This window comes from Leptosomus discolor, unplaced genomic scaffold, assembly GCF_034619465.1.
Source record: "Leptosomus discolor isolate bLepDis1 unplaced genomic scaffold, bLepDis1.hap2 HAP2_SCAFFOLD_29, whole genome shotgun sequence".
Lineage (NCBI taxonomy): Eukaryota > Metazoa > Chordata > Aves > Leptosomiformes > Leptosomidae > Leptosomus > Leptosomus discolor.
Window position 1 is genome coordinate 1,551,300 of NW_028237772.1, and position 144,179 is coordinate 1,695,478.

Below are 144,179 nucleotides of genomic sequence, written 5' to 3' on the forward strand. Positions count from 1 at the left end.
GAGGTAAAGACCAACATATGGTGGTATAGCCGAAATTCTAGAGGTAAAGTCCAACGTCTAGATGTAAAGCCCAACATCTAGAGGTAAAGCCAAAAGTCTAGAGGTAAAGCCCAACTTCTAGTGAAAAAGCCAAATATATAGATTTAAACCCCAAAATCTAGAAGTAAAGCCGAACATCTAAATGTAAAGCAAAACATCTAGATGTAAAACCCTACATCTAGAGGTAAAGTCCAATATCTAGACCTAAAGACCAACATCTAGAGGTAAAACCCAACATTTAGTGGTAAAGCCCAACGTCTGGAGGTAAAGCCCAGATTCTAGAGAGAAGCCAAAAATCCAGATGTAAAACCCAAAATCTAGAGGTAAAGCCCAACATCTACAGGTAAATCCAGATATCTAGGGGTAAAGCCCAACATCTAGAGGAAAAGCCAAATATATAGATATAAAACCCAAAATCTAGAGGTAAAGCCCAATATCTAGATGTAAAGCCCAAAATCTAGATGAAAGGCACAACTTCTAGATCTAAAGCCCAAAATCTAGATGTAAAGCCCAAATTCTAGATCTAACACCCAAAATCTAGAGGTAAAGACCAATATCTAGAGGTAAAACCCAACATCTAGAGGTAAAGCCAGATATCTAGAGGTAAAGCCCAACATCTAGAGGAAAAGCAAAATATATAGATTTCAAACCCAAATTCTAGAGTTAAATCCCAACATCTAGAGGTCAAGCCGAAAGTCTAGATGCAAAGCTCAACTTCCAGATTTAAAGTCAAAAATCTAAATGTAAATACCAATACCTAGAGGTAGAGCCCAAAATGTAGAGGTAAAGCCCAACATCTAGAGATAAAGCCAGATATATAGATCTAAACCCCAAAATCTAGAGGTGAAGCCCAATATCTAGACGTAAAGCCCAAAATCTAGATGTAAAGCCCAACTTTTAGATCTAAAGCCCAAAATATAGATGTAAATCCCAACTTCTAAATCTAAAGCCCAACATCTAGAGGTAAAGCCCAATATTTAGAATTTAAGCGCATCATTTAGAGGTAAAGCCCAAAATCTAGATGTAAAGCCCAACTTCTAGAGGTAAAGCCCATCATCTAGTCCTACAGCCCAATGTCTGCAGGTAAAGCCCAACTTACAGAGGTAAAGCCCAACATCTAGACGTAAAGCCCAACATCTAGAGGTAATGACCAACTTCTAGAGGAAAAGTCAGAAATCTAGTTTTAAACCCCAAAATCTGGAGGTAAAGTCCAAAATCTAGAGCTAAATCCCAAAATCTAGATGTAAAGCCCAACACCTGGAGGTAAATCCCAAAATCTAGATATAAAGAACCACCTCTAGATCTAAAGCCCAACATCTAGAGATAAATCCCAACTTCTAGAAGTAAAGCCTAACATCTAGATGTAAAACCCAACATCTAGCGTTAAAGCCCAATATTAGTGTAAAAGCGCATCGTCCAGAGGTAAAGCCCAACATCTAGAGGTAAAGCCCAACATCTAGATGTAAAGCCAAACATCTAGAGGTAAAGCCTAACATCTAGAGGAACAGCCAAATATATAGATTTAAAAGCCAAAATCTAGAGATAAAGCCCAACATCTAAATGTAAAGCAAAACATCTCGATGTAAAACCCTACATCTAGAGGTAAAGTCCATTATCTAGACTTAAAGACCAACATCTAGAGGTGAAAACCAACATCTAGAGGTAAAGCCCAACGTCTGGAGGTAAAGCCCAGATCCTAGAGAGAAGCCAAAAATCCAGATGGAAAAACCAAAATCTAGAGGTAAAGCCCAACATCTAGAGGTAAAGCCAGATATCTAGGGGTAAAGCCCAACTTCTAGAGGAAAAGCCAAATATATAAATTTAAAACCCAAAATCTAGAGGTAAAGCCCAATATCTAGACATAAAGCCCAAAATCTAGATGTAAAGCCCAAATTCTAGATCTAACACCCAAAATCTAGAGATAAAGACCAATATCCAGAGGTAAATCCCAACATCTAGAGGTAAAGCCAGATATCTAGAGGTAAAGCCCAACATCTAGAGGAAAAGCAAAATATATAGATTTCAAACCCAAATTCTAGAGTTAAATCCCAACATCTAGAGGTATAGCCCAAAGTATAGATGTAAAGCCCAACTTCCAGATTTAAAGTCAAAAATCTAAATGTAATTACCAATAACTAGAGGTAGAGCCCAAAATGTAGAGGTAAAGCCCAACATCTAGAGATAAAGCCAGATATCTAGAGGTAAAGCCAAACAGCTAGAGGTGAAGCCCAATATCTAGACGTAAAGCCCAAAATCTAGATGTAAAGCCCAACTTCTAAATCTAAAGCCCAAAATATAGATGTAAAGCCCAACTTCTAAATCTAAAGCCCAACATCTAGAGGTAAAGCCCAATATTTAGAGTTTAAGCGCATCATTTAGAGGTAAAGCCCAAAATCTAGATGTAAAGCCCAACTTCTAGAGGTAAAGCCCATCATCTAGTCCTACAGCCCAATGTCTGCAGGTAAAGCCCAACGTACAGAGGTGAAGGCAAACATCTAGATGTAAAACCCAAAATCTAGAGGTAAAGCCCAACATCTAGAGGAAAAGCCAAATATATAGATTTAAAACCCAAAACCTAGAGGTAAAGCCCAATATCTAGACCTAAAGCCCAAAATCTAGATGTAAAGCCCAACTTCTAGATCTAAAGCCCAAAATCTAGATGTAAAGCCCAAATTCTAGATCTAACACCCAAAATCTAGAGGTAAAGTCCAATATCTAGAGGTAAAACCCAACATCTAGAGGTAAAGCCAGATATCTAGAGGTAAAGCCCAACATCTAGAGGAAAAGCAAAATATATAGATTTCAAACCCAAATTCTAGAGTTCAATCCCAACATCTAGAGGTAAAGCCCAACTTCCAGAGTTAAAGTCCAAAATCTAGAGGTAAACACCAATACCTAGAGGTAGAGCCCAAAATCTAAAGCCCAACATCTAGAGATAAAGCCAGATATATAGATTTAAAATCCAAAATCTGGAGGTAAAGCCCAACATCTAGAGCTAAAGCCCCAAATCTAGATGTAAAGCCCAATTGCTAGATCTAAAGCCAAATACACTAGAGGTAAAGCCCAACATGCAGAGGGAAAGACTAAGATCTAGAGGTGAATTCCAATATCTAGTGATAAAGCCCGACACCTACAGTTAAAGCCAAACATCTAGATGTAAAACCCAACTTCTAGAGGTAAAGCTGAATATCTGGAGTTAAAGCGCATCCTTTAGAGTAAAGCCCAAAATCTAGAGTTAAAGCCCAACATCTAGAGGGAAAGCCCAGAATCTAGATGTAAAGCCTAACATCGAGAGGTGAATTCCAAAATCAAGTGTTAAGGCCTGACATCTACAGTTAAATCCAACCATATAGATATAACCCCCAACTTCTAGAGGTAAGGCCCAAAATCTAGAGGTAAAGCCCAACAGCTAGAGTTAAAGCCGAACGTCTTGAGGTAAAGCCCAAAGTCTAGAGTTAAAGCCCAACTTCTAGAGGTAAAGCCCAACATCTAGAGGTAAAGCCAGATATCTGACGGTAAAGGCCAAAATCTAGAGGAAAAGCCAAATATATAGATTTAAAAACCAAAATCTAGAGATAAAGCCGAACATCTAAATGTAAAGCAAAACATCTAGATGTAATCCAAACATCTAGAGGTAAAGCCTAACATCTAGAGGTGAAGCACAACATATAGAGGTATAACCCAACATCAAGAGATAAAGACCAACATCTAAATGTAAAGCAAAACATCTAGATGTAAAACCCTACATCTAGAGGTAAAGTCCAATATCTAGACCTAAAGACCAACATCTAGAGGTAAAACCCAACATCTAGAGGTAAATCCAGATATCTAGAGGTAAAGCCCAACGTCTGGACGTAAAGCCCATCATCTAGTCCTACAGCCCAATGTCTGCAGGTAAAGACCAACTTACAGAGGTGAAGGCAAACATCTAGATGTAAAACCCCAAATCTAGAGGTAAAGCCCAATATCTAGACGTAAAGCCCAAAATCTAGATGTAAAGCCCAACTTCTAGATCTAAAGCCCAAAATGTATATGTAAAGCTCAAATTCTAGATCTAACGCCCAAAATCTAGAGATAAAGACCAATATCTAGAGGTAAAGCCCAACATCTAGAGGAAAAGCAGAATATATAGATTTCAAACCCAAATTCTAGAGTTAAATCCCAACATCTAGAGGTAAATCCCAAAGTCTAGATGTAAAGCTCAACTTCCAGTTTTAAAGTCAAAAATCTAAATGTAAATACCAATACCTAGAGGTAGAGCCCAAAATGTAGAGGTAAAGCCCAACATCTAGAGATAAAGCCCGATATATAGATCTAACTCCCAAAATCTAGAGGTGAAGCCCAATATCTAGATCTAAAGCCCAAAATCTAGATGTAAAGCCCAACTTCTAAATCTAAAGCCCAACATCTAGAGGTAAAGCCCAATATTTAGAGTTTAAGCGCATCATTTAGAGGTAAAGCCAGATAACTAGAGGTAAAGCCCAACAGCTAGAGTTAAAGCCGAACGTCTTGAGGTAAAGCCCAAAGTCTAGAGTTAAAGCCCATCTTCTAGAGGTAAAGCCCATCATCTAGACGTAAAGCCAGATATCTGACAGTAAAGCCCATCATCTAGAGGAAAAGCCAAATATAGAGAATTAAAACAAAATCTAGAGATAAAGCCGAACATCTAAATGTAAAGCAAAACATCTAGATGTAATCCAAACATCTAGAGGTAAAGCCTAACATCTAGAGGTGAAGCACAACATATAGAGGTAAAACCCAACATCAAGAGATAAAGACCAACATCTAAATGTAAAGCAAAACATCTAGATGTAAAACCCTACATCTAGAGGTAAAGTCCAATATCTAGACCTAAAGACCAACACCTAGAGGTAAAACCCAACATCTAGAGGTAAATCCAGATATCTAGAGGTAAAGCCCAACGTCTGGACGTAAAGCCCAACATCTAGTCCTACAGCCCAATGTCTGCAGTTAAAGCCCAACTTACAGAGGTGAAAGCAAACATCTAGATGTAAAACCCAAAATCTAGAGGTAAAGCCCAACATCTAGAGGTAAAGCCAGATATCTAGGGGTAAAGCCCAACATCTAGAGGAAAAGACAAATATATAGATTTAAAACCCAAAATCTAGAGGTAAAGCCCAATATCTAGACGTAAAGCCCAAAATCTAGATGAAAAGCACAACTTCTAGATCTAAAGCCCAACATCTAGAGGTAAAGACCAACATCTAGAGGTAAAACCCAACATCTAGAGGTAAATCCAGATATCTAGAGGTAAAGCCCAACGTCTGGACGTAAAGCCCATCATCTAGTCCTACAGCCCAATGTCTGCAGGTAAAGCCCAACTTACAGAGGTGAAGGCAAACATCTAGATGTAAAACCCCAAATCTAGAGGTAAAGCCCAATATCTAGACGTAAAGCCCAAAATCTAGATGTAAAGCCCAACTTCTAGTTCTAAAGCCCAAAATGTATATGTAAAGCTCAAATTCTAGATCTAACGCCCAAAATCTAGAGATAAAGACCAATATCTAGAGGTAAAGCCCAACATCTAGAGGAAAAGCAAAATATATAGATTTCAAACCCAAATTCTAGAGTTCAATCCCAACATCTAGAGGTAAATCCCAAAGTCTAGATGTAAAGCTCAACTTCCAGATTTAAAGTCAAAAATCTAAATGTAAATACCAATACCTAGAGGTAGAGCCCAAAATGTAGAGGTAAAGCCCAACATCTAGAGATAAAGCCAGATATATAGATCTAACTCCCAAAATCTAGAGGTGAAGCCCAATATCCAGACGTAAAGCCCAAAATCTAGATGTAAAGTACAACTTCTAGATCTAAAGCCCAAAATATAGCTGTAAAGCCCAACTTCTAAATCTAAAGCCCAACATCTAGAGGTAAAGCCCAATATTTAGAGTTTATGAGCATCAGTTAGAGGTAAAGCCCAAAATCTAGATGTAAAGCCCAACTTCTAGAGGTAAAGCCCATCATCTAGTCCTACAGCCCAATGTCTGCAGGTAAAGCCCAACTTACAGAGGTGAAGGCAAACATCTAGATGTAAAACCCAAAACCTAGAGGTAAAGCCCAACATCTAGAGGAAAAGCCAAATATATAGATTTAAAACCCAAAATCTAGAGGTAAAGCCCAATATCTAGACGTAAAGCCCAAAGTCTAGATGTAAAGCCCAACTTCTAGATCTAAAGCCCAAAATCTAGATGTAAAGCCCAAATTCTATATCTAAAACCCAAAATCTAGAGGTAAAGACCAATATCTAGAGGTAAAACCCAACATCTACAGGTAAAGCCAGATATCTAGAGGTAAAGCCCAACATCTAGAGGAAAAGCAAAATATATAGATTTCAAACCCAAATTCTAGAGTTCAATCCCAACATCTAGAGGTAAAGCCCAACTTCCAGAGTTAAAGTCCAAAATCTAGAGGTAAACACCAATACCTAGAGTTAGAGCCCAAAATCTAGAGATAAAGCCCAACATCTAGAGATAAAGCCAGATATATAGATTTAAAATCCAAAATCTGGAGGTAAAGCCCAACATCTAGAGCTAAAGCCCCAAATCTAGATGTAAAGCCCAATTGCTAGATCTAAAGCCAAATACTCTAGAGGTGAAGCCCAACATGTAGAGGGAAAGACTAAGATCTAGAGGTGAATTCCAATATCTAGTGTTAAAGGCCGACACCTACAGTTAAAGCCAAACATCTAGATGTAAAACCCAACATCTAGAGGTAAAGCCGAATATCTAGAGTTAAAGCGCATCCTTTAGAGTAAAGCCCAAAATCTAGAGTTAAAGCCCAACATCTAGAGGGAAAGCCCAGAATCTAGATGTAAAGCCTAACATCTAGAGGTGAATTCCAAAATCAAGTGTTAAGGCCTGACATCTACAGTTAAATCCAACCATATAGATTTAACCCCCAACTTCTAGAGGTAAGGCCCAAAATCTAGAGGTAAAGCCCAACAGCTAGAGTTAAAGCCGAACGTCTTGAGGTAAAGCCCAAAGTCTAGAGTTAAAGCCCAACTTCTAGAGGTAAAGGCCAACTTCTAGAGGTAAATCCCAACATCTAGAGGTAAAGCCAGATATCTGACGGTAAAGCCCAACATCTAGAGGAAAAGCCAAATATATAGATTTAAAACCCAAAATCTAGAGATAAAGCCGAACATCTAAATGTAAAGCAAAACATCTAGATGTAATCCAAACATCTAGAGGTAAAGCCTAACATCTAGAGGTAAAGCACAACATATAGAGGTATAACCCAACATCAAGAGATAAAGACCAACATCTAAATGTAAAGCAAAACATCTAGATGTAAAACCCTACATCTAGAGGTAAAGTCCAATATCTAGACCTAAAGACCAACATCTAGAGGTAAAACCCAACATCTAGTGGTAAAGCCCAACGTCTGGAGGTAAAGCCCAGATTCTAGAGAGAAGCCAAAAATCCAGATGGAAAACCCAAAATCTAGAGGTAAAGCCCAACATCTAGAGGTAAAGCCAGATATCTAGGGGTAAAGCCCAACATCTAGAGGAAAAGCCAAATATATAGATTTAAAACCCAAAATCTAGAGGTAAAGCCCAATATCAAGACGTAAAGCCCAAAATCTAGATGTAAAGCCCAAATTCTAGATTTAACGCCCAAAATCTAGAGATAAAGACCAATATCTAGAGGTAAAACCCAACATCTAGAGGTAAAGCCAGATATCTAGAGGTAAAGCCCAACATCTAGAGGAAAAGCAAAATATATAGATTTCAAACCCAAATTCTAGAGTTAAATCCCAACATCTAGAGGTAAATCCCAAAGTCTAGATGTAAAGCTCAACTTCCAGATTTAAAGTCAAAAATCTAAATGTAAATACCAATACCTAGAGGTAGAGCCCAAAATGTAGAGGTAAAGCCCAACATCTAGAGATAAAGCCAGATATATAGATCTAAACCCCAAAATCTAGAGGTGAAGCCCAATATCCAGACGTAAAGCCCAAAATATAGATGTAAAGCCCAATATTTAGAGTTTAAGCGCATCTTTTAGAAGTAAAGCCCAAAATCTAGATGTAAAGCCCAACTTCTATAGGTAAAGCCCATCATCTAGTCCTACAGCCCAATGTCTGCAGGTAAAGACCAACTTACAGAGGTGAAGGCAAACATCTAGATGTAAAACCCCAAATCTAGAGGTAAATCCCAACATCTAGAGGAAAAGCAAAATATATAGATTTCAAACCCAAATTCTAGATTTAAATCCCAACATCTAGGGGTAAACCCCAACTTCCAGAGTTAAAGTCCAAAATCTAGAGGTAAACACCAATACCTAGAGTTAGAGCCCAAAATCTAGAGATATGCCAAATATATACATTTAAAACCCACAATCTAGGGATAAAGCCGAACATCTAAATGTAAAGCAAAACATCTAGATGTAATCCAAACATCTAGAGGTAAAGCCTAACATCTAGAGGTGAAGCACAACATATAGAGGTATAACATAACATCTAGAGATAAAGACCAACATCTAAATGTAAAGCAAAACATCTAGATGTAAAACCCTACATCTAGAGGTAAAGTCCAATAGCTAGACCTAAAGACCAACATCTAGAGGTAAAACCCAACATCTAGTGGTAAAGCCCAACGTCTGGAGGTAAAGCCCAGATTCTAGAGAGAAGCCAAAAATCCAGATGGAAAACCCAAAATCTAGAGGTAAAGCCCAACATCTACAGGTAAATCCAGATATCTAGGGGTAAAGCCCAACATCTAGAGGAAAAGCCAAATATATAGATTTAAAACCCAAAATCTAGAGGTAAAGCCCAATATCTAGACCTTAAGCCCAAAATCTAGATGTAAAGCCCAAATTCTAGCTCTAACACCCAAAATCTAGAGGTAAAGACCAATATCTAGAGGTAAAACCCAACATCTAGAGGTAAAGCCAGATATCTAGAGGTAAAGCCCAACATCTAGAGGAAAAGCAAAATATATAGATTTCAAACCCAAATTCTAGAGTTCAATCCCAACATCTAGAGGTAAAGCCCAACTCCCAGAGTTAAAGTCCAAAATCTAGAGGTAAACACCAATACCTAGAGTTAGAGCCCAAAATCTAGAGATAAAGCCCAACATCTAGAGATAAAGCCAGATATATAGATTTAAAATCCAAAATCTGGAGGTAAAGACCAACATCTAGAGCTAAAGCCCCAAATCTAGATGTAAAGCCCAATTGCTAGATCTAAAGCCAAATACTCTAGAGGTAAAGCCCAACATGTAGAGGTAAAGACTAAGATCTAGAGGTGAATTCCAATATCTAGTGTTAAAGGCCGACACCTACAGTTAAAGCCAAACATCTAGATGTAAACCCCAACTTCTAGAGGTAAAGCCGAATATCTAGAGTTAAAGCGCATCCTTTAGAGTAAAGCCCAAAATCTAGAGTTAAAGCCCAACATCTAGAGGGAAAGCCCAGAATCTAGATGTAAAGCCTAACATCTAGAGGTGAATTCCAAAATCAAGTGTTAAGGCCTGACATCTACAGTTAAATCCAACCATATAGATATAACCCCCAACTTCTAGAGGTAAGGCCCAAAATCTAGAGGTAAAGCCCAACAGCTAGAGTTAAAGCCGAACGTCTTGAGGTAAAGCCCAAAGTCTAGAGTTAAAGCCCAACTTCTAGAGGTAAAGCCCAACTTCCAGAGTTAAAGTCCAAAATCTAGAGGTAAACACCAATACCTAGAGTTAGAGCCCAAAATCTAGAGATATGCCAAATATATACATTTAAAACCCACAATCTAGGGATAAAGCCGAACATCTAAATGTAAAGCAAAACATCTAGATGTAATCCAAACATCTAGAGGTAAAGCCTAACATCTAGAGGTGAAGCACAACATATAGAGGTATAACCCAACATCAAGAGATAAAGACCAACATCTAAATGTAAAGCAAAACATCTAGATGTAAAACCCTACATCTAGAGGTAAAGTCCAATAGCTAGACCTAAAGACCAACATCTAGAGGTAAAACCCAACATCTAGAGGTAAAGCCAGATATCTAGAGGTAAAGCCCAACGTCTGGAGGTAAAGCCCATCGTCTAGTCCTACAGCCCAATGTCTACAGGTAAAGCCCAATTTACAGAGGTGAAGGCAAACATCTAGATGTAAAACCCCAAAATCTAGAGGTAAAGCCCAATATCTAGACGTAAAGCCCAAAATCTAGATGTAAAGACCAGCTTCTAGATCTAAAGCCCAAAATCTAGATGTAAAGCCCAAATTCTAGATCTAACACCCAAAATCTAGATGTAAAGCACAACTTCTAGATCTAAAGCCCAACATCTAGAGGTAAAGCCAGATATCTAGAGGTAAAGCCCAACATCTAGAGGACAAGCAAAATATATAGATTTCAAACCCGAATTCTAGAGTTAAATCCCAACATCTAGGGGTAAACCCCAACTTCCAGAGTTAAAGTCCAAAATCTAGAGGTAAACACCAATACCTAGAGTTAGAGCCCAAAATCTAGAGATATGCCAAATATATAGATTTAAAACCCAAAATCTAGAGATAAAGCCGAACATCTAAATGTAAAGCAAAACGTCTAGATGTAATCCAAACATCTAGAGGTAAAGCCTAACATCTAGAGGTGAAGCACAACATATAGAGGTATAACCCAACATCTAGAGATAAAGACCAACATCTAAATGTAAAGCAAAACATCTAGATTTAAAACCCTACATCTAGAGGTAAAGTCCAATATCTAGACCTAAAGACCAACATCTAGAGGTAAAACCCAACATCTAGTGGTAAAGCCCAACGTCTGGAGGTAAAGCCCAGATTCTAGAGAGAAGCCAAAAATACAGATGGAAAACCCAAAATCTAGAGGTAAAGCCCAACATCTACAGGTAAATCCAGATATCTAGGGGTAAAGCCCAACATCTAGAGGAAAAGCCAAATATATAGATATAAAACCCAAAATCTAGAGGTAAAGCCCAATATCTAGACGTAAAGCCCAAAATCTAGATGAAAAGCACAACTTCTAGATCTAAAGCCCAACATCTAGAGGTAAAGACCAATATCTAGAGGTAAATCCCAAAGTCTAGATGTAAAGCTCAACTTCCAGATTTAAAGTCAAAAATCTAAATGTAAATACCAATACCTAGAGGTAGAGCCCAAAATGTAGAGGTAAAGCCCAACATCTAGAGATAAAGCCAGATATATAGATCTAAAGCCCAAAATCTAGAGGTGAAGCCCAATATCCAGACGTAAAGCCCAAAATCTAGATGTAAAGCCCAACTTCTAGAGGTAAAGCCCATCATCTAGTCCTACAGCCCAATGTCTGCAGGTAAAGCCCAACTTACAGAGGTGAAGGCAAACATCTAGATGTAAAACCCAAAATCTAGAGGTAAAGCCCAATATCTAGACGTAAAGCCCAAAGTCTAGATGTAAAGCCCAACTTCTAGATCTAAAGCCCAAAATCTAGATGTAAAGCCCAAATTCTAGATCTAACACCCAAAATCTAGAGGTAAAGACCAATATCTAGAGGTAAAACCCAACATCTAGAGGTAAAGCCAGATATCTAGAGGTAAAGCCCAACATCTAGAGGAAAAGCAAAATATATAGATTTCAAACCCAAATTCTAGAGTTAAATCCCAACATCTAGAGGTAAAGCCCAACTTCCAGAGTTAAAGTCCAAAGTCTAGAGGTAAACACCAATACCTAGAGTTAGAGCCCAAAATCTAGAGATAAAGCCCAACATCTAGAGATAAAGCCAGATATATAGATTTAAAATCCAAAATCTGGAGGTAAAGCCCAACATCTAGAGCTAAAGCCCCAAATCTAGATGTAAAGCCCAATTGCTAGATCTAAAGCCAAATACTCTAGAGGTAAAGCCCAACATGTAGAGGTAAAGACTAAGATCTAGAGGTGAATTCCAATATCTAGTGTTAAAGGCCGACACCTACAGTTAAAGCCAAACATCTAGATGTAAACCCCAACTTCTAGAGGTAAAGCCGAATATCTAGAGTTAAAGCGCATCCTTTAGAGTAAAGCCCAAAATCTAGAGTTAAAGCCCAACATCTAGAGGGAAAGCCCAGAATCTAGATGTAAAGCCTAACATCTAGAGGTGAATTCCAAAATCAAGTGTTAAGGCCTGACATCTACAGTTAAATCCAACCATATAGATATAACCCCCAACTTCTAGAGGTAAGGCCCAAAATCTAGAGGTAAAGCCCAACAGCTAGAGTTAAAGCCGAACGTCTTGAGGTAAAGCCCAAAGTCTAGAGTTAAAGCCCAACTTCTAGAGGTAAAGCCCAACTTCCAGAGTTAAAGTCCAAAATCTAGAGGTAAACACCAATACCTAGAGTTAGAGCCCAAAATCTAGAGATATGCCAAATATATACATTTAAAACCCACAATCTAGGGATAAAGCCGAACATCTAAATGTAAAGCAAAACATCTAGATGTAATCCAAACATCTAGAGGTAAAGCCTAACATCTAGAGGTGAAGCACAACATATAAAGGTATAACATAACATCTAGAGATAAAGACCAACATCTAAATGTAAAGCAAACCATCTAGAAGTAAAACCCTACATCTAGAGGTAAAGTCCAATAGCTAGACCTAAAGACCAACATCTAGAGGTAAAACCCAACATCTAGTGGTAAAGCCCAACGTCTGGAGGTAAAGCCCAGATTCTAGAGAGAAGCCAAAAATCCAGATGGAAAACCCAAAATCTAGAGGTAAAGCCCAACATCTACAGGTAAGTCCAGATATCTAGGGGTAAAGGCCAACATCTAGAGGAAAAGCCAAATATATAGATATAAAACCCAAAATCTAGAGGTAAAGCCCAATATCTAGACGTAAAGCCCAAAATCTAGATGAAAAGCACAACTTCTAGATCTAAAGCCCAACATCTAGAGGTAAAGACCAATAGCTAGAGGTAAAACCCAACATCTAGAGGTAAAGCCAGATATCTAGAGGTAAAGCCCAACGTCTGGAGGTAAAGCCCATCGTCTAGTCCTACAGCCCAATGTCTACAGGTAAAGCCCAATTTACAGAGGTGAAGGCAAACATCTAGATGTAAAACCCCAAAATCTAGAGGTAAAGCCCAATATCTAGACGTAAAGCCCAAAATCTAGATGTAAAGCCCAGCTTCTAGATCTAAAGCCCAAAATCAAGATGTAAAGCCCAAATTCTAGATCTAACACCCAAAATCTCGAGGTAAAGACCAATATCTAGAGGTAAAACCCAACATCTAGAGGTAAAGCCAGATATCTAGAGGTAAAGCCCAACATCTAGAGGAAAAGCAAAATATATAGATTTCAAACCAAAATTCTAGAGTTAAATCCCAACATCTAGGGGTAAACCCCAACTTCCAGAGTTAAAGTCCAAAATCTAGAGGTAAACACCAATACCTAGAGTTAGAGCCCAAAATCTAGAGATATGCCAAATATATAGATTTAAAACCCAAAATCTAGAGATTAAGCCGAACATCTAAATGTAAAGCAAAACGTCTAGATGTAATCCAAACATCTAGAGGTAAAGCCTAACATCTAGAGGTGAAGCACAACATATAGAGGTATAACCCAACATCTAGAGATAAAGACCAACATCTAAATGTAAAGCAAAACATCTAGATTTAAAACCCTACATCTAGAGGTAAAGTCCAATATCTAGACCTAAAGACCAACATCTAGAGGTAAAACCCAACATCTAGTGGTAAAGCCCAACGTCTGGAGGTAAAGCCCAGATTCTAGAGAGAAGCCAAAAATACAGATGGAAAACCCAAAATCTAGAGGTAAAGCCCAACATCTACAGGTAAATCCAGATATCTAGGGGTAAAGCCCAACATCTAGAGGAAAAGCCAAATATATAGATATAAAACCCAAAATCTAGAGGTAAAGCCCAATATCTAGACGTAAAGCCCAAAATCTAGATGAAAAGCACAACTTCTAGATCTAAAGCCCAACATCTAGAGGTAAAGACCAATATCTAGAGGTAAATCCCAAAGTCTAGATGTAAAGCTCAACTTCCAGATTTAAAGTCAAAAATCTAAATGTAAATACCAATACCTAGAGGTAGAGCCCAAAATGTAGAGGTAAAGCCCAACATCTAGAGATAAAGCCAGATATATAGATCTAAAGCCCAAAATCTAGATGTGAAGCCCAATATCTAGACGTAAAGCCCAAAATCTAGATGTAAAGCCCAACTTCTAGATCTAAAGCCCAAAATCTAGATGTAAAGCCCAAATTCTAGATCTAACACCCAAAATCTAGAGGTAAAGACCAATATCTATAGGTAAAACCCAACATCTAGAGGTAAAGCCAGATATCTAGAGGTAAAGCCCAACATCTAGAGGAAAAGCAAAATATATAGATTTCAAACCCAAATTCTAGAGTTAAATCCCAACATCTAGAGGTAAAGCCCAACATCTAGAGGAAAAGCAAAATATATAGATTTCAAACCCAAATTCTAGAGTTCAATCCCAACATCTAGAGGTAAAGCCCAAAGTCTAGATGTAAAGCTCAACTTCCAGATTTAAAGTCAAAAATCTAAATGTAAATACCAATACCTAGAGGTAGAGCCCAAAATGTAGAGGTAAAGCCCAACATCTAGAGATAAAGCCAGATATATAGATCTAAAACCCAAAATCTAGAGGTGAAGCCCAATATCTAGAAGTAAAGCCCAAAATTTAGATGTAAAGCCCAACTTCTAGATCTAAAGCCCAACATCTAGAGGTAAAGACCAACATCTAGAGGTAAAGCCCAACTTCCAGATTTAAAGTCCAAAGTCTAGAGGTAAACACCAATACCTAGAGTTAGAGCCCAAAATCTAGAGATAAAGTCCAACATCTAGAGATAAAGCCAGATATATAGATTTAAAATCCAAAATCTGGAGGTAAAGCCCAACATCTAGAGCTAAAGCCCCAAGTCTAGATGTAAAGCCCAATTGCTAGATCTAAAGCCAAATACTCTAGAGGTAAAGCCCAACATGTAGAGGTAAAGACTAAGATCTAGAGGTGAATTCCAACATCTAGTGTTAAAGGCCGACACCTACAGTTAAAGCCAAACATCTAGATGTAAACCCCAACTTCTAGAGGTAAAGCCGAATATCTAGAGTTAAAGCGCATCCTTTAGAGTAAAGCCCAAAATCTAGAGTTAAAGCCCAGAATCTAGAGGGAAAGCCCAGAATCTAGATGTAAAGCCTAACATCTAGAGGTGAATTCCAAAATCAAGTGTTAAGGCCTGACATCTACAGTTAAATCCAACCATATAGATATAACCCCCAACTTCTAGAGGTAAGGCCCAAAATCTAGAGGTAAAGCCCAACAGCTAGAGTTAAAGCCGAACGTCTTGAGGTAAAGCCCAAAGTCTAGAGTTAAAGCCCAACTTCTAGAGGTAAAGCCCAACTTCCAGAGTTAAAGTCCAAAATCTAGAGGTAAACACCAATACCTAGAGTTAGAGCCCAAAATCTAGAGATATGCCAAATATATACATTTAAACCCCACAATCTAGGGATAAAGCCGAACATCTAAATGTAAAGCAAAACATCTAGATGTAATCCAAACATCTAGAGGTAAAGCCTAACATCTAGAGGTGAAGCACAACATATAAAGGTATAACATAACATCTAGAGATAAAGACCAACATCTAAATGTAAAGCAAACCATCTAGAAGTAAAACCCTACATCTAGAGGTAAAGTCCAATAGCTAGACCTAAAGACCAACATCTAGAGGTAAAACCCAACATCTAGTGGTAAAGCCCAACGTCTGGAGGTAAAACCCAGATTCTAGAGAGAAGCCAAAAATCCAGATGGAAAACCCAAAATCTAGAGGTAAAGCCCAACATCTACAGGTAAATCCAGATATCTAGGGGTAAAGCCCAACATCTAGAGGAAAAGCCAAATATATAGATATAAAACCCAAAATCTAGAGGTAAAGCCCAATATCTAGACGTAAAGCCCAAAATCTAGATGAAAAGCGCAACTTCTAGATATAAAGCCCAACATCTAGAGGTAAAGACCAATAGCTAGAGGTAAAACCCAACATCTAGAGGTAAAGCCAGATATCTAGAGGTAAAGCCCAACGTCTGGAGGTAAAGCCCATCGTCTAGTCCTACACCCAATGTCTACAGGTGAAGCCCAATTTACAGAGGTGAAGGCAAACATCTAGATGTAAAACCCCAAAATCTAGAGGTAAAGCCCAATATCTAGACGTAAAGCCCAAAATCTAGATGTAAAGCCCAGCTTCTAGATCTAAAGCCCAAAATCTAGATGTAAAGCCCAAAATTCTAGATCTAACACCCAAAATCTAGAGGTAAAGACCAATATCTAGAGGTAAAACCCAACATCTAGAGGTAAAGTCAGATATCTAGAGGTAAAGCCAGATATCTAGAGGTAAAGCCCAACATCTAGAGGAAAAGCAAAATATATAGATTTCAAACCCAAATTCTAGAGTTAAATCCCAACATCTAGGGGTAAACCCCAACTTCCAGAGTTAAAGTCCAAAATCTAGAGGTAAACACCAATACCTAGAGTTAGAGCCCAAAATCTAGAGATATGCCAAATATATAGATTTAAAACCCAAAATCTAGAGATAAAGCCGAACATCTAAATGTAAAGCAAAACGTCTAGATGTAATCCAAACATCTAGAGGTAAAGCCTAACATCTAGAGGTGAAGCACAACATATAGAGGTATAACCCAACATCTAGAGATAAAGACCAACATCTAAATGTAAAGCAAAACATCTAGATTTAAAACCCTACATCTAGAGGTAAAGTCCAATATCTAGACCTAAAGACCAACATCTAGAGGTAAAACCCAACATGTAGTGGTAAAGCCCAACTTCTGGAGGTAAAGCCCAGATTCTAGAGAGAAGCCAAAAATACAGATGGAAAACCCAAAATCTAGAGGTAAAGCCCAACATCTACAGGTAAATCCAGATATCTAGGGGTAAAGCCCAACATCTAGAGGAAAAGCCAAATATATAGATATAAAACCCAAAATCTAGAGGTAAAGCCCAATATCTAGACGTAAAGCCCAAAATCTAGATGAAAAGCACAACTTCTAGATCTAAAGCCCAACATCTAGAGGTAAAACCAATATCTAGAGGTAAATCCCAAAGTCTAGATGTAAAGCTCAACTTCCAGATTTAAAGGCAAAAATCTAAATGTAAATACCAATACCTAGAGGTAGAGCCCAAAATGTAGAGGTAAAGCACAACATCTAGAGATAAAGCCAGATATATAGATCTAAAGCCCAAAATCTAGAGGTGAAGCCCAATATCCAGACGTAAAGCCCAAAATCTAGATGTAAAGCCCAACTTCTGGAGGTAAAGCCCATCATCTAGCCCTACAGCCCAATGTCTGCAGGTAAAGCCCAACTTACAGAGGTGAAGGCAAACATCTAGATGTAAAACCCAAAATCTAGAGGTAAAGCCCAACATCTAGAGGAAAAGCCAAATATATAGATTTAAAACCCAAAATCTAGAGGTAAAGCCCAATATCTAGACGTAAAGCCCAAAGTCTAGATGTAAAGCTCAACTTCTAGATCTAAAGCCCAAAATCTAGATGTAAAGCCCAAATTCTAGATCTAACACCCAAAATCTAGAGGTAAAGACCAATATCTAGAGGTAAAACCCAACATCTACAGGTAAAGCCAGATATCTAGAGGTAAAGCCCAACATCTAGAGGAAAAGCAAAATATATAGATTTCAAACACAAATTCTAGAGTTAAATCCCAACATCTAGAGGTAAAGCCCAACTTCCAGAGTTAAAGTCCAAAGTCTAGAGGTAAACACCAATACCTAGAGTTAGAGCCCAAAATCTAGAGATAAAGTCCAACATCTAGAGATAAAGCCAGATATATAGATTTAAAATCCAAAATCTGGAGGTAAAGCCCAACATCTAGAGCTAAAGCCCCAAATCTAGATGTAAAGCCCAATTGCTAGATCTAAAGCCAAATACTCTAGAGGTAAAGCCCAACATGTAGAGGTAAAGACTAAGATCTAGAGGTGAATTCCAATATCTAGTGTTAAAGGCCGACACCTACAGTTAAAGCCAAACATCTAGATGTAAAACCCAACTTCTAGAGGTAAAGCCGAATATCTAGTGTTAAAGCGCATCCTTTAGAGTAAAGCCCAAAATCTAGAGTTAAAGCCCAACATCTAGAGGGAAAGCCCAGAATCTAGATGTAAAGCCTAACATCTAGAGGTGAATTCCAAAATCAAGTGTTAAGGCCTGACATCTACAGTTAAATCCAACCATATAGATATAACCCCCAAATTCTAGAGGTAAGGCCCAAAATCTAGAGGTAAAGCCCAACAGCTAGAGTTAAAGCCGAACGTCTTGAGGTAAAGCCCAAAGTCTAGAGTTATAGCCCAACTTCTAGAGGTAAAGCCCAACATCTAGAGGTAAAGCCAGATATCTGACGGTAAAGCCCAACATCTAGAGGAAAAGCCAAATATATAGATTTAAAACCCAAAATCTAGAGATAAAGCCGAACATTTAAATGTAAAGCAAAACATCTAGATGTAATCCAAACATCTAGAGGTAAAGCCTAACATCTAGAGGTGAAGCACAACATATAGAGGTATAACATAACATCTAGAGATAAAGACCAACATCTAAATGTAAAGCAAAACATCTAGATGTAAAACCCTACATCTAGAGGTAAAGTCCAATAGCTAGACCTAAAGACCAACATCTAGAGGTAAAACCCAACATCTAGTGGTAAAGCCCAACGTCTGGAGGTAAAGCCCAGATTCTAGAGAGAAGCCAAAAATCCAGATGGAAAACCCAAAATCTAGAGGTAAAGCCCAACATCTACAGGTAAATCCAGATATCTAGGGGTAAAGCCCAACGTCTAGAGGAAAAGCCAAATATATAGATATAAAACCCAAAATCTAGAGGTAAAGCCCAATATCTAGACGTAAAGCCCAAAATCTAGATGAAAAGCACAACTTCTAGATCTAAAGCCCAACATCTAGAGGTAAAGACCAATAGCTAGAGGTAAAACCCAACATCTAGAGGTAAAACCAGATATCTAGAGGTAAAGCCCAACGTCTGGAGGTAAAGCCCATCATCTAGTGCTACAGCCCAATGTCTGCAGGTAAAGCCCAACTTACAGAGGTGAAGGCAAACATCTAGATGTAAAACCCCAAATCTAGAGGTAAAGCCCAACATCTAGAGGAAAAGCCAAATATATATAGATTTAAAACCCAAAATCTAGAGGTAAAGCCCAACATCTAGAGGTAAAGCCAGATATCCAGGGGTAAAGGCCAACATCTAGAGGAAAAGCCAAATATATAGATTTAAAACCCAAAATCTAGAATTAAAGCCCAATATCAAGACGTAAAGCCCAAAATCTAGATGTAAAGCCCAACTTCTTGATCTAAAGCCCAAAATATAAATGTAAAGCCCAACTTCTAAATCTAAAGCCCAACATCTAGAGGTAAAGCCCAATATTTAGAGTTTAAGCGCATCATTTAGAGGTAAAGCCAGATATCTAGAGGTAAAGCCAAATATATAGATTTAAAACCCAAAATCTAGAGATAAAGCCGAACATCTAAATGTAAAGCAAAACATCTAGATGTAATCCAAACATCTAGAGGTAAAGCCTAACATCTAGAGGTGAAGCACAACATATAGAGGTATAACCCAACATCTAGAGATAAAGAACAACATCTAAATGTAAAGCAAAACATCTAGATGTAAAACCCAACATCTAGAGATAAAGACCAACATCTAAATGTAAAGCAAAACATCTAGATGTAAAACCCTACATCTAGAGATAAAGTCCAATATCTAGACCTAAAGACCAACATCTAGAGGTAAAACCCAACATCTAGTGGTAAAGCCCAACGTCTGGAGGTAAAGCCCAGATTCTAGAGAGAAGCCAAAAATCCAGATGGAAAACCCAAAATCTAGAGGTAAAGCCCAACATCTACAGGTAAATCCAGATATCTAGGGGTAAAGCCCAACATCTAGAGGAAAAGCCAAATATATAGATATAAAACCCAAAATCTAGAGGTAAAGCCCAATATCTAGACGTAAAGCCCAAAATCTAGATGAAAAGCAAAACTTCTAGATCTAAAGCCCAACATCTAGAGGTAAAGACCAATAGCTAGAGGTAAAACCCAACATCTAGAGGTAAAACCAGATATCTAGAGGTAAAGCCCAACGTCTGGAGGTAAAGCCCATCATCTAGTCCTACAGCCCAATGTCTGCAGGTAAAGCCCAACTTACAGAGGTGAAGGCAAACATCTAGATGTCAAACCCCAAATCTAGATGTAAAGCCCAACATCTAGAGGAAAAGCCAAATATATAGATTTAAAACCCAATATCTAGAGGTAAAGCCCAACATCTAGAGATAAAGCCAGATATGTAGGGGTAAAGGCCAACATCTAGAGGAAAAGCAAAATATATAGATTTAAAACCCAAAATCTAGAGGTAAAGCCCAATATCAAGACGTAAAGCCCAAAATCTAGATGTAAAGCCCAACTTCTTGATCTAAAGCCCAAAATATAGATGTAAAGCCCAAATTCTAGATCTAACGCCCAAAATCTAGAGATAAAGACCAATAGCTAGAGGTAAAATCCAACATCTAGAGGTAAAGCCAGATATCTAGAGGTAAAGCCCAACGTCTGGAGGTAAAGCCCATCATCTAGTCCTACAGCCCAATGTCTGCAGGTAAAGCCCAACTTACAGAGGTGAAGGCAAACATCTAGATGTAAAACCCCAAATCTAGAGGTAAAGCCCAACATCTAGAGGAAAAGCCAAATATATATCTATTTAAAACCCAAAATCTAGAGGTAAAGCCCAACATCTAGAGGTAAAGCCAGATATCTAGGGTTAAAGGCCAACATCTAGAGGAAAAGCCAAATATATAGATTTAAAACCCAAAATCTAGAGGTAAAGCCCAATATCTAGACCTAAAGCCCAAAATCTAGATGTAAAGCCCAGCTTCTTGATCTAAAGCCCAAAATCTAGATGTAAAGCACAACTTCTAGATCTAAAGCCCAACATCTAGAGGTAAAGACCAATATCTAGAGGTAAAACCCAACATCTAGAGGTAAAGCCAGATATCTAGAGTTAAAGCCCAACATCTAGAGGAAAAGCAAAATATATAGATTTCAAACCCAAATTCTAGAGTTCAATCCCAACATCTAGAGGTAAATCCCAAAGTCTAGATGTAAAGCTCAACTTCCAGATTTAAAGTCAAAAATCTAAATGTAAATACCAATACCTAGAGGTAGAGCCCAAAATGTAGAGGTAAAGCCCAACATCTAGAGGAAAAGCCAAATATATAGATTTAAAACCCAGAATCTAGAGGTAAAGCCCAATATCTAGACGTAAAGCCCAAAATCTAGATGTAAAGCCCAAATTCTAGATCTAAAGCCCAATATCTAGATGTAAAGCCCAAATTCTAGATCTAACACCCAAAATCTAGAGGTAAAGACCAATATCTAGAGGTAAAACCCAACATCTAGAGGTAAAGCCAGATATCTAGAGGTAAAGCCCAACATCTAGAGGAAAAGCAAAATATATAGATTTCAAACCCAAATTCTAGAGTTCAATCCCAACATCTAGAGGTAAAGCCCAACTTCCAGAGTTAAAGTCCAAAATCTAGAGGTAAACACCAATACCTAGAGTTAGAGCCCAAAATCTAGAGATAAAGCCCAACATCTAGAGATAAAGCCAGATATATAGATTTAAAATCCAAAATCTGGAGGTAAAGCCCAACATCTAGAGCTAAAGCCCCAAATCTAGATGTAAAGCCCAATTGCTAGATCTAAAGCCAAATACTCTAGAGGTAAAGCCCAACATGTAGAGGTAAAGACTAAGATCTAGAGGTGAATTCCAATATCTAGTGTTAAAGGCCGACACCTACAGTTAAAACCAAACATCTAGATGTAAAACCCAACTTCTAGAGGTAAAGCCGAATATCTAGAGTTAAAGCGCATCCTTTAGAGTAAAGCCCAAAATCTAGAGTTAAAGCCCAGAATCTAGAGGGAAAGCCCAGAATCTAGATGTAAAGCCTAACATCTAGAGGTGAATTCCAAAATCAAGTGTTAAGGCCTGACATCTACAGTTAAATCCAACCATAGAGATATAACCCCCAACTTCTAGAGGTAAGGCCCAAAATCTAGAGGTAAAGCCCAACAGCTGGAGTTAAAGCCGAACGTCTTGAGGTAAAGCCCAAAGTCTAGAGTTAAAGCCCAACTTCTAGAGGTAAAGCCCAACATCTAGACGTAAAGCCAGATATATGACGTTAAGGCCCAACATCTAGAGGAAAAGCCAAATATATAGATTTAAAACCCAAAATCTAGAGATAAAGCCGAACATCTAAATGTAAAGCAAAACATCTAGATGTAATCCAAACATCTAGAGGTAAAGCCTAACATCTAGAGGTGAAGCACAACATATAGAGGTATAACCCAACATCTAGAGATAAAGACCAACATCTAAATGTAAAGCAAAACATCTAGATGTAAACCCCTACATCTAGAGGTAAAGTCCAATATCTAGACCTAAAGACCAACATCTAGAGGTAAAACCCAACATCTAGTGGTAAAGCCCAACGTCTGGAGGTAAAGCCCAGATTCTAGAGAGAAGCCAAAAATCCAGATGGAAAACCCAAAATCTAGAGGTAAAGCCCAACATCTACAGGTAAATCCAGATATCTAGGGGTAAAGCCCAACATCTAGAGGAAAAGCCAAATAGATAGATATAAAACCCAAAATCTAGAGGTAAAGCCCAATATCTAGACGTAAAGCCCAAAATCTAGATGAAAAGCACAACTTCTAGATCTAAAGCCCAACATCTAGAGGTAAAGACCAATAGCTAGAGGTAAAACCCAACATCTAGAGGTAAAGCCAGATATCTAGAGGTAAAGCCCAACGTCTGGAGGTAAAGCCCATCATCTAGTCCTACAGCCCAATGCCTGCAGGTAAAGCCCAACTTACAGAGGTGAAGACAAACATCTAGACGTAAAAACCCAAATCTAGAGGTAAAGCCCAACATCTAGAGGAAAAGCCAAATATATATATATTTAAAAACCAAAATCTAGAGGTATAGCCCAACATCTAGAGGTAAAGCCAGATATCTAGGGGTAAAGGCCAACATCTAGAGGAAAAGCCAAATATATAGATTTAAAACCCAAAATCTGGAGGTAAAGCCCAATATAAAGACGTAAAGGCCAAAATCTAGATGTAAAGCCCAGCTTCTTGATCTAAAGCCCAAAATCTAGATGTAAAGCACAACTTCTAGATCTAAAGCCCAACATCTAGAGATAAAGACCAATATCTAGAGGTAAAACCCAACATCTAGAGGTAAAGCCAGATATCTAGAGGTAAAGCCCAACATCTAGAGGAAAAGCAAAATATATAGATTTCAAACCCAAATTCTAGAGTTCAATCCCAACATCTAGAGGTAAATCCCAAAGTCTAGATGTAAAGCTCAACTTCCAGATTTAAAGTCAAAAATCTAAATGTAAATACCAATACCTAGAGGTAGAGCCCAAAATGTAGAGGTAAAGCCCAACATCTAGAGATAAAGCCAGATATATAGATCTAAACCCCAAAATCTAGAGGTGAAGCCCAATATCTAGACGTAAAGCCCAAAATCTAGATGTAAAGCCCAACTTCTAGATCTAAAGCCCAAAATATAGATGTAAAGCCCAACTTCTAAATCTAAAGCCCAACATCTAGAGGTAAGGCCCAATATTTAGAGTTTAAGCTCACCATTTAGAGGTAAAGCCCAAAATCTAGAGTTAAAGCCCAACTTCTAGAGGTAAAGCCCATCATCTAGTCCTACAGCCCAATGTCTGCAGGTAAAGCCCAACTTACAGAGGTGAAGGCAAACATCTAGATGTAAAACCCAAAATCTAGAGGTAAAGACCAATATCTAGACGTAAAGCCCAAAATCTAGATGTAAAGACAGATATCTACTGGTAAAGCCCAACATCTAGAGGAAAAGCCAAATATATAGATTTAAAACCCAAAATCTAGAGGTAAAGCCCAATATCTAGATGTAAAGCCCAAAATCTAGATCTAAAGCCCAACTTCCAGATCTAAAGCCCCACTTCTAGATCTAAAGGCCAAATTCTAGATCTAACACCCAAAATCTCGAGGTAAAGACCAATATCTATTGGTAAAACCCAACATCTAGAGGTAAAGCCAGATATCTAGAGGTAAAGCCCAACATCTAGAGGAAAAGCAAAATATATAGATTTCAAACCCAAATTCTAGAGTTCAATCCCAACATCTAGAGGTAAAGCCCAACTTCCAGAGTTAAAGTCCAAAGTCTAGAGGTAAACACCAATACCTAGAGTTAGAGCCCAAAATCTAGAGATAAAGCCCAACATCTAGAGATAAAGCCAGATATATAGATTTAAAATCCAAAATCTGGAGGTAAAGCCCAACATCTAGAGCTAAAGCCCCAAATCTAGATGTAAAGCCCAATTGCTAGATCTAAAGCCAAATACTCTAGAGGTAAAGCCCAACATGTAGAGGTAAAGACTAAGATCTAGAGGTGAATTCCAATATCTAGTGTTAAAGCCTGACACCTACAGTTAAAGCCAAACATCTAGATGTAAAACCCAACTTCTAGAGGTAAAGCCGAATATCTAGAGTTAAAGCGCATCCTTTAGAGTAAAGCCCAAAATCTAGAGTTAAAGCCCAACATCTAGAGGGAAAGCCCAGAATCTAGATGTAAAGCCTAACATCTAGAGGTGAATTCCAAAATCAAGTGTTAAGGCCTGACAACTAGAGTTAAATCCAAGCATATAGATATAACCCCCAACTTCTAGAGGTAGGGCCCAACATCTAGAGGTAAAGCCCAACAGCTAGAGTTAAAGCCGAATGTCTTGAGGTAAAGCCCAAAGTCTAGATTTAAAGCCCAACTTCTAGAGGTAAAGCCCAACATCTAGACGTAAAGCCAGATATCTGACGGTAAAGCCCAACATCTAGAGGAAAAGCCAAACATATAGATTTAAAACCCAAAATCTAGAGATAAAGACGAACACCTAAATGTAAAGCAAAACATCTAGATGTAATCCAAACATCTAGAGGTAAAGCCTAACATCTAGAGGTGAAGCACAACATATAGAGGTATAACCCAACATCTAGAGATAAAGACCAACATCTAAATGTAAAGCAAAACATCTAGATGTAAAACCCTACATCTAGAGGTAAAGTCCAATATCTAGACCTAAAGACCAACATCTAGAGGTAAAACCCAACATCTAGTGGTAAAGCCCAACGTCTGGAGGTAAAGCCCAGATTCTAGAGAGAAGCCAAAAATCCAGATGGAAAACCCAAAATCTAGAGGTAAAGCCCAACATCTACAGGTAAATCCAGATATCTAGGGGTAAAGCCCAACATCTAGAGGAAAAGCCAAATATAGAGATATAAAACCCAAAATCTAGAGGTAAAGCCCAATATCTAGACGTAAAGCCCAAAATCTAGATGAAAAGCACAACTTCTAGATCTAAAGCCCAACATCTAGAGGTAAAGACCAATAGCTAGAGGTAAAACCCAACATCTAGAGGTAAAGCCAGATATCTAGAGGTAAAGCCCAACGTCTGGAGGTAAAGCCCATCATCTAGTCCTACAGCCCAATGCCTGCAGGTAAAGCCCAACTTACAGAGGTGAAGACAAACATCTAGACGTAAAAACCCAAATCTAGAGGTAAAGCCCAACATCTAGAGGAAAAGCCAAATATATATATATTTAAAAACCAAAATCTAGAGGTATAGCCCAACATCTAGAGGTAAAGCCAGATATCTAGGGGTAAAGGCCAACATCTAGAGGAAAAGCCAAATATATAGATTTAAAACCCAAAATCTGGAGGTAAAGCCCAATATAAAGACGTAAAGGCCAAAATCTAGATGTAAAGCCCAGCTTCTTGATCTAAAGCCCAAAATCTAGATGTAAAGCACAACTTCTAGATCTAAAGCCCAACATCTAGAGATAAAGACCAATATCTAGAGGTAAAACCCAACATCTAGAGGTAAAGCCAGATATCTAGAGGTAAAGTCCAACATCTAGAGGAAAAGCAAAATATATAGATTTCAAACCCAAATTCTAGAGTTCAATCCCAACATCTAGAAGTAAATCCCAAAGTCTAGATGTAAAGCTCAACTTCCAGATTTAAAGTCAAAAATCTAAATGTAAATACCAATACCTAGAGGTAGAGCCCAAAATGTAGAGGTAAAGCCCAACATCTAGAGATAAAGCCAGATATATAGATCTAAACCCCAAAATCTAGAGGTGAAGCCCAATATCTAGACGTAAAGCCCAAAATCTAGATGTAAAGCCCAACTTCTAGATCTAAAGCCCAAAATATAGATGTAAAGCCCAACTTCTAAATCTAAAGCCCAACATCTAGAGGTAAGGCCCAATATTTAGAGTTTAAGCTCATCATTTAGAGGTAAAGCCCAAAATCTAGAGTTAAAGCCCAACTTCTAGAGGTAAAGCCCATCATCTAGTCCTACAGCCCAATGTCTGCAGGTAAAGCCCAACTTACAAAGGTGAAGGCAAACATCTAGATGTAAAACCCAAAATCTAGAGGTAAAGACCAATATCTAGACGTAAAGCCCAAAATCTAGATGTAAAGACAGATATCTACAGGTAAAGCCCAACATCTAGAGGAAAAGCCAAATATATAGATTTAAAACCCAAAATCTAGAGGTAAAGCCCAATATCTAGATGTAAAGCCCAAAATCTAGATCTAAAGCCCAACTTCCAGATCTAAAGCCCCACTTCTAGATCTAAAGGCCAAATTCTAGATCTAACACCCAAAATCTCGAGGTAAAGACCAATATCTAGTGGTAAAACCCAACATCTAGAGGTAAAGCCAGATATCTAGAGGTAAAGCCCAACATCTAGAGGAAAAGCAAAATATATAGATTTCAAACCCAAATTCTAGAGTTCAATCCCAACATCTAGAGGTAAAGCCCAACTTCCAGAGTTAAAGTCCAAAGTCTAGAGGTAAACACCAATACCTAGAGTTAGAGCCCAAAATCTAGAGATAAAGCCCAACATCTAGAGATAAAGCCAGATATATAGATTTAAAATCCAAAATCTGGAGGTAAAGCCCAACATCTAGAGCTAAAGCCCCAAATCTAGATGTAAAGCCCAATTGCTAGATCTAAAGCCAAATACTCTAGAGGTAAAGCCCAACATGTAGAGGTAAAGACTAAGATCTAGAGGTGAATTCCAATATCTAGTGTTAAAGCCTGACACCTACAGTTAAAGCCAAACATCTAGATGTACAACCCAACTTCTAGAGGTAAAGCCGAATATCTAGAGTTAAAGCGCATCCTTTAGAGTAAAGCCCAAAATCTAGAGTTAAAGCCCAACATCTAGAGGGAAAGCCCAGAATCTAGATGTAAAGCCTAACATCTAGAGGTGAATTCCAAAATCAAGTGTTAAGGCCTGACAACTACAGTTAAATCCAAGCATATAGATATAACCCCCAACTTCTAGAGGTAGGGCCCAACATCTAGAGGTAAAGCCCAACAGCTAGAGTTAAAGCCGAATGTCTTGAGGTAAAGCCCAAAGTCTAGAGTTAAAGCCCAACTTCTAGAGGTAAAGCCCAACATATAGACGTAAAGCCAGATATCTGACGGTAAAGCCCAACATCTAGAGGAAAAGCCAAACATATAGATTTAAAACCCAAAATCTAGAGATAAAGACGAACACCTAAATGTAAAGCAAAACATCTAGATGTAATCCAAACATCTAGAGGTAAAGCCTAACATCTAGAGGTGAAGCACAACATATAGAGGTATAACCCAACATCTAGAGATAAAGACCAACATCTAAATGTAAAGCAAAACATCTAGATGTAAAACCCTACATCTAGAGGTAAAGTCCAATATCTAGACCTAAAGACCAACATCTAGAGGTAAAACCCAACATCTAGTGGTAAAGCCCAACGTCTGGAGGTAAAGCCCAGATTCTAGAGAGAAGCCAAAAATCCAGATGGAAAACCCAAAATCTAGAGGTAAAGCCCAACATCTACAGGTAAATCCAGATATCTAGGGGTAAAGCCCAACATCTAGAGGAAAAGCCAAATATATAGATATAAAACCCAAAATCTAGAGGTAAAGCCCAATATCTAGACGTAAAGCCCAAAATCTAGATGAAAAGCACAACTTCTAGATCTAAAGATCAACATCTAGAGGTAAAGATCAATAGCTAGAGGTAAAACCCAACATCTAGAGGTAAAGCCAGATATCTAGAGGTAAAGCCCAACATCTGGAGGTAAAGCCCATCATGTAGTCCTACAGCCCAATGACTGCAGGTAAAGCCCAACTTACAGAGGTGAAGGCAAACATCTAGATGTAAAACCCAAAATCTAGAGGTAAAGCCCAACGTCTAGAGGAAAAGCCAAATATATATATATTTAAAACCCAAAATCTAGAGGTAAAGCCAAACATCTAGAGGTAAAGCCAGATATCTAGAGGTAAAGTACAACGTCTGGAGGTAAAGCCCATCATCTAGTCCTACAGCCCAATGTCTGCAGGTAAAGCCCAACTTACAGAGGTGAAGGCAAACATCTAGATGTAAAACCCAAAATCTAGAGGTAAAGACCAATATCAAGACGTAAAGCCCAAAATCTAGATGTAAAGACCAACTTCTAGATCTAAAGCCCAAAATATAGATGTAAAGCCCAACTTCTAAATCTAAAGCCCAACATCTAGACGTAAAGCCCAATATTTAGAGTTTAAGCGCATCATTTAGAGGTAAAGCCCAAAATCTAGATGTAAAGCCCAACTTCTAGAGGTAAAGCCCATCATCTAGTCCTACAGCCCAATGTCTGCAGGTAAAGCACAACTTACAGAGGTGAAGGCAAACATCTAGATGTAAAACCCAAAATCTAGAGGTAAAGCCCAACATCTAGAGGAAAAGCCAAATATATAGATTTAAAACCCATAATCTAGAGGTAAATCCCAATATCAAGACCTAAAGCCCAAAATCTAGATGTAAAGCCCAACTTGTAGATCTAAAGCCCAAAATCTAGATGTAAAGCCCAAATTCTAGATCTAACACCCAAAATCTAGAGGTAAAGACCAATATCTAGAGGTAAAACTCAACATCTAGAGGTAAAGCCAGATATCTAGAGGTAAAGCCCAACATCTAGAGGAAAAGCAAAATATATAGATTTCAAACCCAAATTCTAGAGTTCAATCCCAACATCTAGAGGTAAAGCCCAACTTCCAGAGTTAAAGTCCAAAGTCTAGAGGTAAACACCAATACCTAGAGTTAGAGCCCAAAATCTAGAGATAAAGCCCAACATCTAGAGATAAAGCCAGATATATAGATTTAAAATCCAAAATCTGGAGGTAAAGCCCAACTTCTAGAGCTAAAGCCCCAAATCTAGATGTAAAGCCCAATTGCTAGATCTAAAGCCAAATACTCTAGAGGTAAAGCCCAACATGTAGAGGTAAAGACTAAGATCTAGAGGTGAATTCCAATATCTAGTGTTAAAGGCCGACACCTACAGTTAAAACCAAACATCTAGATGTAAAACCCAACTTCTAGAGGTAAAGCCAAATATCTAGAGTTAAAGCGCATCCTTTAGAGTAAAGCCCAAAATCTAGAGTTAAAGCCCAACATCTAGAGGGAAAGCCCAGAATCTAGATGTAAAGCCTAACATCTAGAGGTGAATTCCAAAATCAAGTGTTAAGGCCTGACATCTACAGTTAAATCCAACCATATAGATATAACCCCCAACTTCTAGAGGTAAGGCCCAAAATCTAGAGGTAAAGCCCAACAGCTAGAGTTAAAGCCGAACGTCTTGAGGTAAAGCCCAAAGTCTAGAGTTAAGGCCCAACTTCTAGAGGGAAAGCCCAGAATCTAGATGTAAAGCCTAACATCTAGAGGTGAATTCCAAAATCAAGTGTTAAGGCCTGACATCTACAGTTAAATCCAACCATATAGATATAACCCCCAACTTCTAGAGGTAAGGCCCAAAATCTAGAGGTAAAGCCCAACAGCTAGAGTTAAAGCCGAACGTCTTGAGGTAAAGCCCAAAGTCTAGAGTTAAGGCCCAACTTCTAGAGGTAAAGCCCAACATCTAGACGTAAAGCCAGATATCTGACGGTAAAGCCCAACATCTAGAGGAAAAGCCAAGTATATAGATTTAAAACCCAATATCTAGAGATAAAGCCGAACATCTAAATGTAAAGCAAAACATCTAGATGTAATCCAAACATCTAGAGGTAAAGCCTAACATCTAGAGGTGAAGCACAACATATAGAGGTATAACCCAACATCAAGAGATAAAGACCAACATCTAAATGTAAAGCAAAACATCTAGATGTAAAACCCTACATCTAGAGGTAAAGTCCAATATCTAGACCTAAAGACCAACATCTAGAGGTAAAACCCAACATCTAGTGGTAAAGCCCAACGTCTGGAGGTAAAGCCCAACGTCTGGAGGTAAAGCCCAGATTCTAGAGAGAAGACAAAAATCCAGATGGAAAACCCAAAATCTAGAGGTAAAGCCCAACATCTACAGGTAAATCCAGATATCTAGGGGTAAAGCCCAACATCAAGAGGAAAAGCCAAATATATAGATATAAAACCCAAAATCTAGAGGTAAAGCCCAATATCTAGACGTAAAGCCCAAAATCTAGATGAAAAGCACAACTTCTAGATCTAAAGATCAACATCTAGAGGTAAAGACCAATATCTAGAGGTAAAACCCAACATCTAGAGATAAAGCCAGATATCTAGAGGTAAAGCCCAACATCTGGAGGTAAAGCCCATCATCTAGTCCTACAGCCCAATGTCTGCAGGTAAAGCCCAACTTACAGAGGTGAAGGCAAACATCTAGATGTAAAACCCAAAATCTAGAGGTAAAGACCAATATCTAGACGTAAAGCCCAAAATCTAGATGTAAAGACAGATATCTACAGGTAAAGCCCAACATCTAGAGGAAAAGCCAAATATATAGATTTAAAACCCAAAATCTAGAGGTAAAGCCCAATATCTAGACGTAAAGCCCAAAATCTGGATGTATATCCCAACTTCCAGATCTAAAGCCCAACTTCTAGATCTAAAGCCCAAATTCTAGATCTAACACCCAAAATCTAGAGGTAAAGACCAATATCTAGTGGTAAAACCCAACATCTAGAGGTAAAGCCAGATATCTAGAGGTAAAGCCCAACATCTAGAGGAAAAGCAAAATATATAGATTTCAAACCCAAATTCTAGAGTTCAATCCCAACATCTAGAGGTAAAGCCCAACTTCCAGAGTTAAAGTCCAAAATCTAGAGGTAAACACCAATACCTAAAGTTAGAGCCCAAAATCTAGAGATAAAGCCCAACATCTAGAGATAAAGCCAGATATATAGATTTAAAATCCAAAATCTGGAGGTAAAGCCCAACATCTAGAGCTAAAGCCCCAAATCTAGATGTAAAGCCCAATTGCTAGATCTAAAGCCAAATACTCTAGAGGTAAAGCCCAACATGTAGAGGTAAAGACTAAGATCTAGAGGTGAATTCCAATATCTAGTGTTAAAGCCTGACACCTACAGTTAAAGCCAAACATCTAGATGTAAAACCCAACTTCTAGAGGTAAAGCCGAATATCTAGAGTTAAAGCGCATCCTTTAGAGTAAAGCCCAAAATCTAGAGTTAAAGCCCAACATCTAGAGGGAAAGCCCAGAATCTAGATGTAAAGCCTAACATCTAGAGGTGAATTCCAAAATCAAGTGTTAAGGCCTGACAACTACAGTTAAATCCAAGCATATAGATATAACCCCCAACTTCTATAGGTAGGGCTCAACATCTAGAGGTAAAGCCCAACAGCTAGAGTTAAAGCTGAATGTCTTGAGGTAAAGCCCAAAGTCTAGATTTAAAGCCCAACTTCTAGAGGTAAAGCCCAACATCTAGACGTAAAGCCAGATATCTGACGGTAAAGCCCAACATCTAGAGGAAAAGCCAAACATATAGATTTAAAACCCAAAATCTAGAGATAAAGCCGAACACCTAAATGTAAAGCAAAACATCTAGATGTAATCCAAACATCTAGAGGTAAAGCCTAACATCTAGAGGTGAAGCACAACGTATAGAGGTATAACCCAACATCTAGAGATAAAGACCAACATCTAAATGTAAAGCAAAACATCTAGATGTAAAACCCTACATCTAGAGGTAAAGTCCAATATCTAGACCTAAAGACCAACATCTAGAGGTAAAACCCAACATCTAGTGGTAAAGCCCAACGTCTGGAGGTAAAGCCCAGATTCTAGAGAGAAGACAAAAATCCAGATGGAAACCGCAAAATCTAGAGGTAAAGCCCAACATCTACAGGTAAATCCAGATATCTAGGGGTAAAGCCCAACATCTAGAGGAAAAGCCAAATATATAGATATAAAACCCAAAATCTAGAGGTAAAGCACAATATCTAGACGTAAAGCCCAAAATCTAGATGAAAAGCACAACTTCTAGATCTAAAGATCAACATCTAGAGGTAAAGATCAATAGCTAGAGGTAAAACCCAACATCTAGAGATAAAGCCAGATATCTAGAGGTAAAGCCCAACATCTGGAGGTAAAGCCCATCATCTAGTCCTACAGCCCAATGTCTGCAGGTAAAGCCCAACTTACAGAGGTGAAGGCAAACATCTAGATGTAAAACCCAAAATCTAGAGGTAAAGACCAATATCTAGACGTAAAGCCCAAAATCTAGATGTAAAGACAGATATCTACAGGTAAAGCCCAACATCTAGAGGAAAAGCCAAATATATAGATTTAAAACCCAAAATCTAGAGGTGAAGCCCAATATCTAGACGTAAAGCCCAAAATCTAGATGTAAAGCCCAAATATAGATCTAAATCCCAAAATATAGATGTAAAGCCCAACTTCTAAATCTAAAGCCCAACATCTAGAGGTAAGGCCCAATATTTAGAGTTTAAGCTCACCATTTAGAGGTAAAGCCCAAAATCTAGAGTTAAAGCCCAACTTCTAGAGGTAAAGCCCATCATCTAGTCCTACAGCCCAATGTCTGCAGGTAAAGCCCAACTTACAGAGGTGAAGGCAAACATCTAGATGTAAAACCCAAAATCTAGAGGTAAAGACCAATATCTAGACGTAAAGCCCAAAATCTAGATGTAAAGACAGATATCTACTGGTAAAGCCCAACATCTAGAGGAAAAGCCAAATATATAGATTTAAAACCCAAAATCTAGAGGTAAAGCCCAATATCTAGACGTAAAGCCCAAAATCTGGATGTAAACCCCAACTTCCAGATCTAAAGCCCAACTTCTAGATCTAAAGCCCAAATTCTAGATCTAAAACCCAAAATCTAGAGGTAAAGACCAATATCTAGTGGTAAAACCCAACATCTAGAGGTAAAGCCAGATATCTAGAGGTAAAGCCCAACATCTAGAGGAAAAGCAAAATATATAGATTTCAAACCCAAATTCTAGAGTTCAATCCCAACATCTAGAGGTAAAGCCCAACTTCCGGAGTTAAAGTCCAAAATCTAGAGGTAAACCCCAATACCTAGAGTTAGAGCTCAAAATCTAGAGATAAAGCCCAACATCTAGAGATAAAGCCAGATATATAGATTTAAAATCCACAATCTGGAGGTAAAGCCCAACATCTAGAGCTAAAGCCCCAAATCTAGATGTAAAGCCCAATCGCTACATCTAAAGCCAAATACTCTAGAGGTAAAGCCCAACATGTAGAGGTAAAGACTAAGATCTAGAGGTGAATTCCAATATCTAGTGTTAAAGCCTGACACCTACAGTTAAAGCCAAACATCTAGATGTACAACCCAACTTCTAGAGGTAAAGCCGAATATCTAGAGTTAAAGCGCATCCTTTAGAGTAAAGCCCAAAATCTAGAGTTAAAGCCCAACATCTAGAGGGAAAGCCCAGAATCTAGATGTAAAGCCTAACATCTAGAGGTGAATTCCAAAATCAAGTGTTAAGGCCTGACATCTACAGTTAAATCCAACCATATAGATATAACCCCCAACTTCGAGAGTTAAAGCCCAACTTCTAGAGGTAAAGCCCAACATCTAGATGTAAAGCCAGATATCTGACGGTAAAGCCCAACATCTAGAGGAAAAGCCAAGTATATAGATTTAAAACCCAATATCTAGAGATAAAGCCGAACATCTAAATGTAAAGCAAAACATCTAGATGTAATCCAAACATCTAGAGGTAAAGCCTAACATCTAGAGGTGAAGCACAACATATAGAGGTATAACCCAACATCTAGAGATAAAGAACAACATCTAAATGTAAAGCAAAACATCTAGATGTAAAAACCTACATCTAGAGGTAAAGTCCAATAGCTAGACCTAAAGACCAACATCTAGAGGTAAAACCCTACATCTAGAGGTAAAGTCCAATATCTAGACCTAAAGACCAACATCTAGAGGTAAAACCCAACATCTAGTGGTAAAGCCCAACGTCTGGAGGTAAAGCCCAGATTCTAGAGAGAAGCCAAAAATCCAGATGGAAAACCCAAAATCTAGAGGTAAAGCCCAACATCTACAGGTAAATCCAGATATCTAGGGGTAAAGCCCAACATCTAGAGGAAAAGCCAAATATAGAGATATAAAACCCAAAATCTAGAGGTAAAGCCCAATATCTAGACGTAAAGCCCAAAATCTAGATGAAAAGCACAACTTCTAGATCTAAAGCCCAACATCTAGAGGTAAAGACCAATAGCTAGAGGTAAAACCCAACATCTAGAGGTAAAGCCAGATATCTTGAGGTAAAGCCCAACGTCTGGAGGTAAAGCCCATCATCTAGTCCTACAGCCCAATGTCTGCAGGTAAAGCCCAACTTACAGAGGTGAAGGCAAACATCTAGATGTAAAACCCCAAATCTAGAGGTAAAGCCCAACATCTAGAGGTAAAGCCAGATATCTAGGGTTAAAGCCCAACATCTAGAGGAAAAGCCCAATATCTAGACCTAAAGCCCAAAATCTAGATGTAAAGCCCAACTTCTAGATCTAAAGCCCAAAATCTAGATGTAAAGCCCAAATTCTAGATCTAACACCCAAAATCTAGAGGTAAAGACCAATATCTAGTGGTAAAACCCAAGATCTAGAGGTAAAGCCAGATATCTAGAGGTAAAGCCCAACATCTAGAGGAAAAGCAAAATATATAGATTTCAAACCCAAATTCTAGAGTTCAATCCCAACATCTAGAGGTAAATCCCAAAGTCTAGATGTAAAGCTCAACTTCCAGATTTAAAGTCAAAAATCTAAATGTAAATACCAATACCTAGAGGTAGAGCCCAAAATGTAGAGGTAAAGCCCAACATCTAGAGATAAAGCCAGATATATAGATCTAAACCCCAAAATCTAGAGGTGAAGACCAATATCTAGACGTAAAGCCCAAAATCTAGATGTAAAGACAGATATCTACAGGTAAAGCCCAACATCTAGAGGAAAAGCCAAATATATAGATTTAAAACCCAAAATCTAGAGGTGAAGCCCAATATCTAGACATAAAGCCCAAAATCTAGATGTAAAGCCCAACTTCTAGATCTAAAGCCCAAAATATAGATGTAAAGCCCAACTTCTAAATCTAAAGCCCAACATCTAGAGGCAAGGCCCAATATTTAGAGTTTAAGCTCATCATTTAGAGGTAAAGCCCAAAATCTAGATGTAAAGCCCAACTTCTAGAGGTAAAGCCCATCATCTAGTCCTACAGCCCAATGTCTGCAGGTAAAGCCCAACTTACAGAGGTGAAGGCAAACATCTAGATGTAAAACCCAAAATCTAGAGGTAAAGACCAATATCTAGACGTAAAGTCAAAATCTAGATGTAAAGACAGATATCTACAGGTAAAGCCCAACATCTAGAGGAAAAGCCAAATATATAGATTTAAAAACCAAAATCTAGAGGTAAAGCCCAATATCTAGACGTAAAGCCCAAAATCTGGATGTAAACCCCAACTTCCAGATCTAAAGCCCAACTTCTAGATCTAAAGCCCAAATTCTAGATCTAAAACCCAAAATCTAGAGGTAAAGACCAATATCTAGTGGTAAAACCCAACATCTAGAGGTAAAGCCAGATATCTAGAGGTAAAGCCCAACATCTAGAGGAAAAGCAAAATATATAGATTTCAAACCCAAATTCTAGAGTTCAATCCCAACATCTAGAGGTAAAGCCCAACTTCCGGAGTTAAAGTCCAAAATCTAGAGGTAAACACCAATACCTAGAGTTAGAGCCCAAAATCTAGAGATAAAGGGCAACATCTAGAGATAAAGCCAGATATATAGATTTAAAATCCACAATCTGGAGGTAAAGCCCAACATCTAGAGCTAAAGCCCCAAATCTAGATGTAAAGCCCAATTGCTAGATCTAAAGCCAAATACTCTAGAGGTAAAGCCCAACATGTAGAGGTAAAGACTAAGATCTAGAGGTGAATTCCAATATCTATTGTTAAAGTCTGACACCTACAGTTAAAGCCAAACATCTAGATGTAAAACCCAACTTCTAGAGGTAAAGCCGAATATCTAGAGTTAAAGCGCATCCTTTAGAGTAAAGCCCAAAATCTAGAGTTAAAGCCCAACATCTAGAGGGAAAGCCCAGAATCTAGATGTAAAGCCTAACATCTAGAGGTGAATTCCAAAATCAAGTGTTAAGGCCTGACAACTACAGTTAAATCCAAGCATATAGATATAACCCCCAACTTCTAGAGGTAGGGCCCAACATCTAGAGGTAAAGCCCAACAGCTAGAGTTAAAGCCGAACGTCTTGAGGTAAAGCCCAAAGTCTAGAGTTAAAGCCCAACTTCTAGAGGTAAAGCCCAACATCTAGACGTAAAGCCAGATATCTGACGGTAAAGCCCAACATCTAGAGGAAAAGCCAAACATATAGACTTAAAACCCAAAATCTAGAGATAAAGACGAACACCTAAATGTAAAGCAAAACATCTAGATGTAATCCAAACATCTAGAGGTAAAGCCTAACATCTAGAGGTGAAGCACAACATATAGAGGTATAACCCAACATCTAGAGATAAAGACCAACATCTAAATGTAAAGCAAAACATCTAGATGTAAAACCCTACATCTAGAGGTAAAGTCCAATATCTAGACCTAAAGACCAACATCTAGAGGTAAAACCCAACATCTAGTGGTAAAGCCCAACGTCTGGAGGTAAAGCCCAGATTCTAGAGAGAAGCCAAAAATCCAGATGGAAAACTTAAAATCTAGAGGTAAAGCCCAACATCTACAGGTAAATCCAGATATCTAGGGGTAAAGCCCAACATCTAGAGGAAAAGCCAAATATATCGATATAAAACCCAAAATCTAGAGGTAAAGCCCAATATCTAGACGTAAAGCCCAAAATCTAGATGAAAAGCACAACTTCTAGATCTAAAGCCCAACATCTAGAGGTAAAGACCAATAGCTAGAGGTAAAACCCAACATCTAGAGGTAAAGCCAGATATCTAGAGGTAAAGCCCAACATCTAGAGGGAAAGCAAAATATATAGATTTCAAACCCAAATTCTAGAGTTAAATCCCAACATCTAGAGGTAAATCCCAAAGTCTAGATGTAAAGCTCAACTTCCAGATTTAAAGTCAAAAATCTAAATGTAAATACCAATACCTAGAGGTAGAGCCCAAAATGTAGAGGTAAAACCCAACATCTAGAGATAAAGCCAGATATATAGATCTAAACCCCAAAATCTAGAGGTGAAGCCCAATATCTAGACTTAAAGCGTAAAATCTAGATGTAAAGCCCAACTTCTAGATCTAAAGCCCAACATCTAGAGGTAAAGCCCAATATTTAGAGCTTAAGCGCATCATTTAGAGGTAAAGCGAGATATCTAGAGGTAAAGCCCAACGTCTGGAGGTAAAGCCCATCATCTAGTCCTACAGCCCAATGTCTGCAGGTAAAGCCCAACTTACAGAGGTGAAGGCAAACATTTAGATGTAAAACTCAAAATCTAGAGGTAAAGCCCAACATCTAGAGGAAAAGCCAAATATATATATATTTAAAACCCCAAACCTTGAGGTAAAGCCCAACATCTAGAGGTAAAGCCAGATATCTAGGGGTAAAGCCCAACATCTAGAGGAAAAGCCAAATATATAGATTTAAAACCCAAAATCTAGAGATAAAGCCCAACATCTAAATGTAAAGCAAAACATCTAGATGTAATCCAAATATCTAGAGGTAAAGCCTAACATCTAGAGGTGAAGCACAAAATATAGAGGTATAAGCTAACATCTAGAGATAAAGACCAACATCTAAATGTAAAGCAAAACATCTAGAAGTAAAACCCAACATCTAGAGATAAAGACCAACATGTAAATGTAAAGCAAAACATCTAGATGTAAAACCCTACATCTAGAGGTAAAGTCCAATATCTAGACCTAAAGACCAACATCTAGAGGTAAAACCCAACATCTAGTGGTAAAGCCCAACGTCTGGAGGTAAAGCCCAGATTCTAGAGAGAAGCCAAAAATCCAGATGGAAAACCCAAAATCTAGAGGTAAAGCCCAACATCTACAGGTAAGTCCAGATATCTAGGGGTAAAGCCCAACATCTAGAGGAAAAGCCAAATATATAGATATAAAACCCAAAATCTAGAGGTAAAGCCCAATATCAAGACGTAAAGCCCAAAATCTAGATGAAAAGCACAACTTCTAGATCTAAAGCCCAACATCTAGAGGTAAAGACCAATATCTAGAGGTAAAACCCAACATCTAGAGGTAAAGCCAGATATCTAGAGGTAAAGCCCAACATCTGGAGGTAAAGCCCATCATCTATTCCTACAGCCAAATGTCTGCAGGTAAAGCCCAACTTACAGAGGTGAAGGCAAACATCTAGATGTAAAACCCCAAATCTAGAGGTAAAGCCCAACATCTAGAGGAAAAGCCGAATATATATATATTTAAAACCCAAAATCTAGAGGTAAAGCCCAACATTTAGAGGTAAAGCCAGATATCTAGGGGTAAAGCCCAACATCTAGAGGAAAAGTCAAATATATAGATTTAAAACCCAAAATCTAGAGGTAAAGCCCAATATCTAGACGTAAAGCCCAAAATCTAGATGTAAAGCCCAGCTTCTAGATCTAAAGCCCAAAATCTAGATGTAAAACACAAATTCTAGATCTAACACCCAAAATCTAGAGGTAAAGACCAATATCTAGAGGTAAAACCCAACATCAAGAGGTAAAGCCAGATATCTAGGGGTAAAGCCCAACATCTAGAGGTGAAGCACAACATATAGAGGTATAGCCCAACATCTAGAGATAAAGACCAACATCTAAATGTAAAGCAAAACATCTAGATGTAAAACCCTACATCTGGAGGTAAAGTCCAATATCTAGACCTAAAGACCAACATCTAGAGGTAAAACCCAACATCTAGTGGTAAATCCAGATATCTAGAGGTAAAGCCCAACGTCTGGAGGTAAAGCCCATCATCTAGTCCTACAGCCCAATGTCTACAGGTAAAGCCCAACTTACAGAGGTGAAGGCAAACATCTAGATGTAAAACCCCAAAATCTAGAGGTAAAGCCCAATATCTAGACGTAAAGCCCAAAATCTAGATGTAAAGCCCAGCTTCTAGATCTAAAGCCCAAAATCTAGATGTAAAGCCCAAATTCTAGATCTAACACCCAAAATCTAGAGGTAAAGACCAATATCTATAGGTAAAACCCAACATCTAGAGGTAAAGCCAGATATCTAGAGGTAAAGCCCAACATCTAGAGGAAAAGCAAAATATATAGATTTCAAACCCAAATTCTAGAGTTAAATCCCAACATCTAGGGGTAAACCCCAACTTCCAGAGTTAAAGTCCAAAATCTAGAGGTAAACACCAATACCTAGAGTTAGAGCCCAAAATCTAGAGATATGCCAAATATATAGATTTAAAACCCAAAATCTAGAGATAAAGCCGAACATCTAAATGTAAAGCAAAACATCTAGATGTAATCCAAACATCTAGAGGTAAAGCCTAACATCTAGAGGTGAAGCACAACATATAGAGGTATAACCCAACATCAAGAGATAAAGACCAACATCTAAATGTAAAGCAAAACATCTAGATGTAAAACCCTACATCTAGAGGTAAAGTCCAATATATAGACCTAAAGACCAACATCTAGAGGTAAAACCCAACATCTAGTGGTAAAGCCCAACATCTGGAGGTAAAGCCCAGATTCTAGAGAGAAGCCAAAAATCCAGATGGAAAACCCAAAATCTAGAGGTAAAGCCCAACATCTAGAGGTAAAGCCAGATATCTAGGGGTAAAGCCCAACATCTAGAGGAAAAGCCAAATATATAGATTTAAAACCCAAAATCTAGAGGTAAAGCCCAATATCAAGACGTAAAGGCCAAAATCTAGATGTAAATCCCAACTTCTAGATGTAAAGCCCAAAATCTAGATGTAAAGCCCAAATTCTAGATCTAACGCCCAAAATCTAGAGATAAAGACCAATATCTAGAGGTAAAACCCAAGATCTAGAGGTAAAGCTAGATATCTAGAGGTAAAGCCCAACATCTAGAGGAAAAGCAAAATATATAGATTTCAAACCCAAATTCTAGAGTTAAATCCCAACATCTAGAGGTAAAGCCAGATATCTAGGGGTAAAGGCCAACATCTAGAGGAAAAGCCAAATATATAGATTTAAAACCCAAAATCTAGAGGTAAAGCCCAATATCAAGACATAAAGGCCAAAATCTAGATGTAAAGCCCAACTTCTTGATCTAAAGCCCAAAATCTAGATGTAAAGCCCAAATTCTAGATCTAACGCCCAAAATCTAGAGATAAAGACCAATATCTAGAGGTAAAACCCAACATCTAGAGGTAAAGCCAGATATCTAGAGGTAAAGCCCAACATCTAGAGGAAAAGCAAAATATTTAGATTTCAAACCCAAATTCTAGAGTTAAATCCCAACATCTAGAGGTAAAGCCAGATATATATCTCTAAACCCCAAAATCTAGAGGTGAAGCCCAATATCTAGAATTAAAGCCCAAAATCTAGATGTAAAGCCCAACTTCTAGAGGTAAAGCCCATCATCTAGTCCTACAGCCCAATGTCTGCAGGTAAAGCCGAACTTACAGAGGTGAAGACAAACATCTAGATGTAAAACCCAAAATCTAAAGGTAAAGACCAATATCTAGACGTAAAGCCCAAAATCTGGATGTAAAGCCCAACTTCTAGATCTAAAGCCCAAAATATAGATGTAAAGCCCAACTTCTAAATCTAAAGCCCAACATCTAGAGGTAAAGCCCAATATTTAGAGTTTAAGCGCATCATTTAGAGGTAAAGCCCAAAATCTAGATTAAAAGCCCAACTTCTAGAGGTAAAGCCCATCATCTAGTCCTACAGCCCAATGTCTGCAGGTAAAGCCCAACTTACAGAGGTGAAGGCAAACATCTAGATGTAAAACCCAAAATCTAGAGGTAAAGCCCAACATCTAGAGGAAAAGCCAAATATATACATTTAAAACCCAAAATCTAGAGGTAAAGCCCAATATCTAGACCTAAAGCCCAAAATCTATATGTAAAGCCCAAATTCTAGATCTAACGCCCAACATCTAGAGATTAAGACCAATATCTAGAGGTAAAACCCAACATCTAGAGGTAAAGCCAGATATCTAAGGTAAAGCCCAACATCTAGAGGAAAAGCAAAATATATAGATTTCAAACCCAAATTCTAGAGTTCAATCCCAACATCTAGAGGTAAAGCCCAACTTCCAGAGTTAAAGTCCAAAATCTAGAGGTAAACACCAATAGCTAGAGTTAGAGCCCAAAATCTAGAGATAAAGCCCAACATCTAGAGATAAAGCCAGATATATAGATTTAAAATCCAAAATCTATAGCTAAAGCCCAACATCTAGAGCTAAAGCCCCAAATCTAGATGTAAAGCCCAATTGCTAGATCTAAAGCCAAATACTCTAGAGGTAAAGCCCAACATGTAGAGGTAAAGACTAAGATCTAGAGGTGAATTCCAATATCTAGTGTTAAAGCCCGACACCTACATTTAAAGCCAAACATCTAGATGTAAACCCCAACTTCTAGAGGTAAAGCCGAATATCTAGAGTTAAAGCGCATCCTTTAGAGTAAAGCCCAAAATCTAGAGTTAAAGCCCAACATCTAGAGGGAAAGCCCCAAATCTAGATGTAAAGCCTAACATCTAGAGGTGAATTCCAAAATCAAGTGTTAAGGCCTGACATCTACAGTTAAAGCCAACCATATAGATGTAACCCCCAACTTCTAGAGGTAAGGCCCAAAATCTAGAGGTAAAGCCCAAAAGCTAGAGTTAAAGCCGAACGTCTTGAGGTAAAGCCCAAAGTCTAGAGTTAAAGCCCAACTTCTAGAGGTAAAGCCCAACATCTAGACGTAAAGCCAGATATATGACGATAAGGCCCAACATCTAGAGGAAAAGCCAAATATATAGATTTAAAACCCAAAATCTAGAGATAAAGCCGAACATCTAAATGTAAAGCAAAACATCTAGATGTAATCCAAACATCTAGAGGTAAAGCCTAACATCTAGAGGTGAAGCACAACATATAGAGGTATAACCCAACATCAAGAGATAAAGACCAACATCTAAATGTAAAGCAAAACATCTAGATGTAAAACCCTACATCTAGAGGTAAAGTCCAATATCTAGACCTAAAGACCAACATCTAGAGGTAAAACCCAACATGTAGTGGTAAAGCCCAACGTCTGGAGGTAAAGCCCAGATTCTAGAGAGAAGCCAAAAATCCAGATGGAAAACCCAAAATCTAGAGGTAAAGCCCAACATCTACAGGTAAATCCAGATATCTAGGGGTAAAGCCCAACATCTAGAGGAAAAGCCAAATATATAGATATAAAACCCAAAATCTAGAGGTAAAGCCCAATATCTAGACGTAAAGCCCAAAATCTAGATGAAAAGCACAACTTCTAGATCTAAAGCCCAACATCTAGAGGTAAAGACCAATAGCTAGAGGTAAAACCCAACATCTAGAGGTAAAGCCAGATATCTAGAGGTAAAGCCCAACGTCTGGAGGTAAAGCCCATCATCTAGTCCTACAGCCCAATGTCTGCAGGTAAAGTCCAACTTACAGAGGTGAAGGCAAACATCTAGATGTAAAACCCCAAATCTAGAGGTAAAGCCCAACATCTAGAGGAAAAGCCAAATATATATATATTTAAAACCCAAAATTTAGAGGTAAAGCCCAACATCTAGAGGTAAAGCCAGATATCTAGGGGTAAAGGCCAACATCTAGAGGAAAAGCCAAATATATAGATTTAAAACCCAAAATCTAGAGGTAAAGCCCAATATCAAGACGTAAAGGCCAAAATCTAGATGTAAAGCCCAGCTTCTTGATCTAAAGCCCAAAATCTAGATGTAAAGCACAACTTCTAGATCTAAAGCCCAAATTCTAGACGTAAAGACTAATATCTAGAGGTAAAACCCAACATCTAGAGGTAAAGCCAGATATCTAGAGGTAAAGCCCAACATCTAGAGGAAAAGCAAAATATATAGATTTCAAACCCAAATTCTAGAGTTCAATCCCAACATCTAGAGGTAAATCCCAAAGTCTAGATGTAAAGCTCAACTTCCAGATTTAAAGTCAAAAATCTAAATGTAAATACCAATACCTAGAGGTAGAGCCCAAAATGTAGAGGTAAAGCCCAACATCTAGAGATAAAGCCAGATATATAGATCTAAACCCCAAAATCTAGAGGTGAAGCCCAATATCTAGACGTAAAGCCCAAAATCTAGATGTAAAGCCCAACTTCTAGATCTAAAGCCCAAAATATAGCTGTAAAGCCCAACTTCTAAATCTAAAGCCCAACATCTAGAGGTAAGGCCCAATATTTAGTGTTTAAGCGCATCATTTAGAGGTAAAGCCCAAAATCTAGATGTAAAGACCAACTTCTAGAGGTAAAGCCCATCATCTAGTCCTACAGCCCAATGTCTGCAGGTAAAGTCCAACTTACAGAGGTGAAGGCAAACATCTAGATGTAAAACCCAAAATCTAGAGGTAAAGCCCAACATCTAGAGGAAAAGCCAAATATATAGATTTAAAACCCAGAATCTAGAGGTAAAGCCCAATATCTAGACGTAAAGCCCAAAATCTAGATGTAAAGCCCAACTTCTAGATCTAAAGCCCAAAATCTAGAAGTAAAGCCCAAATTCTAGATCTAACACCCAAAATCTAGAGGTAAAGACCAATATCTAGAGGTAAAACCCAACATCTAGAGGTAAAGCAAGATATCTAGAGGTAAAGCCCAACATCTAGAGGAAAAGCAAAATATATAGATTTCAAACCCAAATTCTAGAGTTCAATCCCAACATCTAGAGGTAAAGCCCAAAATCTAGATGTAAAGCCCAGCTTCTAGAGGTAAAGCCCATCATCTAGTCCTACAGCCCAATGTCTGCAGGTAAAGCCCAACTTACAGAGGTGAAGGCAAACATCTAGATGTAAAACCCAAAATCTAGAGGTAAAGCCCAACATCTAGAGGAAAAGCCAAATATATAGATTTAAAACCCAAAATCTAGAGGTAAAGCCCAACATCTAAAGATAAAGCCAGATATATAGATCTAAACCCCAAAATCTAGAGATGAAGCCCAATATCTAGACGTAAAGCCCACTATCTAGATGTAAAGCCCAACTTCTAGATCTAAAGCCCAAAATATAGATGTAAAGCCCAACTTCTAAATCTAAAGCCCAACATCTAGAGGTAAAGCCCAATATTTAGAGTTTAAGCGCATCATTTAGAGGTAAAGCCCAAAATCTAGATGCAAAGCCCAACTTCTAGAGCTAAAGCCCATCATCTAGTCCTACAGCCCAATGTCTGCAGGTAAAGCCCAACTTACAGAGGTGAAGGCAAACATCTAGATGTAAAACCCAAAATCTAGAGGTAAAGCCCAACATCTAGAGGAAAAGACAAATATATACATTTAAAACCCAAAATATAGAGGTAAAGCCCAATATCTAGACCTAAAGCCCAAAATCTATATGTAAAGCCCAAATTCTAGATCTAACGCCCAAAATCTAGAGATAAAGACCAATATCTAGAGGTGAAACCCAACATCTAGAGGTAAAGCCAGATATCTAAGGTAAAGCCCAACATCTAGAGGAAAAGCAAAATATATAGATTTCAAACCCAAATTCTAGAGTTCAATCCCAACATCTAGAGGTAAAGCCCAACTTCCAGAGTTAAAGTCCAAAATCTAGAGGTAAACACCAATACCTAGAGTTAGAGCCCAAAATCTAGAGATAAAGCCCAACATCTAGAGATAAAGCCAGATATATAGATTTAAAATCCACAATCTGGAGGTAAAGCCCAACATCTAGAGCTAAAGCCCCAAATCTAGATGTAAAGCCCAATTGCTAGATCTAAAGCCAAATACTCTAGAGGTAAAGCCCAACATGTAGAGGTAAAGACTAAGATCTAGAGGTGAATTCCAATATCTAGTGTTAAAGCCTGACACCTACAGTTAAAGCCAAACATCTAGATGTACAACCCAACTTCTAGAGGTAAAGCCGAATATCTAGAGTTAAAGCGCATCCTTTAGAGTAAAGCCCAAAATCTAGAGTTAAAGCCCAACATCTAGAGGGAAAGCCCAGAACCTAGATGTAAAGCCTAACATCTAGAGGTGAATTCCAAAATCAAGTGTTAAGGCCTGACATCTACAGTTAAATCCAACCATATAGATATAACCCCCAACTTCTAGAGGTAAGGCCCAAAATCTAGAGGTAAAGCCCAACAGCTAGAGTTAAAGACGAACGTCTTGAGGTAAAGCCCAAAGTCCAGAGTTAAAGCCCAACTTCTAGAGGTAAAGCCCAACATCTAGAGGTAAAGCCAGATATCTGACGGTAAAGCCCAACATCTAGAGGAAAAGCCAAATATATAGATTTAAAACCCAAAATCTAGAGATAAAGCCGAACATCTAAATGTAAAGCAAAACATCTAGATGTAATCCAAACATCTAGAGGTAAAGCCTAACATCTAGAGGTGAAGCACAACATATAGAGGTATAACCCAACATCTAGAGATAAAGACCAACATCTAAATGTAAAGCAAAACATCTAGATGTAAAACCCTACATCTAGAGGTAAAGTCCAATATCTAGAACTAAAGACCAACATCTAGAGGTAAAGACCAACATCTAGAAGTAAATCCACATATCTAGAGGTAAAGCCCAACGTCTGGACGTAAAGCCCATCATCTAGTCCTACAGCCCAATGTTTGCAGGTAAAGCCCAACTTACAGAGGTGAAGGCAAACATCTAGATGTAAAACCCCAAATCTAGAGGTAAAGCCCAACATCTAGAGGTAAAGCCAGATATCTAGGGGTAAAGGCCAACATCTAGAGTAAAAGCCAAATATATAGATTTAAAACCCAAAATCTAGAGGTAAAGCCCAATATCAAGACGTAAAGCCCAAAATCTAGATGTAAAGCCCAACTTCTTGATCTAAAGCCCAAAATCTAGATGTAAAGCCCAAATTCTAGATCTAACGCCCAAAATCTAGAGATAAAGACCAATATCTAGAGGTGAAACCCAACATCTAGAGGTAAAGCCAGATATCTAAGGTAAAGCCCAACATCTAGAGGAAAAGCAAAATATATAGATTTCAAACCCAAATTCTAGAGTTCAATCCCAACATCTAGAGGTAAAGCCCAACTTCCAGAGTTAAAGTCCAAAATCTAGAGGTAAACACCAATACCTAGAGTTAGAGCCCAAAATCTAGAGATAAAGCCCAACATCTAGAGATAAAGCCAGATATATAGATTTAAAATCCAAAATCTGGAGGTAAAGCCCAACATCTAGAGCTAAAGCCAAATACTCTAGAGGTAAAGCCCACATGTAGAGGTAAGGACTAAGATCTAGAGGTGAATTCCAATATCTAGTGTTAAAGCCCGACACCTACAGTTAAAGACAAACATCTAGATGTACAACCGAACTTCTAGAGGTAAAGCCCAACATCTAGAGGAAAAGCCAAATATATAGATTTAAAACCCAAAATCTAGAGGTAAAGCCCAACATCTAGAGATAAAGCCAGATATATAGATCTAAACTCCAAAATCTAGAGGTGAAGCCCAATATCTAGACGTAAAGCCCAATATCTAGATGTAAAGCCCAACTTCTAAATCTAAAGCCCAATATCTAGAGGTAAAGCCCAATATTTAGAATTTAAGCGCATCATTTAGAGGTAAAGCCCAAAATCTAGATGTAAAGCCCAACTTCTAGAGGTAAAGCCCATCATCTAGTCCTACAGCCCAATGTCTGCAGGTAAAGCCCAACTTACAGAGGTGAAGGCAAACATCTAGATGTAAAACCCAAAATCTAGAGGTAAAGCCCAACATCTAGAGGAAAAGACAAATATATAGATTTAAAACCCAAAATCTAGAGGTAAAGGCCAATATCTAGACCTAAAGCCCAAAATCTAGATGTAAAGCCCAAATTCTAGATCTAACGCCCAAAATCTAGAGATAAAGACCAATATCTAGAGGTAAAACCCAACATCTAGAGGTAAAGCCAGATATCTAAGGTAAAGCCCAACATCTAGAGGAAAAGCAAAATATATAGATTTCAAACCCAAATTCTAGAGTTCAATCCCAACATCTAGAGGTAAAGCACAACTTCCAGAGTTAAAGTCCAAAATCTAGAGGTAAACACCAATACCTAGAGTTAGAGCCCAAAATCTAGAGATAAAGCCCAACATCTAGAGATAAAGCCAGATATATAGATTTAAAATCCACAATCTGGAGGTAAAGCCCAACATCTAGAGCTAAAGCCCCAAATCTAGATGTAAAGCCCAATTGCTAGATCTAAAGCCAAATACTCTAGAGGTAAAGCCCAACATGTAGAGGTAAAGACTAAGATCTAGAGGTGAATTCCAATATCTAGTGTTAAAGCCTGACACCTACAGTTAAAGCCAAACATCTAGATGTACAACCCAACTTCTAGAGGTAAAGCCGAATATCTAGAGTTAAAGCGCATCCTTTAGAGTAAAGCCCAACATCTAGAGTTAAAGCCCAGAATCTAGAGGGAAAGCCCAGAATCTAGATGTAAAGCCTAACATCTAGAGGTGAATTCCAAAATCAAGTGTTAAGGCCTGACATCTACAGTTAAATCCAACCATAGAGATATAACCCCCAACTTCTAGAGGTAAGGCCCAAAATCTAGAGGTAAAGCCCAACAGCTGGAGTTAAAGCCGAACGTCTTGAGGTAAAGCCCAAAGTCTAGAGTTAAAGCCCAACTTCTAGAGGTAAAGCCCAACATCTAGACGTAAAGCCAGATATATGACGTTAAGGCCCAACATCTAGAGGAAAAGCCAAATATATAGATTTAAAACCCAAAATCTAGAGATAAAGCCGAACATCTAAATGTAAAGCAAAACATCTAGATGTAATCCAAACATCTAGAGGTAAAGCCTAACATCTAGAGGTGAAGCACAACATATAGAGGTATAACCCAACATCTAGAGATAAAGACCAACATCTAAATGTAAAGCAAAACATCTAGATGTAAAACCCTACATCTAGAGGTAAAGTCCAATATCTAGACCTAAAGACCAACATCTAGAGGTAAAACCCAACATGTAGTGGTAAAGCCCAACGTCTGGAGGTAAAGCCCAGATTCTAGAGAGAAGCCAAAAATCCAGATGGAAAACCCAAAATCTAGAGGTAAAGCCCAACATCTACAGGTAAATCCAGATATCTAGGGGTAAAGCCCAACATCTAGAGGAAAAGCCAAATATAGAGATATAAAACCCAAAATCTAGAGGTAAAGCCCAATATCTAGACGTAAAGCCCAAAATCTAGATGAAAAGCACAACTTCTAGATCTAAAGCCCAACATCTAGAGGTAAAGACCAATAGCTAGAGGTAAAACCCAACATCTAGAGGTAAAGCCAGATATCTAGAGGTAAAGCCCAACATCTGGAGGTAAAGCCCATCATGTAGTCCTACAGCCCAATGTCTGCAGGTAAAGTCCAACTTACAGAGGTGAAGGCAAACATCTAGATGTAAAACCCCAAATCTAGAGGTAAAGCCCAACATCTAGAGGAAAAGCCAAATATATATATATTTAAAACCCAAAATTTAGAGGTAAAGCCCAACATCTAGAGGTAAAGCCAGATATCTAGGGGTAAAGGCCAACATCTAGAGGAAAAGCCAAATATATAGATTTAAAACCCAAAATCTAGAGGTAAAGCCCAATATCAAGACGTAAAGGCCAAAATCTAGATGTAAAGCCCAGCTTCTTGATCTAAAGCCCAAAATCTAGATGTAAAGCACAACTTCTAGATCTAAAGCCCAAATTCTAGACGTAAAGACTAATATCTAGAGGTAAAACCCAACATCTAGAGGTAAAGCCAGATATCTAGAGGTAAAGCCCAACATCTAGAGGAAAAGCAAAATATATAGATTTCAAACCCAAATTCTAGAGTTCAATCCCAACATCTAGAGGTAAATCCCAAAGTCTAGATGTAAAGCTCAACTTCCAGATTTAAAGTCAAAAATCTAAATGTAAATACCAATACCTAGAGGTAGAGCCCAAAATGTAGAGGTAAAGCCCAACATCTAGAGATAAAGCCAGATATATAGATCTAAACCCCAAAATCTAGAGGTGAAGCCCAATATCTAGACGTAAAGCCCAAAATCTAGATGTAAAGCCCAACTTCTAGATCTAAAGCCCAAAATATAGCTGTAAAGCCCAACTTCTAAATCTAAAGCCCAACATCTAGAGGTAAGGCACAATATTTAGTGTTTAAGCGCATCATTTAGAGGTAAAGCCCAAAATCTAGATGTAAAGACCAACTTCTAGAGGTAAAGCCCATCATCTAGTCCTACAGCCCAATGTCTGCAGGTAAAGTCCAACTTACAGAGGTGAAGGCAAACATCTAGATGTAAAACCCAAAATCCAGAGGTAAAGCCCAACATCTAGAGGAAAAGCCAAATATATAGATTTAAAACCCAGAATCTAGAGGTAAAGCCCAATATCTAGACGTAAAGCCCAAAATCTAGATGTAAAGCCCAACTTCTAGATCTAAAGCCCAAAATCTAGATGTAAAGCCCAAATTCTAGATCTAACACCCAAAATCTAGAGGTAAAGACCAATATCTAGAGGTAAAACCCAACATCTAGAGGTAAAGCAAGATATCTAGAGGTAAAGCCCAACATCTAGAGAAAAAGCAAAATATATAGATTTCAAACCCAAATTCTAGAGTTCAATCCCAACATCTAGAGGTAAAGCCCAAAATCTAGATGTAAAGCCCAGCTTCTAGAGGTAAAGCCCATCATCTAGTCCTACAGCCCAATGTCTGCAGGTAAAGCCCAACTTACAGAGGTGAAGGCAAACATCTAGATGTAAAACCCAAAATCTAGAGGTAAAGCCCAACATCTAGAGGAAAAGCCAAATATATAGATTTAAAACCCAAAATCTAGAGGTAAAGCCCAACATCTAAAGATAAAGCCAGATATATAGATCTAAACCCCAAAATCTAGAGATGAAGCCCAATATCTAGACGTAAAGCCCACTATCTAGATGTAAAGCCCAACTTCTAGATCTAAAGCCCAAAATATAGCTGTAAAGCCCAACTTCTAAATCTAAAGCCCAACATCTAGAGGTAAAGCCCAATATTTAGAGTTTAAGCGCATCATTTAGAGGTAAAGCCCAAAATCTAGATGCAAAGCCCAACTTCTAGAGCTAAAGCCCATCATCTAGTCCTACAGCCCAATGTCTGCAGGTAAAGCCCAACTTACAGAGGTGAAGGCAAACATCTAGATGTAAAACCCAAAATCTAGAGGTAAAGCCCAACATCTAGAGGAAAAGACAAATATATACATTTAAAACCCAAAATATAGAGGTAAAGCCCAATATCTAGACCTAAAGCCCAAAATCTATATGTAAAGCCCAAATTCTAGATCTAACGCCCAAAATCTAGAGATAAAGACCAATATCTAGAGGTGAAACCCAACATCTAGAGGTAAAGCCAGATATCTAAGGTAAAGCCCAACATCTAGAGGAAAAGCAAAATATATAGATTTCAAACCCAAATTCTAGAGTTCAATCCCAACATCTAGAGGTAAAGCCCAACTTCCAGAGTTAAAGTCCAAAATCTAGAGGTAAACACCAATACCTAGAGTTAGAGCCCAAAATCTAGAGATAAAGCCCAACATCTAGAGATAAAGCCAGATATATAGATTTAAAATCCACAATCTGGAGGTAAAGCCCAACATCTAGAGCTAAAGCCCCAAATCTAGATGTAAAGCCCAATTGCTAGATCTAAAGCCAAATACTCTAGAGGTAAAGCCCAACATGTAGAGGTAAAGACTAAGATCTAGAGGTGAATTCCAATATCTAGTGTTAAAGCCTGACACCTACAGTTAAAGCCAAACATCTAGATGTACAACCCAACTTCTAGAGGTAAAGCCGAATATCTAGAGTTAAAGCGCATCCTTTAGAGTAAAGCCCAAAATCTAGAGTTAAAGCCCAACATCTAGAGGGAAAGCCCAGAACCTAGATGTAAAGCCTAACATCTAGAGGTGAATTCCAAAATCAAGTGTTAAGGCCTGACATCTACAGTTAAATCCAACCATATAGATATAACCCCCAACTTCTAGAGGTAAGGCCCAAAATCTAGAGGTAAAGCCCAACAGCTAGAGTTAAAGCTGAACGTCTTGAGGTAAAGCCCAAAGTCCAGAGTTAAAGCCCAACTTCTAGAGGTAAAGCCCAACATCTAGAGGTAAAGCCAGATATCTGACGGTAAAGCCCAACATCTAGAGGAAAAGCCAAATATATAGATTTAAAACCCAAAATCTAGAGATAAAGCCGAACATCTAAATGTAAAGCAAAACATCTAGATGTAATCCAAACATCTAGAGGTAAAGCCTAACATCTAGAGGTGAAGCACAACATATAGAGGTATAACCCAACATCTAGAGATAAAGACCAACATCTAAATGTAAAGCAAAACATCTAGATGTAAAACCCTACATCTAGAGGTAAAGTCCAATATCTAGAACTAAAGACCAACATCTAGAGGTAAAGACCAACATCTAGAAGTAAATCCACATATCTAGAGGTAAAGCCCAACGTCTGGACGTAAAGCCCATCATCTAGTCCTACAGCCCAATGTTTGCAGGTAAAGCCCAACTTACAGAGGTGAAGGCAAACATCTAGATGTAAAACCCCAAATCTAGAGGTAAAGCCCAACATCTAGAGGTAAAGCCAGATATCTAGGGGTAAAGGCCAACATCTAGAGTAAAAGCCAAATATATAGATTTAAAACCCAAAATCTAGAGGTAAAGCCCAATATCAAGACGTAAAGCCCAAAATCTAGATGTAAAGCCCAACTTCTTGATCTAAAGCCCAAAATCTAGATGTAAAGCCCAAATTCTAGATCTAACGCCCAAAATCTAGAGATAAAGACCAATATCTAGAGGTGAAACCCAACATCTAGAGGTAAAGCCAGATATCTAAGGTAAAGCCCAACATCTAGAGGAAAAGCAAAATATATAGATTTCAAACCCAAATTCTAGAGTTCAATCCCAACATCTAGAGGTAAAGCCCAACTTCCAGAGTTAAAGTCCAAAATCTAGAGGTAAACACCAATACCTAGAGTTAGAGCCCAAAATCTAGAGATAAAGCCCAACATCTAGAGATAAAGCCAGATATATAGATTTAAAATCCAAAATCTGGAGGTAAAGCCCAACATCTAGAGCTAAAGCCAAATACTCTAGAGGTAAAGCCCACATGTAGAGGTAAGGACTAAGATCTAGAGGTGAATTCCAATATCTAGTGTTAAAGCCCGACACCTACAGTTAAAGACAAACATCTAGATGTACAACCGAACTTCTAGAGGTAAAGCCCAACATCTAGAGGAAAAGCCAAATATATAGATTTAAAACCCAAAATCTAGAGGTAAAGCCCAACATCTAGAGATAAAGCCAGATATATAGATCTAAACTCCAAAATCTAGAGGTGAAGCCCAATATCTAGACGTAAAGCCCAATATCTAGATGTAAAACCCAACTTCTAAATCTAAAGCCCAATATCTAGAGGTAAAGCCCAATATTTAGAATTTAAGCGCATCATTTAGAGGTAAAGCCCAAAATCTAGATGTAAAGCCCAACTTCTAGAGGTAAAGCCCATCATCTAGTCCTACAGCCCAATGTCTGCAGGTAAAGCCCAACTTACAGAGGTGAAGGCAAACATCTAGATGTAAAACCCAAAATCTAGAGGTAAAGCCCAACATCTAGAGGAAAAGACAAATATATAGATTTAAAACCCAAAATCTAGAGGTAAAGGCCAATATCTAGACCTAAAGCCCAAAATCTAGATGTAAAGCCCAAATTCTAGATCTAACGCCCAAAATCTAGAGATAAAGACCAATATCTAGAGGTAAAACCCAACATCTAGAGGTAAAGCCAGATATCTAAGGTAAAGCCCAACATCTAGAGGAAAAGCAAAATATATAGATTTCAAACCCAAATTCTAGAGTTCAATCCCAACATCTAGAGGTAAAGCCCAACTTCCAGAGTTAAAGTCCAAAATCTAGAGGTAAACACCAATACCTAGAGTTAGAGCCCAAAATCTAGAGATAAAGCCCAACATCTAGAGATAAAGCCAGATATATAGATTTAAAATCCACAATCTGGAGGTAAAGCCCAACATCTAGAGCTAAAGCCCCAAATCTAGATGTAAAGCCCAATTGCTAGATCTAAAGCCAAATACTCTAGAGGTAAAGCCCAACATGTAGAGGTAAAGACTAAGATCTAGAGGTGAATTCCAATATCTAGTGTTAAAGCCTGACACCTACAGTTAAAGCCAAACATCTAGATGTACAACCCAACTTCTAGAGGTAAAGCCGAATATCTAGAGTTAAAGCGCATCCTTTAGAGTAAAGCCCAACATCTAGAGTTAAAGCCCAGAATCTAGAGGGAAAGCCCAGAATCTAGATGTAAAGCCTAACATCTAGAGGTGAATTCCAAAATCAAGTGTTAAGGCCTGACATCTACAGTTAAATCCAACCATAGAGATATAACCCCCAACTTCTAGAGGTAAGGCCCAAAATCTAGAGGTAAAGCCCAACAGCTGGAGTTAAAGCTGAACGTCTTGAGGTAAAGCCCAAAGTCTAGAGTTAAAGCCCAACTTCTAGAGGTAAAGCCCAACATCTAGACGTAAAGCCAGATATATGACGTTAAGGCCCAACATCTAGAGGAAAAGCCAAATATATAGATTTAAAACCCAAAATCTAGAGATAAAGCCGAACATCTAAATGTAAAGCAAAACATCTAGATGTAATCCAAACATCTAGAGGTAAAGCCTAACATCTAGAGGTGAAGCACAACATATAGAGGTATAACCCAACATCTAGAGATAAAGACCAACATCTAAATGTAAAGCAAAACATCTAGATGTAAAACCCTACATCTAGAGGTAAAGTCCAATATCTAGACCTAAAGACCAACATCTAGAGGTAAAACCCAACATGTAGTGGTAAAGCCCAACGTCTGGAGGTAAAGCCCAGATTCTAGAGAGAAGCCAAAAATCCAGATGGAAAACCCAAAATCTAGAGGTAAAGCCCAACATCTACAGGTAAATCCAGATATCTAGGGGTAAAGCCCAACATCTAGAGGAAAAGCCAAATATATAGATATAAAACCCAAAATCTAGAGGTAAAGCCCAATATCTAGACGTAAAGCCCAAAATCTAGATGAAAAGCACAACTTCTAGATCTAAAGCCCAACATCTAGAGGTAAAGACCAATAGCTAGAGGTAAAACCCAACATCTAGAGGTAAAGCCAGATATCTAGAGGTAAAGCCCAACATCTGGAGGTAAAGCCCATCATGTAGTCCTACAGCCCAATGTCTGCAGGTAAAGTCCAACTTACAGAGGTGAAGGCAAACATCTAGATGTAAAACCCCAAATCTAGAGGTAAAGCCCAACATCTAGAGGAAAAGCCAAATATATATATATTTAAAACCCAAAATCTAGAGGTAAAGCCCAACATCTAGAGGTAAAGCCAGATTTCTAGGGGTAAAGGCCAACATCTAGAGGAAAAGCCAAATATATAGATTTAAAACCCAAAATCTAGAGGTAAAGCCCAATATCAAGACGTAAAGGCCAAAATCTAGATGTAAAGCCCAGCTTCTTGATCTAAAGCCCAAAATCTAGATGTAAAGCACAACTTCTAGATCTAAAGCCCAAATTCTAGACGTAAAGACTAATATCTAGAGGTAAAACCCAACATCTAGAGGTAAAGCCAGATATCTAGAGGTAAAGCCCAACATCTAGAGGAAAAGCAAAATATATAGATTTCAAACCCAAATTCTAGAGTTCAATCCCAACATCTAGAGGTAAATCCCAAAGTCTAGATGTAAAGCTCAACTTCCAGATTTAAAGTCAAAAATCTAAATGTAAATACCAATACCTAGAGGTAGAGCCCAAAATGTAGAGGTAAAGCCCAACATCTAGAGATAAAGCCAGATATATAGATCTAAACCCCAAAATCTAGAGGTGAAGCCCAATATCTAGACGTAAAGCCCAAAATCTAGATGTAAAGCCCAACTTCTAGATCTAAAGCCCAAAATATAGCTGTAAAGCCCAACTTCTAAATCTAAAGCCCAACATCTAGAGGTAAGGCCCAATATTTAGTGTTTAAGCGCATCATTTAGAGGTAAAGCCCAAAATCTAGATGTAAAGACCAACTTCTAGAGGTAAAGCCCATCATCTAGTCCTACAGCCCAATGTCTGCAGGTAAAGTCCAACTTACAGAGGTGAAGGCAAACATCTAGATGTAAAACCCAAAATCTAGAGGTAAAGCCCAACATCTAGAGGAAAAGCCAAATATATAGATTTAAAACCCAAAATCTAGAGGTAAAGCCCAACATCTAAAGATAAAGCCAGATATATAGATCTAAACCCCAAAATCTAGAGATGAAGCCCAATATCTAGACGTAAAGCCCACTATCTAGATGTAAAGCCGAACTTCTAGATCTAAAGCCCAAAATATAGCTGTAAAGCCCAACTTCTAAATCTAAAGCCCAACATCTAGAGGTAAGGCACAATATTTAGTGTTTAAGCGCATCATTTAGAGGTAAAGCCCAAAATCTAGATGTAAAGACCAACTTCTAGAGGTAAAGCCCATCATCTAGTCCTACAGCCCAATGTCTGCAGGTAAAGTCCAACTTACAGAGGTGAAGGCAAACATCTAGATGTAAAACCCAAAATCCAGAGGTAAAGCCCAACATCTAGAGGAAAAGCCAAATATATAGATTTAAAACCCAGAATCTAGAGGTAAAGCCCAATATCTAGACGTAAAGCCCAAAATCTAGATGTAAAGCCCAACTTCTAGATCTAAAGCCCAAAATCTAGATGTAAAGCCCAAATTCTAGATCTAACACCCAAAATCTAGAGGTAAAGACCAATATCTAGAGGTAAAACCCAACATCTAGAGGTAAAGCAAGATATCTAGAGGTAAAGCCCAACATCTAGAGAAAAAGCAAAATATATAGATTTCAAACCCAAATTCTAGAGTTCAATCCCAACATCTAGAGGTAAAGCCCAAAATCTAGATGTAAAGCCCAGCTTCTAGAGGTAAAGCCCATCATCTAGTCCTACAGCCCAATGTCTGCAGGTAAAGCCCAACTTACAGAGGTGAAGGCAAACATCTAGATGTAAAACCCAAAATCTAGAGGTAAAGCCCAACATCTAGAGGAAAAGCCAAATATATAGATTTAAAACCCAAAATCTAGAGGTAAAGCCCAACATCTAAAGATAAAGCCAGATATATAGATCTAAACCCCAAAATCTAGAGATGAAGCCCAATATCTAGACGTAAAGCCCACTATCTAGATGTAAAGCCCAACTTCTAGATCTAAAGCCCAAAATATAGCTGTAAAGCCCAACTTCTAAATCTAAAGCCCAACATCTAGAGGTAAAGCCCAATATTTAGAGTTTAAGCGCATCATTTAGAGGTAAAGCCCAAAATCTAGATGCAAAGCCCAACTTCTAGAGCTAAAGCCCATCATCTAGTCCTACAGCCCAATGTCTGCAGGTAAAGCCCAACTTACAGAGGTGAAGGCAAACATCTAGATGTAAAACCCAAAATCTAGAGGTAAAGCCCAACATCTAGAGGAAAAGACAAATATATACATTTAAAACCCAAAATATAGAGGTAAAGCCCAATATCTAGACCTAAAGCCCAAAATCTATATGTAAAGCCCAAATTCTAGATCTAACGCCCAAAATCTAGAGATAAAGACCAATATCTAGAGGTGAAACCCAACATCTAGAGGTAAAGCCAGATATCTAAGGTAAAGCCCAACATCTAGAGGAAAAGCAAAATATATAGATTTCAAACCCAAATTCTAGAGTTCAATCCCAACATCTAGAGGTAAAGCCCAACTTCCAGAGTTAAAGTCCAAAATCTAGAGGTAAACACCAATACCTAGAGTTAGAGCCCAAAATCTAGAGATAAAGCCCAACATCTAGAGATAAAGCCAGATATATAGATTTAAAATCCACAATCTGGAGGTAAAGCCCAACATCTAGAGCTAAAGCCCCAAATCTAGATGTAAAGCCCAATTGCTAGATCTAAAGCCAAATACTCTAGAGGTAAAGCCCAACATGTAGAGGTAAAGACTAAGATCTAGAGGTGAATTCCAATATCTAGTGTTAAAGCCTGACACCTACAGTTAAAGCCAAACATCTAGATGTACAACCCAACTTCTAGAGGTAAAGCCGAATATCTAGAGTTAAAGCGCATCCTTTAGAGTAAAGCCCAAAATCTAGAGTTAAAGCCCAACATCTAGAGGGAAAGCCCAGAACCTAGATGTAAAGCCTAACATCTAGAGGTGAATTCCAAAATCAAGTGTTAAGGCCTGACATCTACAGTTAAATCCAACCATATAGATATAACCCCCAACTTCTAGAGGTAAGGCCCAAAATCTAGAGGTAAAGCCCAACAGCTAGAGTTAAAGCTGAACGTCTTGAGGTAAAGCCCAAAGTCCAGAGTTAAAGCCCAACTTCTAGAGGTAAAGCCCAACATCTAGAGGTAAAGCCAGATATCTGACGGTAAAGCCCAACATCTAGAGGAAAAGCCAAATATATAGATTTAAAACCCAAAATCTAGAGATAAAGCCGAACATCTAAATGTAAAGCAAAACATCTAGATGTAATCCAAACATCTAGAGGTAAAGCCTAACATCTAGAGGTGAAGCACAACATATAGAGGTATAACCCAACATCTAGAGATAAAGACCAACATCTAAATGTAAAGCAAAACATCTAGATGTAAAACCCTACATCTAGAGGTAAAGTCCAATATCTAGAACTAAAGACCAACATCTAGAGGTAAAGACCAACATCTAGAAGTAAATCCACATATCTAGAGGTAAAGCCCAACGTCTGGACGTAAAGCCCATCATCTAGTCCTACAGCCCAATGTTTGCAGGTAAAGCCCAACTTACAGAGGTGAAGGCAAACATCTAGATGTAAAACCCCAAATCTAGAGGTAAAGCCCAACATCTAGAGGTAAAGCCAGATATCTAGGGGTAAAGGCCAACATCTAGAGTAAAAGCCAAATATATAGATTTAAAACCCAAAATCTAGAGGTAAAGCCCAATATCAAGACGTAAAGCCCAAAATCTAGATGTAAAGCCCAACTTCTTGATCTAAAGCCCAAAATCTAGATGTAAAGCCCAAATTCTAGATCTAACGCCCAAAATCTAGAGATAAAGACCAATATCTAGAGGTGAAACCCAACATCTAGAGGTAAAGCCAGATATCTAAGGTAAAGCCCAACATCTAGAGGAAAAGCAAAATATATAGATTTCAAACCCAAATTCTAGAGTTCAATCCCAACATCTAGAGGTAAAGCCCAACTTCCAGAGTTAAAGTCCAAAATCTAGAGGTAAACACCAATACCTAGAGTTAGAGCCCAAAATCTAGAGATAAAGCCCAACATCTAGAGATAAAGCCAGATATATAGATTTAAAATCCAAAATCTGGAGGTAAAGCCCAACATCTAGAGCTAAAGCCAAATACTCTAGAGGTAAAGCCCACATGTAGAGGTAAGGACTAAGATCTAGAGGTGAATTCCAATATCTAGTGTTAAAGCCCGACACCTACAGTTAAAGACAAACATCTAGATGTACAACCGAACTTCTAGAGGTAAAGCCCAACATCTAGAGGAAAAGCCAAATATATAGATTTAAAACCCAAAATCTAGAGGTAAAGCCCAACATCTAGAGATAAAGCCAGATATATAGATCTAAACTCCAAAATCTAGAGGTGAAGCCCAATATCTAGACGTAAAGCCCAATATCTAGATGTAAAACCCAACTTCTAAATCTAAAGCCCAATATCTAGAGGTAAAGCCCAATATTTAGAATTTAAGCGCATCATTTAGAGGTAAAGCCCAAAATCTAGATGTAAAGCCCAACTTCTAGAGGTAAAGCCCATCATCTAGTCCTACAGCCCAATGTCTGCAGGTAAAGCCCAACTTACAGAGGTGAAGGCAAACATCTAGATGTAAAACCCAAAATCTAGAGGTAAAGCCCAACATCTAGAGGAAAAGACAAATATATAGATTTAAAACCCAAAATCTAGAGGTAAAGGCCAATATCTAGACCTAAAGCCCAAAATCTAGATGTAAAGCCCAAATTCTAGATCTAACGCCCAAAATCTAGAGATAAAGACCAATATCTAGAGGTAAAACCCAACATCTAGAGGTAAAGCCAGATATCTAAGGTAAAGCCCAACATCTAGAGGAAAAGCAAAATATATAGATTTCAAACCCAAATTCTAGAGTTCAATCCCAACATCTAGAGGTAAAGCCCAACTTCCAGAGTTAAAGTCCAAAATCTAGAGGTAAACACCAATACCTAGAGTTAGAGCCCAAAATCTAGAGATAAAGCCCAACATCTAGAGATAAAGCCAGATATATAGATTTAAAATCCACAATCTGGAGGTAAAGCCCAACATCTAGAGCTAAAGCCCCAAATCTAGATGTAAAGCCCAATTGCTAGATCTAAAGCCAAATACTCTAGAGGTAAAGCCCAACATGTAGAGGTAAAGACTAAGATCTAGAGGTGAATTCCAATATCTAGTGTTAAAGCCTGACACCTACAGTTAAAGCCAAACATCTAGATGTACAACCCAACTTCTAGAGGTAAAGCCGAATATCTAGAGTTAAAGCGCATCCTTTAGAGTAAAGCCCAACATCTAGAGTTAAAGCCCAGAATCTAGAGGGAAAGCCCAGAATCTAGATGTAAAGCCTAACATCTAGAGGTGAATTCCAAAATCAAGTGTTAAGGCCTGACATCTACAGTTAAATCCAACCATAGAGATATAACCCCCAACTTCTAGAGGTAAGGCCCAAAATCTAGAGGTAAAGCCCAACAGCTGGAGTTAAAGCTGAACGTCTTGAGGTAAAGCCCAAAGTCTAGAGTTAAAGCCCAACTTCTAGAGGTAAAGCCCAACATCTAGACGTAAAGCCAGATATATGACGTTAAGGCCCAACATCTAGAGGAAAAGCCAAATATATAGATTTAAAACCCAAAATCTAGAGATAAAGCCGAACATCTAAATGTAAAGCAAAACATCTAGATGTAATCCAAACATCTAGAGGTAAAGCCTAACATCTAGAGGTGAAGCACAACATATAGAGGTATAACCCAACATCTAGAGATAAAGACCAACATCTAAATGTAAAGCAAAACATCTAGATGTAAAACCCTACATCTAGAGGTAAAGTCCAATATCTAGACCTAAAGACCAACATCTAGAGGTAAAACCCAACATGTAGTGGTAAAGCCCAACGTCTGGAGGTAAAGCCCAGATTCTAGAGAGAAGCCAAAAATCCAGATGGAAAACCCAAAATCTAGAGGTAAAGCCCAACATCTACAGGTAAATCCAGATATCTAGGGGTAAAGCCCAACATCTAGAGGAAAAGCCAAATATATAGATATAAAACCCAAAATCTAGAGGTAAAGCCCAATATCTAGACGTAAAGCCCAAAATCTAGATGAAAAGCACAACTTCTAGATCTAAAGCCCAACATCTAGAGGTAAAGACCAATAGCTAGAGGTAAAACCCAACATCTAGAGGTAAAGCCAGATATCTAGAGGTAAAGCCCAACATCTGGAGGTAAAGCCCATCATGTAGTCCTACAGCCCAATGTCTGCAGGTAAAGTCCAACTTACAGAGGTGAAGGCAAACATCTAGATGTAAAACCCCAAATCTAGAGGTAAAGCCCAACATCTAGAGGAAAAGCCAAATATATATATATTTAAAACCCAAAATCTAGAGGTAAAGCCCAACATCTAGAGGTAAAGCCAGATTTCTAGGGGTAAAGGCCAACATCTAGAGGAAAAGCCAAATATATAGATTTAAAACCCAAAATCTAGAGGTAAAGCCCAATATCAAGACGTAAAGGCCAAAATCTAGATGTAAAGCCCAGCTTCTTGATCTAAAGCCCAAAATCTAGATGTAAAGCACAACTTCTAGATCTAAAGCCCAAATTCTAGACGTAAAGACTAATATCTAGAGGTAAAACCCAACATCTAGAGGTAAAGCCAGATATCTAGAGGTAAAGCCCAACATCTAGAGGAAAAGCAAAATATATAGATTTCAAACCCAAATTCTAGAGTTCAATCCCAACATCTAGAGGTAAATCCCAAAGTCTAGATGTAAAGCTCAACTTCCAGATTTAAAGTCAAAAATCTAAATGTAAATACCAATACCTAGAGGTAGAGCCCAAAATGTAGAGGTAAAGCCCAACATCTAGAGATAAAGCCAGATATATAGATCTAAACCCCAAAATCTAGAGGTGAAGCCCAATATCTAGACGTAAAGCCCAAAATCTAGATGTAAAGCCCAACTTCTAGATCTAAAGCCCAAAATATAGCTGTAAAGCCCAACTTCTAAATCTAAAGCCCAACATCTAGAGGTAAGGCCCAATATTTAGTGTTTAAGCGCATCATTTAGAGGTAAAGCCCAAAATCTAGATGTAAAGACCAACTTCTAGAGGTAAAGCCCATCATCTAGTCCTACAGCCCAATGTCTGCAGGTAAAGTCCAACTTACAGAGGTGAAGGCAAACATCTAGATGTAAAACCCAAAATCTAGAGGTAAAGCCCAACATCTAGAGGAAAAGCCAAATATATAGATTTAAAACCCAGAATCTAGAGGTAAAGCCCAATATCTAGACGTAAAGCCCAAAATCTAGATGTAAAGCCCAACTTCTAGATCTAAAGCCCAAAATCTAGATGTAAAGCCCAAATTCTAGATCTAACACCCAAAATCTAGAGGTAAAGACCAATATCTAGAGGTAAAACCCAACATCTAGAGGTAAAGCAAGATATCTAGAGGTAAAGCCCAACATCTAGAGGAAAAGCAAAATATATAGATTTCAAACCCAAATTCTAGAGTTCAATCCCAACATCTAGAGGTAAAGCCCAAAATCTAGATGTAAAGCCCAGCTTCTAAAGGTAAAGCCCATCATCTAGTCCTACAGCCCAATGTCTGCAGGTAAAGCCCAACTTACAGAGGTGAAGGCAAACATCTAGATGTAAAACCCAAAATCTAGAGGTAAAGCCCAACATCTAGAGGAAAAGACAAATATATAGATTTAAAACCCAAAATCTAGAGGTAAAGCCCAACTTCTAGATCTAAAGCCCAAAATCTAGATGTAAAGCCCAAATTCTAGATCTAACACCCAAAATCTAGAGGTAAAGACCAATATCTAGAGGTAAAACCCAACATCTACAGGTAAAGCCAGATATCTAGAGGTAAAGCCCAACATCTAGAGGAAAAGCAAAATATATAGATTTCAAACCCAAATTCTAGAGTTCAATCCCAACATCTAGAGGTAAAGCCCAACTTCCAGAGTTAAAGTCCAAAATCTAGAGGTAAACACCAATACCTAGAGTTAGAGCCCAAAATCTAGAGATAAAGCCCAACATCTAGAGATAAAGCCAGATATATAGATTTAAAATCCAAAATCTGGAGGTAAAGCCCAACATCTAGAGCTAAAGCCCCAAATCTAGATGTAAAGCCCAATTGCTAGATCTAAAGCCAAATACTCTAGAGGTAAAGCCCAACATGTAGAGGTAAAGACTAAGATCTAGAGGTGAATTCCAATATCTAGTGTTAAAGCCCGACACCTACATTTAAAGCCAAACATCTAGATGTAAACCACAACTTCTAGAGGTAAAGCCGAATATCTAGAGTTAAAGCGCATCCTTTAGAGTAAAGCCCAAAATCTAGAGTTAAAGCCCAACATCTAGAGGGAAAGCCCAGAATCTAGATGTAAAGCCTAACATCTAGAGGTGAATTCCAAAATCAAGTGTTAAGGCCTTGACATCTACAGTTAAAGCCAACCATATAGATGTAACCCCCAACTTCTAGAGGTAAGGCCCAAAATCTAGAGGTAAAGCCCAACAGCTGGAGTTAAAGCCGAACGTCTTGAGGTAAAGCCCAAAGTCTAGAGTTAAAGCCCAACTTCTAGAGGTAAAGCCCAACATCTAGACGTAAAGCCAGATATATGACGTTAAGGCCCAACATCTAGAGGAAAAGCCAAATATATAGATTTAAAACCCAAAATCTAGAGATAAAGCCGAACATCTAAATGTAAAGCAAAACATCTAGATGTAATCCAAACATCTAGAGGTAAAGCCTAACATCTAGAGGTGAAGCACAACATATAGAGGTATAACCCAACATCTAGAGATAAAGACCAACATCTAAATGTAAAGCAAAACATCTAGATGTAAAACCCTACATCTAGAGGTAAAGTCCAATATCTAGACCTAAAGACCAACATCTAGAGGTAAAACCCAACATGTAGTGGTAAAGCCCAACGTCTGGAGGTAAAGCCCAGATTCTAGAGAGAAGCCAAAAATCCAGATGGAAAACCCAAAATCTAGAGGTAAAGCCCAACATCTACAGGTAAATCCAGATATCTAGGGGTAAAGCCCAACATCTAGAGGAAAAGCCAAATATATAGATATAAAACCCAAAATCTAGAGGTAAAGCCCAATATCTAGACGTAAAGCCCAAAATCTAGATGAAAAGCACAACTTCTAGATCTAAAGCCCAACATCTAGAGGTAAAGACCAATAGCTAGAGGTAAAACCCAACATCTAGAGGTAAAGCCAGATATCTAGAGGTAAAGCCCAACATCTGGAGGTAAAGCCCATCATGTAGTCCTACAGCCCAATGTCTGCAGGTAAAGTCCAACTTACAGAGGTGAAGGCAAACATCTAGATGTAAAACCCCAAATCTAGAGGTAAAGCCCAACATCTAGAGGAAAAGCCAAATATATATATATTTAAAACCCAAAATTTAGAGGTAAAGCCCAACATCTAGAGGTAAAGCCAGATATCTAGGGGTAAAGGCCAACATCTAGAGGAAAAGCCAAATATATAGATTTAAAACCCAAAATCTAGAGGTAAAGCCCAATATCAAGACGTAAAGGCCAAAATCTAGATATAAAGCCCAGCTTCTTGATCTAAAGCCCAAAATCTAGATGTAAAGCACAACTTCTAGATCTAAAGCCCAAATTCTAGACGTAAAGACTAATATCTAGAGGTAAAACCCAACATCTAGAGGTAAAGCCAGATATCTAGAGGTAAAGCCCAACATCTAGAGGAAAAGCAAAATATATAGATTTCAAACCCAAATTCTAGAGTTCAATCCCAACATCTAGAGGTAAATCCCAAAGTCTAGATGTAAAGCTCAACTTCCAGATTTAAAGTCAAAAATCTAAATGTAAATACCAATACCTAGAGGTAGAGCCCAAAATGTAGAGGTAAAGCCCAACATCTAGAGATAAAGCCAGATATATAGATCTAAACCCCAAAATCTAGAGGTGAAGCCCAATATCTAGACGTAAAGCCCAAAATCTAGATGTAAAGCCCAACTTCTAGATCTAAAGCCCAAAATATAGCTGTAAAGCCCAACTTCTAAATCTAAAGCCCAACATCTAGAGGTAAGGCACAATATTTAGTGTTTAAGCGCATCATTTAGAGGTAAAGCCCAAAATCTAGATGTAAAGACCAACTTCTAGAGGTAAAGCCCATCATCTAGTCCTACAGCCCAATGTCTGCAGGTAAAGTCCAACTTACAGAGGTGAAGGCAAACATCTAGATGTAAAACCCAAAATCCAGAGGTAAAGCCCAACATCTAGAGGAAAAGCCAAATATATAGATTTAAAACCCAGAATCTAGAGGTAAAGCCCAATATCTAGACGTAAAGCCCAAAATCTAGATGTAAAGCCCAACTTCTAGATCTAAAGCCCAAAATCTAGATGTAAAGCCCAAATTCTAGATCTAACACCCAAAATCTAGAGGTAAAGACCAATATCTAGAGGTAAAACCCAACATCTAGAGGTAAAGCAAGATATCTAGAGGTAAAGCCCAACATCTAGAGAAAAAGCAAAATATATAGATTTCAAACCCAAATTCTAGAGTTCAATCCCAACATCTAGAGGTAAAGCCCAAAATCTAGATGTAAAGCCCAGCTTCTAGAGGTAAAGCCCATCATCTAGTCCTACAGCCCAATGTCTGCAGGTAAAGCCCAACTTACAGAGGTGAAGGCAAACATCTAGATGTAAAACCCAAAATCTAGAGGTAAAGCCCAACATCTAGAGGAAAAGCCAAATATATAGATTTAAAACCCAAAATCTAGAGGTAAAGCCCAACATCTAAAGATAAAGCCAGATATATAGATCTAAACCCCAAAATCTAGAGATGAAGCCCAATATCTAGACGTAAAGCCCACTATCTAGATGTAAAGCCCAACTTCTAGATCTAAAGCCCAAAATATAGCTGTAAAGCCCAACTTCTAAATCTAAAGCCCAACATCTAGAGGTAAAGCCCAATATTTAGAGTTTAAGCGCATCATTTAGAGGTAAAGCCCAAAATCTAGATGCAAAGCCCAACTTCTAGAGCTAAAGCCCATCATCTAGTCCTACAGCCCAATGTCTGCAGGTAAAGCCCAACTTACAGAGGTGAAGGCAAACATCTAGATGTAAACCCCAAAATCTAGAGGTAAAGCCCAACATCTAGAGGAAAAGACAAATATATACATTTAAAACCCAAAATATAGAGGTAAAGCCCAATATCTAGACCTAAAGCCCAAAATCTATATGTAAAGCCCAAATTCTAGATCTAACGCCCAAAATCTAGAGATAAAGACCAATATCTAGAGGTGAAACCCAACATCTAGAGGTAAAGCCAGATATCTAAGGTAAAGCCCAACATCTAGAGGAAAAGCAAAATATATAGATTTCAAACCCAAATTCTAGAGTTCAATCCCAACATCTAGAGGTAAAGCCCAACTTCCAGAGTTAAAGTCCAAAATCTAGAGGTAAACACCAATACCTAGAGTTAGAGCCCAAAATCTAGAGATAAAGCCCAACATCTAGAGATAAAGCCAGATATATAGATTTAAAATCCACAATCTGGAGGTAAAGCCCAACATCTAGAGCTAAAGCCCCAAATCTAGATGTAAAGCCCAATTGCTAGATCTAAAGCCAAATACTCTAGAGGTAAAGCCCAACATGTAGAGGTAAAGACTAAGATCTAGAGGTGAATTCCAATATCTAGTGTTAAAGCCTGACACCTACAGTTAAAGCCAAACATCTAGATGTACAACCCAACTTCTAGAGGTAAAGCCGAATATCTAGAGTTAAAGCGCATCCTTTAGAGTAAAGCCCAAAATCTAGAGTTAAAGCCCAACATCTAGAGGGAAAGCCCAGAACCTAGATGTAAAGCCTAACATCTAGAGGTGAATTCCAAAATCAAGTGTTAAGGCCTGACATCTACAGTTAAATCCAACCATATAGATATAACCCCCAACTTCTAGAGGTAAGGCCCAAAATCTAGAGGTAAAGCCCAACAGCTAGAGTTAAAGCTGAACGTCTTGAGGTAAAGCCCAAAGTCCAGAGTTAAAGCCCAACTTCTAGAGGTAAAGCCCAACATCTAGAGGTAAAGCCAGATATCTGACGGTAAAGCCCAACATCTAGAGGAAAAGCCAAATATATAGATTTAAAACCCAAAATCTAGAGATAAAGCCGAACATCTAAATGTAAAGCAAAACATCTAGATGTAATCCAAACATCTAGAGGTAAAGCCTAACATCTAGAGGTGAAGCACAACATATAGAGGTATAACCCAACATCTAGAGATAAAGACCAACATCTAAATGTAAAGCAAAACATCTAGATGTAAAACCCTACATCTAGAGGTAAAGTCCAATATCTAGAACTAAAGACCAACATCTAGAGGTAAAGACCAACATCTAGAAGTAAATCCACATATCTAGAGGTAAAGCCCAACGTCTGGACGTAAAGCCCATCATCTAGTCCTACAGCCCAATGTTTGCAGGTAAAGCCCAACTTACAGAGGTGAAGGCAAACATCTAGATGTAAAACCCCAAATCTAGAGGTAAAGCCCAACATCTAGAGGTAAAGCCAGATATCTAGGGGTAAAGGCCAACATCTAGAGTAAAAGCCAAATATATAGATTTAAAACCCAAAATCTAGAGGTAAAGCCCAATATCAAGACGTAAAGCCCAAAATCTAGATGTAAAGCCCAAATTCTAGATCTAACGCCCAAAATCTAGAGATAAAGACCAATATCTAGAGGTGAAACCCAACATCTAGAGGTAAAGCCAGATATCTAAGGTAAAGCCCAACATCTAGAGGAAAAGCAAAATATATAGATTTCAAACCCAAATTCTAGAGTTCAATCCCAACATCTAGAGGTAAAGCCCAACTTCCAGAGTTAAAGTCCAAAATCTAGAGGTAAACACCAATACCTAGAGTTAGAGCCCAAAATCTAGAGATAAAGCCCAACATCTAGAGATAAAGCCAGATATATAGATTTAAAATCCAAAATCTGGAGGTAAAGCCCAACATCTAGAGCTAAAGCCAAATACTCTAGAGGTAAAGCCCACATGTAGAGGTAAGGACTAAGATCTAGAGGTGAATTCCAATATCTAGTGTTAAAGCCCGACACCTACAGTTAAAGACAAATATCTAGATGTACAACCGAACTTCTAGAGGTAAAGCCCAACATCTAGAGGAAAAGCCAAATATATAGATTTAAAACCCAAAATCTAGAGGTAAAGCCCAACATCTAGAGATAAAGCCAGATATATAGATCTAAACTCCAAAATCTAGAGGTGAAGCCCAATATCTAGACGTAAAGCCCAATATCTAGATGTAAAGCCCAACTTCTAAATCTAAAGCCCAATATCTAGAGGTAAAGCCCAATATTTAGAATTTAAGCGCATCATTTAGAGGTAAAGCCCAAAATCTAGATGTAAAGCCCAACTTCTAGAGGTAAAGCCCATCATCTAGTCCTACAGCCCAATGTCTGCAGGTAAAGCCCAACTTACAGAGGTGAAGGCAAACATCTAGATGTAAAACCCAAAATCTAGAGGTAAAGCCCAACATCTAGAGGAAAAGACAAATATATAGATTTAAAACCCAAAATCTAGAGGTAAAGGCCAATATCTAGACCTAAAGCCCAAAATCTAGATGTAAAGCCCAAATTCTAGATCTAACGCCCAAAATCTAGAGATAAAGACCAATATCTAGAGGTAAAACCCAACATCTAGAGGTAAAGCCAGATATCTAAGGTAAAGCCCAACATCTAGAGGAAAAGCAAAATATATAGATTTCAAACCCAAATTCTAGAGTTCAATCCCAACATCTAGAGGTAAAGCCCAACTTCCAGAGTTAAAGTCCAAAATCTAGAGGTAAACACCAATACCTAGAGTTAGAGCCCAAAATCTAGAGATAAAGCCCAACATCTAGAGATAAAGCCAGATATATAGATTTAAAATCCACAATCTGGAGGTAAAGCCCAACATCTAGAGCTAAAGCCCCAAATCTAGATGTAAAGCCCAATTGCTAGATCTAAAGCCAAATACTCTAGAGGTAAAGCCCAACATGTAGAGGTAAAGACTAAGATCTAGAGGTGAATTCCAATATCTAGTGTTAAAGCCTGACACCTACAGTTAAAGCCAAACATCTAGATGTACAACCCAACTTCTAGAGGTAAAGCCGAATATCTAGAGTTAAAGCGCATCCTTTAGAGTAAAGCCCAACATCTAGAGTTAAAGCCCAGAATCTAGAGGGAAAGCCCAGAATCTAGATGTAAAGCCTAACATCTAGAGGTGAATTCCAAAATCAAGTGTTAAGGCCTGACATCTACAGTTAAATCCAACCATAGAGATATAACCCCCAACTTCTAGAGGTAAGGCCCAAAATCTAGAGGTAAAGCCCAACAGCTGGAGTTAAAGCTGAACGTCTTGAGGTAAAGCCCAAAGTCTAGAGTTAAAGCCCAACTTCTAGAGGTAAAGCCCAACATCTAGACGTAAAGCCAGATATATGACGTTAAGGCCCAACATCTAGAGGAAAAGCCAAATATATAGATTTAAAACCCAAAATCTAGAGATAAAGCCGAACATCTAAATGTAAAGCAAAACATCTAGATGTAATCCAAACATCTAGAGGTAAAGCCTAACATCTAGAGGTGAAGCACAACATATAGAGGTATAACCCAACATCTAGAGATAAAGACCAACATCTAAATGTAAAGCAAAACATCTAGATGTAAAACCCTACATCTAGAGGTAAAGTCCAATATCTAGACCTAAAGACCAACATCTAGAGGTAAAACCCAACATGTAGTGGTAAAGCCCAACGTCTGGAGGTAAAGCCCAGATTCTAGAGAGAAGCCAAAAATCCAGATGGAAAACCCAAAATCTAGAGGTAAAGCCCAACATCTACAGGTAAATCCAGATATCTAGGGGTAAAGCCCAACATCTAGAGGAAAAGCCAAATATATAGATATAAAACCCAAAATCTAGAGGTAAAGCCCAATATCTAGACGTAAAGCCCAAAATCTAGATGAAAAGCACAACTTCTAGATCTAAAGCCCAACATCTAGAGGTAAAGACCAATAGCTAGAGGTAAAACCCAACATCTAGAGGTAAAGCCAGATATCTAGAGGTAAAGCCCAACATCTGGAGGTAAAGCCCATCATGTAGTCCTACAGCCCAATGTCTGCAGGTAAAGTCCAACTTACAGAGGTGAAGGCAAACATCTAGATGTAAAACCCCAAATCTAGAGGTAAAGCCCAACATCTAGAGGAAAAGCCAAATATATATATATTTAAAACCCAAAATCTAGAGGTAAAGCCCAACATCTAGAGGTAAAGCCAGATTTCTAGGGGTAAAGGCCAACATCTAGAGGAAAAGCCAAATATATAGATTTAAAACCCAAAATCTAGAGGTAAAGCCCAATATCAAGACGTAAAGGCCAAAATCTAGATGTAAAGCCCAGCTTCTTGATCTAAAGCCCAAAATCTAGATGTAAAGCACAACTTCTAGATCTAAAGCCCAAATTCTAGACGTAAAGACTAATATCTAGAGGTAAAACCCAACATCTAGAGGTAAAGCCAGATATCTAGAGGTAAAGCCCAACATCTAGAGGAAAAGCAAAATATATAGATTTCAAACCCAAATTCTAGAGTTCAATCCCAACATCTAGAGGTAAATCCCAAAGTCTAGATGTAAAGCTCAACTTCCAGATTTAAAGTCAAAAATCTAAATGTAAATACCAATACCTAGAGGTAGAGCCCAAAATGTAGAGGTAAAGCCCAACATCTAGAGATAAAGCCAGATATATAGATCTAAACCCCAAAATCTAGAGGTGAAGCCCAATATCTAGACGTAAAGCCCAAAATCTAGATGTAAAGCCCAACTTCTAGATCTAAAGCCCAAAATATAGCTGTAAAGCCCAACTTCTAAATCTAAAGCCCAACATCTAGAGGTAAGGCCCAATATTTAGTGTTTAAGCGCATCATTTAGAGGTAAAGCCCAAAATCTAGATGTAAAGACCAACTTCTAGAGGTAAAGCCCATCATCTAGTCCTACAGCCCAATGTCTGCAGGTAAAGTCCAACTTACAGAGGTGAAGGCAAACATCTAGATGTAAAACCCAAAATCTAGAGGTAAAGCCCAACATCTAGAGGAAAAGCCAAATATATAGATTTAAAACCCAGAATCTAGAGGTAAAGCCCAATATCTAGACGTAAAGCCCAAAATCTAGATGTAAAGCCCAACTTCTAGATCTAAAGCCCAAAATCTAGATGTAAAGCCCAAATTCTAGATCTAACACCCAAAATCTAGAGGTAAAGACCAATATCTAGAGGTAAAACCCAACATCTAGAGGTAAAGCAAGATATCTAGAGGTAAAGCCCAACATCTAGAGGAAAAGCAAAATATATAGATTTCAAACCCAAATTCTAGAGTTCAATCCCAACATCTAGAGGTAAAGCCCAAAATCTAGATGTAAAGCCCAGCTTCTAAAGGTAAAGCCCATCATCTAGTCCTACAGCCCAATGTCTGCAGGTAAAGCCCAACTTACAGAGGTGAAGGCAAACATCTAGATGTAAAACCCAAAATCTAGAGGTAAAGCCCAACATCTAGAGGAAAAGCCAAATATATAGATTTAAAACCCAAAATCTAGAGGTAAAGCCCAACATCTAGAGGAAAAGCCCAAAATCTAGATGTAAAGCCCAAATTCTAGATCTAACACCCAAAATCTAGAGGTAAAGACCAATATCTAGAGGTAAAACCCAACATCTACAGGTAAAGCCAGATATCTAGAGGTAAAGCCCAACATCTAGAGGAAAAGCAAAATATATAGATTTCAAACCCAAATTCTAGAGTTCAATCCCAACATCTAGAGGTAAAGCCCAACTTCCAGAGTTAAAGTCCAAAATCTAGAGGTAAACACCAATACCTAGAGTTAGAGCCCAAAATCTAGAGATAAAGCCCAACATCTAGAGATAAAGCCAGATATATAGATTTAAAATCCAAAATCTGGAGGTAAAGCCCAACATCTAGAGCTAAAGCCCCAAATCTAGATGTAAAGCCCAATTGCTAGATCTAAAGCCAAATACTCTAGAGGTAAAGCCCAACATGTAGAGGTAAAGACTAAGATCTAGAGGTGAATTCCAATATCTAGTGTTAAAGCCCGACACCTACATTTAAAGCCAAACATCTAGATGTAAACCCCAACTTCTAGAGGTAAAGCCGAATATCTAGAGTTAAAGCGCATCCTTTAGAGTAAAGCCCAAAATCTAGAGTTAAAGCCCAGAATCTAGAGGGAAAGCCCAGAATCTAGATGTAAAGCCTAACATCTAGAGGTGAATTCCAAAATCAAGTGTTAAGGCCTTGACATCTACAGTTAAAGCCAACCATATAGATGTAACCCCCAACTTCTAGAGGTAAGGCCCAAAATCTAGAGGTAAAGCCCAAAAGCTAGAGTTAAAGCCGAACGTCTTGAGGTAAAGCCCAAAGTCTAGAGTTAAAGCCCAACTTCTAGAGGTAAAGCCCAACATCTAGACGTAAAGCCAGATATATGACGTTAAGGCCCAACATCTAGAGGAAAAGCCAAATATATAGATTTAAAACCCAAAATCTAGAGATAAAGCCGAACATCTAAATGTAAAGCAAAACATCTAGATGTAATCCAAACATCTAGAGGTAAAGCCTAACATCTAGAGGTGAAGCACAACATATAGAGGTATAACCCAACATCTAGAGATAAAGACCAACATCTAAATGTAAAGCAAAACATCTAGATGTAAAACCCTACATCTAGAGGTAAAGTCCAATATCTAGACCTAAAGACCAACATCTAGAGGTAAAACCCAACATGTAGTGGTAAAGCCCAACGTCTGGAGGTAAAGCCCAGATTCTAGAGAGAAGCCAAAAATCCAGATGGAAAACCCAAAATCTAGAGGTAAAGCCCAACATCTACAGGTAAATCCAGATATCTAGGGGTAAAGCCCAACATCTAGAGGAAAAGCCAAATATATAGATATAAAACCCAAAATCTAGAGGTAAAGCCCAATATCTAGACGTAAAGCCCAAAATCTAGATGAAAAGCACAACTTCTAGATCTAAAGCCCAACATCTAGAGGTAAAGACCAATAGCTAGAGGTAAAACCCAACATCTAGAGGTAAAGCCAGATATCTAGAGGTAAAGCCCAACATCTGGAGGTAAAGCCCATCATGTAGTCCTACAGCCCAATGTCTGCAGGTAAAGTCCAACTTACAGAGGTGAAGGCAAACATCTAGATGTAAAACCCCAAATCTAGAGGTAAAGCCCAACATCTAGAGGAAAAGCCAAATATATATATATTTAAAACCCAAAATTTAGAGGTAAAGCCCAACATCTAGAGGTAAAGCCAGATATCTAGGGGTAAAGGCCAACATCTAGAGGAAAAGCCAAATATATAGATTTAAAACCCAAAATCTAGAGGTAAAGCCCAATATCAAGACGTAAAGGCCAAAATCTAGATGTAAAGCCCAGCTTCTTGATCTAAAGCCCAAAATCTAGATGTAAAGCACAACTTCTAGATCTAAAGCCCAAATTCTAGACGTAAAGACTAATATCTAGAGGTAAAACCCAACATCTAGAGGTAAAGCCAGATATCTAGAGGTAAAGCCCAACATCTAGAGGAAAAGCAAAATATATAGATTTCAAACCCAAATTCTAGAGTTCAATCCCAACATCTAGAGGTAAATCCCAAAGTCTAGATGTAAAGCTCAACTTCCAGATTTAAAGTCAAAAATCTAAATGTAAATACCAATACCTAGAGGTAGAGCCCAAAATGTAGAGGTAAAGCCCAACATCTAGAGATAAAGCCAGATATATAGATCTAAACCCCAAAATCTAGAGGTGAAGCCCAATATCTAGACGTAAAGCCCAAAATCTAGATGTAAAGCCCAACTTCTAGATCTAAAGCCCAAAATATAGCTGTAAAGCCCAACTTCTAAATCTAAAGCCCAACATCTAGAGGTAAGGCCCAATATTTAGTGTTTAAGCGCATCATTTAGAGGTAAAGCCCAAAATCTAGATGTAAAGACCAACTTCTAGATCTAAAGCCCAAAATCTAGATGTAAAGCCCAAATTCTAGATCTAACACCCAAAATCTAGAGGTAAAGACCAATATCTAGAGGTAAAACCCAACATCTAGAGGTAAAGCAAGATATCTAGAGGTAAAGCCCAACATCTAGAGAAAAAGCAAAATATATAGATTTCAAACCCAAATTCTAGAGTTCAATCCCAACATCTAGAGGTAAAGCCCAAAATCTAGATGTAAAGCCCAGCTTCTAGAGGTAAAGCCCATCATCTAGTCCTACAGCCCAATGTCTGCAGGTAAAGCCCAACTTACAGAGGTGAAGGCAAACATCTAGATGTAAAACCCAAAATCTAGAGGTAAAGCCCAACATCTAGAGGAAAAGCCAAATATATAGATTTAAAACCCAAAATCTAGAGGTAAAGCCCAACATCTAAAGATAAAGCCAGATATATAGATCTAAACCCCAAAATCTAGAGATGAAGCCCAATATCTAGACGTAAAGCCCACTATCTAGATGTAAAGCCCAACTTCTAGATCTAAAGCCCAAAATATAGCTGTAAAGCCCAACTTCTAAATCTAAAGCCCAACATCTAGAGGTAAGGCCCAATATTTAGAGTTTAAGCGCATCATTTAGAGGTAAAGCCCAAAATCTAGATGCAAAGCCCAACTTCTAGAGCTAAAGCCCATCATCTAGTCCTACAGCCCAATGTCTGCAGGTAAAGCCCAAATTACAGAGGTGAAGGCAAACATCTAGATGTAAAACCCCAAATCTAGAGGTAAAGCCCAACATCTAGAGGTAAAGCCAGATATCTAGGGGTAAAGCCCAACATCTAGAGTAAAAGCCAAATATATAGATTTAAAACCAAAATCTAGAGGTAAAGCCCAATATCAAGACGTAAAGCCCAAAATCTAGATGTAAAGCCCAACTTCTTGATCGAAAGCCCAAAATCTAGATGTAAAGCCCAAATTCTAGATCTAACGCCCAAAATCTAGAGATAAAGACCAATATCTAGAGGTGAAACCCAACATCTAGAGGTAAAGCCAGATATCTAAGGTAAAGCCCAACATCTAGAGGAAAAGCAAAATATATAGATTTCAAAACCAAATTCTAGAGTTCAATCCCAACATCTAGAGGTAAAGCCCAACTTCCAGAGTTAAAGTCCAAAATCTAGAGGTAAACACCAATACCTAGAGTTAGAGCCCAAAATCTAGAGATAAAGCCCAACATCTAGAGATAAAGCCAGATATATAGATTTAAAATCCAAGATCTGGAGGTAAAGCCCAACATCTAGAGCTAAAGCCAAATACTCTAGAGGTAAAGCCCACATGTAGAGGTAAGGACTAAGATCTAGAGGTGAATTCCAATATCTAGTGTTAAAGCCCGACACCTACAGTTAAAGACAAACATCTAGATGTACAACCGAACTTCTAGAGGTAAAGCCCAACATCTAGAGGAAAAGCCAAATATATAGATTTAAAACCCAAAATCTAGAGGTAAAGCCCAACATCTAGAGATAAAGCCAGATATATAGATCTAAACCCCAAAATCTAGAGGTGAAGCCCAATATCTAGACGTAAAGCCCAATATCTAGATGTAAAGCCCAACTTCTAAATCTAAAGCCCAATATCTAGAGGTAAAGCCCAATATTTAGAATTTAAGCGCATCATTTAGAGGTAAAGCCCAAAATCTAGATGTAAAGCCCAACTTCTAGAGGTAAAGCCCATCATCTAGTCCTACAGCCCAATGTCTGCAGGTAAAGCCCAACTTACAGAGGTGAAGGCAAACATCTAGATGTAAAACCCAAAATCTAGAGGTAAAGCCCAACATCTAGAGGAAAAGACAAATATATAGATTTAAAACCCAAAATCTAGAGGTAAAGGCCAATATCTAGACCTAAAGCCCAAAATCTAGATGTAAAGCCCAAATTCTAGATCTAACGCCCAAAATCTAGAGATAAAGACCAATATCTAGAGGTAAAACCCAACATCTAGAGGTAAAGCCAGATATCTAGAGGTAAAGCCCAACATCTAGAGGAAAAGCAAAATATTTAGATTTCAAACCCAAATTCTAGAGTTAAATCCCAACATCTAGAGGTAAAGCCAGATATATATCTCTAAACCCCAAAATCTAGAGGTGAAGCCCAATATCTAGAATTAAAGCCCAAAATCTAGATGTAAAGCCCAACTTCTAGAGGTAAAGCCCATCATCTAGTCCTACAGCCCAATGTCTGCAGGTAAAGCCGAACTTACAGAGGTGAAGACAAACATCTAGATGTAAAACCCAAAATCTAAAGGTAAAGACCAATATCTAGACGTAAAGCCCAAAATCTGGATGTAAAGCCCAACTTCTAGATCTAAAGCCCAAAATATAGATGTAAAGCCCAACTTCTAAATCTAAAGCCCAACATCTAGAGGTAAAGCCCAATATTTAGAGTTTAAGCGCATCATTTAGAGGTAAAGCCCAAAATCTAGATTAAAAGCCCAACTTCTAGAGGTAAAGCCCATCATCTAGTCCTACAGCCCAATGTCTGCAGGTAAAGCCCAACTTACAGAGGTGAAGGCAAACATCTAGATGTAAAACCCAAAATCTAGAGGTAAAGCCCAACATCTAGAGGAAAAGCCAAATATATACATTTAAAACCCAAAATCTAGAGGTAAAGCCCAATATCTAGACCTAAAGCCCAAAATCTATATGTAAAGCCCAAATTCTAGATCTAACGCCCAACATCTAGAGATAAAGACCAATATCTAGAGGTAAAACCCAACATCTAGAGGTAAAGCCAGATATCTAAGGTAAAGCCCAACATCTAGAGGAAAAGCAAAATATATAGATTTCAAACCCAAATTCTAGAGTTCAATCCCAACATCTAGAGGTAAAGCCCAACTTCCAGAGTTAAAGTCCAAAATCTAGAGGTAAACACCAATAGCTAGAGTTAGAGCCCAAAATCTAGAGATAAAGCCCAACATCTAGAGATAAAGCCAGATATATAGATTTAAAATCCACAATCTGGAGGTAAAGCCCAACATCTAGAGCTAAAGCCCCAAATCTAGATGTAAAGCCCAATTGCTAGATCTAAAGCCAAATACTCTAGAGGTAAAGCCCAACATGTAGAGGTAAAGACTAAGATCTAGAGGTGAATTCCAATATCTAGTGTTAAAGCCTGACACCTACAGTTAAAGCCAAACATCTAGATGTAAAACCCAACTTCTAGAGGTATAGCCGAATATCTAGAGTTAAAGCGCATCCTTTAGAGTAAAGCCCAAAATCTAGAGTTAAAGCCCAACATCTAGAGGGAAAGCCCAGAATCTAGATGTAAAGCCTAACATCTAGAGGTGAATTCCAAAATCAAGTGTTAAGGCCTGACATCTACAGTTAAATCCAACCATATAGATATAACCCCCAACTTCTAGAGGTAAGGCCCAAAATCTAGAGGTAAAGCCCAACAGCTAGAGTTAAAGCTGAACGTCTTGAGGTAAAGCCCAAAGTCCAGAGTTAAAGCCCAACTTCTAGAGGTAAAGCCCAACATCTAGAGGTAAAGCCAGATATCTGACGTTAAGGCCCAACATCTAGAGGAAAAGCCAAATATATAGATTTAAAACCCAAAATCTAGAGATAAAGCCGAACAACTAAATGTAAAGCAAAACATCTAGATGTAATCCAAACATCTAGAGGTAAAGCCTAACATCTAGAGGTGAAGCACAACATATAGAGGTATAACCCAACATCTAGAGATAAAGACCAACATCTAAATGTAAAGCAAAACATCTAGATGTAAAACCCTACATCTAGAGGTAAAGTCCAATATCTAGAACTAAAGACCAACATCTAGAGGTAAAGACCAACATCTAGAAGTAAATCCACATATCTAGAGGTAAAGCCCAACGTCTGGACGTAAAGCCCATCATCTAGTCCTACAGCCCAATGTTTGCAGTAAAGCCCAACTTACAGAGGTGAAGGCAAACATCTAGATGTAAAACCCCAAATCTAGAGGTAAAGCCCAACATCTAGAGGTAAAGCCAGATATCTAGGGGTAAAGGCCAACATCTAGAGGAAAAGCCAAATATATAGATTTAAAACCCAAAATCTAGAGGTAAAGCCCAATATCAAGACGTAAAGTCCAAAATCTAGATGTAAAGCCCAAATTCTAGATCTAACGCCCAAAATCTAGAGATAAAGACCAATATCTAGAGGTGAAACCCAACATCTAGAGGTAAAGCCAGATATCTAAGGTAAAGCCCAACATCTAGAGGAAAAGCAAAATATATAGATTTCAAACCCAAATTCTAGAGTTCAATCCGAGCATCTAGAGGTAAAGCCCAACTTCCAGAGTTAAAGTCCAAAATCTAGAGATAAACACCAATACCTAGAGTTAGAGCCCAAAATCTAGAGATAAAGCCCAACATCTAGAGATAAAGCCAGATATATAGATTTAAAATCCAAAATCTGGAGGTAAAGCCCAACATCTAGAGCTAAAGCCAAATACTCTAGAGGTAAAGCCCACATGTAGAGGTAAGGACTAAGATCTAGAGGTGAATTCCAATATCTAGTGTTAAAGCCCGACACCTACAGTTAAAGACAAACATCTAGATGTACAACCCAACTTCTAGAGGTAAAGCCCAACATCTAGAGGAAAAGCCAAATATATAGATTTAAAACCCAAAATCTAGAGGTAAAGCCCAACATCTAGAGATAAAGCCAGATATATAGATCTAAACCCCAAAATCTAGAGGTGAAGCCCAATATCTAGACGTAAAGCCCAATATCTAGATGTAAAGCCCAACTTCTAAATCTAAAGCCCAACATCTAGAGGTAAAGCCCAATATTTAGAGTTTAAGCGCATCATTTATAGGTAAATCCCAACATCTAGATGTAAAGCCCAACTTCTAGAGGTAAAGCCCATCATCTAGTCCTACAGCCCAATGTCTGCAGGTAAAGCCCAACTTACAGAGGTGAAGGCAAACATCTAGATGTAAAACCCAAAATCTAGAGGTAAAGCCCAACATCTAGAGGAAAAGCCAAATATATAGATTTAAAACCCAAAATCTAGAGGTAAAGCCCAACTTCTAGATCTAAAGCCCAAAATCTAGATGTAAAGCCCAAATTCTAGATCTAACACCCAAAATCTAGAGGTAAAGACCAATATCTAGAGGTAAAACCCAACATCTACAGGTAAAGCCAGATATCTAGAGGTAAAGCCCAACATCTAGAGGAAAAGCAAAATATATAGATTTCAAACCCAAATTCTAGAGTTCAATCCCAACATCTAGAGGTAAAGCCCAACTTCCAGAGTTAAAGTCCAAAGTCTAGAGGTAAACACCAATACCTAGAGTTAGAGCCCAAAATCTAGAGATAAAGCCCAACATCTAGAGATAAAGCCAGATATATAGATTTAAAATCCAAAATCTGGAGGTAAAGCCCAACATCTAGAGCTAAAGCCCCAAATCTAGATGTAAAGCCCAATTGCTAGATCTAAAGCCAAATACTCTAGAGGTAAAGCCCAACATGTAGAGGTAAAGACTAAGATCTAGAGGTGAATTCCAATATCTAGTGTTAAAGCCCGACACCTACATTTAAAGCCAAACATCTAGATGTAAACCACAACTTCTAGAGGTAAAGCCGAATATCTAGAGTTAAAGCGCATCCTTTAGAGTAAAGCCCAAAATCTAGAGTTAAAGCCCAACATCTAGAGGGAAAGCCCAGAATCTAGATGTAAAGCCTAACATCTAGAGGTGAATTCCAAAATCAAGTGTTAAGGCCTGACATCTACAGTTAAAGCCAACCATATAGATGTAACCCCCAACTTCTAGAGGTAAGGCCCAAAATCTAGAGGTAAAGCCCAACAGCTAGAGTTAAAGCCGAACGTCTTGAGGTAAAGCCCAAAGTCTAGAGTTAAAGCCCAACTTCTAGAGGTAAAGCCCAACATCTAGACGTAAAGCCAGATATATGACGTTAAGGCCCAACATCTAGAGGAAAAGCCAAATATATAGATTTAAAACCCAAAATCTAGAGATAAAGCCGAACATCTAAATGTAAAGCAAAACATCTAGATGTAATCCAAACATCTAGAGGTAAAGCCTAACATCTAGAGGTGAAGCACAACATATAGAGGTATAACCCAACATCTAGAGATAAAGACCAACATCTAAATGTAAAGCAAAACATCTAGATGTAAAACCCTACATCTAGAGGTAAAGTCCAATATCTAGACCTAAAGACCAACATCTAGAGGTAAAACCCAACATCTAGTGGTAAAGCCCAACGTCTGGAGGTAAAGCCCAGATTCTAGAGAGAAGCCAAAAATCCAGATGGAAAACCCAAAATCTAGAGGTAAAGCCCAACATCTACAGGTAAATCCAGATATCTAGGGGTAAAGCCCAACATCTAGAGGAAAAGCCAAATATATAGATATAAAACCCAAAATCTAGAGGTAAAGCCCAATATCTAGACGTAAAGCCCAAAATCTAGATGAAAAGCACAACTTCTAGATCTAAAGCCCAACATCTAGAGGTAAAGACCAATAGCTAGAGGTAAAGCCCAACGTCTGGAGGTAAAGCCCATCATCTAGTCCTACAGCCCAATGTCTGCAGGTAAAGTCCAACTTACAGAGGTGAAGGCAAACATCTAGATGTAAAACCCCAAATCTAGAGGTAAAGCCCAACATCTAGAGGAAAAGCCAAATATATATATATTTAAAAACCAAAATTTAGAGGTAAAGCCCAACATCTAGAGGTAAAGCCAGATATCTAGGGGTAAAGGCCAACATCTAGAGGAAAAGCCAAATATATAGATTTAAAACCCAAAATCTAGAGGTAAAGCCCAATATCAAGACGTAAAGGCCAAAATCTAGATGTAAAGCCCAGCTTCTTGATCTAAAGCCCAAAATCTAGATGTAAAGCACAACTTCTAGATCTAAAGCCCAAATTCTAGACGTAAAGACTAATATCTAGAGGTAAAACCCAACATCTAGAGCTAAAGCCAGATATCTAGAGGTAAAGCCCAACATCTAGAGGAAAAGCAAAATATATAGATTTCAAACCCAAATTCTAGAGTTCAATCCCAACATCTAGAGGTAAATCCCAAAGTCTAGATGTAAAGCTCAACTTCCAGATTTAAAGTCAAAAATCTAAATGTAAATACCAATACCTAGAGGTAGAGCCCAAAATGTAGAGGTAAAGCCCAACATCTAGAGATAAAGCCAGATATATAGATCTAAACCCCAAAATCTAGAGGTGAAGCCCAATATCTAGACGTAAAGCCCAAAATCTAGATGTAAAGCCCAACTTCTAGATCTAAAGCCCAAAATATAGCTGTAAAGCCCAACTTCTAAATCTAAAGCCCAACATCTAGAGGTAAGGCCCAATATTTAGTGTTTAAGCGCATCATTTAGAGGTAAAGCCCAAAATCTAGATGTAAAGACCAACTTCTAGAGGTAAAGCCCATCATCTAGTCCTACAGCCCAATGTCTGCAGGTAAAGTCCAACTTACAGAGGTGAAGGCAAACATCTAGATGTAAAACCCAAAATCTAGAGGTAAAGCCCAACATCTAGAGGAAAAGCCAAATATATAGATTTAAAACCCAGAATCTAGAGGTAAAGCCCAATATCTAGACGTAAAGCCCAAAATCTAGATGTAAAGCCCAACTTCTAGATCTAAAGCCCAAAATCTAGATGTAAAGCCCAAATTCTAGATCTAACACCCAAAATCTAGAGGTAAAGACCAATATCTAGAGGTAAAACCCAACATCTAGAGGTAAAGCAAGATATCTAGAGGTAAAGCCCAACATCTAGAGGAAAAGCAAAATATATAGATTTCAAACCCAAATTCTAGAGTTCAATCCCAACATCTAGAGGTAAAGCCCAAAATCTAGATGTAAAGCCCAGCTTCTAGAGGTAAAGCCCATCATCTAGTCCTACAGCCCAATGTCTGCAGGTAAAGCCCAACTTACAGAGGTGAAGGCAAACATCTAGATGTAAAACCCAAAATCTAGAGGTAAAGCCCAACATCTAGAGGAAAAGCCAAATATATAGATTTAAAACCCAAAATCTAGAGGTAAAGCCCAACATCTAAAGATAAAGCCAGATATATAGATCTAAACCCCAAAATCTAGAGGTGAAGCCCAATATCTAGACGTAAAGCCCAAAATCTAGATGTAAAGCCCAACTTCTAGATCTAAAGCCCAAAATATAGCTGTAAAGCCCAACTTCTAAATCTAAAGCCCAACATCTAGAGGTAAGGCCCAATATTTAGTGTTTAAGCGCATCATTTAGAGGTAAAGCCCAAAATCTAGATGTAAAGCCCAACTTCTAGAGGTAAAGCCCATCATCTAGTCCTACAGCCCAATGTCTGCAGGTAAAGTCCAACTTACAGAGGTGAAGGCAAACATCTAGATGTAAAACCCAAAATCTAGAGGTAAAGCCCAACATCTAGAGGAAAAGCCAAATATATAGATTTAAAACCCAGAATCTAGAGGTAAAGCCCAATATCTAGACGTAAAGCCCAAAATCTAGATGTAAAGCCCAACTTCTAGATCTAAAGCCCAAAATCTAGATGTAAAGCCCAAATTCTAGATCTAACACCCAAAATCTAGAGGTAAAGACCAATATCTAGAGGTAAAACCCAACATCTAGAGGTAAAGCAAGATATCTAGAGGTAAAGCCCAACATCTAGAGGAAAAGCAAAATATATAGATTTCAAACCCAAATTCTAGAGTTCAATCCCAACATCTAGAGGTAAAGCCCAAAATCTAGATGTAAAGCCCAGCTTCTAGAGGTAAAGCCCATCATCTAGTCCTACAGCCCAATGTCTGCAGGTAAAGCCCAACTTACAGAGGTGAAGGCAAACATCTAGATGTAAAACCCAAAATCTAGAGGTAAAGCCCAACATCTAGAGGAAAAGCCAAATATATACATTTAAAACCCAAAATCTAGAGGTAAAGCCCAATATCTAGACCTAAAGCCCAAAATCTATATGTAAAGCCCAAATTCTAGATCTAACGCCCAACATCTAGAGATAAAGACCAATATCTAGAGGTAAAACCCAACATCTAGAGGTAAAGCCAGATATCTAAGGTAAAGCCCAACATCTAGAGGAAAAGCAAAATATATAGATTTCAAACCCAAATTCTAGAGTTCAATCCCAACATCTAGAGGTAAAGCCCAACTTCCAGAGTTAAAGTCCAAAATCTAGAGGTAAACACCAATACCTAGAGTTAGAGCCCAAAATCTAGAGATAAAGCCCAACATCTAGAGATAAAGCCAGATATATAGATTTAAAATCCACAATCTGGAGGTAAAGCCCAACATCTAGAGCTAAAGCCCCAAATCTAGATGTAAAGCCCAATTGCTACATCTAAAGCCAAATACTCTAGAGGTAAAGCCCAACATGTAGAGGTAAAGACTAAGATCTAGAGGTGAATTCCAATATCTAGTGTTAAAGCCTGACACCTACAGTTAAAGCCAAACATCTAGATGTAAAACCCAACTTCTAGAGGTAAAGCCGAATATCTAGAGTTAAAGCGCATCCTTTAGAGTAAAGCCCAAAATCTAGAGTTAAAGCCCAACATCTAGAGGGAAAGCCCAGAATCTAGATGTAAAGCCTAACATCTAGAGGTGAATTCCAAAATCAAGTGTTAAGGCCTGACATCTACAGTTAAATCCAACCATATAGATATAACCCCCAACTTCTAGAGGTAAGGCCCAAAATCTAGAGGTAAAGCCCAACAGCTAGAGTTAAAGACGAACGTCTTGAGGTAAAGCCCAAAGTCCAGAGTTAAAGCCCAACTTCTAGAGGTAAAGCCCAACATCTAGAGGTAAAGCCAGATATCTGACGGTAAAGCCCAACATCTAGAGGAAAAGCCAAATATATAGATTTAAAACCCAAAATCTAGAGATAAAGCCGAACATCTAAATGTAAAGCAAAACATCTAGATGTAATCCAAACATCTAGAGGTAAAGCCTAACATCTAGAGGTGAAGCACAACATATAGAGGTATAACCCAACATCTAGAGATAAAGACCAACATCTAAATGTAAAGCAAAACATCTAGATGTAAAACCCTACATCTAGAGGTAAAGTCCAATATCTAGAACTAAAGACCAACATCTAGAGGTAAAGACCAACATCTAGAAGTAAATCCACATATCTAGAGGTAAAGCCCAACGTCTGGACGTAAAGCCCATCATCTAGTCCTACAGCCCAATGTTTGCAGTAAAGCCCAACTTACAGAGGTGAAGGCAAACATCTAGATGTAAAACCCCAAATCTAGAGGTAAAGCCCAACATCTAGAGGTAAAGCCAGATATCTAGGGGTAAAGGCCAACATCTAGAGGAAAAGCCAAATATATAGATTTAAAACCCAAAATCTAGAGGTAAAGCCCAATATCAAGACGTAAAGTCCAAAATCTAGATGTAAAGCCCAAATTCTAGATCTAACGCCCAAAATCTAGAGATAAAGACCAATATCTAGAGGTGAAACCCAACATCTAGAGGTAAAGCCAGATATCTAAGGTAAAGCCCAACATCTAGAGGAAAAGCAAAATATATAGATTTCAAACCCAAATTCTAGAGTTCAATCCCAACATCTAGAGGTAAAGCCCAACTTCCAGAGTTAAAGTCCAAAATCTAGAGATAAACACCAATACCTAGAGTTAGAGCCCAAAATCTAGAGATAAAGCCCAACATCTAGAGATAAAGCCAGATATATAGATTTAAAATCCAAAATCTGGAGGTAAAGCCCAACATCTAGAGCTAAAGCCAAATACTCTAGAGGTAAAGCCCACATGTAGAGGTAAGGACTAAGATCTAGAGGTGAATTCCAATATCTAGTGTTAAAGCCCGACACCTACAGTTAAAGACAAACATCTAGATGTACAACCCAACTTCTAGAGGTAAAGCCCAACATCTAGAGGAAAAGCCAAATATATAGATTTAAAACCCAAAATCTAGAGGTAAAGCCCAACATCTAGAGATAAAGCCAGATATATAGATCTAAACCCCAAAATCTAGAGGTGAAGCCCAATATCTAGACGTAAAGCCCAATATCTAGATGTAAAGCCCAACTTCTAAATCTAAAGCCCAACATCTAGAGGTAAAGCCCAATATTTAGAGTTTAAGCGCATCATTTAGAGGTAAATCCCAACATCTAGATGTAAAGCCCAACTTCTAGAGGTAAAGCCCATCATCTAGTCCTAAAGCCCAATGTCTGCAGGTAAAGCCCAACTTACAGAGGTGAAGGCAAACATCTAGATGTAAAACCCAAAATCTAGAGGTAAAGCCCAACATCTAGAGGAAAAGCCAAATATATAGATTTAAAACCCAAAATCTAGAGGTAAAGCCCAACTTCTAGATCTAAAGCCCAAAATCTAGACGTAAAGCCCAAATTCTAGATCTAACACCCAAAATCTAGAGGTAAAGACCAATATCTAGAGGTAAAACCCAACATCTACAGGTAAAGCCAGATATCTAGAGGTAAAGCCCAACATCTAGAGGAAAAGCAAAATATATAGATTTCAAACCCAAATTCTAGAGTTCAATCCCAACATCTAGAGGTAAAGCCCAACTTCCAGAGTTAAAGTCCAAAATCTAGAGGTAAACACCAATACCTAGAGTTAGAGCCCAAAATCTAGAGATAAAGCCCAACATCTAGAGATAAAGCCAGATATATAGATTTAAAATCCACAATCTGGAGGTAAAGCCCAACATCTAGAGCTAAAGCCCCAAATCTAGATGTAAAGCCCAATCGCTACATCTAAAGCCAAATACTCTAGAGGTAAAGCCCAACATGTAGAGGTAAAGACTAAGATCTAGAGGTGAATTCCAATATCTAGTGTTAAAGGCCGACACCTACATTTAAAGCCAAACATCTAGATGTAAACCACAACTTCTAGAGGTAAAGCCGAATACCTAGAGTTAAAGCGCATCCTTTAGAGTAAAGCCCAAAATCTAGAGTTAAAGCCCAACATCTAGAGGGAAAGCCCAGAATCTAGATGTAAAGCCTAACATCTAGAGGTGAATTCCAAAATCAAGTGTTAAGGCCTGACATCTACAGTTAAAGCCAACCATATAGATGTAACCCCCAACTTCTAGAGGTAAGGCCCAAAATCTAGAGGTAAAGCCCAAAAGCTAGAGTTAAAGCCGAACGTCTTGAGGTAAAGCCCAAAGTCTAGAGTTAAAGCCCAACTTCTAGAGGTAAAGCCCAACATCTAGACGTAAAGCCAGATATATGACGTTAAGGCCCAACATCTAGAGGAAAAGCCAAATATATAGATTTAAAACCCAAAATCTAGAGATAAAGCCAAACATCTAAATGTAAAGCAAAACATCTAGATGTAATCCAAACATCTAGAGGTAAAGCCTAACATCTAGAGGTGAAGCACAACATATAGAGGTATAACCCAACATCAAGAGATAAAGACCAACATCTAAATGTAAAGCAAAACATCTAGATGTAAAACCCTACATCTAGAGGTAAAGTCCAATATCTAGACCTAAAGACCAACATCTAGAGGTAAAACCCAACATGTAGTGGTAAAGCCCAAGTCTGGAGGTAAAGCCCAGATTCTAGAGAGAAGCCAAAAATCCAGATGGAAAACCCAAAATCTAGAGGTAAAGCCCAACATCTACAGGTAAATCCAGATATCTAGGGGTAAAGCCCAACATCTAGAGGAAAAGCCAAATATATAGATATAAAACCCAAAATCTAGAGGTAAAGCCCAATATCTAGACGTAAAGCCCAAAATCTAGATGAAAAGCACAACTTCTAGATCTAAAGCCCAACATCTAGAGGTAAAGACCAATAGCTAGAGGTAAAACCCAACATCTAGAGGTAAAGCCAGATATCTAGAGGTAAAGCCCAACGTCTGGAGGTAAAGCCCATCATCTAGTCCTACAGCCCAATGTCTGCAGGTAAAGTCCAACTTACAGAGGTGAAGGCAAACATCTAGATGTAAAACCCCAAATCTAGAGGTAAAGCCCAACATCTAGAGGAAAAGCCAAATATATATATATTTAAAACCCAAAATTTAGAGGTAAAGCCCAACATCTAGAGGTAAAGCCAGATATCTAGGGGTAAAGGCCAACATCTAGAGGAAAAGCCAAATATATAGATTTAAAACCCAAAATCTAGAGGTAAAGCCCAATATCAAGACGTAAAGGCCAAAATCTAGATGTAAAGCCCAGCTTCTTGATCTAAAGCCCAAAATCTAGATGTAAAGCACAACTTCTAGATCTAAAGCCCAAATTCTAGACGTAAAGACTAATATCTAGAGGTAAAACCCAACATCTAGAGGTAAAGCCAGATATCTAGAGGTAAAGCCCAACATCTAGAGGAAAAGCAAAATATATAGATTTCAAACCCAAATTCTAGAGTTCAATCCCAACATCTAGAGGTAAATCCCAAAGTCTAGATGTAAAGCTCAACTTCCAGATTTAAAGTCAAAAATCTAAATGTAAATACCAATACCTATAGGTAGAGCCCAAAATGTAGAGGTAAAGCCCAACATCTAGAGATAAAGCCAGATATATAGATCTAAACCCCAAAATCTAGAGGTGAAGCCCAATATCTAGACGTAAAGCCCAAAATCTAGATGTAAAGCCCAACTTCTAGATCTAAAGCCCAAAATATAGCTGTAAAGCCCAACTTCTAAATCTAAAGCCCAACATCTAGAGGTAAGGCCCAATATTTAGTGTTTAAGCGCATCATTTAGAGGTAAAGCCCAAAATCTAGATGTAAAGCCCAACTTCTAGAGGTAAAGCCCATCATCTAGTCCTACAGCCCAATGTCTGCAGGTAAAGTCCAACTTACAGAGGTGAAGGCAAACATCTAGATGTAAAACCCAAAATCTAGAGGTAAAGCCCAACATCTAGAGGAAAAGCCAAATATATAGATTTAAAACCCAGAATCTAGAGGTAAAGCCCAATATCTAGACGTAAAGCCCAAAATCTAGATGTAAAGCCCAACTTCTAGATCTAAAGCCCAAAATCTAGATGTAAAGCCCAAATTCTAGATCTAACACCCAAAATCTAGAGGTAAAGACCAATATCTAGAGGTAAAACCCAACATCTAGAGGTAAAGCAAGATATCTAGAGGTAAAGCCCAACATCTAGAGGAAAAGCAAAATATATAGATTTCAAACCCAAATTCTAGAGTTCAATCCCAACATCTAGAGGTAAAGCCCAAAATCTAGATGTAAAGCCCAGCTTCTAGAGGTAAAGCCCATCATCTAGTCCTACAGCCCAATGTCTGCAGGTAAAGCCCAACTTACAGAGGTGAAGGCAAACATCTAGATGTAAAACCCAAAATCTAGAGGTAAAGCCCAACATCTAGAGGAAAAGCCAAATATATAGATTTAAAACCCAAAATCTAGAGGTAAAGCCCAACTTCTAGATCTAAAGCCCAAATTCTAGATGTAAAGCCCAAATTCTAGATCTAACACCCAAAATCTAGAGGTAAAGACCAATATCTAGAGGTAAAACCCAACATCTACAGGTAAAGCCAGATATCTAGAGGTAAAGCCCAACATCTAGAGGAAAAGCAAAATATATAGATTTCAAACCCAAATTCTAGAGTTCAATCCCAACATCTAGAGGTAAAGCCCAACTTCCAGAGTTAAAGTCCAAAATCTAGAGGTAAACACCAATACCTAGAGTTAGAGCCCAAAATCTAGAGATAAAGCCCAACATCTAGAGATAAAGCCAGATATATAGATTTAAAATCCAAAATCTATAGCTAAAGCCCAACATCTAGAGCTAAAGCCCCAAATCTAGATGTAAAGCCCAATTGCTAGATCTAAAGCCAAATACTCTAGAGGTAAAGCCCAACATGTAGAGGTAAAGACTAAGATCTAGAGGTGAATTCCAATATCTAGTGTTAAAGCCCGACACCTACATTTAAAGCCAAACATCTAGATGTAAACCACAACTTCTAGAGGTAAAGCCGAATATCTAGAGTTAAAGCGCATCCTTTAGAGTAAAGCCCAAAATCTAGAGTTAAAGCCCAACATCTAGAGGGAAAGCCCAGAATCTAGATGTAAAGCCTAACATCTAGAGGTGAATTCCAAAATCAAGTGTTAAGGCCTGACATCTACAGTTAAAGCCAACCATATAGATGTAACCCCCAACTTCTAGAGGTAAGGCCCAAAATCTAGAGGTAAAGCCCAAAAGCTAGAGTTAAAGCCGAACGTCTTGAGGTAAAGCCCAAAGTCTAGAGTTAAAGCCCAACTTCTAGAGGTAAAGCCCAACATCTAGACGTAAAGCCAGATATATGACGTTAAGGCCCAACATCTAGAGGAAAAGCCAAATATATAGATTTAAAACCCAAAATCTAGAGATAAAGCCGAACATCTAAATGTAAAGCAAAACATCTAGATGTAATCCAAACATCTAGAGGTAAAGCCTAACATCTAGAGGTGAAGCACAACATATAGAGGTATAACCCAACATCAAGAGATAAAGACCAACATCTAAATGTAAAGCAAAACATCTAGATGTAAAACCCTACATCTAGAGGTAAAGTCCAATATCTAGACCTAAAGACCAACATCTAGAGGTAAAACCCAACATGTAGTGGTAAAGCCCAACGTCTGGAGGTAAAGTCCAGATTCTAGAGAGAAGCCAAAAATCCAGATGGAAAACCCAAAATCTAGAGGTAAAGCCCAACATCTACAGGTAAATCCAGATATCTAGGGGTAAAGCCCAACATCTAGAGGAAAAGCCAAATATATAGATATAAAACCCAAAATCTAGAGGTAAAGCCCAATATCTAGACGTAAAGCCCAAAATCTAGATGAAAAGCACAACTTCTAGATCTAAAGCCCAACATCTAGAGGTAAAGACCAATAGCTAGAGGTAAAACCCAACATCTAGAGGTAAAGCCAGATATCTAGAGGTAAAGCCCAACGTCTGGAGGTAAAGCCCATCATCTAGTCCTACAGCCCAATGTCTGCAGGTAAAGTCCAACTTACAGAGGTGAAGGCAAACATCTAGATGTAAAACCCAAAATCTAGAGGTAAAGCCCAACATCTAGAGGAAAAGCCAAATATATAGATTTAAAACCCAGAACCTAGAGGTAAAGCCCAATATCTAGACGTAAAGCCCAAAATCTAGATGTAAAGCCCAACTTCTAGATCTAAAGCCCAAAATCTAGATGTAAAGCCCAAATTCTAGATCTAACACCCAAAATCTAGAGGTAAAGACCAATATCTAGAGGTAAAACCCAACATCTAGAGGTAAAGCAAGATATCTAGAGGTAAAGCCCAACATCTAGAGGAAAAGCAAAATATATAGATTTCAAACCCAAATTCTAGAGTTCAATCCCAACATCTAGAGGTAAAGCTCAAAATCTAGATGTAAAGCCCAGCTTCTAGAGGTAAAGCCCATCATCTAGTCCTACAGCCCAATGTCTGCAGGTAAAGCCCAACTTACAGAGGTGAAGGCAAACATCTAGATGTAAAACCCAAAATCTAGAGGTAAAGCCCAACATCTAGAGGAAAAGCCAAATATATAGATTTAAAACCCAAAATCTAGAGGTAAAGCCCAACTTCTAGATCTAAAGCCCAAATTCTAGATGTAAAGCCCAAATTCTAGATCTAACACCCAAAATCTAGAGGTAAAGACCAATATCTAGAGGTAAAACCCAACATCTACAGGTAAAGCCAGATATCTAGAGGTAAAGCCCAACATCTAGAGGAAAAGCAAAATATATAGATTTCAAACCCAAATTCTAGAGTTCAATCCCAACATCTAGAGGTAAAGCCCAACTTCCAGAGTTAAAGTCCAAAATCTAGAGGTAAACACCAATACCTAGAGTTAGAGCCCCAAATCTAGAGATAAAGCCCAACATCTAGAGATAAAGCCAGATATATAGATTTAAAATCCAAAATCTATAGCTAAAGCCCAACATCTAGAGCTAAAGCCCCAAATCTAGATGTAAAGCCCAATTGCTAGATCTAAAGCCAAATACTCTAGAGGTAAAGCCCAACATGTAGAGGTAAAGACTAAGATCTAGAGGTGAATTCCAATATCTAGTGTTAAAGCCCGACACCTACATTTAAAGCCAAACATCTAGATGTAAACCACAACTTCTAGAGGTAAAGCCGAATATCTAGAGTTAAAGCGCATCCTTTAGAGTAAAGCCCAAAATCTAGAGTTAAAGCCCAACATCTAGAGGGAAAGCCCAGAATCTAGATGTAAAGCCTAACATCTAGAGGTGAATTCCAAAATCAAGTGTTAAGGCCTGACATCTACAGTTAAAGCCAACCATATAGATGTAACCCCCAACTTCTAGATGTAAGGCCCAAAATCTAGAGGTAAAGCCCAAAAGCTAGAGTTAAAGCCGAACGTCTTGAGGTAAAGCCCAAAGTCTAGAGTTAAAGCCCAACTTCTAGAGGTAAAGCCCAACATCTAGACGTAAAGCCAGATATATGACGTTAAGGCCCAACATCTAGAGGAAAAGCCAAATATATAGATTTAAAACCCAAAATCTAGAGATAAAGCCGAACATCTAAATGTAAAGCAAAACATCTAGATGTAATCCAAACATCTAGAGGTAAAGCCTAACATCTAGAGGTGAAGCACAACATATAGAGGTATAACCCAACATCAAGAGATAAAGACCAACATCTAAATGTAAAGCAAAACATCTAGATGTAAAACCCTACATCTAGAGGTAAAGTCCAATATCTAGACCTAAAGACCAACATCTAGAGGTAAAACCCAACATGTAGTGGTAAAGCCCAACGTCTGGAGGTAAAGTCCAGATTCTAGAGACAAGCCAAAAATCCAGATGGAAAACCCAAAATCTAGAGGTAAAGCCCAACATCTACAGGTAAATCCAGATATCTAGGGGTAAAGCCCAACATCTAGAGGAAAAGCCAAATATATAGATATAAAACCCAAAATCTAGAGGTAAAGCCCAATATCTAGACGTAAAGCCCAAAATCTAGATGAAAAGCACAACTTCTAGATCTAAAGCCCAACATCTAGAGGTAAAGACCAATAGCTAGAGGTAAAACCCAACATCTAGAGGTAAAGCCAGATATCTAGAGGTAAAGCCCAACGTCTGGAGGTAAAGCCCATCATCTAGTCCTACAGCCCAATGTCTGCAGGTAAAGTCCAACTTACAGAGGTGAAGGCAAACATCTAGATGTAAAACCCCAAATCTAGAGGTAAAGCCCAACATCTAGAGGAAAAGCCAAATATATATATATTTAAAACCCAAAATTTAGAGGTAAAGCCCAACATCTAGAGGTAAAGCCAGATATCTAGGGGTAAAGGCCAACATCTAGAGGAAAAGCCAAATATATAGATTTAAAACCCAAAATCTAGAGGTAAAGCCCAGCTTCTTGATCTAAAGCCCAAAATCTAGATGTAAAGCACAACTTCTAGATCTAAAGCCCAAATTCTAGACGTAAAGACTAATATCTAGAGGTAAAACCCAACATCTAGAGGTAAAGCCAGATATCTAGAGGTAAAGCCCAACATCTAGAGGAAAAGCAAAATATATAGATTTCAAACCCAAATTCTAGAGTTCAATCCCAACATCTAGAGGTAAATCCCAAAGTCTAGATGTAAAGCTCAACTTCCAGATTTAAAGTCAAAAATCTAAATGTAAATACCAATACCTAGAGGTAGAGCCCAAAATGTAGAGGTAAAGCCCAACATCTAGAGATAAAGCCAGATATATAGATCTAAACCCCAAAATCTAGAGGTGAAGCCCAATATCTAGACGTAAAGCCCAAAATCTAGATGTAAAGCCCAACTTCTAGATCTAAAGCCCAAAATATAGCTGTAAAGCCCAACTTCTAAATCTAAAGCCCAACGTCTAGAGGTAAGGCCCAATATTTAGTGTTTAAGCGCATCATTTAGAGGTAAAGCCCAAAATCTAGATGTAAATACCAACTTCTAGAGGTAAAGCCCATCATCTAGTCCTACAGCCCAATGTCTGCAGGTAAAGTCCAACTTACAGAGGTGAAGGCAAACATCTAGATGTAAAACCCAAAATCCAGAGGTAAAGCCCAACATCTAGAGGAAAAGCCAAATATATAGATTTAAAACCCAGAATCTAGAGGTAAAGCCCAATATCTAGACGTAAAGCCCAAAATCTAGATGTAAAGCCCAACTTCTAGATCTAAAGCCCAAAATCTAGATGTAAAGCCCAAATTCTAGATCTAACACCCAAAATCTAGAGGTAAAGACCAATATCTAGAGGTAAAACCCAACATCTAGAGGTAAAGCAAGATATCTAGAGGTAAAGCCCAACATCTAGAGGAAAAGCAAAATATATAGATTTCAAACCCAAATTCTAGAGTTCAATCCCAACATCTAGAGGTAAAGCCCAAAATCTAGATGTAAAGCCCAGCTTCTAGAGGTAAAGCCCATCATCTAGTCCTACAGCCCAATGTCTGCAGGTAAAGCCCAACTTACAGAGGTGAAGGCAAACATCTAGATGTAAAACCCCAAATCTAGAGGTAAAGCCCAACATCTAGAGGAAAAGCCAAATATATAGATTTAAAACCCAAAATCTAGAGGTAAAGCCCAACATCTAAAGATAAAGCCAGATATATAGATCTAAACCCCAAAATCTAGAGATGAAGCCCAATATCTAGACGTAAAGCCCACTATCTAGATGTAAAGCCCAACTTCTAGATCTAAAGCCCAAAATATAGATGTAAAGCCCAACTTCTAAATCTAAAGCCCAACATCTAGAGGTAAAGCCCAATATTTAGAGTTTAAGCGCATCATTTAGAGGTAAAGCCCAAAATCTAGATGTAAAGCCCAAAATCTAGATGTAAAGCCCAACTTCTAGAGCTAAAGCCCATCATCTAGTCCTACAGCCCAATGTCTGCAGGTAAAGCACATCTTACAGAGGTGAAGGCAAACATCTAGATGTAAAACCCAAAATCTAGAGGTAAAGCCCAACATCTAGAATAAAAGACAAATATATACATTTAAAACCCAAAATCTAGAGGTAAAGCCCAGCTTCTTGATCTAAAGCCCAAAATCTAGATGTAAAGCCCAAATTCTAGATCTAACGCCCAAAATCTAGAGATAAAGACCAATATCTAGAGGTAAAACCCAACATCTAGTGGTAAATCCAGATATCTAGAGGTAAAGCCCAACATCTAGAGGAAAAGCAAAATATATAGATTTCAAACCCAAATTCTAGAGTTCAATCCCAACATCTAGAGGTAAAGCCCAACTTCCAGAGTTAAAGTCCAAAATCTAGAGGTAAACACCAATACCTAGAGTTAGAGCCCAAAATCTAGAGATAAAGCCCAACATCTAGAGATAAAGCCAGATATATAGATTTAAAATCCAAGATCTGGAGGTAAAGCCCAACATCTAGAGCTAAAGCCCCAAATCTAGATGTAAAGCCCAATTGCTAGATCTAAAGCCAAATACTCTAGAGGTAAAGCCCAACATGTAGAGGTAAAGACTAAGATCTAGAGGTGAATTCCAATATCTAGTGTTAAAGCCTGACACCTACAGTTAAAGCCAAACATCTAGATGTACAAACCAACTTCTAGAGGTAAAGCCGAATACCTGGAGTTAAAGCGCATCTTTAGAGTAAAGCCCAACATCTAGAGTTAAAGCCCAGAATCTAGAGGGAAAGCCCAGAATCTAGATGTAAAGCCTAACATCTAGAGGTGAATTCCAAAATCAAGTGTTAAGGCCTGACATCTACAGTTAAATCCAACCATATAGATATAACCCCCAACTTCTAGAGGTAAGGCCCAAAATCTAGAGGTAAAGCCCAACAGCTAGAGTTAAAGCTGAACGTCTTGAGGTAAAGCCCAAAGTCCAGAGTTAAAGCCCAACTTCTAGAGGTAAAGCCCAACATCTAGAGGTAAAGCCAGATATCTGACGGTAAAGCCCAACATCTAGAGGAAAAGCCAAATATATAGATTTAAAACCCAAAATCTAGAGATAAAGCCGAACATCTAAATGTAAAGCAAAACATCTAGATGTAATCCAAACATCTAGAGGTAAAGCCTAACATCTAGAGGTGAAGCACAACATATAGAGGTATAACCCAACATCTAGAGATAAAGACCAACATCTAAATGTAAAGCAAAACATCTAGATGTAAAACCCTACATCTAGAGGTAAAGTCCAATATCTAGAACTAAAGACCAACATCTAGAGGTAAAGACCAACATCTAGAAGTAAATCCACATATCTAGAGGTAAAGCCCAACGTCTGGACGTAAAGCCCATCATCTAGTCCTACAGCCCAATGTTTGCAGGTAAAGCCCAACTTACAGAGGTGAAGGCAAACATCTAGATGTAAAACCCCAAATCTAGAGGTAAAGCCCAACATCTAGAGGTAAAGCCAGATATCTAGGGGTAAAGGCCAACATCTAGAGGAAAAGCCAAATATATAGATTTAAAACCCAAAATCTAGAGGTAAAGCCCAATATCAAGACGTAAAGCCCAAAATCTAGATGTAATTCCAACTTCTTGATCTAAAGCCCAAAATCTAGATGTAAAGCCCAAATTCTAGATCTAACGCCCAAAATCTAGACATAAAGACCAATATCTAGAGGTAAAACCCAACATCTAGAGGTAAAGCCAGATATCTAGAGGTAAAGCCCAACATCTAGAGCTAAAGCCAAATACTCTAGAGGTAAAGCCCACATGTAGAGGTAAGGACTAAGATCTAGAGGTGAATTCCAATATCTAGTGTTAAAGCCCGACACCTACAGTTAAAGACAAACATCTAGATGTACAGCCCAACTTCTAGAGGTAAAGCCCAACATCTAGAGGAAAAGCCAAATATATAGATTTAAAACCCAAAATCTAGAGGTAAAGCCCAACATCTAGAGATAAAGCCAGATATATAGATCTAAACTCCAAAATCTAGAGGTGAAGCCCAATATCTAGACGTAAAGCCCAATATCTAGATGTAAAGCTCAACTTCTAGATCTAAAGCCCAAAATATAGATGTAAAGCCCAACTTCTAAATCTAAAGCCCAACATCTAGAGGTAAAGCCCAATATTTAGAGTATAAGCGCATCATTTAGAGGTAAAGCCCAAAATCTAGATGTAAAGCCCAACTTCTAGAGGTAAAGCCCATCATCTAGTCCTACAGCCCAATGTCTGCAGGTAAAGCCCAACTTACAGAGGTGAAGGCAAACATCTAGATGTAAAACCCCAAATCGAGAGGTAAAGCCCAACATCTAGAGGAAAAGCCAAATATATAGATTTAAAACCCAAAATCTAGAGGTAAAGGCCAATATCTAGACCTAAAGCCCAAAATCTAGATGTAAAGCCCAAATTCTAGATCTAACACCCAAAATCTAGAGGTAAAGACCAATATCTAGAGGTAAAACCCAACATCTATATTAATAGATCTATTGTATGTAAAGCACAACATATAGAGGTATAACCCAACATCTATGTTGTATGTAAAGCACAACATATAGAGGTATAACCCAACATCAAGAGATAAAGACCAACATCTAAATGTAAAGCAAAACATCTAGATGTAAAACCCTACATCTAGAGGTAAAGTCCAATATCTAGACCTAAAGACCAACATCTAGAGGTAAAACCCAACATCTAGTGGTAAAGCCCAACGTCTGGAGGTAAAGCCCAGATTCTAGAGAGAAGCCAAAAATCCAGATGGAAAACCCAAAATCTAGAGGTAAAGCCCAACATCTACAGGTAAATCCAGATATCTAGGGGTAAAGCCCAACATCTAGAGGAAAAGTCAAATATATAGATCTAAAACCCAAAATCTAGAGGTAAAGCCCAATATCTAGACGTAAAGCCCAAAATCTAGATGAAAAGCACAACTTCTAGATCTAAAGCCCAACATCTAGAGGTAAAGACCAATAGCTAGAGGTAAAACCCAACATCTAGAGGTAAAGCCAGATATCTAGAGGTAAAGCCCAACGTCTGGAGGTAAAGCCCATCATCTAGTCCTACAGCCCAATGTCTGCAGGTAAAGCCCAACTTACAGAGGTGAAGGCAAACATCTAGATGTAAAACCCCAAATCTAGAGGTAAAGCCCAACATCTAGAGGAAAAGCCAAATATATATATATTTAAAACCCAAAATCTAGAGGTAAAGCCCAACATCTAGAGGTAAAGCCAGATATCTAGGGGTAAAGCCCAACATCTAGAGGAAAAGCCAAATATATAGATTTAAAACCCAAAATCTAGAGGTAAAGCCCAATATCAAGACGTAAAGGCCAAAATCTAGATGTAAAGCCCAGCTTCTTGATCTAAAGCCGAAAATCTAGATGTAAAGCCCAAATTCTAGATCGAATGCCCAAAATCTAGAGATAAAGACCAATATCTAGAGGTAAAACCCAACATCTAGAGGTAAAGCCAGATATCTAGAGGTAAAGCCCAACATCTAGAGGAAAAGCAAAATATATAGATTTCAAACCCAAATTCTAGAGTTCAATCCCAACATCTAGAGGTAAATCCCAAAGTCTAGATGTAAAGCTCAACTTCCAGATTTAAAGTCAAAAATCTAAATGTAAATACCAATACCTAGAGGTAGAGCCCAAAATGTAGAGGTAAAGCCCAACATCTAGAGATAAAGCCAGATATATAGATCTAAACCCCAAAATCTAGAGGTGAAGCCCAATATCTAGACGTAAAGCCCAAAATCTAGATGTAAAGCCCAACTTCTAGATCTAAAGCCCAAAATATAGCTGTAAAGCCCAACTTCTAAATCTAAAGCCCAACATCTAGAGGTAAAGCCCAATATTTAGAGTTTAAGCGCATCATTTAGAGTTAAAGCCCAAAATCTAGATGTAAAGCCCAACTTCTAGAGGTAAAGCCCATCATCTAGTCCTACAGCCCAATGTCTGCAGGTAAAGTCCAACTTACAGAGGTGAAGGCAAACATCTAGATGTAAAACCCAAAATCTAGAGGTAAAACCCAAAATCTAGAGGTAAAGCCCAACATCTAGAGGAAAAGCCAAATATATAGATTTAAAACCCAAAATCTAGAGGTAAAGCCCAATATCTAGACCTAAAGCCCAAAATCTATATGTAAAGCCCAACTTCTAGATCTAAAGCCCAAAATCTAGATGTAAAGCCCAAATTCTAGATCTAACACCCAAAATCTAGAGGTAAAGACCAATATCTAGAGGTAAAACCCAACATCTAGAGGTAAAGCAAGATATCTAGAGGTAAAGCCCAACATCTAGAGGAAAAGCAAAATATATAGATTTCAAACCCAAATTCTAGAGTTCAATCCCAACATCTAGAGGTAAAGCCCAAAATCTAGATGTAAAGCCCAGCTTCTAGAGGTAAAGCCCATCATCTAGTCCTACAGCCCAATGTCTGAAGGTAAAGCCCAACTTACAGAGGTGAAGGCAAACATCTAGATGTAAAACCCAAAATCAAGAGGTAAAGCCCAACATCTAGAGGAAAAGCCAAATATATAGATTTAAAACCCAAAATCTAGAGGTAAAGCCCAACATCTAAAGATAAAGCCAGATATATAGATCTAAACCCCAAAATCTAGAGATGAAGCCCAATATCTAGACGTAAAGCCCACTATCTAGATGTAAAGCGCAACTTCTAGATCTAAAGCCCAAAATATAGATGTAAAGCCCAACTTCTAAATCTAAAGCCCAACATCTAGAGGTAAAGCCCAATATTTAGAGTTTAAGCGCATCATTTAGAGGTAAAGCCCAAAATCTAGATGCAAAGCCCAACTTCTAGAGCTAAAGCCCATCATCTAGTCCTACAGCCCAATGTCTGCAGGTAAAGCCCAACTTACAGAGGTGAAGGCAAACATCTAGATGTAAAACCCAAAATCTAGAGGTAAAGCCCAACATCTAGAGGAAAAGACAAATATATAGATTTAAAACCCAAAATCTAGAGGTAAAGGCCAATATCTAGACCTAAAGCCCAAAATCTAGATGTAAAGCCCAAATTCTAGATCTAACGCCCAAAATCTAGAGATAAAGACCAATATCTAGAGGTAAAACCCAACATCTAGAGGTAAAGCCAGATATCTAAGGTAAAGCCCAACATCTAGAGGAAAAGCAAAATATATAGATTTCAAACCCAAATTCTAGAGTTCAATCCCAACATCTAGAGGTAAAGCCCAACTTCCAGAGTTAAAGTCCAAAATCTAGAGGTAAACACCAATACCTAGAGTTAGAGCCCAAAATCTAGAGATAAAGCCCAACATCTAGAGATAAAGCCAGATATATAGATTTAAAATCCACAATCTGGAGGTAAAGCCCAACATCTAGAGCTAAAGCCCCAAATCTAGATGTAAAGCCCAATTGCTAGATCTAAAGCCAAATACTCTAGAGGTAAAGCCCAACATGTAGAGGTAAAGACTAAGATCTAGAGGTGAATTCCAATATCTAGTGTTAAAGCCTGACACCTACAGTTAAAGCCAAACATCTAGATGTACAACCCAACTTCTAGAGGTAAAGCCGAATATCTAGAGTTAAAGCGCATCCTTTAGAGTAAAGCCCAAAATCTAGAGTTAAAGCCCAACATCTAGAGGGAAAGCCCAGAATCTAGATGTAAAGCCTAACATCTAGAGGTGAATTCCAAAATCAAGTGTTAAGGCCTGACATCTACAGTTAAATCCAACCATATAGATATAACCCCCAACTTCTAGAGGTAAGGCCCAAAATCTAGAGGTAAAGCCCAACTTCTAGAGGTAAAGCCCAACATCTAGAGGTAAAGCCAGATATCTGACGGTAAAGCCCAACATCTAGAGGAAAAGCCAAATATATAGATTTAAAACCCAAAATCTAGAGATAAAGCCGAACATCTAAATGTAAAGCAAAACATCTAGATGTAATCCAAACATCTAGAGGTAAAGCCTAACATCTAGAGGTGAAGCACAACATATAGAGGTATAACCCAACATCTAGAGATAAAGACCAACATCTAAATGTAAAGCAAAACATCTAGATGTAAAACCCTACATCTAGAGTTAAAGTCCAATATCTAGACCTAAAGACCAACATCTAGAGGTAAAACCCAACATCTAGTGGTAAAGCCCAACGTCTGGAGGTAAAGCCCAGATTCTAGAGAGAAGCCAAAAATCCAGATGGAAAACCCAAAATCTAGAGGTAAAGCCCAACATCTACAGGTAAATCCAGATATCTAGGGGTAAAGCCCAACATCTAGAGGAAAAGCCAAATATATAGATATAAAACCCAAAATCTAGAGGTAAAGCCCAATATCTAGACGTAAAGCCCAAAATCTAGATGAAAAGCACAACTTCTAGATCTAAAGCCCAACATCTAGAGGTAAAGACCAATAGCTAGAGGTAAAACCCAACATCTAGAGGTAAAGCCAGATATCTAGAGGTAAAGCCCAACGTCTGGAGGTAAAGCCCATCATCTAGTCCTACAGCCCAATGTCTGCAGGTAAAGCCCAACTTACAGAGGTGAAGGCAAACATCTAGATGTAAAACCCCAAATCTAGAGGTAAAGCCCAACATCTAGAGGAAAAGCCAAATATATATATATTTAAAACCCAAAATCTAGAGGTAAAGCCCAACATCTAGAGGTAAAGCCAGATATCTAGGGGTAAAGGCCAACATCTAGAGGAAAAGCCAAATATATAGATTTAAAACCCAAAATCTAGAGGTAAAGCCCAATATCAAGACGTAAAGGCCAAAATCTAGATGTAAAGCCCAGCTTCTTGATCTAAAGCCGAAAATCTAGATGTAAAGCCCAAATTCTAGATCGAATGCCCAAAATCTAGAGATAAAGACCAATATCTAGAGGTAAAACCCAACATCTAGAGGTAAAGCCAGATATCTAGAGGTAAAGCCCAACATCTAGAGGAAAAGCAAAATATATAGATTTCAAACCCAAATTCTAGAGTTCAATCCCAACATCTAGAGGTAAATCCCAAAGTCTAGATGTAAAGCTCAACTTCCAGATTTAAAGTCAAAAATCTAAATGTAAATACCAATACCTAGAGGTAGAGCCCAAAATGTAGAGGTAAAGCCCAACATCTAGAGATAAAGCCAGATATATAGATCTAAACCCCAAAATCTAGAGGTGAAGCCCAATATCTAGACGTAAAGCCCAAAATCTAGATGTAAAGCCCAACTTCTAGATCTAAAGCCCAAAATATAGCTGTAAAGCCCAACTTCTAAATCTAAAGCCCAACATCTAGAGGTAAAGCCCAATATTTAGAGTTTAAGCGCATCATTTAGAGTTAAAGCCCAAAATCTAGATGTAAAGCCCAACTTCTAGAGGTAAAGCCCATCATCTAGTCCTACAGCCCAATGTCTGCAGGTAAAGTCCAACTTACAGAGGTGAAGGCAAACATCTAGATGTAAAACCCAAAATCTAGAGGTAAAGCCCAACATCTAGAGGAAAAGCCAAATATATAGATTTAAAACCCAAAATCTAGAGGTAAAGCCCAATATCTAGACCTAAAGCCCAAAATCTATATGTAAAGCCCAACTTCTAGATCTAAAGCCCAAAATCTAGATGTAAAGCCCAAATTCTAGATCTAACACCCAAAATCTAGAGGTAAAGACCAATATCTAGAGGTAAAACCCAACATCTAGAGGTAAAGCAAGATATCTAGAGGTAAAGCCCAACATCTAGAGGAAAAGCAAAATATATAGATTTCAAACCCAAATTCTAGAGTTCAATCCCAACATCTAGAGGTAAAGCCCAAAATCTAGATGTAAAGCCCAGCTTCTAGAGGTAAAGCCCATCATCTAGTCCTACAGCCCAATGTCTGAAGGTAAAGCCCAACTTACAGAGGTGAAGGCAAACATCTAGATGTAAAACCCAAAATCAAGAGGTAAAGCCCAACATCTAGAGGAAAAGCCAAATATATAGATTTAAAACCCAAAATCTAGAGGTAAAGCCCAACATCTAAAGATAAAGCCAGATATATACATCTAAACCCCAAAATCTAGAGATGAAGCCCAATATCTAGACGTAAAGCCCACTATCTAGATGTAAAGCCCAACTTCTAGATCTAAAGCCCAAAATATAGATGTAAAGCCCAACTTCTAAATCTAAAGCCCAACATCTAGAGGTAAAGCCCAATATTTAGATTTTAAGCGCATCATTTAGAGGTAAAGCCCAAAATCTAGATGCAAAGCCCAACTTCTAGAGCTAAAGCCCATCATCTAGTCCTACAGCCCAATGTCTGCAGGTAAAGCCCAACTTACAGAGGTGAAGGCAAACATCTAGATGTAAAACCCAAAATCTAGAGGTAAAGCCCAACATCTAGAGGAAAAGACAAATATATAGATTTAAAACCCAAAATCTAGAGGTAAAGGCCAATATCTAGACCTAAAGCCCAAAATCTAGATGTAAAGCCCAAATTCTAGATCTAACGCCCAAAATCTAGAGATAAAGACCAATATCTAGAGGTAAAACCCAACATCTAGAGGTAAAGCCAGATATCTAAGGTAAAGCCCAACATCTAGAGGAAAAGCAAAATATATAGATTTCAAACCCAAATTCTAGAGTTCAATCCCAACATCTAGAGGTAAAGCCCAACTTCCAGAGTTAAAGTCCAAAATCTAGAGGTAAACACCAATACCTAGAGTTAGAGCCCAAAATCTAGAGATAAAGCCCAACATCTAGAGATAAAGCCAGATATATAGATTTAAAATCCACAATCTGGAGGTAAAGCCCAACATCTAGAGCTAAAGCCCCAAATCTAGATGTAAAGCCCAATTGCTAGATCTAAAGCCAAATACTCTAGAGGTAAAGCCCAACATGTAGAGGTAAAGACTAAGATCTAGAGGTGAATTCCAATATCTAGTGTTAAAGCCTGACACCTACAGTTAAAGCCAAACATCTAGATGTACAACCCAACTTCTAGAGGTAAAGCCGAATATCTAGAGTTAAAGCGCATCCTTTAGAGTAAAGCCCAAAATCTAGAGTTAAAGCCCAACATCTAGAGGGAAAGCCCAGAATCTAGATGTAAAGCCTAACATCTAGAGGTGAATTCCAAAATCAAGTGTTAAGGCCTGACATCTACAGTTAAATCCAACCATATAGATATAACCCCCAACTTCTAGAGGTAAGGCCCAAAATCTAGAGGTAAAGCCCAACTTCTAGAGGTAAAGCCCAACATCTAGAGGTAAAGCCAGATATCTGACGGTAAAGCCCAACATCTAGAGGAAAAGCCAAATATATAGATTTAAAACCCAAAATCTAGAGATAAAGCCGAACATCTAAATGTAAAGCAAAACATCTAGATGTAATCCAAACATCTAGAGGTAAAGCCTAACATCTAGAGGTGAAGCACAACATATAGAGGTATAACCCAACATCTAGAGATAAAGACCAACATCTAAATGTAAAGCAAAACATCTAGATGTAAAACCCTACATCTAGAGGTAAAGTCCAATATCTAGAACTAAAGACCAACATCTAGAGGTAAAACCCAACATGTAGTGGTAAAGCCCAACGTCTGGAGGTAAAGCCCAGATTCTAGAGAGAAGCCAAAAATCCAGATGGAAAACCCAAAATCTAGAGGTAAAGCCCAACATCTACAGGTAAATCCAGATATCTAGGGGTAAAGCCCAACATCTAGAGGAAAAGCCAAATATATAGATATAAAACCCAAAATCTAGAGGTAAAGCCCAATATCTAGACGTAAAGCCCAAAATCTAGATGAAAAGCACAACTTCTAGATCTAAAGCCCAACATCTAGAGGTAAAGACCAATAGCTAGAGGTAAAACCCAACATCTAGAGATAAAGCCAGATATCTAGAGGTAAAGCCCAACGTCTGGAGGTAAAGCCCATCATCTAGTCCTACAGCCCAATGTCTGCAGGTAAAGCCCAACTTACAGAGGTGAAGGCAAACATCTAGATGTAAAACCCCAAATCTAGAGGTAAAGCCCAACATCTAGAGGAAAAGCCAAATATATATATATTTAAAACCCAAAATCTAGAGGTAAAACCCAACATCTAGAGGTAAAGCCAGATTTCTAGGGGTAAAGGCCAACATCTAGAGGAAAAGCCAAATATATAGATTTAAAACCCAAAATCTAGAGGTAAAGCTTAATATCAAGACGTAAAGGCCAAAATCTAGATGTAAAGCCCAGCTTCTTGATCTAAAGCCCAAAATCTAGATGTAAAGCACAACTTCTAGATCTAAAGCCCAAATTCTAGAGGTAAAGACTAATATCTAGAGGTAAAACCCAACATCTAGAGGTAAAGCCAGATATCTAGAGGTAAAGCCCAACATCTAGAGGAAAAGCAAAATATATAGATTTCAAACCCAAATTCTAGAGTTCAATCCCAACATCTAGAGGTAAATCCCAAAGTCTAGATGTAAAGCTCAACTTCCAGATTTAAAGTCAAAAATCTAAATGTAAATACCAATACCTAGAGGTAGAGCCCAAAATGTAGAGGTAAAGCCCAACATCTAGAGATAAAGCCAGATATATAGATCTAAACCCCAAAATCTAGAGGTGAAGCCCAATATCTAGACGTAAAGCCCAAAATCTAGATGTAAAGCCCAACTTCTAGATCTAAAGCCCAAAATATAGCTGTAAAGCCCAACTTCTAAATCTAAAGCCCAACATCTAGAGGTAAGGCCCAATATTTAGTGTTTAAGCGCATCATTTAGAGGTAAAGCCCAAAATCTAGATGTAAAGCCCAACTTCTAGAGGTAAAGCCCATCATCTAGTCCTACAGCCCAATGTCTGCAGGTAAAGTCCAACTTACAGAGGTGAAGGCAAACATCTAGATGTAAAACCCAAAATCCAGAGGTAAAGCCCAACATCTAGAGGAAAAGCCAAATATATAGATTTAAAACCCAGAATCTAGAGGTAAAGCCCAATATCTAGACGTAAAGCCCAAAATCTAGATGTAATTCCAACTTCTTGATCTAAAGCCCAAAATCTAGATGTAAAGCCCAAATTCTAGATCTAACGCCCAAAATCTAGAGATAAAGACCAATATCTAGAGGTAAAACCCAACATCTAGAGGTAAAGCCAGATATCTAGAGGTAAAGCCCAACATCTAGAGCTAAAGCCAAATACTCTAGAGGTAAAGCCCACATGTAGAGGTAAGGACTAAGATCTAGAGGTGAATTCCAATATCTAGTGTTAAAGCCCGACACCTACAGTTAAAGACAAACATCTAGATGTACAGCCCAACTTCTAGAGGTAAAGCCCAACATCTAGAGGAAAAGCCAAATATATAGATTTAAAACCCAAAATCTAGAGGTAAAGCCCAACATCTAGAGATAAAGCCAGATATATAGATCTAAACTCCAAAATCTAGAGGTGAAGCCCAATATCTAGACGTAAAGCCCAATATCTAGATGTAAAGCTCAACTTCTAGATCTAAAGCCCAAAATATAGATGTAAAGCCCAACTTCTAAATCTAAAGCCCAACATCTAGAGGTAAAGCCCAATATTTAGAGTATAAGCGCATCATTTAGAGGTAAAGCCCAAAATCTAGATGTAAAGCCCAACTTCTAGAGGTAAAGCCCATCATCTAGTCCTACAGCCCAATGTCTGCAGGTAAAGCCCAACTTACAGAGGTGAAGGCAAACATCTAGATGTAAAACCCCAAATCGAGAGGTAAAGCCCAACATCTAGAGGAAAAGCCAAATATATAGATTTAAAACCCAAAATCTAGAGGTAAAGGCCAATATCTAGACCTAAAGCCCAAAATCTAGATGTAAAGCCCAAATTCTAGATCTAACACCCAAAATCTAGAGGTAAAGACCAATATCTAGAGGTAAAACCCAACATCTATATTAATAGATCTATTGTATGTAAAGCACAACATATAGAGGTATAACCCAACATCTATGTTGTATGTAAAGCACAACATATAGAGGTATAAACCAACATCAAGAGATAAAGACCAACATCTAAATGTAAAGCAAAACATCTAGATGTAAAACCCTACATCTAGAGGTAAAGTCCAATATCTAGACCTAAAGACCAACATCTAGAGGTAAAACCCAACATCTAGTGGTAAAGCCCAACGTCTGGAGGTAAAGCCCAGATTCTAGAGAGAAGCCAAACATCCAGACGGAAAACCCAAAATCTAGAGGTAAAGCCCAACATCTACAGGTAAATCCAGATATCTAGGGGTAAAGCCCAACATCTAGAGGAAAAGTCAAATATATAGATATAAAACCCAAAATCTAGAGGTAAAGCCCAATATCTAGACGTAAAGCCCAAAATCTAGATGTAAAGCACAACTTCTAGATCTAAAGCCCAACATCTAGAGGTAAAGACCAATAGCTAGAGGTAAAACCCAACATCTAGAGGTAAAGCCAGATATCTAGAGGTAAAGCCCAACGTCTAGAGGAAAAGCCAAATATATAGATTTCAAACCCAAAATCTAGAGGTAAAGCCCAACATCTAAAGATAAAGCCAGATATATACATCTAAACCCCAAAATCTAGAGATGAAGCCCAATATCTAGACGTAAAGCCCACTATCTAGATGTAAAGCCCAACTTCTAGATCTAAAGCCCAAAATATAGATGTAAAGCCCAACTTCTAAATCTAAAGCCCAACATCTAGAGGTAAAGCCCAATATTTAGATTTTAAGCGCATCATTTAGAGGTAAAGCCCAAAATCTAGATGCAAAGCCCAACTTCTAGAGCTAAAGCCCATCATCTAGTCCTACAGCCCAATGTCTGCAGGTAAAGCCCAACTTACAGAGGTGAAGGCAAACATCTAGATGTAAAACCAAAAATCTAGAGGTAAAGCCCAACATCTAGAGGAAAAGACAAATATATACATTTAAAACCCAAAATCTAGAGGTAAAGGCCAATATCTAGACCTAAAGCCCAAAATCTAGATGTAAAGCCCAAATTCTAGATCTAACGCCCAAAATCTAGAGATAAAGACCAATATCTAGAGGTAAAACCCAACATCTAGAGGTAAAGCCAGATATCTAAGGTAAAGCCCAACATCTAGAGGAAAAGCAAAATATATAGATTTCAAACCCAAATTCTAGAGTTCAATCCCAACATCTAGAGGTAAAGCCCAACTTCCAGAGTTAAAGTCCAAAATCTAGAGGTAAACACCAATACCTAGAGTTAGAGCCCAAAATCTAGAGATAAAGCCCAACATCTAGAGATAAAGCCAGATATATAGATTTAAAATCCACAATCTGGAGGTAAAGCCCAACATCTAGAGCTAAAGCCCCAAATCTAGATGTAAAGCCCAATTGCTAGATCTAAAGCCAAATACTCTAGAGGTAAAGCCCAACATGTAGAGGTAAAGACTAAGATCTAGAGGTGAATTCCAATATCTAGTGTTAAAGCCTGACACCTACAGTTAAAGCCAAACATCTAGATGTACAACCCAACTTCTAGAGGTAAAGCCGAATATCTAGAGTTAAAGCGCATCCTTTCGAGTAAAGCCCAACATCTAGAGTTAAAGCCCAGAATCTAGAGGGAAAGCCCAGAATCTAGATGTAAAGCCTAACATCTAGAGGTGAATTCCAAAATCAAGTGTTAAGGCCTGACATCTACAGTTAAATCCAACCATATAGATATAACCCCCAACTTCTAGAGGTAAGGCCCAAAATCTAGAGGTAAAGCCCAACAGCTGGAGTTAAAGCCGAACGTCTTGAGGTAAAGCCCAAAGTCTAGAGTTAAAGCCCAACTTCTAGAGGTAAAGCCCAACATCTAGATGTAAAGCCAGATATCTGACGGTAAAGCCCAACATCTAGAGGAAAAGCCAAATATATAGATTTAAAACCCAAAATCTAGAGATAAAGCCGAACATCTAAATGTAAAGCAAAACATCTAGATGTAATCCAAACATCTAGAGGTAAAGCCTAACATCTAGAGGTGAAGCACAACATATAGAGGTATAACCCAACATCAAGAGATAAAGACCAGCATCTAAATGTAAAGCAAAACATCTAGATGTAAAACCCTACATCTAGAGGTAAAGTTCAATATCTAGACCTAAAGACCAACATCTAGAGGTAAAACCCAACATGTAGTGGTAAAGCCCAACGTCTGGAGGTAAAGCCCAGATTCTAGAGAGAAGCCAAAAATCCAGATGGAAAACCCAAAATCTAGAGGTAAAGCCCAACATCTACAGGTAAATCCAGATATCTAGGGGTAAAGCCCAACATCTAGAGGAAAAGCCAAATATATAGATATAAAACCCAAAATCTAGAGGTAAAGCCCAATATCTAGACGTAAAGCCCAAAATCTAGATGAAAAGCACAACTTCTAGATCTAAAGCCCAACATCTAGAGGTAAAGACCAATAGCTAGAGGTAAAACCCAACATCTAGAGGTAAAGCCAGATATCTAGAGGTAAAGCCCAACGTCTGGAGGTAAAGCCCATCATCTAGTCCTACAGCCCAATGTCTGCAGGTAAAGCCCAACTTACAGAGGTGAAGGCAAACATCTAGATGTAAAACCCCAAATCTAGAGGTAAAGCCCAACATCTAGAGGAAAAGCCAAATATATATATATTTAAAACCCAAAATCTAGAGGTAAAACCCAACATCTAGAGGTAAAGCCAGATTTCTAGGGGTAAAGGCCAACATCTAGAGGAAAAGCCAAATATATAGATTTAAAACCCAAAATCTAGAGGTAAAGCTTAATATCAAGACGTAAAGGCCAAAATCTAGATGTAAAGCCCAGCTTCTTGATCTAAAGCCCAAAATCTAGATGTAAAGCACAACTTCTAGATCTAAAGCCCAAATTCTAGAGGTAAAGACTAATATCTAGAGGTAAAACCCAACATCTAGAGGTAAAGCCAGATATCTAGAGGTAAAGCCCAACATCTAGAGGAAAAGCAAAATATATAGATTTCAAACCCAAATTCTAGAGTTCAATCCCAACATCTAGAGGTAAATCCCAAAGTCTAGATGTAAAGCTCAACTTCCAGATTTAAAGTCAAAAATCTAAATGTAAATACCAATACCTAGAGGTAGAGCCCAAAATGTAGAGGTAAAGCCCAACATCTAGAGATAAAGCCAGATATATAGATCTAAACCCCAAAATCTAGAGGTGAAGCCCAATATCTAGACGTAAAGCCCAAAATCTAGATGTAAAGCCCAACTTCTAGATCTAAAGCCCAAAATATAGATGTAAAGCCCAACTTCTAAATCTAAAGCCCAACATCTAGAGGTAAGGCCCAATATTTAGTGTTTAAGCGCATCATTTAGAGGTAAAGCCCAAAATCTAGATGTAAAGCCCAACTTCTAGAGGTAAAGCCCATCATCTAGTCCTACAGCCCAATGTCTGCAGGTAAAGTCCAACTTACAGAGGTGAAGGCAAACATCTAGATGTAAAACCCAAAATCCAGAGGTAAAGCCCAACATCTAGAGGAAAAGCCAAATATATAGATTTAAAACCCAGAATCTAGAGGTAAAGCCCAATATCTAGACGTAAAGCCCAAAATCTAGATGTAATTCCAACTTCTTGATCTAAAGCCCAAAATCTAGATGTAAAGCCCAAATTCTAGATCTAACGCCCAAAATCTAGAGATAAAGACCAATATCTGGAGGTAAAACCCAACATCTAGAGGTAAAGCCAGATATCTAGAGGTAAAGCCCAACATCTAGAGCTAAAGCCAAATACTCTAGAGGTAAAGCCCACATGTAGAGGTAAGGACTAAGATCTAGAGGTGAATTCCAATATCTAGTGTTAAAGCCCGACACCTACAGTTAAAGACAAACATCTAGATGTACAGCCCAACTTCTAGAGGTAAAGCCCAACATCTAGAGGAAAAGCCAAATATATAGATTTAAAACCCAAAATCTAGAGGTAAAGCCCAACATCTAGAGATAAAGCCAGATATATAGATCTAAACTCCAAAATCTAGAGGTGAAGCCCAATATCTAGACGTAAAGCCCAATATTTAGATGTAAAGCTCAACTTCTAGATCTAAAGCCCAAAATATAGATGTAAAGCCCAACTTCTAAATCTAAAGCCCAACATCTAGAGGTAAAGCCCAATATTTAGAGTATAAGCGCATCATTTAGAGGTAAAGCCCAAAATCTAGATGTAAAGCCCAACTTCTAGAGGTAAAGCCCATCATCTAGTCCTACAGCCCAATGTCTGCAGGTAAAGCCCAACTTACAGAGGTGAAGGGAAACATCTAGATGTAAAACCCCAAATCGAGAGGTAAAGCCCAACATCTAGAGGAAAAGCCAAATATATAGATTTAAAACCCAAAATCTAGAGGTAAAGCCCAACTTCTAGACCTAAAGCCCAAAATCTAGATGTAAAGCCCAAATTCTAGATCTAACACCCAAAATCTAGAGGTAAAGACCAATATCTAGAGGTAAAACCCAACATCTATATTAATAGATCTATTGTATGTAAAGCACAACATATAGAGGTATAACCCAACATCTATGTTGTATGTAAAGCACAACATATAGAGGTATAACCCAACATCAAGAGATAAAGACCAACATCTAAATGTAAAGCAAAACATCTAGATGTAAAACCCTACATCTAGAGGTAAAGTCCAATAGCTAGACCTAAAGACCAACATCTAGAGGTAAAACCCAACATGTAGTGGTAAAGCCCAACGTCTGGAGGTAAAGCCCAGATTCTAGAGAGAAGCCAAAAATCCAGATGGAAAACCCAAAATCTAGAGGTAAAGCCCAACATCTACAGGTAAATCCAGATATCTAGGGGTAAAGCCCAACATCTAGAGGAAAAGCCAAATATATAGATATAAAACCCAAAATCTAGAGGTAAAGCCCAATATCTAGACGTAAAGCCCAAAATCTAGATGAAAAGCACAACTTCTAGATCTAAAGCCCAAAATCTAGATGTAAAGCACAACTTCTAGATCTAAAGCCCAACATCTAGAGGTAAAGACCAATAGCTAGAGGTAAAACCCAACATCTAGAGGTAAAGCCAGATATCTAGAGGTAAAGCCCAACGTCTGGAGGTAAAGCCCATCATCTAGTCCTACAGCCCAATGTCTGCAGGTAAAGCCCAACTTACAGAGGTGAAGGCAAACATCTAGATGTAAAACCCCAAATCTAGAGGTAAAGCCCAACATCTAGAGGAAAAGCCAAATATATATATATTTAAAACCCAAAATCTAGAGGTAAAGCCCAACATCTAGAGGTAAAGCCAGATATCTAGGGGTAAAGCCCAACATCTAGAGGAAAAGCCAAATATATAGATTTAAAACCCAAAATCTAGAGGTAAAGCCCAATATCAAGACGTAAAGGCCAAAATCTAGATGTAAAGCCCAGCTTCTTGATCTAAAGCCCAAAATCTAGATGTAAAGCACAACTTCTAGATCTAAAGCCCAACATCTAGAGATAAAGACCAATATCCAGAGGTAAAACCCAACATCTAGAGGTAAAGCCAGATATCTAGAGGTAAAGCCCAACATCTAGAGGAAAAGCAAAATATATAGATTTCAAACCCAAATTCTAGAGTTAAATCCCAACATCTAGAGGTAAATCCCAAAGTCTAGATGTAAAGCTCAACTTCCAGATTTAAAGTCAAAAATCTAAATGTAAATACCAATACCTAGAGGTAGAGCCCAAAATGTAGAGGTAAAGCCCAACATCTAGAGATAAAGCCAGATATATAGATCTAAACACCAAAATCTAGAGGTGAAGCCCAATATCTAGACGTAAAGACCAAAATCTAGATGTAAAGCCCAACTTCTAGATCTAAAGCCCAAAATATAGCTGTAAAGCCCAACTTCTAAATCTAAAGCCCAACATCTAGAGGTAAAGCCCAATATTTAGAGTTTAAGCGCATCATTTAGAGGTAAAGCCCAAAATCTAGATGTAAAGCCCAACTTCTAGAGCTAAAGCCCATCATCTAGTCCTACAGCCCAATGTCTGCAGGTAAAGCCCAACTTACAGAGGTGAAGGCAAACATCTAGATGTAAAACCCAAAATCTAGAGGTAAAGCCCAACATCTAGAGGAAAAGCCAAATATATAGATTTAAAACCCAAAATCTAGAGGTAAAGCCCAATATATAGACCTAAAGCCCAAAATCTATATGTAAAGCCCAACTTCTTGATCTAAAGCCCAAAATCTAGATGTAAAGCCCAAATTCTAGATCTAACACTCAAAATCTAGAGGTAAAGACCAATATCTAGAGGTAAAACCCAACAGCTAGAGGTAAAGCCAGATATCTAGAGGTAAAGCCCAACATCTAGAGGAAAAGCAAAATATATAGATTTCAAACCCAAATTCTAGAGTTCAATCCCAACATCTAGAGGTAAAGCCCAAAATCTAGATGTAAAGCCCAGCTTCTAGAGGTAAAGCCCATCATCTAGTCCTACAGCCCAATGTCTGAAGGTAAAGCCCAACTTACAGAGGTGAAGGCAAACATCTAGATGTAAAACCCCAAATCGAGAGGTAAAGCCCAACATCTAGAGGAAAAGCCAAATATATAGATTTAAAACCCAAAATCTAGAGGTAAAGCCCAACATCTAAAGATAAAGCCAGATATATAGATCTAAACCCCAAAATCTAGAGATGAAGCCCAATATCTAGACGTAAAGCCCACTATCTAGATGTAAAGCCCAACTTCTAGATCTAAAGCCCAAAATATAGATGTAAAGCCCAACTTCTAAATCTAAAGCCCAACATCTAGAGGTAAAGCCCAATATTTAGATTTTAAGCGCATCATTTAGAGGTAAAGCCAAAAATCTAGATGCAAAGCCCAACTTCTAGAGCTAAAGCCCATCATCTAGTCCTACAGCCCAATGTCTGCAGGTAAAGCCCAACTTACAGAGGTGAAGGCAAACATCTAGATGTAAAACCCAAAATCTAGAGGTAAAGCCCAACATCTAGAGGAAAAGCCAAATATATAGATTTAAAACCCAAAATCTAGAGATAAAGCCGAACATCTAAATGTAAAGCAAAACATCTAGATGTAATCCAAACATCTAGAGGTAAAGCCTAACATCTAGAGGTGAAGCACAACATATAGAGGTATAACCCAACATCAAGAGATAAAGACCAGCATCTAAATGTAAAGCAAAACATCTAGATGTAAAACCCTACATCTAGAGGTAAAGTTCAATATCTAGACCTAAAGACCAACATCTAGAGGTAAAACCCAACATGTAGTGGTAAAGCCCAACGTCTGGAGGTAAAGCCCAGATTCTAGAGAGAAGCCAAAAATCCAGATGGAAAACCCAAAATCTAGAGGTAAAGCCCAACATCTACAGGTAAATCCAGATATCTAGGGGTAAAGCCCAACATCTAGAGGAAAAGCCAAATATATAGATATAAAACCCAAAATCTAGAGGTAAAGCCCAATATCTAGACGTAAAGCCCAAAATCTAGATGAAAAGCACAACTTCTAGATCTAAAGCCCAACATCTAGAGGTAAAGACCAATAGCTAGAGGTAAAACCCAACATCTAGAGGTAAAGCCAGATATCTAGAGGTAAAGCCCAACGTCTGGAGGTAAAGCCCATCATCTAGTCCTACAGCCCAATGTCTGCAGGTAAAGCCCAACTTACAGAGGTGAAGGCAAACATCTAGATGTAAAACCCCAAATCTAGAGGTAAAGCCCAACATCTAGAGGAAAAGCCAAATATATATATATTTAAAACCCAAAATCTAGAGGTAAAACCCAACATCTAGAGGTAAAGCCAGATTTCTAGGGGTAAAGGCCAACATCTAGAGGAAAAGCCAAATATATAGATTTAAAACCCAAAATCTAGAGGTAAAGCTTAATATCAAGACGTAAAGGCCAAAATCTAGATGTAAAGCCCAGCTTCTTGATCTAAAGCCCAAAATCTAGATGTAAAGCACAACTTCTAGATCTAAAGCCCAAATTCTAGAGGTAAAGACTAATATCTAGAGGTAAAACCCAACATCTAGAGGTAAAGCCAGATATCTAGAGGTAAAGCCCAACATCTAGAGGAAAAGCAAAATATATAGATTTCAAACCCAAATTCTAGAGTTTTATCCCAACATCTAGAGGTAAATCCCAAAGTCTAGATGTAAAGCTCAACTTCCAGATTTAAAGTCAAAAATCTAAATGTAAATACCAATACCTAGAGGTAGAGCCCAAAATGTAGAGGTAAAGCCCAACATCTAGAGATAAAGCCAGATATATAGATCTAAACCCCAAAATCTAGAGGTGAAGCCCAATATCTAGACGTAAAGCCCAAAATCTAGATGTAAAGCCCAACTTCTAGATCTAAAGCCCAAAATATAGCTGTAAAGCCCAACTTCTAAATCTAAAGCCCAACATCTAGAGGTAAGGCCCAATATTTAGTGTTTAAGCGCATCATTTAGAGGTAAAGCCCAAAATCTAGATGTAAAGCCCAACTTCTAGAGGTAAAGCCCATCATCTAGTCCTACAGCCCAATGTCTGCAGGTAAAGTCCAACTTACAGAGGTGAAGGCAAACATCTAGATGTAAAACCCAAAATCCAGAGGTAAAGCCCAACATCTAGAGGAAAAGCCAAATATATAGATTTAAAACCCAGAATCTAGAGGTAAAGCCCAATATCTAGACGTAAAGCCCAAAATCTAGATGTAATTCCAACTTCTTGATCTAAAGCCCAAAATCTAGATGTAAAGCCCAAATTCTAGATCTAACGCCCAAAATCTAGACATAAAGACCAATATCTGGAGGTAAAACCCAACATCTAGAGGTAAAGCCAGATATCTAGAGGTAAAGCCCAACATCTAGAGCTAAAGCCAAATACTCTAGAGGTAAAGCCCACATGTAGAGGTAAGGACTAAGATCTAGAGGTGAATTCCAATATCTAGTGTTAAAGCCCGACACCTACAGTTAAAGACAAACATCTAGATGTACAGCCCAACTTCTAGAGGTAAAGCCCAACATCTAGAGGAAAAGCCAAATATATAGATTTAAAACCCAAAATCTAGAGGTAAAGCCCAACATCTAGAGATAAAGCCAGATATATAGATCTAAACTCCAAAATCTAGAGGTGAAGCCCAATATCTAGACGTAAAGCCCAATATCTAGATGTAAAGCTCAACTTCTAGATCTAAAGCCCAAAATATAGATGTAAAGCCCAACTTCTAGAGGTAAAGCCCATCATCTAGTCCTACAGCCCAATGTCTGCAGGTAAAGCCCAACTTACAGAGGTGAAGGCAAACATCTAGATGTAAAACCCCAAATCGAGAGGTAAAGCCCAACATCTAGAGGAAAAGCCAAATATATAGATTTAAAACCCAAAATCTAGAGGTAAAGGCCAATATCTAGACCTAAAGCCCAAAATCTAGATGTAAAGCCCAAATTCTAGATCTAACACCCAAAATCTAGAGGTAAAGACCAATATCTAGAGGTAAAACCCAACATCTATATTAATAGATCTATTGTATGTAAAGCACAACATATAGAGGTATAACCCAACATCTATGTTGTATGTAAAGCACAACATATAGAGGTATAACCCAACATCAAGAGATAAAGACCAACATCTAAATGTAAAGCAAAACATCTAGATGTAAAACCCTACATCTAGAGGTAAAGTCCAATATCTAGACCTAAAGACCAACATCTAGAGGTAAAACCCAACATCTAGTGGTAAAGCCCAACGTCTGGAGGTAAAGCCCAGATTCTAGAGAGAAGCCAAAAATCCAGATGGAAAACCCAAAATCTAGAGGTAAAGCCCAACATCTACAGGTAAATCCAGATATCTAGGGGTAAAGCCCAACATCTAGAGGAAAAGCCAAATATATAGATATAAAACCCAAAATCTAGAGGTAAAGCCCAATATCTAGACGTAAAGCCCAAAATCTAGATGAAAAGCACAACTTCTAGATCTAAAGCCCAACATCTAGAGGTAAAGACCAATAGCTAGAGGTAAAACCCAACATCTAGAGGTAAAGCCAGATATCTAGAGGTAAAGCCCAACGTCTGGAGGTAAAGCCCATCATCTAGTCCTACAGCCCAATGTCTGCAGGTAAAGCCCAACTTACAGAGGTGAAGGCAAACATCTAGATGTAAAACCCCAAATCTAGAGGTAAAGCCCAACATCTAGAGGAAAAGCCAAATATATATAGATTTAAAACCCAAAATCTAGAGGTAAAGCCCAACATCTAGAGGTAAAGCCAGATATCTAGGGGTAAAGCCCAACATCTAGAGGAAAAGCCAAATATATAGATTTAAAACCCAAAATCTAGAGGTAAAGCCCAATATCAAGACGTAAAGGCCAAAATCTAGATGTAAAGCCCAGCTTCTTGATCTAAAGCCCAAAATCTAGATGTAAAGCACAACTTCTAGATCTAAAGCCCAAATTCTAGAGGTAAAGACTAATATCTAGAGGTAAAACCCAACATCTAGAGGTAAAGCCAGATATCTAGAGGTAAAGCCCAACATCTAGAGGAAAAGCAAAATATATAGATTTCAAACCCAAATTCTAGTATTCAATCCCAACATCTAGAGGTAAATCCCAAAGTCTAGATGTAAAGCTCAACTTCCAGATTTAAAGTCAAAAATCTAAATGTAAATACCAATACCTAGAGGTAGAGCCCAAAATGTAGAGGTAAAGCCCAACATCTAGAGATAAAGCCAGATATATAGATCTAAACCCCAAAATCTAGAGGTGAAGCCCAATATCTAGACGTAAAGCCCAAAATCTAGATGTAAAGCCCAACTTCTAGATCTAAAGCCCAAAATATAGATGTAAAGCCCAACTTCTAAATCTAAAGCCCAACATCTAGAGGTAAGGCCCAATATTTAGTGTTTAAGCGCATCATTTAGAGGTAAAGCCCAAAATCTAGATGTAAAGCCCAACTTCTAGAGGTAAAGCCCATCATCTAGTCCTACAGCCCAATGTCTGCAGGTAAAGTCCAACTTACAGAGGTGAAGGCAAACATCTAGATGTAAAACCCAAAATCCAGAGGTAAAGCCCAACATCTAGAGGAAAAGCCAAATATATAGATTTAAAACCCAGAATCTAGAGGTAAAGCCCAATATCTAGACGTAAAGCCCAAAATCTAGATGTAATTCCAACTTCTTGATCTAAAGCCCAAAATCTAGATGTAAAGCCCAAATTCTAGATCTAACGCCCAAAATCTAGAGATAAAGACCAATATCTAGAGGTAAAACCCAACATCTAGAGGTAAAGCCAGATATCTAGAGGTAAAGCCCAACATCTAGAGCTAAAGCCAAATACTCTAGAGGTAAAGCCCACATGTAGAGGTAAGGACTAAGATCTAGAGGTGAATTCCAATATCTAGTGTTAAAGCCCGACACCTACAGTTAAAGACAAATATCTAGATGTACAGCCCAACTTCTAGAGGTAAAGCCCAACATCTAGAGGAAAAGCCAAATATATAGATTTAAAACCCAAAATCTAGAGGTAAAGCCCAACATCTAAAGATAAAGCCAGATATATATATCTAAACCCCAAAATCTAGAGATGAAGCCCAATATCTAGACGTAAAGCCCACTATCTAGATGTAAAGCCCAACTTCTAGATCTAAAGCCCAAAATATAGATGTAAAGCCCAACTTCTAAATCTAAAGCCCAACATCTAGAGGTAAAGCCCAATATTTAGATTTTAAGCGCATCATTTAGAGGTAAAGCCAAAAATCTAGATGCAAAGCCCAACTTCTAGAGCTAAAGCCCATCATCTAGTCCTACAGCCCAATGTCTGCAGGTAAAGCCCAACTTACAGAGGTGAAGGCAAACATCTAGATGTAAAACCCAAAATCTAGAGGTAAAGCCCAACATCTAGAGGAAAAGCCAAATATATAGATTTAAAACCCAAAATCTAGAGATAAAGCCGAACATCTAAATGTAAAGCAAAACATCTAGATGTAATCCAAACATCTAGAGGTAAAGCCTAACATCTAGAGGTGAAGCACAACATATAGAGGTATAACCCAACATCAAGAGATAAAGACCAGCATCTAAATGTAAAGCAAAACATCTAGATGTAAAACCCTACATCTAGAGGTAAAGTTCAATATCTAGACCTAAAGACCAACATCTAGAGGTAAAACCCAACATGTAGTGGTAAAGCCCAACGTCTGGAGGTAAAGCCCAGATTCTAGAGAGAAGCCAAAAATCCAGATGGAAAACCCAAAATCTAGAGGTAAAGCCCAACATCTACAGGTAAATCCAGATATCTAGGGGTAAAGCTCAACATCTAGAGGAAAAGCCAAATATATAGATATAAAACCCAAAATCTAGAGGTAAAGCCCAATATCTAGACGTAAAGCCCAAAATCTAGATGAAAAGCACAACTTCTAGATCTAAAGCCCAAAATCTAGATGTAAAGCACAACTTCTAGATCTAAAGCCCAACATCTAGAGGTAAAGACCAATAGCTAGAGGTAAAACCCAACATCTAGAGGTAAAGCCAGATATCTAGAGGTAAAGCCCAACGTCTGGAGGTAAAGCCCATCATCTAGTCCTACAGCCCAATGTCTGCAGGTAAAGCCCAACTTACAGAGGTGAAGGCAAACATCTAGATGTAAAACCCCAAATCTAGAGGTAAAGCCCAACATCTAGAGGAAAAGCCAAATATATATATATTTAAAACCCAAAATCTAGAGGTAAAGCCCAACATCTAGAGGTAAAGCCAGATATCTAGGGGTAAAGCCCAACATCTAGAGGAAAAGCCAAATATATAGATTTAAAACCCAAAATCTAGAGGTAAAGCCCAATATCAAGACGTAAAGGCCAAAATCTAGATGTAAAGCCCAGCTTCTTGATCTAAAGCCCAAAATCTAGATGTAAAGCACAACTTCTAGATCTAAAGCCCAAATTCTAGAGGTAAAGACTAATATCTAGAGGTAAAACCCAACATCTAGAGGTAAAGCCAGATATCTAGAGGTAAAGCCCAACATCTAGAGGAAAAGCAAAATATATAGATTTCAAACCCAAATTCTAGAGTTCAATCCCAACATCTAGAGGTAAATCCCAAAGTCTAGATGTAAAGCTCAACTTCCAGATTTAAAGTCAAAAATCTAAATGTAAATACCAATACCTAGAGGTAGAGCCCAAAATGTAGAGGTAAAGCCCAACATCTAGAGATAAAGCCAGATATATAGATCTAAACCCCAAAATCTAGAGGTGAAGCCCAATATCTAGACGTAAAGCCCAAAATCTAGATGTAAAGCCCAACTTCTAGATCTAAAGCCCAAAATATAGATGTAAAGCCCAACTTCTAAATCTAAAGCCCAACATCTAGAGGTAAGGCCCAATATTTAGTGTTTAAGCGCATCATTTAGAGGTAAAGCCCAAAATCTAGATGTAAAGCCCAACTTCTAGAGGTAAAGCCCATCATCTAGTCCTACAATCCAATGTCTGCAGGTAAAGTCCAACTTACAGAGGTGAAGGCAAACATCTAGATGTAAAACCCAAAATCCAGAGGTAAAGCCCAACATCTAGAGGAAAAGCCAAATATATAGATTTAAAACCCAGAATCTAGAGGTAAAGCCCAATATCTAGACGTAAAGCCCAAAATCTAGATGTAATTCCAACTTCTTGATCTAAAGCCCAAAATCTAGATGTAAAGCCCAAATTCTAGATCTAACGCCCAAAATCTAGAGATAAAGACCAATATCTAGAGGTAAAACCCAACATCTAGAGGTAAAGCCAGATATCTAGAGGTAAAGCCCAACATCTAGAGCTAAAGCCAAATACTCTAGAGGTAAAGCCCACATGTAGAGGTAAGGACTAAGATCTAGAGGTGAATTCCAATATCTAGTGTTAAAGCCCGACACCTACAGTTAAAGACAAACATCTAGATGTACAGCCCAACTTCTAGAGGTAAAGCCCAACATCTAGAGGAAAAGCCAAATATATAGATTTAAAACCCAAAATCTAGAGTTAAAGCCCAACATCTAGAGATAAAGCCAGATATATAGATCTAAACTCCAAAATCTAGAGGTGAAGCCCAATATCTAGACGTAAAGCCCAATATCTAGATGTAAAGCTCAACTTCTAGATCTAAAGCCCAAAATATAGATGTAAAGCCCAACTTCTAAATCTAAAGCCCAACATCTAGAGGTAAAGCCCAATATTTAGAGTATAAGCGCATCATTTAGAGGTAAAGCCCAAAATCTAGATGTAAAGCCCAACTTCTAGAGGTAAAGCCCATCATCTAGTCCTACAGCCCAATGTCTGCAGGTAAAGCCCAACTTACAGAGGTGAAGGCAAACATCTAGATGTAAAACCCCAAATCGAGAGGTAAAGCTCAACATCTAGAGGAAAAGCCAAATATATAGATTTAAAACCCAAAATCTAGAGGTAAAGGCCAATATCTAGACCTAAAGCCCAAAATCTAGATGTAAAGCCCAAATTCTAGATCTAACACCCAAAATCTAGAGGTAAAGACCAATATCTAGAGGTAAAACCCAACATCTATATTAATAGATCTATTGTATGTAAAGCACAACATATAGAGGTATAACCCAACATCTATGTTGTATGTAAAGCACAACATATAGAGGTATAACCCAACATCAAGAGATAAAGACCAACATCTAAATGTAAAGCAAAACATCTAGATGTAAAACCCTACATCTAGAGGTAAAGTCCAATATCTAGACCTAAAGACCAACATCTAGAGGTAAAACCCAACATCTAGTGGTAAAGCCCAACGTCTGGAGGTAAAGCCCAGATTCTAGAGAGAAGCCAAAAATCCAGATGGAAAACCCAAAATCTAGAGGTAAAGCCCAACATCTACAGGTAAATCCAGATATCTAGGGGTAAAGCCCAACATCTAGAGGAAAAGTCAAATATATAGATATAAAACCCAAAATCTAGATCTTAAGCCCAATATCTAGACGTAAAGCCCAAAATCTAGATGAAAAGCACAACTTCTAGATCTAAAGCCCAACATCTAGAGGTAAAGACCAATATCTAGAGGTAAAACCCAACATCTATATTAATAGATCTATTGTATGTAAAGCACAACATATAGAGGTATAACCCAACATCTATGTTGTATGTAAAGCACAACATATAGAGGTATAACCCAACATCAAGAGATAAAGACCAACATCTAAATGTAAAGCAAAACATCTAGATGTAAAACCCTACATCTAGAGGTAAAGTCCAATATCTAGACCTAAAGACCAACATCTAGAGGTAAAACCCAACATCTAGTGGTAAAGCCCAACGTCTGGAGGTAAAGCCCAGATTCTAGAGAGAAGCCAAAAATCCAGATGGAAAACCCAAAATCTAGAGGTAAAGCCCAACATCTACAGGTAAATCCAGATATCTAGGGGTAAAGCCCAACATCTAGAGGAAAAGTCAAATATATAGATATAAAACCCAAAATCTAGATCTTAAGCCCAATATCTAGACGTAAAGCCCAAAATCTAGATGAAAAGCACAACTTCTAGATCTAAAGCCCAACATCTAGAGGTAAAGACCAATAGCTAGAGGTAAAACCCAACATCTAGAGGTAAAGCCAGATATCTAGAGGTAAAGCCCAACGTCTGGAGGTAAAGCCCATCATCTAGTCCTACAGCCCAATGTCTGCAGGTAAAGCCCAACTTACAGAGGTGAAGGCAAACATCTAGATGTAAAACCCCAAATCTAGAGGTAAAGCCCAACATCTAGAGGAAAAGCCAAATATATATATATTTAAAACCCAAAATCTAGAGGTAAAGCCCAACATCTAGAGGTAAAGCCAGATATCTAGGGGTAAAGCCCAACATCTAGAGGAAAAGCCAAATATATAGATTTAAAACCCAAAATCTAGAGGTAAAGCCCAATATCAAGACGTAAAGGCCAAAATCTAGATGTAAAGCCCAGCTTCTTGATCTAAAGCCCAAAATCTAGATGTAAAGCCCAAATTCTAGATCGAACGCCCAAAATCTAGAGATAAAGACCAATATCTAGAGGTAAAACCCAACATCTAGAGGTAAAGCTAGATATCTAGAGGTAAAGCCCAACATCTAGAGGAAAAGCAAAATATATAGATTTCAAACCCAAATTCTAGAGTTCAATCCCAACATCTAGAGGTAAATCCCAAAGTCTAGATGTAAAGCTCAACTTCCAGATTTAAAGTCAAAAATCTAAATGTAAATACCAATACCTAGAGGTAGAGCCCAAAATGTAGAGGTAAAGCCCAACATCTAGAGATAAAGCCAGATATATAGATCTAAACACCAAAATCTAGAGGTGAAGCCCAATATCTAGACGTAAAGCCCAAAATCTAGATGTAAAGCCCAACTTCTAGATCTAAAGCCCAAAATATAGCTGTAAAGCCCAACTTCTAAATCTAAAGCCCAACATCTAGAGGTAAAGCCCAATATTTAGAGTTTAAGCGCATCATTTAGAGGTAAAGCCCAAAATCTAGATGTAAAGCCCAACTTCTAGAGCTAAAGCCCATCATCTAGTCCTACAGCCCAATGTCTGCAGGTAAAGCACATCTTACAGAGGTGAAGGCAAACATCTAGATGTAAAACCCAAAATCTAGAGGTAAAGCCCAACATCTAGAGGAAAAGCCAAATATATAGATTTAAAACCCAAAATCTAGAGGTAAAGCCCAATATCTAGACCTAAAGCCCAAAATCTATATGTAAAGCCCAACTTCTAGATCTAAAGCCCAAAATCTAGATGTAAAGCCCAAATTCTAGATCTAACACTCAAAATCTAGAGGTAAAGACCAATATCTAGAGGTAAAACCCAACAGCTAGAGGTAAAGCCAGATATCTAGAGGTAAAGCCCAACATCTAGAGGAAAAGCAAAATATATAGATTTCAAACCCAAATTCTAGAGTTCAATCCCAACATCTAGAGGTAAAGCCCAAAATCTAGATGTAAAGCCCAGCTTCTAGAGGTAAAGCCCATCATCTAGTCCTACAGCCCAATGTCTGAAGGTAAAGCCCAACTTACAGAGGTGAAGGCAAACATCTAGATGTAAAACCCAAAATCAAGAGGTAAAGCCCAACATCTAGAGGAAAAGCCAAATATATAGATTTAAAACCCAAAATCTAGAGGTAAAGCCCAACATCTAAAGATAAAGCCAGATATATACATCTAAACCCCAAAATCTAGAGATGAAGCCCAATATCTAGACGTAAAGCCCACTATCTAGATGTAAAGCCCAACTTCTAGATCTAAAGCCCAAAATATAGATGTAAAGCCCAACTTCTAAATCTAAAGCCCAACATCTAGAGGTAAAGCCCAATATTTAGATTTTAAGCGCATCATTTAGAGGTAAAGCCAAAAATCTAGATGCAAAGCCCAACTTCTAGAGCTAAAGCCCATCATCTAGTCTTACAGCCCAATGTCTGCAGGTAAAGCCCAACTTACAGAGGTGAAGGCAAACATCTAGATGTAAAACCCAAAATCTAGAGGTAAAGCCCAACATCTAGAGGAAAAGCCAAATATATAGATTTAAAACCCAAAATCTAGAGATAAAGCCGAACATCTAAATGTAAAGCAAAACATCTAGATGTAATCCAAACATCTAGAGGTAAAGCCTAACATCTAGAGGTGAAGCACAACATATAGAGGTATAACCCAACATCAAGAGATAAAGACCAGCATCTAAATGTAAAGCAAAACATCTAGATGTAAAACCCTACATCTAGAGGTAAAGTTCAATATCTAGACCTAAAGACCAACATCTAGAGGTAAAACCCAACATGTAGTGGTAAAGCCCAACGTCTGGAGGTAAAGCCCAGATTCTAGAGAGAAGCCAAAAATCCAGATGGAAAACCCAAAATCTAGAGGTAAAGCCCAACATCTACAGGTAAATCCAGATATCTAGGGGTAAAGCCCAACATCTAGAGGAAAAGCCAAATATATAGATATAAAACCCAAAATCTAGAGGTAAAGCCCAATATCTAGACGTAAAGCCCAAAATCTAGATGAAAAGCACAACTTCTAGATCTAAAGCCCAACATCTAGAGGTAAAGACCAATAGCTAGAGGTAAAACCCAACATCTAGAGGTAAAGCCAGATATCTAGAGGTAAAGCCCAACGTCTGGAGGTAAAGCCCATCATCTAGTCCTACAGCCCAATGTCTGCAGGTAAAGCCCAACTTACAGAGGTGAAGGCAAACATCTAGATGTAAAACCCCAAATCTAGAGGTAAAGCCCAACATCTAGAGGAAAAGCCAAATATATATATATTTAAAACCCAAAATCTAGAGGTAAAGCCCAACATCTAGAGGTAAAGCCAGATATCTAGGGGTAAAGCCCAACATCTAGAGGAAAAGCCAAATATATAGATTTAAAACCCAAAATCTAGAGGTAAAGCCCAATATCAAGACGTAAAGGCCAAAATCTAGATGTAAAGCCCAGCTTCTTGATCTAAAGCCCAAAATCTAGATGTAAAGCACAACTTCTAGATCTAAAGCCCAAATTCTAGAGGTAAAGACTAATATCTAGAGGTAAAACCCAACATCTAGAGGTAAAGCCAGATATCTAGAGGTAAAGCCCAACATCTAGAGGAAAAGCAAAATATATAGATTTCAAACCCAAATTCTAGAGTTCAATCCCAACATCTAGAGGTAAATCCCAAAGTCTAGATGTAAAGCTCAACTTCCAGATTTAAAGTCAAAAATCTAAATGTAAATACCAATACCTAGAGGTAGAGCCCAAAATGTAGAGGTAAAGCCCAACATCTAGAGATAAAGCCAGATATATAGATCTAAACCCCAAAATCTAGAGGTGAAGCCCAATATCTAGACGTAAAGCCCAAAATCTAGATGTAAAGCCCAACTTCTAGATCTAAAGCCCAAAATATAGATGTAAAGCCCAACTTCTAAATCTAAAGCCCAACATCTAGAGGTAAGGCCCAATATTTAGTGTTTAAGCGCATCATTTAGAGGTAAAGCCCAAAATCTAGATGTAAAGCCCAACTTCTAGAGGTAAAGCCCATCATCTAGTCCTACAATCCAATGTCTGCAGGTAAAGTCCAACTTACAGAGGTGAAGGCAAACATCTAGATGTAAAACCCAAAATCCAGAGGTAAAGCCCAACATCTAGAGGAAAAGCCAAATATATAGATTTAAAACCCAGAATCTAGAGGTAAAGCCCAATATCTAGACGTAAAGCCCAAAATCTAGATGTAATTCCAACTTCTTGATCTAAAGCCCAAAATCTAGATGTAAAGCCCAAATTCTAGATCTAACGCCCAAAATCTAGAGATAAAGACCAATATCTAGAGGTAAAACCCAACATCTAGAGGTAAAGCCAGATATCTAGAGGTAAAGCCCAACATCTAGAGCTAAAGCCAAATACTCTAGAGGTAAAGCCCACATGTAGAGGTAAGGACTAAGATCTAGAGGTGAATTCCAATATCTAGTGTTAAAGCCCGACACCTACAGTTAAAGACAAACATCTAGATGTACAGCCCAACTTCTAGAGGTAAAGCCCAACATCTAGAGGAAAAGCCAAATATATAGATTTAAAACCCAAAATCTAGAGTTAAAGCCCAACATCTAGAGATAAAGCCAGATATATAGATCTAAACTCCAAAATCTAGAGGTGAAGCCCAATATCTAGACGTAAAGCCCAATATCTAGATGTAAAGCTCAACTTCTAGATCTAAAGCCCAAAATATAGATGTAAAGCCCAACTTCTAAATCTAAAGCCCAACATCTAGAGGTAAAGCCCAATATTTAGAGTATAAGCGCATCATTTAGAGGTAAAGCCCAAAATCTAGATGTAAAGCCCAACTTCTAGAGGTAAAGCCCATCATCTAGTCCTACAGCCCAATGTCTGCAGGTAAAGCCCAACTTACAGAGGTGAAGGCAAACATCTAGATGTAAAACCCCAAATCGAGAGGTAAAGCTCAACATCTAGAGGAAAAGCCAAATATATAGATTTAAAACCCAAAATCTAGAGGTAAAGGCCAATATCTAGACCTAAAGCCCAAAATCTAGATGTAAAGCCCAAATTCTAGATCTAACACCCAAAATCTAGAGGTAAAGACCAATATCTAGAGGTAAAACCCAACATCTATATTAATAGATCTATTGTATGTAAAGCACAACATATAGAGGTATAACCCAACATCTATGTTGTATGTAAAGCACAACATATAGAGGTATAACCCAACATCAAGAGATAAAGACCAACATCTAAATGTAAAGCAAAACATCTAGATGTAAAACCCTACATCTAGAGGTAAAGTCCAATATCTAGACCTAAAGACCAACATCTAGAGGTAAAACCCAACATCTAGTGGTAAAGCCCAACGTCTGGAGGTAAAGCCCAGATTCTAGAGAGAAGCCAAAAATCCAGATGGAAAACCCAAAATCTAGAGGTAAAGCCCAACATCTACAGGTAAATCCAGATATCTAGGGGTAAAGCCCAACATCTAGAGGAAAAGTCAAATATATAGATATAAAACCCAAAATCTAGATCTTAAGCCCAATATCTAGACGTAAAGCCCAAAATCTAGATGAAAAGCACAACTTCTAGATCTAAAGCCCAACATCTAGAGGTAAAGACCAATATCTAGAGGTAAAACCCAACATCTATATTAATAGATCTATTGTATGTAAAGCACAACATATAGAGGTATAACCCAACATCTATGTTGTATGTAAAGCACAACATATAGAGGTATAACCCAACATCAAGAGATAAAGACCAACATCTAAATGTAAAGCAAAACATCTAGATGTAAAACCCTACATCTAGAGGTAAAGTCCAATATCTAGACCTAAAGACCAACATCTAGAGGTAAAACCCAACATCTAGTGGTAAAGCCCAACGTCTGGAGGTAAAGCCCAGATTCTAGAGAGAAGCCAAAAATCCAGATGGAAAACCCAAAATCTAGAGGTAAAGCCCAACATCTACAGGTAAATCCAGATATCTAGGGGTAAAGCCCAACATCTAGAGGAAAAGTCAAATATATAGATATAAAACCCAAAATCTAGATCTTAAGCCCAATATCTAGACGTAAAGCCCAAAATCTAGATGAAAAGCACAACTTCTAGATCTAAAGCCCAACATCTAGAGGTAAAGACCAATAGCTAGAGGTAAAACCCAACATCTAGAGGTAAAGCCAGATATCTAGAGGTAAAGCCCAACGTCTGGAGGTAAAGCCCATCATCTAGTCCTACAGCCCAATGTCTGCAGGTAAAGCCCAACTTACAGAGGTGAAGGCAAACATCTAGATGTAAAACCCCAAATCTAGAGGTAAAGCCCAACATCTAGAGGAAAAGCCAAATATATATATATTTAAAACCCAAAATCTAGAGGTAAAGCCCAACATCTAGAGGTAAAGCCAGATATCTAGGGGTAAAGCCCAACATCTAGAGGAAAAGCCAAATATATAGATTTAAAACCCAAAATCTAGAGGTAAAGCCCAATATCAAGACGTAAAGGCCAAAATCTAGATGTAAAGCCCAGCTTCTTGATCTAAAGCCCAAAATCTAGATGTAAAGCCCAAATTCTAGATCGAACGCCCAAAATCTAGAGATAAAGACCAATATCTAGAGGTAAAACCCAACATCTAGAGGTAAAGCTAGATATCTAGAGGTAAAGCCCAACATCTAGAGGAAAAGCAAAATATATAGATTTCAAACCCAAATTCTAGAGTTCAATCCCAACATCTAGAGGTAAATCCCAAAGTCTAGATGTAAAGCTCAACTTCCAGATTTAAAGTCAAAAATCTAAATGTAAATACCAATACCTAGAGGTAGAGCCCAAAATGTAGAGGTAAAGCCCAACATCTAGAGATAAAGCCAGATATATAGATCTAAACACCAAAATCTAGAGGTGAAGCCCAATATCTAGACGTAAAGCCCAAAATCTAGATGTAAAGCCCAACTTCTAGATCTAAAGCCCAAAATATAGCTGTAAAGCCCAACTTCTAAATCTAAAGCCCAACATCTAGAGGTAAAGCCCAATATTTAGAGTTTAAGCGCATCATTTAGAGGTAAAGCCCAAAATCTAGATGTAAAGCCCAACTTCTAGAGCTAAAGCCCATCATCTAGTCCTACAGCCCAATGTCTGCAGGTAAAGCACATCTTACAGAGGTGAAGGCAAACATCTAGATGTAAAACCCAAAATCTAGAGGTAAAGCCCAACATCTAGAGGAAAAGCCAAATATATAGATTTAAAACCCAAAATCTAGAGGTAAAGCCCAATATCTAGACCTAAAGCCCAAAATCTATATGTAAAGCCCAACTTCTAGATCTAAAGCCCAAAATCTAGATGTAAAGCCCAAATTCTAGATCTAACACTCAAAATCTAGAGGTAAAGACCAATATCTAGAGGTAAAACCCAACAGCTAGAGGTAAAGCCAGATATCTAGAGGTAAAGCCCAACATCTAGAGGAAAAGCAAAATATATAGATTTCAAACCCAAATTCTAGAGTTCAATCCCAACATCTAGAGGTAAAGCCCAAAATCTAGATGTAAAGCCCAGCTTCTAGAGGTAAAGCCCATCATCTAGTCCTACAGCCCAATGTCTGAAGGTAAAGCCCAACTTACAGAGGTGAAGGCAAACATCTAGATGTAAAACCCAAAATCAAGAGGTAAAGCCCAACATCTAGAGGAAAAGCCAAATATATAGATTTAAAACCCAAAATCTAGAGGTAAAGCCCAACATCTAAAGATAAAGCCAGATATATACATCTAAACCCCAAAATCTAGAGATGAAGCCCAATATCTAGACGTAAAGCCCACTATCTAGATGTAAAGCCCAACTTCTAGATCTAAAGCCCAAAATATAGATGTAAAGCCCAACTTCTAAATCTAAAGCCCAACATCTAGAGGTAAAGCCCAATATTTAGATTTTAAGCGCATCATTTAGAGGTAAAGCCAAAAATCTAGATGCAAAGCCCAACTTCTAGAGCTAAAGCCCATCATCTAGTCTTACAGCCCAATGTCTGCAGGTAAAGCCCAACTTACAGAGGTGAAGGCAAACATCTAGATGTAAAACCCAAAATCTAGAGGTAAAGCCCAACATCTAGAGGAAAAGCCAAATATATAGATTTAAAACCCAAAATCTAGAGATAAAGCCGAACATCTAAATGTAAAGCAAAACATCTAGATGTAATCCAAACATCTAGAGGTAAAGCCTAACATCTAGAGGTGAAGCACAACATATAGAGGTATAACCCAACATCAAGAGATAAAGACCAGCATCTAAATGTAAAGCAAAACATCTAGATGTAAAACCCTACATCTAGAGGTAAAGTTCAATATCTAGACCTAAAGACCAACATCTAGAGGTAAAACCCAACATGTAGTGGTAAAGCCCAACGTCTGGAGGTAAAGCCCAGATTCTAGAGAGAAGCCAAAAATCCAGATGGAAAACCCAAAATCTAGAGGTAAAGCCCAACATCTACAGGTAAATCCAGATATCTAGGGGTAAAGCCCAACATCTAGAGGAAAAGCCAAATATATAGATATAAAACCCAAAATCTAGAGGTAAAGCCCAATATCTAGACGTAAAGCCCAAAATCTAGATGAAAAGCACAACTTCTAGATCTAAAGCCCAACATCTAGAGGTAAAGACCAATAGCTAGAGGTAAAACCCAACATCTAGAGGTAAAGCCAGATATCTAGAGGTAAAGCCCAACGTCTGGAGGTAAAGCCCATCATCTAGTCCTACAGCCCAATGTCTGCAGGTAAAGCCCAACTTACAGAGGTGAAGGCAAACATCTAGATGTAAAACCCCAAATCTAGAGGTAAAGCCCAACATCTAGAGGAAAAGCCAAATATATATATATTTAAAACCCAAAATCTAGAGGTAAAGCCCAACATCTAGAGGTAAAGCCAGATATCTAGGGGTAAAGCCCAACATCTAGAGGAAAAGCCAAATATATAGATTTAAAACCCAAAATCTAGAGGTAAAGCCCAATATCAAGACGTAAAGGCCAAAATCTAGATGTAAAGCCCAGCTTCTTGATCTAAAGCCCAAAATCTAGATGTAAAGCACAACTTCTAGATCTAAAGCCCAAATTCTAGAGGTAAAGACTAATATCTAGAGGTAAAACCCAACATCTAGAGGTAAAGCCAGATATCTAGAGGTAAAGCCCAACATCTAGAGGAAAAGCAAAATATATAGATTTCAAACCCAAATTCTAGAGTTCAATCCCAACATCTAGAGGTAAATCCCAAAGTCTAGATGTAAAGCTCAACTTCCAGATTTAAAGTCAAAAATCTAAATGTAAATACCAATACCTAGAGGTAGAGCCCAAAATGTAGAGGTAAAGCCCAACATCTAGAGATAAAGCCAGATATATAGATCTAAACCCCAAAATCTAGAGGTGAAGCCCAATATCTAGACGTAAAGCCCAAAATCTAGATGTAAAGCCCAACTTCTAGATCTAAAGCCCAAAATATAGATGTAAAGCCCAACTTCTAAATCTAAAGCCCAACATCTAGAGGTAAGGCCCAATATTTAGTGTTTAAGCGCATCATTTAGAGGTAAAGCCCAAAATCTAGATGTAAAGCCCAACTTCTAGAGGTAAAGCCCATCATCTAGTCCTACAATCCAATGTCTGCAGGTAAAGTCCAACTTACAGAGGTGAAGGCAAACATCTAGATGTAAAACCCAAAATCCAGAGGTAAAGCCCAACATCTAGAGGAAAAGCCAAATATATAGATTTAAAACCCAGAATCTAGAGGTAAAGCCCAATATCTAGACGTAAAGCCCAAAATCTAGATGTAATTCCAACTTCTTGATCTAAAGCCCAAAATCTAGATGTAAAGCCCAAATTCTAGATCTAACGCCCAAAATCTAGAGATAAAGACCAATATCTAGAGGTAAAACCCAACATCTAGAGGTAAAGCCAGATATCTAGAGGTAAAGCCCAACATCTAGAGCTAAAGCCAAATACTCTAGAGGTAAAGCCCACATGTAGAGGTAAGGACTAAGATCTAGAGGTGAATTCCAATATCTAGTGTTAAAGCCCGACACCTACAGTTAAAGACAAACATCTAGATGTACAGCCCAACTTCTAGAGGTAAAGCCCAACATCTAGAGGAAAAGCCAAATATATAGATTTAAAACCCAAAATCTAGAGTTAAAGCCCAACATCTAGAGATAAAGCCAGATATATAGATCTAAACTCCAAAATCTAGAGGTGAAGCCCAATATCTAGACGTAAAGCCCAATATCTAGATGTAAAGCTCAACTTCTAGATCTAAAGCCCAAAATATAGATGTAAAGCCCAACTTCTAAATCTAAAGCCCAACATCTAGAGGTAAAGCCCAATATTTAGAGTATAAGCGCATCATTTAGAGGTAAAGCCCAAAATCTAGATGTAAAGCCCAACTTCTAGAGGTAAAGCCCATCATCTAGTCCTACAGCCCAATGTCTGCAGGTAAAGCCCAACTTACAGAGGTGAAGGCAAACATCTAGATGTAAAACCCCAAATCGAGAGGTAAAGCTCAACATCTAGAGGAAAAGCCAAATATATAGATTTAAAACCCAAAATCTAGAGGTAAAGGCCAATATCTAGACCTAAAGCCCAAAATCTAGATGTAAAGCCCAAATTCTAGATCTAACACCCAAAATCTAGAGGTAAAGACCAATATCTAGAGGTAAAACCCAACATCTATATTAATAGATCTATTGTATGTAAAGCACAACATATAGAGGTATAACCCAACATCTATGTTGTATGTAAAGCACAACATATAGAGGTATAACCCAACATCAAGAGATAAAGACCAACATCTAAATGTAAAGCAAAACATCTAGATGTAAAACCCTACATCTAGAGGTAAAGTCCAATATCTAGACCTAAAGACCAACATCTAGAGGTAAAACCCAACATCTAGTGGTAAAGCCCAACGTCTGGAGGTAAAGCCCAGATTCTAGAGAGAAGCCAAAAATCCAGATGGAAAACCCAAAATCTAGAGGTAAAGCCCAACATCTACAGGTAAATCCAGATATCTAGGGGTAAAGCCCAACATCTAGAGGAAAAGTCAAATATATAGATATAAAACCCAAAATCTAGATCTTAAGCCCAATATCTAGACGTAAAGCCCAAAATCTAGATGAAAAGCACAACTTCTAGATCTAAAGCCCAACATCTAGAGGTAAAGACCAATATCTAGAGGTAAAACCCAACATCTATATTAATAGATCTATTGTATGTAAAGCACAACATATAGAGGTATAACCCAACATCTATGTTGTATGTAAAGCACAACATATAGAGGTATAACCCAACATCAAGAGATAAAGACCAACATCTAAATGTAAAGCAAAACATCTAGATGTAAAACCCTACATCTAGAGGTAAAGTCCAATATCTAGACCTAAAGACCAACATCTAGAGGTAAAACCCAACATCTAGTGGTAAAGCCCAACGTCTGGAGGTAAAGCCCAGATTCTAGAGAGAAGCCAAAAATCCAGATGGAAAACCCAAAATCTAGAGGTAAAGCCCAACATCTACAGGTAAATCCAGATATCTAGGGGTAAAGCCCAACATCTAGAGGAAAAGTCAAATATATAGATATAAAACCCAAAATCTAGATCTTAAGCCCAATATCTAGACGTAAAGCCCAAAATCTAGATGAAAAGCACAACTTCTAGATCTAAAGCCCAACATCTAGAGGTAAAGACCAATAGCTAGAGGTAAAACCCAACATCTAGAGGTAAAGCCAGATATCTAGAGGTAAAGCCCAACGTCTGGAGGTAAAGCCCATCATCTAGTCCTACAGCCCAATGTCTGCAGGTAAAGCCCAACTTACAGAGGTGAAGGCAAACATCTAGATGTAAAACCCCAAATCTAGAGGTAAAGCCCAACATCTAGAGGAAAAGCCAAATATATATATATTTAAAACCCAAAATCTAGAGGTAAAGCCCAACATCTAGAGGTAAAGCCAGATATCTAGGGGTAAAGCCCAACATCTAGAGGAAAAGCCAAATATATAGATTTAAAACCCAAAATCTAGAGGTAAAGCCCAATATCAAGACGTAAAGGCCAAAATCTAGATGTAAAGCCCAGCTTCTTGATCTAAAGCCCAAAATCTAGATGTAAAGCCCAAATTCTAGATCGAACGCCCAAAATCTAGAGATAAAGACCAATATCTAGAGGTAAAACCCAACATCTAGAGGTAAAGCTAGATATCTAGAGGTAAAGCCCAACATCTAGAGGAAAAGCAAAATATATAGATTTCAAACCCAAATTCTAGAGTTCAATCCCAACATCTAGAGGTAAATCCCAAAGTCTAGATGTAAAGCTCAACTTCCAGATTTAAAGTCAAAAATCTAAATGTAAATACCAATACCTAGAGGTAGAGCCCAAAATGTAGAGGTAAAGCCCAACATCTAGAGATAAAGCCAGATATATAGATCTAAACACCAAAATCTAGAGGTGAAGCCCAATATCTAGACGTAAAGCCCAAAATCTAGATGTAAAGCCCAACTTCTAGATCTAAAGCCCAAAATATAGCTGTAAAGCCCAACTTCTAAATCTAAAGCCCAACATCTAGAGGTAAAGCCCAATATTTAGAGTTTAAGCGCATCATTTAGAGGTAAAGCCCAAAATCTAGATGTAAAGCCCAACTTCTAGAGCTAAAGCCCATCATCTAGTCCTACAGCCCAATGTCTGCAGGTAAAGCACATCTTACAGAGGTGAAGGCAAACATCTAGATGTAAAACCCAAAATCTAGAGGTAAAGCCCAACATCTAGAGGAAAAGCCAAATATATAGATTTAAAACCCAAAATCTAGAGGTAAAGCCCAATATCTAGACCTAAAGCCCAAAATCTATATGTAAAGCCCAACTTCTAGATCTAAAGCCCAAAATCTAGATGTAAAGCCCAAATTCTAGATCTAACACTCAAAATCTAGAGGTAAAGACCAATATCTAGAGGTAAAACCCAACAGCTAGAGGTAAAGCCAGATATCTAGAGGTAAAGCCCAACATCTAGAGGAAAAGCAAAATATATAGATTTCAAACCCAAATTCTAGAGTTCAATCCCAACATCTAGAGGTAAAGCCCAAAATCTAGATGTAAAGCCCAGCTTCTAGAGGTAAAGCCCATCATCTAGTCCTACAGCCCAATGTCTGAAGGTAAAGCCCAACTTACAGAGGTGAAGGCAAACATCTAGATGTAAAACCCAAAATCAAGAGGTAAAGCCCAACATCTAGAGGAAAAGCCAAATATATAGATTTAAAACCCAAAATCTAGAGGTAAAGCCCAACATCTAAAGATAAAGCCAGATATATACATCTAAACCCCAAAATCTAGAGATGAAGCCCAATATCTAGACGTAAAGCCCACTATCTAGATGTAAAGCCCAACTTCTAGATCTAAAGCCCAAAATATAGATGTAAAGCCCAACTTCTAAATCTAAAGCCCAACATCTAGAGGTAAAGCCCAATATTTAGATTTTAAGCGCATCATTTAGAGGTAAAGCCAAAAATCTAGATGCAAAGCCCAACTTCTAGAGCTAAAGCCCATCATCTAGTCTTACAGCCCAATGTCTGCAGGTAAAGCCCAACTTACAGAGGTGAAGGCAAACATCTAGATGTAAAACCCAAAATCTAGAGGTAAAGCCCAACATCTAGAGGAAAAGCCAAATATATAGATTTAAAACCCAAAATCTAGAGATAAAGCCGAACATCTAAATGTAAAGCAAAACATCTAGATGTAATCCAAACATCTAGAGGTAAAGCCTAACATCTAGAGGTGAAGCACAACATATAGAGGTATAACCCAACATCAAGAGATAAAGACCAGCATCTAAATGTAAAGCAAAACATCTAGATGTAAAACCCTACATCTAGAGGTAAAGTTCAATATCTAGACCTAAAGACCAACATCTAGAGGTAAAACCCAACATGTAGTGGTAAAGCCCAACGTCTGGAGGTAAAGCCCAGATTCTAGAGAGAAGCCAAAAATCCAGATGGAAAACCCAAAATCTAGAGGTAAAGCCCAACATCTACAGGTAAATCCAGATATCTAGGGGTAAAGCCCAACATCTAGAGGAAAAGCCAAATATATAGATATAAAACCCAAAATCTAGAGGTAAAGCCCAATATCTAGACGTAAAGCCCAAAATCTAGATGAAAAGCACAACTTCTAGATCTAAAGCCCAACATCTAGAGGTAAAGACCAATAGCTAGAGGTAAAACCCAACATCTAGAGGTAAAGCCAGATATCTAGAGGTAAAGCCCAACGTCTGGAGGTAAAGCCCATCATCTAGTCCTACAGCCCAATGTCTGCAGGTAAAGCCCAACTTACAGAGGTGAAGGCAAACATCTAGATGTAAAACCCCAAATCTAGAGGTAAAGCCCAACATCTAGAGGAAAAGCCAAATATATATATATTTAAAACCCAAAATCTAGAGGTAAAACCCAACATCTAGAGGTAAAGCCAGATTTCTAGGGGTAAAGGCCAACATCTAGAGGAAAAGCCAAATATATAGATTTAAAACCCAAAATCTAGAGGTAAAGCTTAATATCAAGACGTAAAGGCCAAAATCTAGATGTAAAGCCCAGCTTCTTGATCTAAAGCCCAAAATCTAGATGTAAAGCACAACTTCTAGATCTAAAGCCCAAATTCTAGAGGTAAAGACTAATATCTAGAGGTAAAACCCAACATCTAGAGGTAAAGCCAGATATCTAGAGGTAAAGCTCAACATCTAGAGGAAAAGCAAAATATATAGATTTCAAACCCAAATTCTAGAGTTCAATCCCAACATCTAGAGGTAAATCCCAAAGTCTAGATGTAAAGCTCAACTTCCAGATTTAAAGTCAAAAATCTAGATGTAAATACCAATACCTAGAGTTAGAGCCCAAAATGTAGAGGTAAAGCCCAACATCTAGAGATAAAGCCAGATATATAGATCTAAACCCCAAAATCTAGAGGTGAAGCCCAATATCTAGACGTAAAGCCCAAAATCTAGATGTAAAGCCCAACTTCTAGATCTAAAGCCCAAAATATAGCTGTAAAGCCCAACTTCTAAATCTAAAGCCCAACATCTAGAGGTAAGGCCCAATATTTAGTGTTTAAGCGCATCATTTAGAGGTAAAGCCCAAAATCTAGATGTGAAGCCCAACTTCTAGAGGTAAAGCCCATCATCTAGTCCTACAATCCAATGTCTGCAGGTAAAGTCCAACTTACAGAGGTGAAGGCAAACATCTAGATGTAAAACCCAAAATCCAGAGGTAAAGCCCAACATCTAGAGGAAAAGCCAAATATATAGATTTAAAACCCAGAATCTAGAGGTAAAGCCCAATATCTAGACGTAAAGCCCAAAATCTAGATGAAAAGCCCAACTTCTAGATCTAAAGCCCAAAATCTAGATGTAAAGCCCAAATTCTAGATCTAACACCCAAAATCTAGAGGTAAAGACCAATATCTAGAGGTAAAACCCAACATCTAGAGGTAAAGCCAGATATCTAGAGGTAAAGCCCAACATCTAGAGGAAAAGCAAAATATATAGATTTCAAACCCAAATTCTAGAGTTCAATCCCAACATCTAGAGGTAAAGCCCAAAATCTAGATGTAAAGCCCAGCTTCTAGAGGTAAAGCCCATCATCTAGTCCTACAGCCCAATGTCTGAAGGTAAAGCCCAACTTACAGAGGTGAAGGCAAACATCTAGATGTAAAACCCAAAATCTAGAGGTAAAGCCCAACATCTAGAGGAAAAGCCAAATATATAGATTTAAAACCCAAAATCTAGAGTTAAAGCCCAACATCTAAAGATAAAGCCAGATATATACATCTAAACCCCAAAATCTAGAGATGAAGCCCAATATCTAGACGTAAAGCCCACTATCTAGATGTAAAGCCCAACTTCTAGATCTAAAGCCCAAAATATAGATGTAAAGCCCAACTTCTAAATTTAAAGCCCAACATCTAGAGGTAAAGCCCAATATTTAGATTTTAAGCGCATCATTTAGAGGTAAAGCCCAAAATCTAGATGCAAAGCCCAACTTCTAGAGCTAAAGCCCATCATCTAGTCCTACAGCCCAATGTCTGCAGGTAAAGCCCAACTTACAGAGGTGAAGGCAAACATCTAGATGTAAAACCCAAAATCTAGAGGTAAAGCCCAACATCTAGAGGAAAAGACAAATATATAGATTTAAAACCCAAAATCTAGAGGTAAAGGCCAATATCTAGACCTAAAGCCCAAAATCTAGATGTAAAGCCCAAATTCTAGATCTAACGCCCAAAATCTAGAGATAAAGACCAATATCTAGAGGTAAAACCCAACATCTAGAGGTAAAGCCAGATATCTAAGGTAAAGCCCAACATCTAGAGGAAAAGCAAAATATATAGATTTCAAACCCAAATTCTAGAGTTCAATCCCAACATCTAGAGGTAAAGCCCAACTTCCAGAGTTAAAGTCCAAAATCTAGAGGTAAACACCAATACCTAGAGTTAGAGCCCAAAATCTAGAGATAAAGCCCAACATCTAGAGATAAAGCCAGATATATAGATTTAAAATCCACAATCTGGAGGTAAAGCCCAACATCTAGAGCTAAAGCCCCAAATCTAGATGTAAAGCCCAATTGCTAGATCTAAAGCCAAATACTCTAGAGGTAAAGCCCAACATGTAGAGGTAAAGACTAAGATCTAGAGGTGAATTCCAATATCTAGTGTTAAAGCCTGACACCTACAGTTAAAGCCAAACATCTAGATGTACAACCCAACTTCTAGAGGTAAAGCCGAATACCTGGAGTTAAAGCGCATCTTTAGAGTAAAGCCCAAAATCTAGAGTTAAAGCCCAACATCTAGAGGGAAAGCCCAGAATCTAGATGTAAAGCCTAACATCTAGAGGTGAATTCCAAAATCAAGTGTTAAGGCCTGACATCTACAGTTAAATCCAACCATATAGATATAACCCCCAACTTCTAGAGGTAAGGCCCAAAATCTAGAGGTAAAGCCCAACAGCTAGAGTTAAAGACGAACGTCTTGAGGTAAAGCCCAAAGTCCAGAGTTAAAGCCCAACTTCTAGAGGTAAAGCCCAACATCTAGAGGTAAAGCCAGATATCTGACGGTAAAGCCCAACATCTAGAGGAAAAGCCAAATATATAGATTTAAAACCCAAAATCTAGAGATAAAGCCGAACATCTAAATGTAAAGCAAAACATCTAGATGTAATCCAAACATCTAGAGGTAAAGCCTAACATCTAGAGGTGAAGCACAACATATAGAGGTATAACCCAACATCTAGAGATAAAGACCAACATCTAAATGTAAAGCAAAACATCTAGATGTAAAACCCTACATCTAGAGGTAAAGTCCAATATCTAGAACTAAAGACCAACATCTAGAGGTAAAGACCAACATCTAGAAGTAAATCCACATATCTAGAGGTAAAGCCCAACGTCTGGACGTAAAGCCCATCATCTAGTCCTACAGCCCAATGTTTGCAGGTAAAGCCCAACTTACAGAGGTGAAGGCAAACATCTAGATGTAAAACCCCAAATCTAGAGGTAAAGCCCAACATCTAGAGGTAAAGCCAGATATCTAGGGGTAAAGGCCAACATCTAGAGGAAAAGCCAAATATATAGATTTAAAACCCAAAATCTAGAGGTAAAGCCCAATATCAAGACGTAAAGCCCAAAATCTAGATGTAATTCCAACTTCTTGATCTAAAGCCCAAAATCTAGATGTAAAGCCCAAATTCTAGATCTAACGCCCAAAATCTAGAGATAAAGACCAATATCTAGAGGTAAAACCCAACATCTAGAGGTAAAGCCAGATATCTAGAGGTAAAGCCCAACATCTAGAGCTAAAGCCAAATACTCTAGAGGTAAAGCCCACATGTAGAGGTAAGGACTAAGATCTAGAGGTGAATTCCAATATCTAGTGTTAAAGCCCGACACCTACAGTTAAAGACAAACATCTAGATGTACAGCCCAACTTCTAGAGGTAAAGCCCAACATCTAGAGGAAAAGCCAAATATATAGATTTAAAACCCAAAATCTAGAGGTAAAGCCCAACATCTAGAGATAAAGCCAGATATATAGATCTAAACTCCAAAATCTAGAGGTGAAGCCCAATATCTAGACGTAAAGCCCAATATCTAGATGTAAAGCTCAACTTCTAGATCTAAAGCCCAAAATATAGATGTAAAGCCCAACTTCTAAATCTAAAGCCCAACATCTAGAGGTAAAGCCCAATATTTAGAGTATAAGCGCATCATTTAGAGGTAAAGCCGAAAATCTAGATGTAAAGCCCAACTTCTAGAGGTAAAGCCCATCATCTAGTCCTACAGCCCAATGTCTGCAGGTAAAGCCCAACTTACAGAGGTGAAGGCAAACATCTAGATGTAAAACCCCAAATCGAGAGGTAAAGCCCAACATCTAGAGGAAAAGCCAAATATATAGATTTAAAACCCAAAATCTAGAGGTAAAGCCCAATATCTAGACCTAAAGCCCAAAATCTAGATGTAAAGCCCAAATTCTAGATCTAACACCCAAAATCTAGACGTAAAGACCAATATCTAGAGGTAAAACCCAACATCTATATGAATAGATCTATTGTATGTAAAGCACAACATATAGAGGTATAACCCAACATCTATGTTGTATGTAAAGCACAACATATAGAGGTATAACCCAACATCAAGAGATAAAGACCAACATCTAAATGTAAAGCAAAACATCTAGATGTAAAACCCTACATCTAGAGGTAAAGTCCAATAGCTAGACCTAAAGACCAACATCTAGAGGTAAAACCCAACATCTAGTGGTAAAGCCCAACGTCTGGAGGTAAAGCCCAGATTCTAGAGAGAAGCCAAAAATCCAGATGGAAAACCCAAAATCTAGAGGTAAAGCCCAACATCTACAGGTAAATCCAGATATCTAGGGGTAAAGCCCAACATCTAGAGGAAAAGCCAAATATATAGATATAAATCCCAAAATCTAGAGGTAAAGCTCAATATCTAGACGTAAAGCCCAAAATCTAGATGAAAAGCACAACTTCTAGATCTAAAGCCCAACATCTAGAGGTAAAGACCAATAGCTAGAGGTAAAACCCAACATCTAGAGGTAAAGCCAGATATCTAGAGGTAAAGCCCAACGTCTGGAGGTAAAGCCCATCATCTAGTCCTACAGCCCAATGTCTGCAGGTAAAGCCCAACTTACAGAGGTGAAGGCAAACATCTAGATGTAAAACCCCAAATCTAGAGGTAAAGCCCAACATCTAGAGGAAAAGCCAAATATATATATATTTAAAACACAAAATCTAGAGGTAAAGCCCAACATCTAGAGGAAAAGCCAAATATATAGATTTAAAACCCAAAATCTAGAGGTAAAGCCCAATATCAAGACGTAAAGGCCAAAATCTAGATGTAAAGCCCAGCTTCTTGATCTAAAGCCCAAAATCTAGATGTAAAGCCCAAATTCTAGATCGAATGCCCAAAATCTAGAGATAAAGACCAATATCTAGAGGTAAAACCCAACATCTAGAGGTAAAGCCAGATATCTAGAGGTAAAGACCAACATCTAGAGGAAAAGCAAAATATATAGATTTCAAACCCAAATTCTAGAGTTAAATCCCAACATCTAGAGGTAAATCCCAAAGTCTAGATGTAAAGCTCAACTTCCAGATTTAAAGTCAAAAATCTAAATGTAAATACCAATACCTAGAGGTAGAGCCCAAAATGTAGAGGTAAAGCCCAACATCTAGAGATAAAGCCAGATATATAGATCTAAACCCCAAAATCTAGAGGTGAAGCCCAATATCTAGACGTAAAGCCCAAAATCTAGATGTAAAGCCCAACTTCTAGATCTAAAGCCCAAAATATAGCTGTAAAGCCCAACTTCTAAATCTAAAGCCCAACATCTAGAGGTAAAGCCCAATATTTAGAGTTTAAGCGCATCATTTAGAGGTAAAGCCCAAAATCTAGATGTAAATCCCAACTTCTAGAGCTAAAGCCCATCATCTAGTCCTACAGCCCAATGTCTGCAGGTAAAGCACATCTTACAGAGGTGAAGGCAAACATCTAGATGTAAAACCCAAAATCTAGAGGTAAAGCCCAACATCTAGAGGAAAAGCCAAATATATAGATTTAAAACCCAAAATCTAGAGGTAAAGCCCAATATCTAGACGTAAAGCCCAAAATCTAGATGTAAAGCCTAACTTCCAGATCTAAAGCCCAACTTCTAGATCTAAAGCCCAAATTCTAGATCTAACACCCAAAATCTAGAGGTAAAGACCAATATCTAGTGGTAAAACCCAACAGCTAGAGGTAAAGCCAGATATCTAGAGGTAAAGCCCAACATCTAGAGGAAAAGCAAAATATATAGATTTCAAACCCAAATTCTAGCATTCAATCCCAACATCTAGAGGTAAAGCCCAACTTCCAGAGTTAAAGTCCAAAATCTAGAGGTAAACACCAATACCTAGAGTTAGAGCCCAAAATCTAGAGATAAAGCCCAACATCTAGAGATAAAGCCAGATATATAGATTTAAAATCCAAAATCTGGAGGTAAAGCCCAACATCTAGACCTAAAGCCCCAAATCTAGGTGTAAAGCCCAATTGCTAGATCTAAAGCCAAATACTCTAGAGGTAAAGCCCAACATGTAGAGGTAAAGACTAAGATCTAGAGGTGAATTCCAATATCTAGTGTTAAAGCCTGACACCTACAGTTAAAGCCAAACATCTAGATGTAAAACCCAACTTCTAGAGGTAAAGCCGAATATCTAGAGTTAAAGCGCATCCTTTCGAGGAAAGCCCAAAATCTAGAGTTAAAGCCCAACATCTAGAGGGAAAGCCCAGAATCTAGATGTAAAGCCTAACATCTAGAGGTGAATTCCAAAATCAAGTGTTAAGGCCTGACAACTACAGTTAAATCCAAGCATATAGATATAACCCCCAACTTCTAGAGGTAGGGCCCAAAATCTAGAGGTAAAGCCCAACAGCTAGAGTTAAAGCCGAACGTCTTGAGGTAAAGCCCAAAGTCTAGAGTTAAAGCCCAACTTCTAGAGGTAAAGCCCAACATCTAGACGTAAAGCCAGATATCTGACGGTAAAGCCCAACATCTAGAGGAAAAGCCAAATATATAGATTTAAAACCCAAAATCTAGAGATAAAGCCGAACACCTAAATGTAAAGCAAAACATCTAGATGTAATCCAAACATCTAGAGGTAAAGCCTAACATCTAGAGGTGAAGCACAACATATAGAGGTATAACCCAACATCTAGAGATAAAGACCAACATCTAAATGTAAAGCAAAACATCTAGATGTAAAACCCTACATCTAGAGGTAAAGTCCAATATCTAGACCTAAAGACCAACATCTAGAGGTAAAACCCAACATCTAGTGGTAAAGCCCAACGTCTGGAGGTAAAGCCCAGATTCTAGAGAGAAGCCAAAAATCCAGATGGAAAACCCAAAATCTAGAGGTAAAGCCCAACATCTACAGGTAAATCCAGATATCTAGGGGTAAAGCCCAACATCTAGAGGAAAAGCCAAATAGATAGATACAAAACCCAAAATCTAGAGGGAAAGCCCAATATCTAGACGTAAAGCCCAAAATCTAGATGAAAAGCACAACTTCTAGATCTAAAGCCCAACATCTAGAGGTAAAGACCAATAGCTAGAGGTAAAACCCAACATCTAGAGGTAAAGCCAGATATCTAGAGGTAAAGCCCAACGTCTGGAGGTAAAGCCCATCATCTAGTCCTACAGCCCAATGTCTGCAGGTAAAGCCCAACTTACAGAGGTGAAGGCAAACATCTAGATGTAAAACCCAAAATCTAGAGGTAAAGCCCAACATCTAGAGGAAAAGCCAAATATATATAGATTTAAAACCCAAAATCTAGAGGTATAGCCCAACATCTAGAGGTAAAGCCAGATATCTAGGGGTAAAGGCCAACATCTAGAGGAAAAGCCAAATATATAGATTTAAAACCCAAAATCTAGAGGTAAAGCTTAATATCAAGACGTAAAGGCCAAAATCTAGATGTAAAGCCCAGCTTCTTGATCTAAAGCCCAAAATCTAGATGTAAAGCACAACTTCTAGATCTAAAGCCCAAATTCTAGAGGTAAAGACTAATATCTAGAGGTAAAACCCAACATCTAGAGGTAAAGCCAGATATCTAGAGGTAAAGCCCAACATCTAGAGGAAAAGCAAAATATATAGATTTCAAACCCAAATTCTAGAGTTCAATCCCAACATCTAGAGGTAAATCCCAAAGTCTAGATGTAAAGCTCAACTTCCAGATTTAAAGTCAAAAATCTAAATGTAAATACCAATACCTAGAGGTAGAGCCCAAAATGTAGAGGTAAAGGCCAACATCTAGAGATAAAGCCAGATATATAGATCTAAACCCCAAAATCTAGAGGTGAAGCCCAATATCTAGACGTAAAGCCCAAAATCTAGATGTAAAGCCCAACTTCTAGATCTAAAGCCCAAAATATAGCTGTAAAGCCCAACTTCTAAATCTAAAGCCCAACATCTAGAGGTAAGGCCCAATATTTAGTGTTTAAGCGCATCATTTAGAGGTAAAGCCCAAAATCTAGATGTAAAGCCCAACTTCTAGAGGTAAAGCCCATCATCTAGTCCTACAATCCAATGTCTGCAGGTAAAGTCCAACTTACAGAGGTGAAGGCAAACATCTAGATGTAAAACCCAAAATCTAGAGGTAAAGCCCAATATCTAGACGTAAAGACCGAAGTCTAGATGTAAAGCCCAACTTCTAGATCTAAAGCCCAAAATCTAGATGTAAAGCCCAACTTCTAGATCTAAAGCCCAACATCTAGAGGTAAAGCCCAATATTTAGAGTTTAAGCACATCATTTATAGGTAAAGCCCAAAATCTAGACGTAAAGCCCAACTTCTAGAGGTAAAGCCCATCATCTAGTCCTACAGCCCAATGTCTGCAGGTAAAGCCCAACTTACAGAGATGAAGGCAAACATCTAGATGTAAAACCCAAAATCTAGAGGTAAAGCCCAACATCTAGAGGAAAAGACAAATATATAGATTTAAAACCCAAAATCTAGAGGTAAAGGCCAACTTCTAGATCTAAAGCCCAAAATCTAGATGTAAAGCCCAAATTCTAGATCTAACACCCAAAATCCAGAGGTAAAGACCAATATCTAGAGGTAAAACCCAACAGCTACAGGTAAAGCCAGATATCTAGAGGTAAAGCCCAACATCTAGAGGAAAAGCAAAATATATAGATTTCAAACCCAAATTCTAGAGTTCAATCCCAACATCTAGAGGTAAAGCCCAACTTCCAGAGTTAAAGTCCAAAATCTAGAGGTAAACACCAATACCTAGAGTTAGAGCCCAAAATCTAGAGATAAAGCCCAACATCTAGAGATAAAGCCAGATATATAGATTTAAAATCCACAATCTGGAGGTAAAGCCCAACATCTAGAGCTAAAGCCCCAAATCTAGATGTAAAGCCCAATTGCTAGATCTAAAGCCAAATACTCTAGAGGTAAAGCCCAACATGTAGAGGTAAAGACTAAGATCTAGAGGTGAATTCCAATATCTAGTGTTAAAGCCTGACATCTACAGTTAAAGCCAAACATCTAG